The sequence below is a fragment of the Erpetoichthys calabaricus genome, chromosome 11 (assembly GCF_900747795.2).
Source record: "Erpetoichthys calabaricus chromosome 11, fErpCal1.3, whole genome shotgun sequence".
In the NCBI taxonomy this organism is placed as follows: domain Eukaryota; kingdom Metazoa; phylum Chordata; class Cladistia; order Polypteriformes; family Polypteridae; genus Erpetoichthys; species Erpetoichthys calabaricus.
This window is the reverse complement of record NC_041404.2, coordinates 63636910-63778840: the sequence shown is the minus strand read 5'-3', so window position 1 is coordinate 63778840 and position 141931 is coordinate 63636910. Positions and strand designations below refer to the sequence as shown.

The 141931-nt window shown below is 47.5% G+C and overlaps 4 protein-coding genes across 5 annotated transcripts in view; 2 read left to right on the top strand and 2 right to left on the bottom strand.

Annotated features, from left to right (window-relative positions):
* The window catches only part of LOC114661316 (proton-coupled amino acid transporter 1-like), an 84261-nt gene extending 76589 nt beyond the window's left edge, over window positions 1-7672 (bottom strand). Inside the window, exon 1 of the mRNA XM_051934301.1 lies at window positions 7477-7672. Coding sequence (XP_051790261.1) covers window positions 7477-7672 — 196 coding nt within the window. The remainder of the gene's footprint in view (window positions 1-7476) is intronic.
* Window positions 7673-25123: 17451 nt separating this feature from the next.
* On the bottom strand, window positions 25124-100263 carry LOC114660488 (dedicator of cytokinesis protein 2-like). Its single transcript, XM_028813213.2, has 51 exons — window positions 99998-100263; window positions 94291-94374; window positions 93879-93919; window positions 92104-92159; window positions 91804-91900; window positions 91353-91501; window positions 90661-90796; window positions 89592-89749; window positions 88907-88988; window positions 88630-88765; window positions 88475-88550; window positions 87120-87196; window positions 86757-87007; window positions 83988-84086; window positions 83210-83282; window positions 80529-80632; window positions 80223-80406; window positions 78577-78674; window positions 78207-78296; window positions 78026-78126; window positions 75693-75827; window positions 74891-74999; window positions 74519-74589; window positions 74296-74399; window positions 71043-71185; window positions 69179-69274; window positions 68839-68937; window positions 65508-65602; window positions 63878-63956; window positions 63575-63675; window positions 63195-63253; window positions 61654-61802; window positions 61344-61429; window positions 51998-52154; window positions 51800-51840; window positions 51437-51527; window positions 48886-49005; window positions 47924-48013; window positions 46492-46596; window positions 46270-46411; window positions 43968-44049; window positions 43788-43872; window positions 43569-43655; window positions 42763-42939; window positions 40898-40981; window positions 39620-39757; window positions 39150-39274; window positions 37744-37915; window positions 28946-29063; window positions 26014-26186; window positions 25124-25750 (listed from the first exon to the last, which is right to left on the bottom strand). The coding sequence occupies exons 1-51, from the start codon at window positions 100032-100034 to the stop codon at window positions 25676-25678; spliced, it is 5517 nt and encodes a 1838-aa protein (XP_028669046.2). The 5' UTR covers window positions 100035-100263; the 3' UTR covers window positions 25124-25675.
* A 13227-nt stretch (window positions 100264-113490) lies between these two features.
* On the top strand, window positions 113491-122864 carry LOC114660027 (histamine H2 receptor-like). The gene is made up of 3 exons (XM_028812555.2): window positions 113491-115005; window positions 121793-121863; window positions 122615-122864. The coding sequence occupies exons 1-2, from the start codon at window positions 113738-113740 to the stop codon at window positions 121824-121826; spliced, it is 1302 nt and encodes a 433-aa protein (XP_028668388.2). The 5' UTR covers window positions 113491-113737; the 3' UTR covers window positions 121827-121863; window positions 122615-122864.
* A 10726-nt stretch (window positions 122865-133590) lies between these two features.
* LOC114660487 (eukaryotic peptide chain release factor subunit 1) overlaps window positions 133591-141931 on the top strand; it is a 20853-nt gene continuing 12512 nt past the window's right edge. The window contains exons 1-2 of one of the 2 annotated variants that reach the window (XM_028813212.2): window positions 133591-133728; window positions 134062-134170. In XM_028813212.2, the coding sequence (XP_028669045.2) occupies window positions 134085-134170 (86 nt within the window). In that variant the 5' untranslated portion in view covers window positions 133591-133728; window positions 134062-134084. Of the gene's footprint in view, window positions 133729-133802; window positions 133952-134061; window positions 134171-141931 lie in introns of those variants that run through there. The other variant, XM_051933954.1, reaches the window with a different exon arrangement.

Sequence of the window (141931 nt, the reverse complement as noted above, 5' to 3'; positions counted from 1 at the left end):
ACATACACACATGCACACACAAACACACGTACGTACGTACGTACACACACACACAAACGTACACACATACGTACACGTACACACACACACACGTACGTACGTACGCACACACACACGTACGTACACACACACACGTACGTACGTACACACAAACACGTACGTACGTACACACACACACACACGTACACACACACGTACGTACACACACACACGTACACACACACACATATACACACATACACACACACGTACACATACACACACACACGTATGTACGTACGTACGTGCACACACACACGTACGTACGTACACACACGTACGTACGTACGTACACACACATGTACGTACGTACGTACACACACACGTACGTACGTACACACACGTACACACGTACACGTACACACACACGTACGTACACACATACACACACACACACGTACGTACACACACACACTTACACACACACACATATACGCACGTACACACACACGTACACGTACACACACACGTACACGTACACACACACACACACACGTACGTACGTACACACATACACAAACACACTTACGTACGTACACACACACACGTACACACACACGTACACGTACACACACACGTACACGTACACACACACACACGTACGCACGTACACACACGTACGTACGTACACACATACACAAACACACGTACGTACGTACACACACACACACATATGTACGTACGTACACACACACATTTAGGTACGTACGTACCTACACACACACGTCCGTACGTACACACACACGTACGTACGTACGTACTTACACACACACACGTACGTACGCACACACACACGTACATACGTACGCACACACACACACGTACGTATGTACGTACACACACACGTACGTAAGTACACATACACACGTACGAACATATGTACACACACACTCACGTATGTACAAACACACACACGTACACACACACACATATACACACGTACACACACACACATACACACACACACGTACGTACGTACGTACACACACACACATACGTACGTACGTACACACACACTTACGTACGTACGCACACACACGTACACACACACGTACGTACACACACACACTCGTACCCACACACACGTACGTACACACACACAAACGTACACACATACGGACACGTACACACACACACACACATACGTACGTACCTATACACATGCGTACGCACACACAGAGACACATACATACACACACACATACGTACAACGTACGTACACACACACACGTACGTGCGTACGTACACACACACATACGGACGTATGTATGCACACTCACATACGTATGTGCGTATGCACACACACACACATACTACGTACGTGCGTACGCACACATATACATACGTACTACGTACGTGCGTAAGCACACACATACATGCACACATACATACTTACGTTCATACGTACACACATACGTACGCACATACGTACACACATACATACGCACACACGTAAATGCGTACTACGTACGTGCGTATGCACACATACATGCATGCGTACTACGTACGTGCGTACGCACACATACATGCGTACTACGTACGTGCGTACGAACACATACATGCATACTACGTACGTGTGTACGGCCACACATACATGCACACATACATATGTACGCACACACATACATACGTACTACGTACGTACACACGTACATACGTACTATGTACGTACATACGTACTACGTACGCACACACGTACATACGTACTACGTTCGCACACACGTACATACGTACTACGTACGCACACACGTACACACGTACTACGTACGCACACACGTACATACGTACGTGCGTACGCACACACATACATACGTACTACGTACGTGCGTACGCACACACATACATACGTACTACGTACGTGCGTACGCACACACATACATGCACACATACATACGTACTACATACGTACACACATTAATACGTACTACGTACGTGTGTACGCATATACATACGTACGTTCATACGTACACACATACGTACGCACATACGTACACACATACGTACGCACACACGTACATGCGTACTACGTACGTACACATGTACTATGTGCGTGCGTACTCACAAACATATATGCGTACTACGTGCTTGCGTACGCACACACATACATGCGTACTATTTGCGTGCGTACGCACACACATACATGCGTACTACATGCGTGCGTACGCACACACATACATGCGTACTACGTGCATGCGTACGTACACACATCCGTACGCACACACATACATACGTGCGTGCATACGTACACACATACGTACGCACACACATACATACGTACGTACGTACGTACTTACACACACACATACATACGTACTACGTACGTACACACACACATACATACGTACTACGTACGCACACACATACACACATACATACACACACACATACATACGTACTACATACGTACACACAAACATACGTACTACGTACGTGTGTACGCACATACATACGTACGTTCATATGTACACACATACGTACGCACACACGTACATTTGTACTACGTACGTGCGTACGCACACATACATGCATGCGTACTACGTACGTGCGTACGCACACACATACATGCGTACTACGTATGTGCGTGTGTACGCACACACATACATGCGTTCTATGTACGTACGTACGTACGCATAAAGCTCAGTATTGGTGGAGTGCTGCAGTGGCAATTTTCCTTCTGAAAGGTCCTACAGTCTCCACACAGGTTCTCTGCAGGTCATTCAGAGTGACCATTGGGTTCTGCGTCACCTCTCTTACTAAGGCTCCTGTCCCACAACACCTCATGTTTGTCATGGCAGAGTCAAACTTGTTCCATATCAGAATCATGGAAGCCACTGTGCTCCTTCAATGCTGCTGAAGCCTTTCCCAGATCCACACCCTGGCACAATCCGGTCTCTGTGCTCTGTTAGTAATCCTTTCGACCTCATGACTTAGTTTTTGCTCATTTATCGCACCTTCTCTTGACATCCGTGTGCCTCTCTTAATCAATCCAATCAAGTGAACTGAGCACTGGTAGACTCCAAACATCTGTGATGATCAAAAGAATGGGATGCACCTCAGCCAGATTTTAAGGGTCATAGCAAAATGTCTGAATACTTGCGTCCATATGATGTTTCAGTCCTTTCTTGCAGGGGTCCTAGTCAGAGGTGTGACCACAGGGGGGTCGGGGTGGGCACTACATACCCCGCGAAATGCTCTGTCTGTCCAATGAAAACTCTGGAGAAGAATAACATTTGATTTTCAAAACTGAGTTGCTTTCCGTTTGAATTTGGGGCGTATCTGGCAGTGTCTCCTCCACTAGACAGACACCGTACACACTCCTCAGCCTCCCTGGGCAGACGGACAGACAGACGGACGGATAGACGGACGGATGGACATACAGACAGAGAGATAGACAGATGGACGGACATATGGACATACAGACGGACGGACGGATGGACTGACTGTACGTACATACACACATACGGACGGAAAGACGGACACACGGATGGACGGACAGACAGACGGACCGATAAACGGACGGACAAAGGGACGGACATACAGACAGACAGACGGACGGATGTATGTACGTACAGTCAGTCCGTCCGTCCGTCTGTATGTCCATATGTCCGTCCATCTGTCTGTCTGTTCGTCCATCTATATGTTCGTCCGTCTGTCTATCACACACATACGGACGGAAAGACGGACACATGGACGGACGGACGGACATACAGACAGACGGACAGATAGACGGATGGACGGACAGACAGATAGACAGACGGACGGATAGACAGATGGACAGATGGCCAGACAGACAGACATATGGACGGACAGTCAGACAGACAGACGGATGGACATATAGACGGACGGACGGACGTCCGCCCGCTCGTCCATCCGCCCATGTGTCTGTCCGTCCGTCCGTCCATCCATCCGTCCGCCAGTCTGTCTGTATGTCCGTCTGTCCGTCAGTCCGTCTGTATGTCCGTACGTCGGACTTGCGTCCACATGTCTTGGACACTCGGGTGAAGAGAAGGGCGGAGCTGTCAACTGATCACCACCTGGTGGTGAGTTGGCTTCGCAAAAAGTTGGGCATGGGAGAAGTTTGGGGAGGCCATGGAGAACGACTTTCGGATGGCTTTGAGGAGATTCTGATCCACCATCCGGCGTCTCAGGAAGGGGAAGCAGTGCAGTGTCTACACTGTATATGGTGGGGATGGTGCGCTGCTGACCTCGACGGGACGTTGTGGGTCGGTGGGGGGAGTACTTCGAAGACCTTCTCAATCCCATTAACATGCCTTCCAATGAGGAAGCAGAGCCTGGGGACTCAGAAGTGGGCTCCCCCATCTCTGGGACTGAGGTCACCGAGGTGGTCAGAAAACTCCTTGGTGGCAGGGCCCCGGGGGTGGATGAGATACGCCCGGAGTTCCTCAAGGCTCTGGATGTTGTAGGGCTGTTGGCTTGGCAAAAACTCGGGCGTGGGAGGAGTTTGGGGAGGCCATGGAGAACGACTTTCGGACGACTTCGAGGAGATTCTGATCCACCATCCGGCGTCTCAGGAAGGGGAAGCAGTGCAGTGTCAACACTGTATATGGTGGTGATAGTGCGCTGCTGACCTCGACTCGGGACGTTGTGGGTCGGTGGGGAGAGTACTTCAAAGACCTCCTTAATCCCATTAACATGCCTTCCAATGAGGAAGCAGAGCCTGGGGACTCAGAGGTGGGCTCCCCCATCTCTGGGACTGAGGTCACCGAAGTGGTCAGAAAACTCCTTGGTGGCAGGGCCCCGGGGGTGGATGAGATACGCCCAGAGTTCCTCAAGGCTCTGGATGTTGTAGGGCTTTCTTGGTTGACACGCCTCTGCACACCTGGTCGTGAATCACAAAGTCGCTGTGGACCCTGTCCAGGTGCTCCACTGCATTCCCACAGCCCCAGAAATGGGCCATACAGCGATCAGGTGGCACCTCCAAGTGTAAACCATGGCAGTCATGCCTGGCCGTATGCTACGGGATTTCAGCCCGACTTGCGAACTTCCCATGTGGTTTGTCAAAACGGACTCAAAAATTGTGAGTACATCACTCGGTGGCGTGAAGTGTTTTCCAGCCTGCTGCCAGGGAGTGGGATGGTCCCAAAGTTTATTGACATGTCAAAAAATGCAGACTTTGATGCTCAAGTTTGTCAGGCGTATGGGATCATGTGAGCTGATTCTTCAGAGACTGACAGATGAACCGCAACTCCCAACATGCCTGAACAGAATTAGGCTGCCTTGACGATGGACAGATATGTAAGTGAGTTCATAAAATTAGCTCTAAGATAGACTGGTGTCACCTCCAAAACTGGATCCTACTTTGTGCCCACAGACAAACACAGACCCTCAGGACTCCAAACTGAATTAAGTGAGAGGACGAGAGAGTGTGTGTGACTAAAAGTGGCATCCCGTCACGGAGTGCCTGGGGGCTGCCAGAACAGAAAATACCTGCCAACAGCACTGAGCAGAAACATAAATGATGGATGAATGGATAAGCAAGGGTGGGCACAGACAGGCTGATGGAGTGGCATCAACTCCAGGACTGACTTCTACCTTGTGACCGGTGATCCTGAGATAGAAACTATGACACCAAATTGAATTAAGTGGACTTGATAATAAATGGATGAGTGACACTGTGACTAAACGTGCTCTGTGATAGACTGGCATCCCCTTCAGGGCTGGTTGCTATTTTGTGTCCGCTGCTGCTGCTGCTGGGACAGTCATCAGTCCCCATGGCTACAAACTGAATTACATAGGTGGATCAGTGAGTGTGTGACTAAATGTGCTCTGTGATGGACTGGCTCGACTCTTGCCGAGTGACCTCCCTGGGACCACCAGAACAGACCCCACCTGCTGACAATCCTCAAAATAAATTTAGCAGCTTTAATAATGAAGGCGTGGACAGGTAAGGAAGTGTGAGCATAATTGTGCTTTATGATGGACAGGAATTCCACCCAGGGTTGGCTCCATTCCAAATGTTCAGTGCCAGCATTGGTTTCTGCTTTGTGCCCAGTGATCCTGGGACAGACAATGGCACCCTATTCTCAAACTGAATTAAGTGGCTTGGTTTATGGTTGGACAAATGAATATATAAAAATGGTGGCTTTGTGATGGAGTGGCATCCAGTCCAGGGTTGGGCTCTTGCCAAGCGAGACACCTATACGGAACTGAAGAAGTAAAACTTCAATGTCCAGAAGGAAGCTTGTTCTGTTGAAAGCAGCCATGCCATCAGGTTTTAATTAAGAAGGTGGCAAAGGGAGAGTCCAAATCAGCGAGTGCCCAGTCGTGACGTGTGAGACGTGTTGCCGTTGCATTTGCTGCCAGGCAGTTTGTATCTTTTGAGAGGTGCCACACACCTCCACATTTGGGTGGATGAACTTCTACATGCTGTGCCCAGTTGCTTACCCTGCTCCCTTTCAGTGTCCACCTTCTCTCCCTGTCAGCTGAGCTAAACGTAACCCAGCATGTAACACACCCTGATCGTATCGCCCACAAACCCAGCGAGGATGGCAAAACAACATCGTACCAACCATTTTCATTTAGAAAGGAGAGGCAGGTTGGTTAGAAATCGGCCACTGGACAGGTCAGCCAGGCCATCTGAGGGTACGGAAAAACAATGAACTCTGGGCCAGCAATGGGCACGCTGTATGAACGAGGGCTGTAGAAATCACATAAACCCCTCGACTTCTTCCTAAATTGGTGGCCTTGCTGCTTTTCTGTCAATTTCTGCTTCTTTGTTTTTCGTTTTTACATTGAAATCTCCTCTTTAGCGTCCATTTGTGAGCTCAAATGGACCGGAGGCTCTGCCTACGTGACAAAGCCGAGGCGTGTCTCGCTGACGTCTTTCTAATCATGCATTCCCCAATGGGCCTGGCAGGAAAAGACGTGCCACAGTCATGCCCAGTCAAACCTACGGGGTAATCTCATATTCATGTCTGAACAAACACGGACGAGCAAAATGCCAGGATCTGCTGCCTCGACCCTTTGGAGACCCTGCCTGGTGCGCCGACATTTTCTAAATATGACTTTAACCTTTTTTTTCCCAAGATTGTGACCACATCAGGACAATATGGCTCCTGCCCTTAAGCTCATTTCTTCCCGGTCTGTGCCCCACTTTGCCCGTTATGCACTGAAATTGCGTTCAACACAGGAATGAACTTCCAGCCACCAGCCCTGCCACTTCTTAAATGACTTTCTGCTTTGCACTGAAGGGTTGTCAGTTGCTGCAAGGTCCGTCAGTGGCCTAGGTTCAGGGAAGGAGCCCACCCTGGAGGGGATGCCAGTCTACCACGGGTCCCACAGCTACTACATCTACACACCTGCTGATGAAAACAAAGAAGAAATACAAAGTGCACACGGACGGGACCAGGCCGGTATTTGAACTCGGGTCCCTGAAGTGTGAGACAATTGCAGTAGCAGCTACACCAATGTGCCAACCTTCCTTAACATGTCTAACAACCATCTGCAATAGCGACTGATGGCCCCAGCTGGGTATCTTTAGGATTTGCACACTCGCTTGCTCTCCCAGTGTCCATGTGAGCTTTTCTCCAAATGCCAAAGACACACTTGATGGGTTAGCTGGTGACTTTAAACTCTGTGTGTGACTGGGCCCTCCAGCAGACTTGCAGCCCATCCAGAGTTGGCTCCTGCATTGTGCCCAAGGCTGGCGCTGGCCAATCCATCCATCCATTTTCCAACCCACTGAATCCAAACACAGGGTCACGGGGGTCTGCTGGAGCCAATCCCAGCCAACACAGGGCACAAGGCAGGGAACCAATCCCGGGCAGGGTGCCAACCCACCGCAGGGCGCTGGCCAATGCAACCCCAAATTGTGTTAGGTGGCTTTGGTTTAAATTAGGCTGTTTGACAGATTCAGATGAATTTTAAAATATTAAAGAGCCCCTTCTTACATTACAAAAAAAAAAACGATTCCACTGAAAATGACGAGCTGCCCAATCCAAGCGCCTTACGCTACAGCTGGCATGCATCCGCTAGAATAACGAAGTCTGGGCACCATCTTGAGAAATTCCGCTCAGGTGACAACTCAGTCATACACATGCCCGTTCAGTCCGGCACTCGCGCCACACGTGTTCCACCCACTGACATTTGACATAATAAAGCTGTACCCACTTAGAAAACAAAATGTCATCCTGTGCTCTGAAAGAGAAAGGCGTAACGGGACACGTGGGAGGCTGGGAAGGCGCGGACAATGCGGCCCGACTGTTTTACAGTGAGAGCTGGGGGTGCGTTATTACACCACCCTTTGTGGTGTCATGATCCAGTTTTTCACATGCCAGTGTGTTTGTGACCCATTGTCCTGCCCCTCAGTGAATCACATGCGATAGTCAAACCTGGGGGGTACCCGTGTGATCACCAGAGTGTTAGCGGCGAGGACTTCCAGGATTGGTCGCCATCCTTTTGCAACGCTGCCGCTGTGAATCAAGTGCGATCGTCTGAGCCGTTGGGGTTGGTGGTCAGACTTTCATCCGGGGGTCAGTTGTGGCTGGGAAATACTGATCTATACGACTCCCTTTTATTTTGGGGGGTTCTTCCAGTATTCTGGGGTACTTTTACCATTCAGATGCCACATGGCAGTTTTTGAAACCAAAAGGTTGCAAATGAGGATTCCCAATGTCCGGCCACTTTACTGTCCTTGCTATTGTTGTCGTTGTCACACGCACACTCACTGCGGTCACCACACAATGTGTTTTGGGTCATTTGTAGTCCTCTGCAAAATTTCAATATGTGTGTGTGTGTGAGTGTGTGTGTGAAGGCCTCCATTTCTCGCTACCTTAAATACCACAAATCAGAATCAGGTGCCAATGACAACAACCTCAGCAGAGAGGATCGTGTCTGAACCTCTGCTCTTATTTAAGCATGAAGTTTGGTTTGAGGGGTGCGTTATCGACATGCTACAATCAAAGGACCTCTTGGAGGCCTTCAGAAAGAAGGCTAAAGATGCCTACAAGTCTCAGAAGGGATTTCCAAAGATCTCTCCACCCTACTGTCCAGAAGATCATCTGTAAGTAGAGAGGAATTCACACAATTACCAACTTGTCCTGGCAAAGTAACCGAGAAAGCCGAGCCAGAGGTCAAGCTACTGAAAGATGTCTCCAAGAAGCCCAGAATTTCATCTTGGGACGTCCAGGTAGCTCTTGCCACTGTTGCTGTCAAAGTGCAGGGGACTACCATTAGCTGCACAAGTGAGGCACATGGGAGGAGTGCAAGGAGAAAACCAGAAAGAACATCAGGGTAGGACTAAAGTGTGCTTAAGGACATCTAGGAAGGAGCCAGGACTTGTGGAACAGACGAGGAAATGATTTCCTGTAGATAGTTACTGGGCAACAATCAACTACAGTACTTAAGTGGAAGACCCTGATAGTAACTGGAAGGGCAGGTGGTGGAAGTGTGCTGCTTTGGGGCTTCTTCACTGCATCATGACTCCCCATCATAGAACTCACTAGGAATTCTTCATGGTCTCACACCGTTTGATGCAACCTGTCAGAAGACCAAAACGCAACTAAACGTGGGTCTTGCGTCCCTGAACGTGTCAGTAAACCCACCAAGGATTGAATGAACAGGAAGAAAAGGGGGCTCAGGAATGGCCAGGACAAAGCTCAGACGTGAGATGCTGTTGGCAAGAGGGATTTGTGACAAGCTGTGCACGCAAGACGCCCCTCAAACATCACAGGATACATTGACGATGTCAGAGACAGCTGACGGTACCAGGGGAGCCCCACCTGCGGTTAGAGCCAAGGGTGGACTTGTGATTTCCACAGACAGAAATGGCACATCTGTTCACCTTTCATTAAATAAATTACTGCAAAGTCCATTTCTCTTTTTCTCCCCCATAACTATAACTTATTATGAATTTGAATTTGGGTGACATCGTAATCCAAGTTGTACTTGAGACATCTGACATAAACACTCATAAACACTCAGTAACATTTACCTCGGTATCTCCAGTTGGAGCACGGGCAGGTGATGGGACCTACTCAGGGTCACACAGTGGTGTCAGTGGTGGGATTTCAACCCACAAAGTCCAAAGTTTTAAGCACTACATCGGTCGGTGTGCCTGCCGGCCTGTGACGTCACCTTTACTTATTGATAATGTTCAACTATATGAAGATCAAATTTGGATACAAGACGCATATTATAATACAAAAGAAAAGACGACTGTGGAGTGCATTTACTTTTTCAAAAGGCCTGTAGTGTCCAGTGGAGAATGTAGCCATGAATGCCACCACTGGTCGCTGTCCTGTGTGTACTCGGCCTCTACTCCTCAGGTTCTTGTGTGTCTCCCACCCACAGAGTGCCACTGTCTTTAAATGGCCACGTGCGCCCCGTCCAGGGTTGGCCCTCGCCTGGCACCCAAACTGACACCATCAGTGGACGTTTGTGATGTTTTACGTTACAAGTAGCCTTAGCACTGTTTGTGTTTTTGGGGTATCTGACGGCCCCCCGCAGACCGATGACAGCCACTTCTTGCGTAGCCCACCTCACACCCCGTCTCGTCGCATTTTTATTTTGTTTCTTCTGTCAGATTAAGCAGCAGCAGCTGCCTCTCGCTGCAGACCCCAATGTGTGAATCCACGTTTCATTTGGACCCCCGCCACTGGCCGGTCCCCGAGCAGGTGGCTCAGCCGACTTGGTCAACAGCGCGACAAGCAATAACTCACACAGCAAAGTAACATTAAAAAAATAAAAGAAGAAAGAAAAAAGTTTGACTCGACGAAAAAAGTCGCTGCCGCATCTCGGGTCCCCACACAGGAAGCCCATCCCTCCCCAGCTGATGACTTCCTCCAGCCCAGCGAGCACCTCCGCAGTATGCGGCATGGCAGAGCAGAGCGGAGCGGACGAAAAGTTACGTACCTGGCGAAGCAGAATTCGCAGTGGTTGGCCTTGTTGGCCACGCTTCCTTCATTTTACTTCTTTATACCTAATGCTCCTCTTGGACTGGTTGACACAGACCATAATAACATCGACCCTTTGAACCTTCATGCTCGCCCAAGCCCAACCACCCTTCAAGTAACTTTCATTCCACCTTTCCTCACAAGATCTGCCATGTCCACCCTAACCTTTTAATCACCTTTTCAGCTCATGGAGGCTCTCGTAAGTCCTTTAATGAAGAAGCACTGTTGGATCACAGCTAAAACTACAACTCCCATGAGCCCTTGCAGTAACCTGCATACCTGCAGCAGGTCTCTCCTGCTGCCAGCTAGTGGCCTGGGGGATTTACAGCACTTTTATAGTACATCCCAAACCCCAAGGATCCACAATTGTGCCACCCTGTAGCTATAAGTTACTTGAAGTTACAACATTTAATACTCCTTGACACACACATGCGAGCAGAGGACGTCTTTGTGGCTCACATCAGGTAAGCAATACCACCCTGAGACAAGAGGAGGTGCCATTGCTACTTTTAATCTCCTTTTCCCCCTGCAGCTCTACGAGATGACAGCTGGAATTTCCGGTCCAGAATGAAAAGCCCCTCCCTGAAGACCACCGGAATTGGAAGCACTAATCAGGCCGACGACCATCAGAGACAGAACTCCTAATCAGAAGTCTTTGCTGACGTCTTGTGAATGGCTGTGGCCGCGATTTTGCATCATTGCCTTGTTTTTCCATTTTCATCTCATTTTTGTCATCATTAAATGGCGTCTGCCGGGTTGGCACCCCAATTCTTTGTGCTGAGGATCCCTTTTATCTATTACAATAAGTTTAATACACATATATGTATAGATATTTACAGTCGTACACCAATGTACAGCCGACTGAGTTGAGGCGATTTGTACTTAGGGCTGAGGTTCAGAGGAAAGCCACAGATGATAAACTTGTAGAAACTGCCAAAGCAGCCACAGTCAGACAATTGTGATGATGATGATGATGATCGTATTACACAGGGTCTCTGACTCTTGGGTGACCCTTTCAGGTTTGTTCTTATCAGCGCTGCTCTGACATATTCGGGCAGTGCCACATTCCTTACACCTTTGTGGTCCTGCACCCCAGTTTTGCTTTTTTAAATTCACTGATGACCCACTGGCAGCGATTGCAAAGCACCCCTTTGGTGATTACAAGCTCACTTAGAAATGGAGAAACACATTGCACAGCACAGCCGATCACTTAGGTGACCAACTGCGGCCCACTCTCGAACCAACGACCTCATCACAAGACCCACTGGTGGCACGATCCCGTGGTAGAGAAACACTGCCTTACGCAGACCTGACGTGTGGCCGGTTTGTGGCCCTCCATAGCAGCAGTTAAACTGTGTGTGGCACACACCAGGCCCCCCGGGCCTCAATCGAAGTGAGCTGCACTCTTTGTGACCGACACACGGCCAATTTGAGATATGGCCGGTCCCTAACAAGGCCAGCGCAGGACTGGGTATACTCTCTCTCTCTCTCTCTCTCTCACTCTCTCTCTCCATATATACTGAAGGAGACCCTGGTGGGGACTTAGGGTACCTGAGAGCTCCAGCTGCAGACAGAAGTGGCATCCAGTTGTGATGAGGTGTGGCTGTGCTGCCCCAGCCAATCGATAATCATAATGGAAGGAAAGGACTGGTCATTGTCTGGTCACAAGCCATTATGACGACAAGCTCAAAAAGTGGGTCTGCTCCTCGGGATGTTGGGCTTATTCTCCATCTTCATGCTCTCATCTGCACACGCTCACCTCCAAGACACGATTCTCGAACTGAGAAGTCGCCCAATTCTCGCTCATGGGAATCTCTGGCGGAGCCATTACCTGTAAACCAGTCGCTCAATTCTTGTTCCCTTTCTTCTCTTTTGGGGTCGCACGTTTTTCATGCACTTCAAACCAAATCATCACTCTGGAACGAGTCACACGATTCCCTCATTCATGGATTCCTTCAGGTACGAACTTCTTCATTACCAGCCAGTGAGTTGCACGATTCTCATTCACTCACTTCTCAGACTGTGACAGTTTGTGAAATACATCGCGTTGTACTCACTCAACACAAAGGCAGAACCTTCTCCACTAGGATCCCGCACTCGCACATTCTTCATCCTGGGCAGATGGCGGGAGGTTTCCGATACTGACTGGCCCTGGAGTTCTTATACCACCATATGACCCTAGTATTCAGTATGCTTGGTGGGTTGATATGATAGGAAGACATTGGGATACTGAGTTCCACCTAGATGGGTTTGGGGAGTTTGAACGAGAGATTAGATTCTCTGCCCCATCCCTGAACCCTTACTTTAAAGTCAGGAAATGGGGCCCTGATGTTAATCTAGAAATGGGCCCTGATGTTAAAAGTTCCATCCTAACAGAGGCAGAAATTCTATTTTCTGCCCCATCCCTTAACCCTCACCTTAAGGTTAGTGAATGGGGCCCTGATGTTAATATGACGGGGGGCCCTGATGTTAATAGTTCCACCCTAAAGGAGGCAGAAATTCTATCTCCTGCCCCATCCTTTAACCCTCACCTTAAGGTCAGTAAATGGGGCCCTGATGTTAATTTGACGGGGGGCCCTGATGTTAAAAATCCCACCCCGGGGCTGTCTGGAACAGGAATAAGTGGAGTGGAGGACAGGGACCGGGAGAGGCAAGGGGGAATGATGATAGCTATGGGGGCTGTGGAGGAGGATTTGGAGGTAGAAATGGATGGAGGGGAGATTGGTGGAGGGAGGAGTGAAGAGAGGAATTGGCCGATGGATATCATCCCCTTGGTTTTTACTTACTCAAGGCAGATACAGGCAGTGATTAGAGTGCTAAAGGACAATTTTCAGGGGGCCCAATTGACTAATGATGATCTGGCCAACATTAAGTTAGTGTCGGCCTATCGCAAGAACAAAAATCTAAAAGATTATTTAATTAGGGCCTCCTGTACAATTCGTAAAAGGAATAAAACAGCATGGCATATTCCGTTTATAAATAAAAAAATGATAAAAAACGGAATATTAAAGAAAGAAATGCCAATTTATCAGCAACTGACTTTGACCTCTAAAAATTGCATTTATGCCATCCAATGTCGAGCATGCGGCCTGCTCTACATTGGAGAAACCAAAAACTCGGTGAAGGCCCGTTTCATCCAACACCTTAGATTAATAGAAAACCAGCAAAAGCCCACTAGGTTATACTCCCACTTTGCCCAGCCAGATCATTACCCGTTTTTTTTTCCTGTAGAGAGTCAAACCTATTGGAATAAAAGTAGACGTCTGAAGAGGGAATTGGAATGGATAACATCTTTAGATACATTTTTTCCTAACGGTTAAATGAAAAATAGATGACTGGAGATGTTATGGATAAAAGGTGTTAATAGGTTTAATTTTCTTTGATTGTCCTTTTTTTTTCTTTGTTTGGTGGATAGAAATGTATACGATGGGAATGTAAGAGAAAAAGAATTGAGAATTAGTGCACATAGTGAACCCGTGCCTGCCAGCTCGCTGGTATCCCCTAACCCTAACCCTAACCCTAACAGGTTTTACTTCCCGTAAGGGAGGGCACATCCGGGGATGAAGGCAGTCTGGTATCGATGGTGTATTCTTCTCCTAAGTCATTATGTCCGGCAATGGGATCGGGTGGATCATCCAAGGACCTGCAGGGAGGAAGAAGAGAGTTAGGAGGTGAAGGTAGTGGAGAGGGGGAGGTGGAATTAGAATGGGAGAGTGGAGAGGGGGAATGGGAGGAGGTTAGGGGGGATGGACAGGTAGATGGAGAGCGAATTTCAAATGAGGAGGGAAAGCCTGATGTGGAGTTGTCACTTTTTTCACCAGGTTGCACTATGACAAGTGACTTGCCGTTGTTGGAGGATAGAGTGGAAGTGGAATCTCGAATAGCTCCAGAGGGGGACGGGATGACAGGGGACGAAATGACTTCTGTAATTAATATGGATTCTATGTCCCGATCTGATCCCTCCAATTTATTTAATAGAAAGGCATATCATACAATAGAGTTGGTAGATAAACCGAAGAGACATAAAGGGGGTAGAGATCGCAGTAGTTGGGCATTGTTGCCACAAAAACCTTATGTGTTAGTAGGTGATTCAAATATAAGTAGAATCTTGCATTATAGACAGGAGCAATTGGAGGCCCATAGTTTCCCAGGGGCCAAAATTGACGATATTAAGAATATAATATTGAAAATTAAGGGCTCAATAACAACAGTACGGAAGTTAATTTTTTGTATTGGGTTAAATGATTGTTTACCTGTTCAAAGACCTAGAGAAGATAAATTAAGAAAGGGGTTAGCAGGATTGTATTTGGTGGCTAAAAATAAATTTGTAGGAGCAGAGATATGGTTTGCTAAAATTCCATTCTCCTATGAAAAACAAAAGAAGGAACTTTGTGATACTGTCTTGATGTTGAATAGGATTTTGGAGGAGGATTCGAGGTATGGGGTATTACAGACTCAGGGACAGGGGGATGTAGATTGGGAGGAGGATTTGGTCCATTGGGAAAAGACTCAAGTATATGAGATCATAGATCAATGGTTAGATGATTTAAACTGTTAGAAGAGTCAACTCGATTTGTACTCTGTTTACAAGCGAATATTATGAATTTGAGTGAATGGTTTAGATTGTCTAAATATGAAATGACACTTTTACAAAAAGGTCTAACTTTTATCCCCACTCCTATGGAAATAGATGGGGATGAAATTAAACGGGACATCTATAGATATCATAGGAGGCTGAAATTATTGGATTACTTTGGGTATGAGACAGAGGTGGAACCAAGAAGGTTCACTAATCCCTCCCATTGGATTCCTAAGGAGGAGAATATTAGTGAACAAATGTTGGAATTTATTAGAAAGGATGGTGAAATCTTGGCCTAGGTAGTGGCAGGGCCCTTACCTAAAGATAATTTAACGGAGGAGGAAAGGGATGCTCTGGAGAATTTAATAAGAAATAAAACCATTGTAATAAAGCCATCCGATAAGGGGTCGATGTCAGTTATTTTGGATAGGACCCAGTATATTATGGAGGCTCGGAGGCAACTTGAAAATAAGAGACACTACCGACCTCTTAAAGAATTAATGCGGTCCAAGACTAAAAAGAAGATTGATAAAATCTTGAATGGTCTTTATGTGGATGGTTTTATTAATGGAAAACAAAAGAAATATTTAGCAGGCCCCTCAGAACCCGTAGTTAGGAAATTTTATTTGCTTCCTAAAGTCCATAAGCCACCAGACAAATGGACGGTCCCGTTCCAAGTACCAGCAGGCAGACCAATTGTGTCAGATTGTTCTTCGGAGTCTTATGCCATTTCTGAATTTTTAGATTTTTATTTAAACCCATTGTCCCAACTCCATAATAGTTATGTTTGTGACACTTATCACTTTTTGAGTTTAATTAAGGATAGGGTTTTTCCGAACCAGGCAATTTTGTTCTCTATGGATGTGGAGTCGCTTTATACTAATATCGATACCCAGATGGGTTTGCAGGCAGTGAAGAGTGTGTTTGAGAGGATGCCGGATCCAAATAGGCCGGATGCTTATTTACTTCAGCTCTTACAACTCAGTTTAAATACCAATGAGTTTGAATTTGATGGTAAATTGTATTTACAAATCCACGGTACAGCAATGGGCAAACGTTATGCTCCAGCATATGCAAATATTTATATGGCTCAGTGGGAGCAAACGGCCTTTACAAAATGTCATAGATTACCAATACTTTATCTTAGGTATCTGGATGACATTTTTGGAGTATGGACCCATTCGGTGGGAGAATTCCAAAAATTTGTGGAGATTTTAAATGCAATACATCAAATGATTAATGTAACAGCTGAGGTAGGAGTACAATCGATCACTTTTTTAGATACACAAATATATTTTGAACAGGACTTGCAATCCTTAAAACGGGTAAAATCAAAGGTGTTTTTTAAGCCCACTGACTCTCATGCTCTCCTCTATAAGACGAGTTACCATCCTAAACATACATTTAGAGGCATTATAAAATCCCAGTTGATTAGATTTTATAGAATTAATTCAGATATGAAACATATGGAACAGGCAGTCCATCTTTTATTTTCCGCTCTTAGGAAGAGAGGATACTCTAGGGTGTTCCTTAGGGACATTAATAATGAGGTTAAATCTATATATAAGAAGTATTTAGATTATAATTATGTCTCTTTAAATAAGTATATAGGAGTGCCACAGCTTCCTGAGAATAGAGATGAGGCCTCAGTTTCATTGAATTGTTCTTGGTTAACAACACATACTGGGGAAATGGAAGGGATTGAGGACCAGTTCTGTGATAGTAGTCAGAAAAGATTGGAGGAGGATTTGGATGGGATGGTTAAGAATATCTTGTGGTGGGAATTGATGGAGGAGTGGTTTGTAGCTCGATTTGGGAATGTTATATCTTTCACAACCTTTCTTTCCATTTTCTTTTCTGGAGCTTTGCCCATTTGGTTGATTGGACCCTTCTTGCACAAAACAGATGTTGTGAGGTTCTGGAGGGTAGATGGGGACCCCTGCCTAACCCTGAGCCTAATATACGTGCTGGGGGGGGGGGCCCTAATGTTAATATTCCCCTATTGGGATATAACCCTGAGTGTAGGATTTATACCAGCAATCCTGGGTACAACCCTGAACTTAACATCAGTGGGAGGGGCCCTAATGTTAATATTCCCCTATTGGGAATTAGTCTTGGGGATATAAGTTATACCGGCAATCCCCTAGGAAGGTCCCCTGGGGGGTGGAATGGTGTTAGTAATCCCTTGCCTAACCCTGAATGTAATAGGACTGGGGGTTGTGTGCAGATGAAGGAGCCCCTAGTGAAAAGTAGCTTGGTTGAAATGGGTTCCCTTAGTGACCTTATATGGGAATTAGAGGAAGGACAGGAGGAAGGAGAACAGGAGGGAAGGCATAAAATCTTACCTGTCATTTTCACATTCTCAGGATGGGCCTGTATGGTAGTGGAAAAAATAAGGTTACGTGTCATGACAGCTGCAAAAATAGGTGTTGCATACATAGGATCTGTAGACCAGTACATCTCAATATCTGGTTTTCTGATTATTCCCATCAACATCAAAATCCTAATGAATTTTTTCATTTTGTTTTCATCAGTGTCTACCCAAGCACGAACACGGGAATGTGGAGGTAAATTGGGATTTTTCTCAATAAACTGTGCTGCATACAGATTTGTCTGATGAGCAAAATGTCTGATCAAATCAGGTGACACAAACAACTCATAAAACTGCTCAGCAGTGTAATTGTTTACATCAACAGTAAAGCCACACGTTGCCTCAAACGGATGCAGAAAAGGTAGTTTACCTCGGGCAGCAGTCCGGTTGAGATGCTGGGGATACATCCACTCATCACCGTCATCCGATGCGCTGTCATTCACAGTATCATGCAGCGCACGTTGCTGATCATCATTGTCGCTAAAATCTTCTTCAGAACTGCTACAATCATGATCAGAATTATTGTCCAAAATCGCCTGCAAAACCTCACTTGAAGTCAGTTTACGTTTCGCCATATTCACAGCTTTCACTTTCGAATCACATCATGTGATCGGCCAATACAACCGCAGAGTTGTCGAAATACAACGTAGTAATAATACCCACGCCAAACTGTCAGTTATACTACGCGTCAGGCATTCACATAACAACAGGCAAATGTGCCGGATAATTCCGGCAGTAAGGCGTCAGCATTAAAGCTACGATGCCGGACATATCTGGCAGAGGGTGGTTAAGGGGTTAAAGGCCCATACAGGAAGTAACGTCATCGAAGGCCCCAGACCCGGAAGTGACATCATCGAGGGGGCCTGACCCGGAGGTGACATTGTCTGGACCGGAAGAGACGTCTTCTGAGTTACAGGATCCTGGCAGGATTTCTCGGGAATGGACTGCAGTGCACCACGCCACCCCCTGGTCGGATGTGGTATTACCATTATTTAGGTCCTTTAGCTGCATCCTACTCGCACGTGTGTGACAAGGCCCCCCCCCCCCCCCCCCTTAGCCCATACTCATTGGGTCGGGCGACCTGCACTGAGAGGTCGTGATCATGAGAGAGGGCATCAGTGTTGGTATGGATAGAGCCCTAATGATGAATGAGCGAAAACTTGTAAGGTTGTAAGTCAGGAAACCACCTAATGCCCCGTGGATTCGACTCTTTGTGAAGGGCCTTCCACTGTAAAGGAGCATGATCTGACACAAGAGTGAACTGTTGGCCCAAGAGGTAATACCTCAAATGCGTAATCACCCATTTAATCACCAGGGCTTCCCTTTCCACTGCCGTATACCTGATCTCTTGATCCAGCAGTTTCCGGCTGAGGTACATGATGGTGTACTCAACACCATCGACACTTTGGCTCAACACTGCACCAAGGCCTATGTCGGAAGCGTCCATCTGGAGAATGAATGGGAGAGAAAAATTAGGAGGGATTAATACAGGTGCTGAAGTAAGTCACAGTTTTAAGTTTTAAGTCACAAAACGCAGCTTCCGTCTTGTCAGTCTATACCACGTTGTTAGGAGCTTTTTTCTTCATCTAATCAGAAAACCAAGGTACAAATCGGCGGTACTACCTGGCTAATCCAAGAAATGCTTGGACTTGCTGCTTGGTTTGCGGTCGGGACCATTTCAAAAAGGCATCTATCTTTGGTCGCTGTGGCTTCACGGTGCCCCGACCCATGAATGAAACATTTCTTTGGATTGATTCAGAGCCCAACTTCACCTAGTGTCCGCAACACCACTCTGACCTAATGTACGTGTTCCTTCCATGTGCAGGAATAGATGATGACGTCATCCAGATAGGCAGCACTATACGCATTATGTGGACTTTGTCCACCAGACACTGGAAAGCCGAAGGAGACACGTGTTACCCAAATGGAAGGACACAATACTGCCAGTGTCCGCTAGGGGTGCTAAACGCTGTCTCCACCTTTGCAGAATCCATTAAAGAAATCTGCCAGTAACCCCTTTGTCATGTCAAGAGTGGTCAAGAACCTTGCTTGGCCCAGCCTTTTGAGGAGGTCATCCATGCGAAGCATGGGATAAGCATCAAATTGGGAGACTTGGTTAAGCTGACTGAAGTCATTGCAAAACCTCCAACTGCCGTCAGTCTTACTAACCAAGACAACTGGACTGGACCAGGGACTAAAACTTTCCTCTGTCACTCCTAGTTCCAGCATTCGCTTGATTTCCTGCTCCACTTCTACTTTCTTTGTCTCTGGGAGTCTATAGGGGCGCTCCCGGATGATAACCCCAGGCTCGATCAATATGTCATGCACAATCAGAGAGGTCCTTCTGGGTTTCTCACTCACCATCTCTGGAACAAACAGGATAGCTAACTCCAGCTCCCGTCGTTGTCTGAAATGTAATTCCTCACCGAAATTAAGGGTGTCTGTTAGAGCAAAGAAAGACCATGGCTGAGTGGAGGAGGGATCAGGATCCTGGTTCTTCCATGGCTTCAGCAAGTTCACATGATAAGTCAGCTCGCTTGGTCAACGATTGGGTTGTTTCACCAAATAGTCAACAAGCCCTTTCCTCTCCATAATTTCATAAGGGCCTTGCCAATGGATAAGTAATTTGGAATGGGAGGTGGGAACCAACAACATGACATGATCCACTAGATTGAATTCTTAGAGCGCCATGCCACGGTCATGATAATGGGCCTATGCTGCTTGTGCCTCTTCGATATGACTTTTTAGAATAGGCTGAATTTTTCAAAATCTATCGCGTAATTGTGCAATATATTCCAATATATTTGTAGAGGGAGGAGACCCTCCTTTCCAGCCTTCTATCAAAATATCTAATATACCCCGGGGTTGTTAACCGTAAAATAATTCAAAAGGAGAACCCCGTCGAGGCTTGTGGGACTTCCCGGTATGCAACTAGAACGAGAAGGAGGAGTTGATCCCAATGAGAGTCTGGTTAAACCTCCCTACTAGACCGTCAGTTTGAGGATGATACACTGCGGTCTTTCAGTGCATTATTTTCAGTAATTTTGCCGTTTCCCTGAATGTTTCAGAGGTTCAAAGGCACCCCTTGGTCCATTCGGACTTCTTTAGGGATGCCGTCTCACACAAAGACCGCTACTTGTTCCTTTGCAATTGCTTTAGATATAGCTGAGCGCAAAGGAAAAGCTTCTGTGTATTGGGTTGCATAATCCATGAGGAGTAATAATATATATATTTGTGCCCACGGGCTGTGGGCTATAATGGTCCCACTATACAACGTTTCAAGGACCTGAAAATGGTTTGACTCTTTTAATTCTGGATTTAATGCCTCCGGACAGTGTGCACCCTTTACCTTCCACCTTGCGACTGTGACCCACCTATCTCTACCTGTCTGGTCTGGAGTCTCCTCCCGTGACACCTTGGGGGTGTACACTTTCTCTCTAATGGACACCTGGGTCAGGTACAAGAATTCTCTACTACAACACAAGCCAGTTCAGTGACCCTGAGCTCGAGGTGCTGGATCAGCTGGCATCTCCTGCAGGTGTAACCCTCATAGACGACTGGCTTCTCCTAGGTATCATCTAAAAAGTTTAATATCCAACATGATTTGCATTGAACTGGTCTCATTGTTAAAATTTGGATCAGTATCACTGAAACTGTCTTTATTTTATTTAAAATTAAATGATTTAACCTGAATGGTGAAACTAAAAGAATTGGCCGAGGATATTAGATTATAGAACAGCTACACCTATTTCGCACCCTCTGGCCCCTAAGCTCCTGTAATCTTCTTCCTCTCCACTGCCTGCTGCTTGTTCTTCTGTGAGGTTAATGTTACTTTTTTCTGTCTGTTCTCTTAACTTGGCACTTCTTTAATTCCTTTTATTACTTAAATGTTCTCCAATTGCACCATTTGTACTCCTTCATATTAATGAACCATTACGGAACCGCCCTTGAATGCTCTACTTCCTGACAACTAAGAACAGTTCAATCTAAACAAATAAAATAAAATAAAATAAATAAATAAATAAATAAATAAAACTTGCTAAGTGACTATCTGGCGCTAGCTACCTTCCTACTGCGATCATATCTGCTCCTACAGTTCTTTTTGCTTCATCAGGCGTCTTAACACTGCTCAGCTAAATACGCACTGCTGAGCCTTCCCGTTTATTACTTTGAAGACAGTCCCGGCCCTTCATTTTTAAATAAGGAATTGTTGTTTTGTTACCTATTAACTATTTATTGCCATAGTCTTGTTTTATATTTACTTATTTACTTACAGATGCCAGTAAAGGCACCGTTGCTTTCTATCCAGCTTTGTTGATGCCAGTTCAAATACAAATAACAAAACAATGAGTACATGCAACCAGCAACTTGTCCCAGCTTCTTATGCTCCTGTGTGGTCAAATGAAAAAAAAAAAACCTTCTAAAATGAAAAAAGCATTACAAATATCCTCAGCTAAAACCCAAGTTTATAGGATTAAAATGTATTATTTTAATGAACTCATACGCCGCAGAAAACTGAGACTCTCAGCAAATCTCAGCGGCTTCTCTCTCAATTGCAAAGATGATGTCAGTACGTCGCCTCCTCAGCACATCAGAAAAAGGTTCATTTTAAGCTTAATTCTCATCCTGGGTAATAATCCTGTAATGTCAAGGGTTCATTCTAAATCTGCAGTTAGCTGCCAGTTAATACTGGGGTTAATGGGGTTCATTATGGAGTGTTGGTTAGAACATCCCAAGACCTGAGGCTTTTAATGTTTCCAAGTGTCTGAAATTGGCTACACCACCATTTAATTTATAAGTTTTTGATTAAAGTAATTGTGTTGTTTCTACTTTCCATGTTTAATTTACAATTACTACTTTATTGTAATGAATTATTGCTTTTTACTCAAGTTGCTACATTGAATACAAATTTTAAGAAGAAGGAGGAACACAGGGTGACATACAAGAGTGGAGGAAGATGCACACAGGTAGATGACATCCTATGCAGAAGAGTCGATCTGAAGGAGATTGAAGACTGCAAAATGGTGGCAGAAGAAAGTGTAGTTAAGGGCATAGGATGGTGGTCTGTAGGATGACGTTGGAGATTAAGAAGAGGAAGAGAGTGAGGGTAGAGCCAAGGATCAAATGGAAGAATTTTAAAATAGGAAGACTGCAGGGTTGAGTTTAGGGAGAAGGTGAGACTGGCACTGGGTGGCAGTGAAGAGTCACCAGACAGTTGGGCAACTACAGCAGATGTAGTTAGGGTGACAGCAAGAAGGGGACTATGGACATCTGGACAGAAGAAGGAGGAAAAGGAAACCTGGTGGTGGTATGAGGAAATACAGGAAAGTATACAGAGGAAGAGGATGGCAAAAAAGAAGTGGGATAGTCAGAGAGATGCAGAAAGTAGACAAGAGTACAAGGAGATAAGGCACAAGGTGAAGAGATAGGTGGTGAAGGCTAAAGAAAAGGCGTATGATGAGTTGTATGAGAGGGTGGAAAATAAGGAGGGAGAAAAGGACCGGTAGGCTACACAGATGGGTGCCGAGCTAGGAAAGATGTGCAGCAGGTTAGGGTGATAACGGATAAAGATGGAAACATACTCACAAGTGAGGAAGAGTGTGTTGAGAAGATGAAAAGAGTACTTTGAGAGTCTGAAGAATGAAGAGAACTAGAGAGAAAAGAGGTTGGATGATGTGGAGATAGTGAATCAGGAAGTGCAACGGATTAGCAAGGAGGAAGTAAGGACAGCGATGAAGAGGATGAAGAATGGAAAGGCCGTTGGTCCAGATGACATACCTGTGGAAGCATGGAGGTGTTTAGGAGAGATGGCAGTGGAGTTTTTAACCAGATTGTTTAATGGAATCTTGGAAAGTGAGAGGATGCCTGAGGAGTGGAGAAGAAGTAGACTGGTGGGCCGATATTTAAGAATAAGGGGGGTGTGCAGGACTGCAGTAACTACAGGGGGAAAAAATTAATGAGCCACAGCATGAAGTTATGGGAAAGAGTAGTGGAAGCTCAGTTAAGAATTGAGGTGATGATTAGTGAGCAGCAGTGTGGTGTCATGTCAGGAAAGAGCACCACAGATGTGATGTTTGCTCTGAGGATGATGATGGAGAAGTTTAGAGAAGAACAAAAGGAGTCACATTCCATCTTTGTGGACCTAGAGAAAACATATGACAGGGTGACTGAGAGGAGCGGTGGTGTTGTATGAGGAAGTCGGGAGTGGCAGAGAAGTACATAAGAGTTGTACAGGATATATATGAGGGAGGTGTGACCGTGGTGAGGTCTACGGTAGGAGTGACGGAGGGGGGATTACATCAGGGATCGGCTCTGAGTCCTTTCTTATCTGCAATGGTGATGGACAGGTTGACAGACAAGATTAGACAGGAGTCCCTGTGGACTATAATGTTTGCTGATGACATTGTGATCTGTATCGAGAGTAGGACCATCAAGACAGAATACATGTGTGTGAATGAGAGGGAGGTCAGTGGAATGGTGAGGATGAGCGGAGAAGAGTTGGCGAAGGTGGATGAGTTTAAATACTTGGGATCAACAGTACAGAGTAATGGGGAGTGTGGAAGAGAAGTGAAGAAGAGAGTGCAGGCAGTGTAGAGTGGGTGGAGAAGAGTGTCAGGAGTGATTTGTGACAGACGGGTATCAGCAAGAGTGAAAGGGAAGGTCTACAGGATGGTAGTGAGACCAGCTATGTTACATGGGCTAGAGACAGTGGCACAGAAGGCAGAGCTGGAAGTGGCAGAGTTAAAGATGCTAAGATTTGTATTGGGTGTGACGAGGATGGACAGGATTAGAAATGAGGACATTAGAAGGTCAGCTCAAGTTGGATGGTTGGGAGACAAAGTCAGAGAGGCGAGATGGCATTGGTTTGGACATGTGCAGAGGAGAGATGAGGGGTATATTGGGAGAATGATGTTAAGGATAGAGCTGCCAGGTAAGAGGAGAAGAGGAAGGACTAAGAGAAGGTTTATGGATGTGGTGAGAGAGGACATGACGGTGATGGTGCAACAGAACAAGATGACGAGGACAGAAAGATATGGAAGAAGATGATCTACTGTGGCAACCACTAACAGGAGCAGCCAAAAGAAGGAGAAGAAGACTCAAGTTGCTACATGACATAAAGTTTGAATTTTCTTTAGTCATGTTGCTTCTTCTTGTTCTGAAAATTGATTTATGAATTTTGAAAATGAGTTACACAAAAATGTAATCGTAAACCTTTTTTGGGATTAACAAGTCCAAGTTTATTATAAAAAATCCTTGCTGAAAGAACACAAAAAAAAATTTTTAAAAGTTAAATTACTGCTTATAGTTAGGGCTAAAATATACTTACAGTATCATTATCTGAGTGTCCAAGCCCAGTAAGCCCATTAGGTTTTTGCAAAGTTGAATAGTACATAATTGAAGAACATTACGTAAAGTATGTAAAATAAATGAAAGCAAAGTGGAGACAATGAGCCGATCTGAAGCTCATCCTGAAGCAATCCAGCTTCTCAGCAGGGTGAACGTTCTGAAAATTTTCAGTAAATTGTAAACATAAAGTCAAGGACCCTAAAAACCTACAAATCACAATCCCTCTATCTGATGCGTTTTCTAACTCTAGAATTTAACAGTTCTCTTAGCCCCTTCACCATTCATCTCCATTACCATGAAAACACTTAAAAAGAAAAATTGGAAAGGACAAATTGTTGTAATTGAGTAAAATTCATGAAAATCTGCGAAGTGTGCATGCTTTGGGAGAGATGCGTTGACCTTGGAGGGCTGCAGGATTTGTTCAGTTTAAAAGTGGGTGGACGTCTGCTCTTGGCTCTGATCGCTGGACTGCTTACCCTCTTCAGAAACTTTGTAGGACACCTAGAAGTAAAAGAGCAGCAGTCACTTCCGAAGAATTTGCTCAAATATTCAAGGAGGATTTCTTGTTTTTCTTTCATTGTACATGTAAGATGAGCCACACATCGGTATAATTACACTCTCTCTTCACTCTCCTCATCTCTTTATTAGCTTGAACATTTTCTGGCATTTTTACATAACTAGCAATCTACACAGAATGAGTGTTTTTATTTTTTATGCTTAACTATTTGTGTTTAGGAATGCAGAATCCTGTGAGAAGTGCCCACCTTTTGTTTGAAGAAAAGATTTATGACTCCTTTAGAGCGTCTGTCTGCTGTGCGGTCCAGGGTTCCTCTCTCAGGTGGCAGGCACACAGAAATGGACTTGCTGTCACGTCTGTTTCTCTGTGACACTTCATGGGTCTCTAAATCTGTATTTCCCAGCACTGATAATGCCAGTCCTGCAGGACAATCCAAAACAAGAACGTCAAATGTGATGGAAGCAAAGAAAAAAGTTGAATTTTCATTTTGTCCATGCAGACCATATGAACTTTTCATTGTAAAAATGACATTTGTTACTGCTATGGATACACAGGGACTGATGTAGAATGTAAGGCTGAACTCATTTTATTACTCTAGAGTTAACCAAGAATTCTTCCACAAGCACCTTACAAATACAAATGTTCTCTTACATCTCGCTGATTTCTGTTTAAGTTTAGAGCTGCCTTCTGATAATTTTTCCAGTGATTAAATTATGAGTAGCCTTTTAATTTAGTGACTTAATTAAGTTAGTTTAAATATTCTAACTGTAAACATAAACTCAACAAGGTCACTAACAGACCATTATTTTATGTGAGGCACTGTCCCAGATGGATGGGGACCCTACCCAGCCGGGACGCCTGGATGGTCCCCGTGATGGACAATACCTCCACTGGGCCACGATGGGGGCAGCCGCCCGGGTCTGCTTATGGGCCACTGGACCGGAGCTGGGACACTCATCCCTACGTGGACGTGGCCACCGCCAGGGGGCGCCCAGACATCTGTGAGGTCCTGGATGGCAGCACTTCCACCACACCAGGAAGAGTCGTCAAGGGGAGCACCTGGAGCTCATCCGGGTCAGTATATAAGGGACCGCCTCCCTCCAGAAGCTGAGCCAGAGTTGGGAGAAAGGAGACAATGCTTTTGAGATGGGAGAGGAGGTCATTGTGAAGAGAAAGAGAAAGAGAGAAAGGGAGAGAGTTGGTGGATGAAGGCATTGTGGTGCTGAAAGGAAAAATAAAGAAGTGTGTTTTGGACATTCTGGTGTCTGTGTGCCTGTGTCCGGGGGTATGCTTTCCACAGCACTTAAGCTTGAGAACAAACTATCAGTGAATAGAGGAAGATCCTCTCAGTCTGGGTGAAGACCATCACATCCAAGAGGTGGCTGTGTGTTGTGATGGGTCATGATGTTGTCATTCCGATCTGTCGTCTGCCTTTCTTGAGTGCCACCTCATTGTCATTTCAGTATCTTCTTTCTCTCCTGGGCACCCTGTGCCACTGCTACTCACAGCCAAACAACATATCCAGTCTGTGGAGCATGGAGGGCATTGGGTACTTCAGTTGCACCAAGACTGGCAGAAAGTGCTTCTCTTGTTCTTTGTTTGTTCAGCTTTTTTAAATAAGCTCCAATCTGAAGTTTAAAATCCCTAGTGCTGCCAGTGTAAGCAGCCTTCTCCTTGAACCGATGAACACAGCGATGATGCAGGTGAGCCACATTTTAAGAAAGATTTGGAACATAATTAATTTATGCATAAGGGGCTCACTGCATCTTTTTCAGACATATCTGCATTTTCTATAATTCCTGTGCTATGGAGGCAATAACTACTTGAATACAGAACTCTGAGTGAAAAAAAATAGAAACCCGAACTGGTCCAAATGATACAGACAGTGATGAAGACCTCTCACTCGCCAACTCAGCAGGCTTAAGCATCAGAGTTACTGAATTGTCATTCAGGGTAACTGTTGTCTGGGGCAGCCTTGTATTCTGCATTTTATAAACCTGCTTTTCCAGCTGAAATATGTATGAAAATGAAGACATTTTCTAATTAGGTGGTACAGAGACAGGTTGATTCATGCATTTATTTGCAAGGCGAGTGGTCAGGTATTTAGAATTGCTTGATGGGGTTCTCAGCTTTTAAGGACACACCACTTGAGTTTGCTGTGCCCTGTTTAGAGCTGGTGAATAGCCATTCTGACTGTGTCTCGGTCTGTTGGTCACTTACACACACATACAAGAGCGGCAGTCATTGTGAGCTACAGCAGAGCTCCTCTGTTCTTGTATTCTTGTTGGTGCCAGAGATACTGAGGAGCTTGGAACCCAGTGATAAAGGAATTTAATTAATTGACTGATCAATACATCCAGCATTGGGTAAGAACTCAGGTGCCAAGGTCACCAGCGTGGGACTCTGACTCCATTTATTACGAATAACCATAAACACAAGAGGTTTATTTTCTCATGTAATGCAGTTGACTCATCCAGGCCAAGACACACAGATATCCATGTTAACCCTCACTTATACATTCCTATTCTGTTTAGTGTCCTCCGTTAACCTAAAGTGTTCTTCATCCTGTGCATTGTGAGAAGGAAAAAGGAAGAGAAGCCATCAACAATGCAGCTGTGTTACCAGACAGTCAGATGGGATTAACATTTACAGTTCTTGGGAATTCAATTTTGTATGTTCACCTAAGGGAGACTTGCCATCGATTTTCAAGAGGCAGAGAGCAAGAGATGTAGAAATGGTTTTAGCACAGAAAACAGTGTGAAACATTTACTGAATCAAATGAGCTGAAAGTGATAATAAAGATACCCTTAAAAATAAGAAAATAAGAAATTAGTGACATGACAACAAAAATACAAAGTCCTCCAAAGGAGTAACGGTGATGGGAATGCAGTACAAGGTGCGGGAGGCTGCCACCACCGTGCCCTCTGCACTTTAAAGGGTGCCATTGGAAAATCGTGTAAAGTTACATTTCACTTTAATCTCCAACGCCTTCCTGCACACAGTACTTACTCTTCCCACGCATCTTTCCATCTCTAGATTTTACGCCTCAGAAGGAATGTCAATTACACCCTGACCTGTATGGCTGCAGTTTTGACTTTTCTGACCCCACGAGTGCGTCCTTATTCATTCAATTTGGGTCGGTGCCTTGCAGCAGCTGTAAGTGACAGGCCATTTCTTACCTGTAATTGTAGGCAGGGAGCGACTGTTGTGGTGATCTTTGAGGAGGTACACACCAGATTGTAATTCAGCGGAGTCAGACAAGTTGGTGTCACTTCGAAATTCCAGTTTCTTTGACAGCTAGGACAGAAAAAACAACAATCAAACGTCAGCTAAAAATAAACTCAATGCAGTTAAGAGGAAAAAGCAAAAACTTCACATGTATGCAGCTGGCTTAGAAACCCGGCGAGGTTGTGTTTGTTCAGACTATCCTTAGTACTTTTGTGGGGAAAAAAATCAAAATATATTCATTTAAATTGAAAACATTAAACATTGACCTTTCAGAATGCAGCTCATGATATTTCCATTATAAGAAAATTGCAATATATTTTTCCAAGAAGTTCAACTTTAGTAAAAGCCACACAATAAAAGATTTGGGAAGTAAAGGTTGGGTGACAAAGAAAGAATCCAAGATGACCTCCACATTGTCTCGACTGTCCCCCACATGTCAGTCATCACTGAGGTTGAGGATAAGCAGGTGGAGATAACATTAAATGACAAAACACCGCCTAGGCTTTGGCTCTTTGAAATATTACTCATATTATCTGCAACAGTAATTGAAAGTGTATTTATACAATTTTGAAACTATTTTTACATTTTATAAAATTAATAGCAAAATACCCGCGCTTCGCAGCGGAGAAGTAGTGTGTTAAAGAGGTTATGTAAACATATATATACATAAACATATATACATATATATACATATCTACATATACACATATCTACATATACATATATATACAACCCCAAAACCCGAGCCCAGAGAAGTCGACGGCGCTTCTGGACACTACTTATGTAGGGCTTCCTTTTGGCACAGTACAGTTTTAGCTGTCATTTCCTAATGTAACTACGTACTGTAGTGTTTGAGAGTGACTTCCTGAAGTAGTCCTGAGCCCACGCAGTTATATCATTTATTGATGAATGATGGTTTTTAATGCAGTGCCGTCTGAGGGCTCAGAGATCACGGCCATTCAGTTTAGGCTTGTGCCCTTGGCCTTTGCGCACAGTAATTTCTCCAGATTCCCCGATTCTTTTCACTATGTTATGCACTGTAGAGGGAGAAATGCCCAAATCTCTTCCTATCTGTCTTTGAGAAACGTTTTTCTTCATCATTTCAAAGATTTTTGCCCGCACTTGGTGGCAAACTGGCGATCCTCTGCCCATCTTTGCTCCTAAAGGAGTAGGCCTTTCTTGATGCTGCTTTTGTACCGAATCATGATTGCAATCCCCTGTTAACATCACCAGTTTCAAATCACATCATTATTTAGTTATTATACCTCATTACTACCCCTTAATTGCCCCCATCCCAACTTTTTTTGGAATGTGTTGCAAGCCTGAATGGCAAGAATGGATGTTTATTTACAAATCAAATGATGTTGACCAAAAAAACATGAATTATCTTGTGTTCATACTGTCTGCAATGAAATAAAATTTGAGGAGAATTTATAACTTGCTTTTTTCTTTTTTTATTCACATTTTCCACACTGTCCCAACTTTTTCTGATTTGGGGTTGTATATACATATATACACATATCAACATATATATACACATTCACATATATATACATATATATATACACATATCAACATATATATACACATACATATACACACATACATACACACACACATACATATATACATATACACATACATACAAACACATACATATATATATATGCATATACATACATACACACATATATATATATATATATATATATATATATATATATATATATATATATATATATATACATACAGACACATATATATACATATACATATTTACATATCTACATATATATATACATATCTACATATATATCTAGACATACATAAATATATATATATATCTATATCTATATATATATCTATATCTCTATATATATATCTATATCTATATATCTATATCTAAATCCCCGCGAAGTACTGCTTTTAAATTTTTATTAAGAAGAAAAGAAAACCTTTTTAAATTGAGGGAAAATATAGCAATAACAATTTGTTAAGGATCTGTTTTTTTGTGAAGCAGCCTTAACACAGCTTTTCCGCTGTTTTATAAACGAACGCCATATAAGGTCTTCCTTTTTCCTTGCTTTGCCAAGGAAGGAGCCTTTTTATTTAATCCACGGGTTCTTAGCTTTTTTTTTTCTTTTTTTACGATTGTTATAGTTCTCTTTGTATACCATGTTGTCAGTTCAGTACTCCGGTTGTAATATGACCAAGCTGTGCAAGCTTACTGTTAAGAATGCAACGTATAGTTGTACAGGAGAAAAGCAATCTTGCCTCAAATCAATGGCAACCTTTTGTAGGTCTATGAACTTAATTTAAACTTTAGGTTCACATGGTGCTTTCTTTCCGAAGTACCTGCACTCATGAATATGTCTGTATGCGTCAGTCGCTCAAATCCCTGCGCTTCGCACCGGCGAAGTACTGCTTTTAAATTTTTATTAAGAAGAAAAGAAAACCTTTTTAAATTGAGGGAAAATATACCAATAACAATTTGTTAAGGATCTGTTTTTTTGTGAAGCTGCCTTCACACGAGTGATCGCTTCGATCAGACTTGCTGGCTAACCATAAGCGTTACCTGGTAGGTAACCACCCATACAATCAGATTGTGAATCAGACTACGAATGCCATGAATGTAATTACCCTGATCTACATGCTGTCAAATAAACGAACCACACGCCGTGGCGCAATTTTAGGGGCTTCGCCTCTAGCGCTGACGTCTGAGGTTTGATTCCCATTAGGGAGTGCAGTGAGTGGGTGGTTACCTACCAGGTAACGCTTATGGTTGGCCAGCAAGTCAGCGAACATCAGCCACGGTGCCTTCAGTTGTGAGAAGCAGATCATAGAATGGTTGAAAATAGTTTACTGTCAAATAATGCAAAGAGTACGCGACACGTGTTTCGCCCTAATTCTTGGCTCATCAGGCGTACACACTCACCTGCACTCATGAATATGTCTGTATGAGTCAGTCACTCAAATCCCCGCTCTTCACACCAACAAAGTACTGCTTTTAAATTTTTATTAAGAAGAAAAGAAAACCTTTTTAAATTGAGGGAAAATATACCAATAACAATTTGTTAAGGATCTGTTTTTTTGTGAAGCTGCCTTCACATAGCCTCTCCGCTGTTTTATAAACGAACGCCATATAAGGTCTTCCTTTTTCCTTGCTTCGCCAATGGAAGCAGCCTTTTTATTTAATCCACGGGTTGTCCGCTGTTTTTTTGTTCGTTTATTACGATTGTTATAGTTCTGTTTGTATACCATGTTGTCAGTTCAGCACTCCGGTTGTAATATGACCAAGCTGTGCAAGCACACTCTTGAGAATGCAATGTATAGTTGTACAGGAGAAAAGCAATCTTGCCCCAAATCAATGGCAACCTTTTGTAGGTCTATGAACTTAATTTAAACTTTAGGTTTACACGGTGCTTTGTTTCCGATGTGCTGCGTTCTACGTGCTGTTAGCTAAGACCCGGCACTTAAAAGTTTCTCGCTACAGCAATTTTTAATCCGTTACAAAGTCATCAAAAGTCTCGTTTATACCTCGTGTCTTCTCATTAAACTTGTATCTCGCGAATATGGTATTGCAAACGGCAGCGGTAGCATTTCTATATACTTAATTTAAACTTACATTTTACACCGTGCTTTGTTTCCGCAGTATTGAAGTGATCACTCGTGCTGCATTCAGTCAGTTCACGTGAGCCGCTCTCTTGTGCCTTCTCAATTGTGTAATGAATGTTTTCTTCATCGCTCTTTGGGGCTCTTCCTTGTTTTCAGTTCACGTGATTACGTAGGAGGCGTGATGACGCGATACGCGACTCCGCCTCCTCCATTACAGTATATGGACAAAAAAGAGGTTCCAGTTATGACCATTACGTGTACAATTTCGAAATGAAACCTGCCTAACTTTTGTAAGTAAGCTGTAAGGAATGAGCCTGCCACATTTCAGCCTTCCACCTACACGGGAAGTTGGAGAATTAGTGATGAGTGAGTGAGTGAGTGAGTGAGTGAGTGAGTGAGTGAGTGAGTGAGTGAGTGAGTGAGTGAGTGAGTGAGTGAGTGAGTGAGTGAGTGAGTCAGTGAGTCAGTGAGTCAGTGAGTCAGTGAGTCAGTGAGGGCTTTGCCTTTTATTAGTATAGATAAAATTTTGTGGACAATGTAAATGTTAATCATCAGTGTTTATAGTGTGCCATTCATTTCATCCATTTTGTGCACCTGCGGTAGAAAGCAAATGTCCACTATGTCCACTTTGCTTCCATTCTCATGAAATTGTCACCTTGAGAATTGTGCTTCTCCATAGGCACAGTCCCCAGATACACCTAAAGAATTTCCAGGTTCTGCTCTCTCCATTTTGATCTGCGTCGTATGCTGGACCTTCCCCAGCAGGTCAGAGGAAGCCCATGGGTCAATGTAAATTTGCATCTTTGTTCTAACAAACTCACTGCAGAGGTCCTGGTCAGTCACCAGTCACCAAATAACAGTGGACAGCGTGAAGTGCCCACTTGATTCCCAGTTGCATCAGGTCCCTCGTATAGGCCGACCTCTTCCACTTAGTTACTAGATCTGATTTGAAACTAAACTGAGAGGCATTGGTCTGTACAACAAAATTATTTTGCAACATAGGAAATATCCATTAAGGTCTGTGAATGTCATCTTGGAAGATTCACTTCATAAAATGCATTTGTAGGTTTATTAAATCTAACAGAAACAATAAAAGAACTGCAACACTTGCAGGAACGCTCCTGACTGACCAGCTGGCCTCAGAATGGCACATGCTGCTTATTTCTGTGTTTCACAACAGCTGTCTAACTAATCCATCGCACTTCACGTTTGATTGATTTGAATAATCCATTTGCTGATTACATAGCCGAGACTTTCCCAGTTTAATTTTTCAGTCATTTTGGCTTCTCATGGGCTCCCGGTTAGAATATGACGTGGATTTCCCAGTTTTACTTTAAATTACAGCACATGTGGGTTTAAATATTTGATTCTTTATACATTGAAAGACATGCAGGTTAGGTGCATTGGTGATTCTAAATTGTCCCTAGTGTGTGCTTGGTGTGTGCCCTGCGGTGAGCTGGCGCTCTGCCCGGGGTTTGTTCCTGCCTTGCGCCCTGTGTTGGCTGGGATTGGCTCCAGCAGACCTCCGTGACCCTGTAGTTAGGATATAGCGGGTTGTATAATGGATGGATGGATGTATAAACGTATGAATTTGTTTAGCTAATCTGAGGTGAAGAGGCTCTCTTTTCACAATTTAACTTCTAAAGTAAAACCCACCAAGCCCTTTTGCTAAGTCAAACATGGAATGCTATCTGTCAGGGTTTTCCAAAGGTTCATCCAAACCTGGCATGACGTTTGCATCAAACATGGAGACTTTCCCTGTGAACTCATTATAGAAATCTACTGTGTCCTCCTTCAAGGCTGGGAAACCTTAATAATCAGATGATGCCCTCCGCTTCTCTAGTCTCGTATTGTGCCTACGCCAACTCTAAGAGAAGCAGCATATTTTTTTATGAAAAGGACCAGGAGACACACAAAGTCAAAAAACTAGCTGAGGTCAAATTTTTTTTTCCAGAACTCTTGACTCAGTACAAGGATGTTATGAGGGTGGCAAAACAGCAACACCAGCAAATTCAACACTCAGACTGATAGCACACTACTTGTGTCTTCAGCATTTAAAGAAATTGTGATGCATAAGCAGGTAGACAGGTGGGCTGTAGCCAGGACATGGTGGCACAGGACAAAGGTGTAGCTTGTCAGGTTCATGAGATATCCAGAAAGCATCAGAAGACTCTGAAAGGGAGGCAACCCAGTGAGTGCCAACCATCCTTATAATGAGAGGATGGAAATGCTGACCTGACAAGGTGCCCACAGCCCAGCAAGGAACGAATGTGATTGCTCTGCTTCAGCAAATGAGCAGCCTTGGAAACCAGGCTTTTAAAATGCAATAGAAGGTTCAGGGGTGCAGGAGCACCAGGGGACCCCAAATATTAGAAAACCAACTGACTCAGGAATAACATGAAGGATGTCTGAAAGGAACTGGGCATTATTAGTGGGCTCAAGCTATCCCGAAATCAGGCAATGGAAGGGAATGTGGACAAAGCTAACACCTTGGACCATTTTTTAAGTAGATTTTCCCTCCCACTGGCACATTATTCCAATGGCCAGTCTCCCCACACAATTCCTACCACATCAATAATTCTGACCAGACTTCCCGTTTCTTGTTCTTGCGGGTTCACGCTGTACAACATTCGTAAGATCAGATGTTATCTGACAGAATATGTCACATAACTTCTAGTCCAGGCTTTGGTGTTCTTGTATGTGGACTACTGCAGTTCACTTCTGACAGGAGTACCCGCATGTGCCATCAAACCAATGCAGATGACCCAGAATGCTGACGCACGTGTCACTCCTCTCTTCAGGTCGCTACGTTGGCTCCCTATAGCAGCACACACATTAAGTTCAGATCCCTGATGCTTGCCTACAGAGTAGTCAATGGGTCAGCACCTGAGTATCTGGAGACACTGGTGAGGTGCTGTGCTCCTTCTCACCCACACAGGTCTGCCAGGGAACAGTGTCTGGTGGTGCCAGACTCTTTCTTGTGTTGTGTTGTTCCCAGCGGGTGGAACAGGCTTCCCACCTCCATCCGTACCGCTGACTCCCTCAACGTAGTTAAGAAGCAATTGAAGACCCATCTCTTCTGTAAATATCTGTCTAACTGAAAGAAGAAAATACAAAAACTGATCTCTGTAATCTTTTATATTGTTGAGTTTTTTATTGTTTAAGTTTAATGGCTGTATATTTTATAATCTACAAGATAAAGAGCCTGTTTCAACAACGTTAGATGAAACGGGCACAAGTGGAATAGTAATAAGTATAAGCACCACAAACCTGATATGAGTGTATTGAATGAATGTGTAATTGAATCAGAATGCGTAATTATGCCTTGAGCTGTAGTCGAAATCGCCTTTCAGGCCTCTAGAGCTTTAATTGAAGTCACCTTTCTCTTTGAATTTTTGCGGCCGTAAATCTGCCGCCTGCCGCGATGTCGGTCTCGTAAGGTTTTTCGGGCAGCTGAGCAGAATGTGACTGTGCATTCGGCTTCGGAGAGATGTGAGTGAGTCAGTGAGTGAGTGAGGAGGCTGGCGAATTATGTATTAAGATGATTGTAAATTATTAGTTAGTACATCTATTCACTTGTAGCAATAAAATTTTGTTACCTCTCCTATTTCACTTGCTAAACAAACTGGCCCTTGCCTAATGTTACTCAATCATGTTTACCTCTTTTGTAAGTCACTTTGGATAAAAGTGTCTGCCAAGCAAATAAATGTAACTCTATCTGCTAGCATGGTAACTAGAATGGCGAGTAACGAGTCCACCTCAAAACGTCAGTATGGGATGTTCATAACTAAAGACAAGTAAGGAGACAACTGAGGAAGCTACACACAGCAACAGCTGCAGGACCACAAGGCGTCAGTTCTCGAGGTGTTAAGGCCTGGACTGACCGACTCTGTGCTATTCAAAGACTGGACGGAGAGGTGATGCACTCCTACAAATACTTGGGGGTCCACATCAATGACAGGTTGGACTGATCTCGTAACACAGAGGAGCTATATAAGAAATGGCAGAAAAGGCTCTTTTTTCTTAGCAGACTGTGTTCCTTTAATGTGGGAAGGGACGTCTTTCATATCTGCTACAACTCTGCGATGGCCAGTGTGGTGTTCGGGGCTGGTAACCTCACTTCATGAGAAGTCCACCAAATCAACAAGCTAATTAAAAGGGCAGGTTGAGTTATGGGACACGCTCTGGATCCCCTGAAGGTCATAGAGAAGCAGAGAATGAAAACCAAACTGTGTGCCATTATAAACAATGCAACACACACCAACAGCCAACAAATAATTCAGCAGATGTGTGTGACGGGGTCCTTTATACCAACAGTAATACACCTGTATAGTGCCTCACTGTGACAGCCAAGTCAAAAGTTTTTCATACTGTTTAATTTTCTTCCTTTTTAGTCATTTAGTTGTTTGTTCATAATACATAGTGTGTGTGTGTGTCTATGTATTTATTTATTTATTAATCAATCAATTTATTTCTTTATTTGAAAAGCTCCCCTTAAAGGTCAAATGTCCCCCTGTGGACAAATAAATAAATACGAAAAAAACAATGACTGGGTTAAGAAATGAATCCACGTGCTTGGAGCTATGAGGAAGCAACCTTCAGGCACACATGCAAAGCTTCAAAGGTTCATTTAAACTGCAAGCAATCAAATGAAAATTAGGAGAAAACACGAGTCACTAACTGAGGTACAGGCTGGCATTATCACACTGTTGTGAATGGGACAACAGAAACAGAAAATGTCAATCAGCTTGGCAGCCATAGACACAATAAAGACTCCCAATATTTCATGACAGGAGACAAGCAGGGCACAGGCTTTCCTTGAGTTTCAAAAGGATGAATCTTTGCTTAGCTTTTGCTAATTTCCACAGAAGACCTAATGGTTGATGTTTTGTTCTGAGCCTTCAGCACATGAAAACTCACAGTAATGAAAGTAGAAAGCAACACTTTTCTTTGTTAGACGCATTTCTATTGTCATGTTTGTAAAGATTTTTGCCATCTGAAAAATTGTTAAAAGAAGTGAGATTAAAAAAAAAACCCACATTGGCAGGAGCGTTGGCACAGATGAGTTAATTGGTGTGCTGTGGCTGCCATGGCCTCGATACACAAATCTATCAATATCATAAGCAGCTCTCACCCTTTTACTGTGCAGATCTGCCACACTCCTCTCGTCTCCCGTTACGATGACGCTGCTTCTCTTACTCCTCTTCTTGGTCCTTCTCATCTTGACCTCCACTTCAGCAGATGGGGTTTCTTCTGACTGTGTTTCTTCTGTCTTGCTGGTTACAAAGGTGTCAGGAAGAAGAGTGCTGTCAACATATGAGAACAGTCCATGAGTGTCATGCGTGTAGACCCTTGTCAACTATAAACTCAATATTTCAAGCTTCCTTATGGAGATGACTAAATGGGTTCTCCATTTTTATTTGTGTGAACCAACACTTAACAAAAAGCAGGCTGAAAAGGCCCAAATACTCAGCTGTGGTTATAGAAATTTAAAGTTCATGTATTGGCATGGATAGATGTAAACTTAGTAAGAGCTTTTGTAAGCATTAAACTGAAGTAAATAGTTAAATAAAGACATTTGCCAGATTCCTTTTTAAGTTAAGCTCAGAGAGAAACCACCAAAATGTCGTAACTCAGAAAGACAGAGAAAAGGAAGAATGACGTACAGAAACTGCCCGAGGTCAGAGAAGGGGGAACACCTGTTATTTGAAGGGCAGTTAGGAAATTAGGGAAGCCAAGAATGAAGACAAGTGATAAGCTGAGAGCAACATTGGTGGCCAAGAAAGGGCCCGTGAGAAGCCAGCTGGAGTAGGGAGTCAGAATAAACAGCGAAGGAATTGTTTCAAGCTGGTCAAGATGATAAGAAATGATGATATAAACTGTGATTTTTGGCCTGTCCGGGGCTCAGCTCACTTTGGCCTAATTGGGTTCACTCTGTGTGATTTATTGCAATACAATTGATTACTCTGTTTGCCTATCCTTCAACTCCTACAGCCTTCTTCAAGGTGAAAATCTTCGGCATAATTTACGCTTCCGCAAGGTGAGTTCTGACCATCAACATGAACTTCTGTCTCAAGCTCACTTGATGCACAAGTTTCTGCAAAGCGCATAGGAGGCAGAAAAATTGAGCGTGTGAGACAAGTGCTCCTTAAAGCATTACAATGTGCATTGTACTTAATGGGTGTCATTAGTGTTGTTAAAATGACATTTGAATGGCTTGCCAAGACTCAAAATTTCAAAAAGCAACACTGCAGGCTTTCAAACCTCACTAAATTTGTGGTGTTCTTTCATTCTGTTTAAAGTCGAACTCAAACAATGATGTCTTAAATTTGGTGGCAGTAATACACCATGAGCCGGTGTGACACAACCATTAAAGAAGCTAAGTGCTAAACCAATGCTTGCATTTGAATTTTCTTTATATGTCAGAGTCTTCACTACATTTAGGCACTTTATTCCACTCAGTTGTTTGTCTCTTTGATTTCATGCTAAGCCCTGGATCACAAAAGAAAACGCCTTTCAAATTCACATTCAGTTCCTTACCTGTCGGCCATAGTCTTCATGGGAGTCCCACAGTCTGACCCTACGGATGACATAGAAATGACAGACTGCCGGTACGTCCTCAGCATGGAGCGCGGTCTACTGGCCCGCCGGTCATCAAACTCTGGCTATTGAAAACAAAACAGACACAATGGGAAGGAACAGTCAATTACACTCCTTTCTAAGTTACTCTTTATTGCCATTTTAGACATAGAATGTGTTAAGAGTGACAACAGGCTGTTTGTTATTGGTCTCCCCTCACAAACATGTCTGCCACATGCTTAGGCAAGGAGTAGGGACATGGACTATACTTGGGCCACTCCAATCCTCCTTCAGATCACAGCAACAACTTGGCCCAGTGGTCACCTGCATATTCTTGCGTCTTTTCTTTTAATTCCACCATCACACTCTTGTCTCTTTTGGTAGAACGCTCACTTCTTGATTTAGGACACACCACCCCTCTTATTGCTCACCAGGTCTCTAGCACCATACTGCTTTTCTACTTTGACTTTCAATTGCTTGAAGCAGTCCTCCATGCGCTCATGGAAAGGTCGAAGGTCATCAGAAACTCTTTTGCCATGCAGCCAAATGCCAGCACCGAGCAGGGGGATCTGGCACAGAGAAAGGAAGAAAGTATTTAAAGTATAGAATGGAAGGTGTCAAAGAAATATTGGCCTTCAAAAAGTTGGAATTAAATTTGTTCAGAAATGTTCATGTTTTTGTTAGAAATTGCCAGCTTTTTATCAGGGTACCATTACACTGATTTAAAAATATAGACAAGGCATAACTAATGTTGTAAGTGCCTATCACTGCCTGGAAATAACAGATTTATAATGTATTACTCACATTGACTGAAAAGCCCCATTTTCTGCAGCCACTACTCCAGCAACCTAAAGTTAAACTCTCTTAAGCCATCCTTGATTAATCACGTTAAATACAAACTGGCCATTACAGAAGCCTTGTCATTGTTTAGGGTTATTCTGTTAAAGAGAAGAAGTCAATTGTCTTTCTTTCGGCTGCAGGGTACTGGCAGCTTCCTCAAGAAACACGTCAGTCTAGCGTTGTGTTGCGAACTGAAGTTCATTCGATGAGACAGATTGCCAAGAAACTGAAGGTTCTACAGGAAGGTGTTCATTACTGTCTTGTGAGGAGACGCCAAATGATGTGACCAGGCTGGAGAAAGACATGGAAGGCCCATACAGACACCCACACAAGAGCGTGCAGTCTGAGAACAAGACACCTTACAGTCTTTTATAGTCTTCATCATTTTCAAACAGAGGCGGAAATTGGCTTCACACCAAAGTGCCAACACAGCTTCTATGTGTCGCCCACTAGGAGAGCCCTTGAGTTCAACTCCTCCATTTTGGTCAGATGGAATAGGCCTAAACGTCCTTCTGTGTCTCTAGGGATCTGCATTTGGACAAAACTAAACTCAACAGGAATCTGCGCAGCTCTTTTAGAAATTATGGAAACGTTTTGGAGACCCAGCTCTTTAAAATCAGTCAAACGTCTAGTTACCAATCATCCACTGTTGATACAATGGAAATAATCTCTTTTGATTCATTTTATTTAACCAAGTTTGAAAGCATTCAATTTTTTTGTATTGATCTAAATTAATAAAAATGGAAATAATGACACTCTTTTAAATGGAGAGCAGTACGTAGTTGTGTACCCATAATCAACACCCTGATAGGTTGAGTCCTCACTTTGGGATCCTCAATGCTGCTGCTACTTCAGTAAATGTTTCTTACCTGCCATGCAATGAGATCTTTCAGTTTACTCAGTTTATCCCAATCCTCTGGGTGTTCCTTCATGTACTCATCAGTGAAGAAAGCCTGAAAAATATGGGGTTTGAGAAGGTGACCCACAAAATCTCACAGATCTTTTATTTCTCTATTGTTCTCCTCTCTGCCATTCACCTTCATGTCATCACCTGTCTTAAGGCTATGAATGTAGTGACAAGCTCTGAAATCCTGCCTGCCAAAAATTACACCATTGAGGGGGACTGCTGGGACGTTTGGACGGGAGAGTCTAGCTCTTTTCTTTAGCACTAATTTGTATCAAAGGTGGGAAATGGTGTGCAGATCCACATCGATCCCATTTTGCATTTTGCTTTTTGTCGAGTGTTCTCTTGCCTGAATGACCCTCTGCCTTGTTTTTCAACGTACTTTGCCCCCTTTGGATTTGATTCTATTTGAATGACCCTCTTCCTGTTTTATGATGTTGTTTACTTCTTGTAATAAATCCATGACTAACAAGGTTTGCCCACCATTTGTGAAAGTATCTTCACATTTTGACATATATTTAAAATGGCATCAGTTATTAACCATGTCATATTTTAGTGGGCTCTTACAACGCGTGATTCATCATGCTTCCTAAAGTCAAACAATGACCGAGACAAGTGGTGGAATCAACAGGTAGAGATGGAGGACAGTAATGGCACATCCTAGCAAGTCACAATTCCAAAACACAAACACATTTGCAGGTGAACTTCAAGAGCCTCCTTCACCTGAACAGTCCTACAAATACTGGAAGGAAGTGCCTGCCTCTTATACGCGGCTCCCATGAGCAAGAGCTAATATTGACGCCACAAAGGGAAAAAGTAAAGGAACGCTAGAATTAAGGCAGAAGCCCAAGAACATGATGACCCGCTAAACAATAGGGCTGATAGTGAGGCACAACCTTTCTTTCCTAATTCTCAAACGCCATCATGGCTTGGGTTATGATAAGCAATAACATTTTTTTAAATGCCACCAGGAACTCAACGTGTCGACATATACATGGTTCAAGGAACATAAAGAGGCATGCACAGCAGCACAAGGATAATCAGCTGTAACCTTGAAAATTGAAGATCAGCTCCAGTAATGACAATTACCTGAAAGCTGACATTAAAAACAGCAGGAGAGTGTTAATCCCAACATGTAATGATTTAAAATCCTGAATGCTAATGAACCTAACAGCAGAATCATTTACTGTTACTACACAAAGCAAAACCCAACACAACTAGAACCAGTTTGGAGAGGACAAATGAGTTGGATGCTCCCTCAGACAGGACCTCTTCATTCAGGTACACAGAAGATCACCTGGTCCATGTGTTCAGAAACTTGTCAGAATTCCTTCTGTTCAATAATGAACCAAGGACACCTGGTGGACAATGGATGGGAGTGTTTTCAAAGTAAAGGGCTTTTTATGAATCTGCAATAAACTTTGGTGACACAGAGAGGAAGAGTGAAGTCTGTCTGGTATCACAAACACCAGAATGAGCTTTTACCTCTCAGCTGGTGATGTAGATATTAGCTAATATGCTTGACAGAATGAATATACCTGCATGACATCTTCTTAAAAGCTTCTTTTTGCATAAATGGAGAAAGTGGGACAAATAAAATAGAGCGGTTGCCCACTCATCAAATATTTTGGCTGTCGATTCTCAAGGATCTCATTCTCTGATGTCTTTCAACTGTGGATTTTCAGACAAGAGCCACAAGCAATAAGATCCCTCAATTATGATCTTGTTTAAACTAAGCAGGCCCTCCATTACTGAATCCTCCATACTACACGTCCTCAGTCTCCTCCCAAAGCTTAATATTCAGCAAACTCAAGCTGAAAAACAACCTACCTTCTCATACTTTGCAAAGCCACCCATGACAGCAGGGTCCACAATGCCATTTAGCAGCATTGAGAGTGGGTTAATGGGCAGGTTCTCGTCACCCTGGTACTGGTTGATCATGGTCAAGATCTTCTCATTGGCCATCTCCATAGTTTCAATCGCATTCTCCAGAGGGCTGATGGTTGTCTTGTTGGTTAATTTGAAGAAAGAGATATTTACAGTTAAGCAGGTCAATATTCATATGCCACTGCTGGCTACCCTCATTTCCATGCATGCCACCCAGAATTCATTCAAAGAAGCTCTGACATTCATTCAGATCCCTTTGTTAACAGTATATGTTAGGTGAACATTTATCACTTCTCCACAAAGAAGTGGTCAACATTTCCTTCTCAGCTCTCAGGTGCCACTCTGGTGCCGGTCAATTGCTGCCCGTTGTACGTGAAGATGGTTTCACACTCATTCATGACAGAGCATGCTCCTTGTGCTCAACTTTATTAGATTTTTGTTTGACTTTGGACTGATAATTTACTGTAATGGGGAGGCTTCTTGTAGGTATCATATAGTCAATGAAGTGACATTTCATAGCTTCAAAGCAAATTACTTAGAAATTATGTATTTGGTCGCACAAGAAAAAGTAAACTTGTAGTAAATGCTGGACATCAGTACAACAGACATGAGCAAGGAATGGAAAAGACTTCTCATGCAGTGCAAAAAAGAACCAAAAGGAAACAAAATCCAATGAGATGAGATAGATTTGTACAAAGTACACGGTAAGAACAAATAACAAGTGACCCGAGGGTTAAACATTTACTCACATGGGTTGTGGTGATCGCTTCAAACCATCGCAAGATGCCAGGCAGTTTGTACGCCGTGTTGAATGTGGTTCGCTCAATCCACATCGACTGCACAAAGAGAGACGATGGTGAGGCGGGAATTCACGTTTAAGGAATTCAAATCAATGAAAACGCTTACTGGCCTGTGTCTTGATTTAACTACCAAGTGACCCTAAATCCCCAACGTGTCAAGGTACTCACAGCAAACTCATTGTCTGGGTCCACAGAGCCCTTGCGTACTGGTCTTGAGTAATGGAATCGCTGGACAGAGCTGGACTTGTAGAAGCTAGTGAAAGATCATACTGGTCAGAGAGACAAGGCCATCAGGCGGACCCCATCCAGCAGAGTAACCCCCACATGCCACCAGTTCAGGCCACTCACTTGATTATCTGGTCGGGAACAGGTTTGTTTCTCAACCGTGGAGGAATCTCGAGGACCGGCTGGACGGTGAAGCATTGGATGTCTGAAATGGCAAAGGTTAAGGAGGGGCTCAGTGCACTTAGTGTGACATTCGATTCAAGCTAACTGAATGGCTGTGTGTCCCCAAGGTCGATTTAAGAGCATAAAGCAGGGCACGCGGTACTCCTAATGTGTTTAACTTGGACTTGAAAAACTCGAACCTTTGACTCCCACTGATGACTTTGTGAATAACTTCAAATGCAGAGTCTTGGAGTTTAGCAGCTAAGCATTTCACAACATATTGTGCTGCGTCTATATCTGTACGTGACAAATCCAATTTGACGTGATTTGAATAACACTGTTTCACACTTGTGTATCATTCTGACTTTGTGTTGTGAGCTGTCATGTTTTATAGTTTCATTCTAAGAGATTTGGTCCTTTTCCTTTCTAATTCTCCATTTTTAGAGACTTTGCTCCCTTAATTGTATGCCAATGTAGAAAACACTGAATGATAAAATGGAGCAAAGACTTCTGTGTTGTATTCACTGGTCTGCTGATTTGGAACATTTAACATTTTAGATTGAACAGACAAGTCAAACTGGCACTACAGGAGACGTATTAGTCGTCTTGTGACGTGCACAGGGTCCCCTGAACATCTTAGATGAATGTCCAGCCATCATGCAACGCATTGCTTCGCAGCAGCAATGTGAGAATCAAGAGTGGAGTAGAATACTGAACTTTGTGTTGTTTGCACCCTTGTCTGCACTTCTCAGGACTAATCATCAGCATTTGGATACAAGGAAGTGAGCAAACTATACAGGAAAGGATACATTGAAAGGAAAACGGCAAAAGAAAGCTACGCATTGAAAGCTGTGGCACAGCATGAGAATCTTTACCAATTTCCTAGAAGTGTCTGTAGGCCAGATAATGAGGTGAATTAAAAGTAAGAAAGTCACTCAGATTAGAGACTTGTTGGAGTGAAAATGTGCAGCCATGGAGTCCCCAGGAGTGAATTGAAATTAAAACTTTAAAAACAATCATCTAACATCTTGTGGTGGACGGCCGGGACGCCTGGAAGGACCAGGAGAGGGACTATACCTCCCCTGAACCACGTGAGGGCAGCCACCCTGGTTGGTATGGGGGCCACGGGAACCGAGCATGGAAGCTCAACCCTATTGGGGCCCGTGGCCACCACAAGGGGGCACCCGGAAGATTGAGGAGCCCTGGATGTCAAGAAGGAATACCAGGGACACCCGGAGTGCTTCCGGGTGCTCATACGGCACTTCTGCACCACCAGGAAGTGCCGTCAGAAGGCCGTCACAGAGCACCTGGAGCACATCGGGGCGATTATAAAAGGAGCCGCCTCCCTCGAGCAGGCGAGTCGAGTCGGGAGGAAGAAGGCGAAGCTCGGGAGGAGAGGCGGAAAGGCGGAAGGAGAAGTAGAGAAAGAACTGAACTAAAGGTGTTTGATGCAAGAGCACTGGGTTTTGTGCCGGACTGTGATAATTAAATGTATAAAAAAGGACACTGCAGCGTAAGCAGAATGAATTTGGCAAGTCACTCTCACAACTAAATCCCTGGCCAGCCTAAAGGGCTGATTCGGGTGCCATGTACAGGATGACAAAGCGCCAATCTAACTGGCACGGTGGAACGTGACGTCACCTTGTTCTATGTCATTATGCACCAGACAGTAAAACTGACAACATGTTGATAATTAAAGATGTGGTAGAAACAAGTTGGGTTTTAGTTTGTCAGTTGCATGATGGTCTGTCAAGGGTTTGGCCCGGTTTTCCCCACCAACATTTTCAAATGGCTACCCAGTCTATCAGTTGTGATTATCACATTATCTTCACTGCTCACTGCTGACCCCGGCGTTACTCTCACTACGCGCACATCAAATTACTAAGGTAGACTGGGAAAGAACAATAAGGCGACATGAACAACTGTAGACAATCAAGAATACTCACTCAGTCCTTCTTTTTTGTTCACAGTCCTTCTTTTATGTGAACAAGCATGGGCTGCCACAAGGTCTGCCAATTTATATCACATCAGGACAAAATGAACGTTTTCTATCGGACTGTTAAATGTTAGACGACTTCACTATGATTACATGTTGCGGTGAAAGCTACCAGGCTACTGAAAAGCATTTCATCTGGCCCTGACTTATGCATATGAATGCTGCATCTCCTGCCACCCAACACTTGCAGCGTTCTTCATACTTCACTGTGATTCATCTTCCCTCCAAACTCTAATTCCACGTTTGGTGTTTGCTAATAAAGGATACATTGATTATGGGAGCTGCGGATCTCCTCTCCGGGAATGCTGGTAGTATTGAGAAGCAAGGCGCTGGGAAACTGGCTCAGCAGTTGAGTCTGAAAGTCCTCCCGCCGCTCGTATTCTTTTCCACGATAGATGAACACTTTGTTCTAAAAAGAGAAGAAGGGCTGTGAGCCCAGCAAATGGATTCTGAGGATCCCCAGTCAGACAGCAGCAGTCTGCGACTCACCCTGAGGAATGTCGGAAAGCCTTGCCCATAATATCCAACCGCAAAGTAGTCCGGCTTTGGTCGCAGAATCTTCATGATGTTTTCGTAAAACTCTGCTTGCTGGCGCTAGAAATTAAAGAAGAGGATCTCAGCTCCTAGGAGTTGTTTATCCAGATTTCACCAATTCTCAAAATCCTTTAACACGCTGACTTCAAAGGACAAAGGGATGAATTTCAGGGGATGGATGAAAAAGCAAAAGAAATCTTAATTGGGACTGATGTCAGTTCAGTTGGAGGACCTCGCAGGAATTCACCTCACTAGAGTACATAGCTGCCATCAAAACGCCGCTAACACTAACACTAGCTGAGCGCTCACAACTGTGTCCCACATAAATGATTGCCTTGCATTAGGCCTGCTGACATTAAAGCAAGAGACTCCATCATAAGGCTCTGGTGCAATGGCCTACTCTATGGAAGTCTTCCACTAACTGGATGGAATTCTCAAAGAACAAGAGACGTTTACTCTGGCACTGAGCAAGCCATCCAAACGCTTCCATCTGAGTCACTTCCACCAGCCACAGCGCCTTCCACTTTTCTATAGGAACGGGAAGGGAAAGCCAGGAAAAATTCCGGGAGTGTAAATGGGGACATGTTAGGTTTAGAGGTTAGGGTTACAATGCACAGGGTTTGTCTGTTTAACCTTACTTAGATGTGTGAAAAGGACTGAGATGATATTGTCACCAAACCAACAGAGCATGGAGGAGTACTGGTGGTCCTTCTGAACGACTTTTATGAAACAGAGTCTCAAGCACAGTAGCAACAGGAAGTTAAACCATTTGTTTTGTCATCTAAAGAAGAGCTGCCACCTCACTGTCATCGCAACAGATCTAAAGATATCTTAGGATCCCATCACTCTTATTCTGGACAGTCATTTGTAGAGTGCCCAACATATGGCTGAGCCAGTCTGCTGAGTGTGAATCCCACTGAAGTGCCAGGAACGCTAAACTGGGCATTTCCCAGAGGCATCAGCAGCATTAAGACCAAGACGCCTCACTTCTGCCTTTACAGTTTGTCTGCCGTGGCCTTCTTTGTGCAATTTGCATCTCCTTTTATTCACGTTAGCCTCACTGAATCACATATCTTGTTATTATAGTCATGTGAACTGTAAAATCTGCCACAGAAAATAAAGACTGGTTGATGACTCCATTCTGTTACTTTTAATTCATTTTTACGGTAATCTGGATTCAAAGAAATGATGCTGAATAACCCAAATCAGAACATTCCCTGTTGTACTTGTGCCTGATTGCTCATGTCGCTGTTCCTCATTAGAGGCCTCTTCAGTATTTCACAGGTGTTTGCTCTCCAAGGCCATCGTCACTTCTTATCATCCATGGTGTCACATCCTAGCAGAACAAACTTACTTCAAATAAAAGATGACTCCTTGGCATACTCACCAAATTCTTACTCAGAACTTCATAATCAAAGACCTCCATCTCATACTGGTCTGCCAGTTCCTTGCACAAAGAAATGGCCTCTTCCCAAACCTTCCAGAAAGAGAAATAAAAAAATCAGGAGTTGTGCTCCATGGAAATAGCCTTCTCAGTTTAAGACATTTATTAATGAATTGGGGGGCAATTTTTCACAAATTTTAAAGGGTCACCCAGATGGCACACAAACAGACTGACTATACTGTATGTTGTTCCTCTTGTGACAGTAGAGCAAGTGACAGGAGGAATGACAGCTCAGGGAAGGTCAAACAGGACAGGGACAGAGTCCTGCAGAATGGAGAAAACGAGTCAGTTCTTCCGCCATCATGCCGATGCAGATTAACGTGCTCTGCCAAGTGGTGGTATGACCCCTGGCACACCAGAACAAGACAGAAAGAATGAAGACCTGAAGATGTATGCTATGACTCCACAGGACATTAAGGGTAAAGTGACACAGTGACCAGCAGAGATGGCAGACCCCCACATTAAGACAAAAATGGAATGTCACAGTCAAGAAGACCTCCTCCCTGAAAAAGGGTGCAAACGGGGAGATGTTCTCCGGCTAACAGAATAGGTGGCATGGGTACTTCCACAAAGCTTTAAGGACTATTAGGGGTGAAAGGACACCAGCAGCCACTGGACGTACCTTTGGCCCATCGTCCCCAAAGCCAGAAGTCACCACAATCGAGGGCACAGCATGTCCTCTGAAACCAGGTGGAAAGCCATTTCCAATTTTTCAGGGGTGTAATAAAATTCCAATGCCTATGCAAGTAAAATATTTTCTGTACATAACACCATAACATGTCACAATAGCTGAAAGATGTCAAAGACACAAAATCTTGTGTTTGTCTGCTCATGAATTTGAGATCTTGTGCGCTTTACTACACCACCCAACGTTCTGCTCCCTCAGAATTTCACCAGCTGCTTACCTTTCCTTTGTCAAAGTAGCCGATGATTGTGTTGTACAAGCACTCCTTCAGCTGTCTCTGGGTCTGAGAGCTGCGGAAGTCACTGGGCATCAGCTGAGGCGGACACTGCTCATCTGACCACTGCAATATCAACATAGGGACAAGTTCTCTCCGTGCTGGACTAATGCTTTCATTCATTAACCCCATGGGTCTGCCCTTTTCTATTATTTAGAACATCAGACATTAGAACAGCAAACAGCTCAGCCCTGGCACAGCCTGTCAATTGCTGCTGTTATTAACTTTTGTAGAATATTCATATTTTAAGGTGCCCAAACTTCTACTCTTTGCTGTATCGCTTGGTAATTTATGATACAAATCGATGGCTCTCTCTGTGTGAAGAAAGGATTTCCAACATTTGCCCAAACTTTGTCCTTAGCGGTTTTCCATCTGTGTCCTCATGCTTTTGCTGAAAGATCCATTTTAAAAGAACAGCCGAGATCCTCTGTGCCGACTCCCTTCGTTAACCGAGAGGATTAAAACAATTGTGCCGAGAACAAGCCATTCAGCTCAACAGACTTGCCCATCCCGTTCACCCTGATTGTCCAAAATAACATCAGGTTGAGACGTGAAGGTCCTTCTCTCCACCACACTTGGGTGACTTTCTAACATTTATGCAAAATCCGCCTTTAACTTGCTTCCAGTTGTGTTCCTCTGTTCTTATTGAAGCATTTGTTTTAAAGTAACCGCAGGGATCAACTGTACTACATCATTTAGCGTTTTAAACCCTTCAGCCATGTCTTAAACTGAAAACATTTAACTCCTTCAATCGCACCTCGCCTCGTAGTCCCAGAATCGTTCGTCTCTGGACTTTTGTTTGCGCTGCTTTGTCTTTTTTGCAGTCTGGAGACCAAAACTGCCCACAGATCTCCAAATGAGGCCTAATGACTATGTCTTGTTCATGTTTTCGGAAGTTCATCTTGGCTTCCACCTTACTTTGTTGACTTTGTTACTGATTTCTGGTTTGTTTTGCTAGAAACCTTTCCTGTTAAGAGTTTGTCTCTCATCGCCCTCATACAATCTTTGAGCATCCCTCTGGTACCAGAACAATATTAACAATTTGTGGGTAAAACTTTACATTTAAAGCAGCTAGTAGTTGTTTTCCAGCAGCAGATCTCGCTAAGCCCCTGCATCAACTACTGACAATACAATCTTATGACTGCATTTGGGAAACGGGCCGCATGTCGTCACAGAGTGTATGGGTCATTGCAGTCGAGGCTCTGTGGGCCTGGTATGGGCATCTGGTGTGCGTACTTGAACTGGCAGCGCCCATTAGCACACATTGATCTTCTTGTCTCGACATTCGCTGCCAAAGCTGTGTTTGTCAACCACTGGTGAGTCGTGGGCTGTCGCCATCGCTACATGAGTGGGTTGCGGTGGATTACCTAAACCAGGGCGTGAGTTGTTGTCTTTGTTTCACAAAGGGGTCTCGGTTGGTAGTGAGTGGGTTGGGGTGAACCCTCTAAGCGACTGGCAGAGCTCCCTGATATGTTTCCCTGTTTATATGTCTGTTCATTTCACCATGGAGGACGGTTTACAATTGCTGCTAGTGAGTCATCAATGAATTAAAGAAGGTAAAACTGGGAGGAAGGCATAAAGGGCAAAGTGCAGGCTGAACGCATATCAAAGCAAATCTTAAAAGGCCTTCTAAGGGTCAGAAAACGTGTGAGACCATGGGAGACAGTAATAAAAATAATAATAATAATAATAATGAAAGGGTTATCACTGGCAATTCTGCAACATTATTATCCTTTTGTTTTCCTATGGCACTCCTTGGACAACCATACAGATCTCCCCAATGTGGTCGAATGTAATGGCCGCTTGACTGTCTGATTTCTTCTGAATTCACTTTCAAATGCCTCGAGAACTGGTTTAATGAACTGGTTTATCTCCCACTGCATGGATGTTATTTTTTGTTTTGATTTTTGGTGCTCTTCAGTTTAAGTGACAATGACATTGAATTACTTTCTTGCTGAGTGTCACTGTTATCCTGTGCCTTCAAGCAGTTGCAGGCCCTTTCACCTTTAGTGGTGCAAAAGAAACCGTTCTGAAGGGAAACAAGCTGCACAAAGTGTTTCATGTTCCCTCAGTTTTAAGAGAAAATGCTTCAGATAAAACAAATCTTTTATCATTGACTTATCAACCCAATAAACAGTGCGTGTGACATACTTGTGTTATCAGCAAAGGCAAGAGCCCTTCAGTATTGGTATGAGATCTGTGGAGCCGTTTGCAGCTTTAGTTTCCTTTCCATTTTTTATATGATTCATTTAGCCGAGTTGACAAACAAATCTGAAGCGCACGTCCTTTCGCTTTTATCATTCTCACTTCTCTAGCGGCTCCCTGGCCCCCTCATATTTTCCATCAACTTCCTTGTCATGCAGATGGAGACCCAGCCTTTCTGGACTGCTCTGCTGCTTGTCCCCAGTCCCTTCTTGCACCTCCAGTTCAGTCCCTTGCCCTTCTCTGTCTTCTCCCTTCCTGCTTTTCTTTCCCCCTCCTGCCCCTCCAATGGTACCTTGAGAAGCCGGGTGTGCAGCAGCAGCGTATAAGCAGCCTCGGTGTAATTTTCACAGTCCAGGTGGAGGTCTCTTAGTTTGTACAGATACCTGGAGAGTGGAAATAAAACAAACGTCACAATTAGCTGTGAACGTTCTTCAGAACCCCTTTAAGAAGGTCCAGTTGGCCTGCCCTCGGTGTAAAGCCTGACATTTACAATCTGAAGGGTGCGTCACATGGCACCCACCTGTGCCTCCTCAAACCAGACACTCGTGGTCAGCAACCCACAATGCACCTCACCTCAGAAAATCAGAGCAGCCAGACCAGGAGCGACAAGCACATGAAACTCGTCGGTGCCACAACACTATAAAGGGGCACCCACCTGATATACATGCCTTCTCGATTGATGTCTTTATAAAAGTTCTGCAAAGAAACACACGGATATTTAAAATGGTAACCAGGGGTGAAGACACTGTGACCTAATAAGGAGAGATGTGGCTCAGGCCATAGAGCTGTGACATGGTGGCCACCGAAGTGGAGCATGGAGTGTCTTGATGAAGAGCATCTGAAGGTCACTTACAAGCAAGTTGACGGTGCAGCTCATGCGGTTATTTCTGCTTTCGTCGCTCATCACTGTCCGATAGTCCAGTAGCCGTTCCAGTAAGCCTTTCACGAGGGAGACAAAGTGCTGCATGGCGGTCGTGAGACTGGGATGTTGGGAGGCGCAGTGCAGCAAGCTGGGGAGAGAAGAGCGGTCAGTGAACTCAGGACAGACTGGTGGCAACAGTGAGGGATTCCGGGAATCAGTGGTACCAAATGAGGGGCAATGCTACAGTTCAGCCTTGGGTGAAGATTTCAAGGGGGCTTTCAAAGTGATTGTCACATCTAAAGAAGACTTGCTGTCAACTTCTAGGGCACCCATCTGCCATACATGTGGGATTTGTAATGACAGGGGCTGTAATGCACCCACTGGACAGTGACATCTTCTTCTTGTGCCCACAGGGCTCTTAGATGACTAAAGGCCTTTCAAGGAATGAACATTTTCAGTACATTTTGACTTCATATGAATTCCCTCACCATTTCCTCTTAAAAGCAGACCACCAAATGATTTTCAGGAAGATGGATTTACACCCCCTGTAGAGATGTGCCGGAGTGGTGGCTCCGAGGCTAAGGATCTGCACCCACTTCGAATCCCCTAAATACCACTCCATTGGGCCCCCGAATAAGGCCCTTAACCCGCAATTGGTCCTTCCTGGGAATGACGTTACTCTTCATGGAGCCCTGCAAGCGGGTCCTACCACTTGCTTTGAAAACTCAGGGGTTGGTGGCAGGACTGGCACTTGTAGAAGAAGAATGTTCTCCTCAGCACCATGTATTTTGTGTGTTTAGTAAATTAGAATCTTTATAATAACTATTTTGTAACTTGCCAGTGAGAGACGCTTTGGCTTATGAACTAACAAAAATATGTTATTCCAGGGTTCAGGAGAAATAGTGTCCAGATGAATAAAATGTAAGCTGTTTCTTGTTTTTCCCTTTCTCAGAGTGAATGTTTCAGGGACAAGGTCACAAGGCTGCAGAAAATACATGTAGTTTATGCAAAGGCGTCTCTCCTGTGCTTAGCTTCCAAAACACAGATAATGCTTAGCTCAACAGACATATTGTTTAACTTTACTGTTTTGATAAGGATGTTCTTTCTGTCTTATTAATCATGAGATGCTGAAGTATAAAAAACCCCTCCTGGCTTTTGATCAGGGTTCAATTGAGCTTTGCGGCAATAAGTTATGCTCTTTTGAATCTCTACTTACTGCGACTCCGAATGAATAAATAAAGTGAATTGAGAAAATATTATCTGTCTGCTTTTCAGTGTGCCTTTTTCGTCCACAGTTTTTGGCGCCCAACGTGGGGCAGGAGACGGGCAGACGACTCCCTGGGCGGGTTCGTCCAAGTGGACCGATTTCCGCGGATCGAGGACCAGCTCCGGTAAAAGTTAGGACTGGCCAACCTTGGGCGTTTTCCTGCGTGGGGAGTCGCTGACCTCCTCCTGACCGAAACGAAAAGCAACTGGATGGGATTTTTCCAGGCAGGCAGAAGGAGTCGCAGTGAGTAGATTCGGGGGATTCCCGTTGGTTTGACTGGTGTGCTGGAAGAAATAGAAGTATACGGGGAAAAGAAAAAAGAAAATAATAATAAAAGAGAATAAAAAATAAAAGCATGCTGAAAGAATAGAGAATCATACCGTATCGACCTAGAAGGGTTTTAGGGATTCATAGAGAGTGACGGCACAGTGTGAATGCTAGTAAGTCATCCCTTAAGAATTCGAGTAGAAAGGACCGAGTGGCACGTTCCTATATTAAGAGGAATAGGGGTGAAAGGGGCAGTTAGAGTACGTGTGAAATTTGGAAGAGGGGAGGTTGATTTCCACTTGTCGACTGGTTGATTCCGGGGACGACAAGTGGGACGAGAAATAATCGAGGATTGAGTTGCTCTCTGTTGAAGGCCTGCCGCTTACTATGGGAAATTATAATGGCACGCCAGTCAAACAGGTCCCCCAGGGTCCTCAAAACTTAATGTTAGAAGGATTATTTTCAGAGAATCACCAGGCTCCTAGTACACCGTCGGGATTGAAAGCGGGTCCCCTAAACAGTTAATAGAGAAGCAGACTGGGTTGGATTTAAAAAGGCATGTAAGAAGTGGAATAAGCAGAGGCGTAACAACCTGCTGGCTGCTGAAGTCAAAACACAAAAAAGACAAGGAAGAATTATTGCTAGCGTTGCAGAAAATGAAGATAGAGACAGCGCCCAAGCCTGAAAGTAAAAGAAAGCAGACCGAAAAGAAAGACCCCCTATACCCCGTAATCTGTCCACCCCCTCCTTACCAAAACTCCCCCGCTTCCACCTCCTGCACCCTCTTCTCCAACAACACCCCTGTTAACAGACGAACCGTCTGGAGCAGGTTTTTACGATGAACAATATCATTATGACCCGTCCTCACATATTGACCCTAAAGAAGATAATTCAGATCATTCACAAGGTGCTACTGGATTGTAATGGCAGAAATTAAAAGAGTCTCCCAGCGCACGAGCAGTCGGTGGACTGCAATTTGTGGAGCTGTTACAGCAGCTGGATAACATGTATAAAACAAATGCTGCAGAGTGGACACAGGTGCTCCGTCGACAGCTGAGCACCACATGGACAACTGTAAATCACGGTGATCATAATGGTGTCCCTTGGTGTTGGAATGAAGGTCCTTTCCTCGCCCAGTGAGAGCCTTTGAAAGGAGCCCTGGCAGAAAAATATAAAAAAAGGGCACAAACTGGTCACTAATTTCAGCCGGCTCACCGATTGCAAGATCTGATGGCTAATCACTCTGGGCTAGACAATACAAACGATAGAACTCGTGCTGCAGTGCCTCCTTTCATCTCGGGACTGAGAAGTGACATTCAAAGCAAAGTCTGCACGTCCTGCAAAAAGGCTGAAAGACCGCAACGTTCGAGGAAGACAAGCGTCATGCAGAGCATGCTGACAGACAGACTAAATTAAAAGAGTCAGACACACAGACCAAACTTTTGGCTGCACAAATAAATTACTATACTGGAAGAACTGACCTGGCTAGGGGGAGAGGACGTGGAAAATTCTTTGGAGGTCGAGGGCGAGGGCACGGAAGAGGACGCGGGTTCCATTTATCAAACCCTAAAAATCCTTTTGCTCAGATGCCTAACCCTTCGGAGCAGACGCCAGCGTCATATGCCTGCCGCTGCTAAGGTGAACTTGGACATTTTAGACGCAACTGCCCACACAAGCGCCTCCGTCACCCCCTCTCCCTGAGCCTAATGACATTCCTTGGTCCTAAGAATTATCAGGGACCCAAGCCACTTTTTCCAGTTTCCTTTGCTTACTCGTCATGCTGAAACTGATCTTTTATTGACTTTAATAGCAAAGAAACTGCCTTTGAAATGGACACAGGAGCCATGCGCTGAAGGAGGTTCCTGTGCAATTACAGCTCAGCATTAACAGTTTCATTATTGACTCGTTGCTTTCTGTTAAATCATTTTTGTCCTGTGAAACTGCTGGGATGGGATCTTATGACTTAAATTGTCAGTCTCAATTTTCTTTAACTGAACAAGGATTTTTGCTGCTCCATTCCTAAGCTCCTGTGCCACACTTCACACCCCAAGCCCTCTTTTACAGCCTGGACCCTGAACATCTCCCCGCACACCTTCCTCTTGAAAGCCCTTCATTCTTTCCCCTCATGCCTATTTTCCTCACTTACAAGTCCCGGACACCCTGCCTTATACTGCCCCGTATTTTCCCTACTGAAGTGGACACACCTTGGTTAGAATCTTTTCTTTCCTCCAGCACATGCCCTGAAACTTTGCACATTCCATGCATTTTTGTTGTCTACTAAAGCTGTTGCTTCAGTGCACCTCACATATTCACAAAGCGTTTTCTGTTTAGGAGATTCGGTTCCCCATGTTTCCTTAGCACTGTGGTCCCAAGGGAAAAATTGATTATGGAAGGATAGCACACTGAGCCACTGGTGATTTTCTCAAAATCTTCCTTCCGCCCGTACCATGTCCAGGATCCTCTGTCTCCAGAGGCAGAGGCTGGCATCGCCGCCGTACATTCTGATCTCGTGAGGCGAGGAGCGATTATTCCAATTACATACTTTCCAGTCAACTCCCCCATTTTTTCCTGTAAAAAAGGCTGACGGGTCCTATGACAAGTTAACTCTGCGTTTTTTTCCTAGAACACCTATTTTTCCTAATCCTTCCACTATTCTTTCCACGATACCCCCGTCCGCCCGGTACTTCTCTGTTATTGACCTTGCTAACGCTTTCTTTTCCATTTCCCGTGCACCCTGATTCTCAATCCTGGTTTGCTTTTACCTTTCAAAACCGCCGATGGACCTGGACCGTCATGCCTCAGGGATATACTGAAGCCCCTTGTGTTTATGGTTTTGGCCAGAAAAAGATAATAAATTGATACAGTATATAGATAAGAAAAAAGAAAAGAAAAATAAATAAACAACAAGTGCACATGATACTCAGAAAATTGCTATTCTTTTTAGGTGAAAATGGCCATAAAAAAGTGTCGAAGAAAGAAAAAAAAAAAAAAAAAAACTGCAGTTACTTCAAGCTATCGTTAAATATTTAGGTCATGACATTTCTTGCGATACAAGAGCTCTCTCTAGCGGCCGTTTAACCATCATTCAAAACCTTCCAAGACCGGTCACAAAACAACAGGTTAAGTCAGCATATTTCTCTGTGGCTGCATAGCTTTTGGTGGGAATGTTTTCTTGTTGTGGAGTTGTGCTGTGTGTTTCCAGAGATGGATTATTTTTGTTTACAGTTGGCATTTGGGTCGCCACGGAAATTAGTGTTTCCTTGTTGTCGCTGACCCGGTTCCGCCTCAGACTTTTCCATGATCTGGAGGCTAGCATGTATGGCACCACGGTGAGATGAATTCCTAATTTAAAAGTAGTACCAGCTTGCGGCCTGAGAAGTTGTTTGCTTGTAAGTTTTTCAGGAGGAGCACAGCCTTTACAAAATCTAGCTAACACTGCGATCTGGCTGCATGCAGTGATATAGCAGGCTGACAAGGCTCTATGTGATTTAAAAAAATAAATAAATAAATAAATAAAATAAAAAAAAAATGCATTACTCTCACTGACTATATTCTCGTCCATTCACTGTGTTCGTGGACGAAAAAGGGGGGATTAATGAATGCAGTTTTAACGCAACCACATACAGACAAACAAAGTGCTCATGAGCCCCCTAACAGTAAAGGTACCTCACACCGTTCGTTCTATTTTAGTAGAGGATTTAAGACCAGCGCTGGCAAACTGATCCAACATCAAAAACTTATTGAATCCCTCTTAGAAGCTATAACTAAACCATCAAAGTTAGCGATCGTTAAATGTCAAGCTCACATAGGAAAACAAGATCCTGTCAGCAAAGGAAACGAATTAGCTGATCACTTTGCTAAACAGGCTGCATATAATAACACACCAATTTCTTTATTCCAACAGAGAAATAACCAGGACCCTGATAATCAACTTGTTTCTTTACAGAGTGCAGCCACGGACACAGAAAAAAGAAAATGGTCCAAAGAAGGGTCCCTCTCTGATGGAGTCTGGACCCATAGGCAAACTAACAAACCTTTCCTCCCAAAGGCTTCTTTCTCAGGTATGGCAAAAATCGCTCATGGTCTAGACCATACTGGAAGGGACGCCATAATTCAGGATGTTGAAAAACACTGGGAAGCTGCAGGCTTTTCTACATATGCAGAGCAGTTCTGCAGATGCTGTGCATTATGTCAAAAGTCTAATGTAGGAAAGGGCACCCAGGTAAGTCCCGCCGTTACACCTAATCCAATGGGTCCGTTTGAACACCTCCAAATGGATTTCATTGAACTAACTCCGTCTAAAGGTTACCGTTATTGTCTAGTAATTGTTGATGTGTTCTCCCGATGGGTGGAAGTTTTTCCTGCTAAACACGCTGATGCTAAAACTGTAGCCAAAGCTTTAATCAAAGAAATTATTCCTAGGTGGGGCATACCACAGAAATTGCAAACTGACAATGGCACCCTAAAATCTAAATTAGCAAAAATCTGTGAGCAGACAAATTTATCCTGGCCAGACACTTTGCCTCTGGCCTTAATGAGATTGAGGGCAAGAACACACCGGCAATTAGGACTGTCGCCGTTTGAAATTCTGACCGGACACCCATGCCTGTGGGCATGGTTATGCGAAATGTTAACCTGCATACTGTAGACAATGATCTTCTCTCTTGTCTTACAGGTCTCCGAGATACTCTGAAAGAAGTCCACGAGCAGGTTAACCAGGCCTGGAGGACTAGTCTTCCATCTAAAGACACGCCGATTCCCTTAGGCACTTGGATCCTCGTCCATGACACTCGGAGGAAACATTGGCATCAGCCGAGGTGGAGAGGACCGTTCCAAGTTCTTCTATCCACACCACATGCAGTGAAAATGGAAGGATTGCCCACCTGGATTCACGCCTCACATTGCAAGAGATGGCACCCTTGATTGCTGTGCTACTATGCTTTCTTTTCCCTTGTCTACTGCCCTGGTCACCTTGACTTTCCTGTTAGGAATCACCACATCAGTGCAGGTTGATTTCTGCTCTATTATCAACTGTGGGACTGGTCGACAAGCCCAGTGGACCTGGTCTGACAAATACGTGTGTATGACTGTTACGAAGTATTATTAGGGAAGTAACTGCGACAACTGGCAATGGGTTTTTGCTAACACTGGAACTGAGAACTGGGGTTCTCAACCTTTTGAGGCCCAAAAATACGGTTTGAAAAATCGATTTTCTATCATAAAAGGACATGCTTCTCATAAATGTGTTGACAACCATTGTAACCCCTTGATCATCATTTTGAAGAACTCCTCTTTACATGACTCAGGAACCTATATATTAGGGGCATATGTATCTGGAACAGACCCTTTAGGGAGATTTCTAATTAAGATTGACAATCCTGTTACTAACACCTCTCATTCTCCTGCACACACACCTGTCACCCCAACTTCTGGTCCAGACTTTTCTTCTTTTAAGATTATGAATATTTCCACCCTCTCATCCACTTTTTCAATTGAAACTGGCTATGGCGATCAGAACCGTTGGTTACAGTGGGTATTATATTCGGCTAAGTAAGTAAATCAATCTGATTGCTACGCCTGTGCTACGGCCAGGCCACATTTGGCTACCGTCCCTTTCCCTCTTTCTAATATTTACCCTGTTGGTCTTCCTTGTCTCCTTGCCCTTTTTACCTCTCCGTCCACACCAAAAGACTCTAACTGCATTACAATTTTTTCTCCCCTCTTTCCCCCCCCACTCCTCAAATGACTCCCCCGATGTTCCAGTCTCATGAAGGCGATTATACCTGCTTCTCTAGTAATTATAGTTCCCCCTTCCGAGGTACTGATGTTGGTCATATCCCTTCTTCCTTCTGTTCCCAGACTTTCCAGGTTAACTCCACCTCATTTAATTCTACATTATCACTTTTCCTGTTGACACAGTCCACTCCGCGTGCTGATATTTGGTGGATGTGCAGTACATTAAAATTACTTGATATTCTTCCCCCTGTTTGGACTGGCACATGCGCATTAACCCAACTTGATATGCCTTTCCGCCTCCTCCCTTTGAATTCTCCTCGCATGTCGTCCAGCTCTGGCCGACGTCGTCGACCCCGCTCTGCTGACCCCTCCACATTCTCTCTTCACGGCCCTGGCGTTTACTTTGATTCCATTGGTGTCCCTTGTGGAGTCCCTGATAAATTTCAAGCGCGAGATCAAGTTGCTGCCGGATTTGAGTCTATTTTCCCCCAAGTTACAATAAATAAAAATGTAGATTGGATTAATTACTTATATTACAACCAACAGCGTTTCCTGAATTTTACTAAAGAGGCTGTTGAAGGGATACATGAACAGCTTGATAGAACATCCCTTATGACTTGGCAAAATCGGTTAGCATTAGATATGCTCCTTGCTGAAAAGGGGGGTGTATGTACTATGTTTGGTGATGCGTGCTGCACTTGCATCCCTAATAATACGGCTGCCGATGGATCAATCACCGTGCTTTGCCAGGTTTAACTGCCCTTTCAAATAAATTAGCTACCACTTCTGGCATTTCTAGCCCCTGGGGCTGATGGCTCAGGTCAGTTTTTATTTCACTGGCCATTGCTTTTATCATTCTGTTGCTTGTGGCCTGCTGTATAGTCCCCCTAATTAGATATATTGTGTCCCAGTATTTCACTGCCTCCGTGGCCAAGGCTTATATGTTACATGAAGAATGCATGCTTCCCATTTCTTCCTCCTTTCCTTCCACTCCTTCCCCTTCTCCTACTCTCTCCCTTGTTACTCCTATGTCACCCATATTTTTGTTGGTTCAAAAAGGGGGGAATGTAGAAGAAGAATGTTCTCCTCAGCACCATGTATTTTGTGTGTTTAGTAAATTAGAATCTTTATAATAACTATTTTGTAACTTGCCAGTGAGAGACGCTTTGGCTTATGAACTAACAAAAATATGTTATTCCAGGGTTCAGGAGAAATAGTGTCCAGATGAATAAAATGTAAGCTGTTTCTTGTTTTTCCCTTTCTCAGAGTGAATGTTTCAGGGACAAGGTCACAAGGCTGCAGAAAATACATGTAGTTTATGCAAAGGCGTCTCTCCTGTGCTTAGCTTCCAAAACACAGATAATGCTTAGCTCAACAGACATATTGTTTAACTTTACTGTTTTGATAAGGATGTTCTTTCTGTCTTATTAATCATGAGATGCTGAAGTATAAAAAACCCCTCCTGGCTTTTGATCAGGGTTCAATTGAGCTTTGCGGCAATAAGTTATGCTCTTTTGAATCTCTACTTACTGCGACTCCGAATGAATAAATAAAGTGAATTGAGAAAATATTATCTGTCTGCTTTTCAGTGTGCCTTTTTCGTCCACACACTCCAGCCACTGTTAAAAACCTCACACTTGAACTGGTGTGCTGCAGCAGTGTGACCTGTTGCACGGCTATGCTCGGGTCCTATTGGGGATCCTGAGGTGGTTCGTCGTGTGGTTGGTGCAGCAACGGGCCGCATCAGGGCATCCTCCTGACCTCCATAGAGATGTTACTCCAAACCAGGCGCTTCTCTCGCTGTTGATGAGTTGGCCATGGAGTATTAATGGAGGACAGTGAAGTGCTATGTGACGCAGTGGCTCTAACACAAATGTCAGCTTTGTGTTACAAAAACCTTAAAACATTGACATCTGAGGCCAGTAATTGATCCGAGGTGACAAGACAACTCGTAAAACAGCATGGCAGAGCAGTCCTCAGTCCAATCAGCAAAAAGCCCCAAGTAAAGCAAAACAAGATGCCCAGAATTCTCCAAACAGCTCCACATTATGCCAGGACTCTACTTACATGGACTGGAAAAGCTGCATGTACTCCTCGTCACCTCCGCCACCTTCAACCTCGTGGTCCAGTTTCAGGATGATCTCATTCTCAAACTAAAAGAGAGCAAAGGTTACATCAACAGGCCCATGAGACCCTGCTGTCCTTCTACAAGGATGACACACAATGGAGATGACTGAAACATTTCAAATTCCACTTGGACTTCTGGAGAAGACACGGAGAACACTATCTGAAAGCACAGGCTTGACATGTAAAAGTATCTCAATGTGCCACTAGATGGGGGCTTAGAAAGGCAAAAGTACCACCCGGAATTCAATACCTTCTTGAAATCTCCACATTTCGAGTGCTCACACAGCATCATATCAAAGAAGATAGGAATAGTGGCCTTTCGCAGGGTCACTTCAGGGATGAGGGTCATCTCCAAAATCGGTCCCACCATACCAGGGATGAAGCAGATTTTGTTGTGACCTGGAAATGACACAAAAGTCAAATTCTTTTTACAAGATGGTAAAGAAAGACAACAAAAGAGAAGCCACACAGACATAGAGAGGACATACAAAACTGAAGAGAGAGAGTCGCTGGGCTGCCATTCACAGCCAGAGTGCCAACCAGCACACGTCAACTGTGCCACAAGAAACTCCAAAAGTCAAGTCAATTGACAGAAACCCTGGCCTTCTTTTTGTTAGACCCTGTGGATTTACGCTCATGTTTTCTGTCTTTTACATACACGATGTCCATCCATCCATCCATCCATCCATCTAATTACTTAGCTTGTGTGTCCAGTGCCTTTGTAAAGGATTCATTCCCTCTTGGCTTGTCCTGAGAGGACATGTCCTTGTTATTCCACATTTATTTCACATTTTCTTTCCTCTGCTGCACTTACTCTTGCTTGTAATTAACTTTCATTTTATTGTCATCATTTGGGTTTGAAGATGACTTGTGGGGCGGCACGGTGGCGCAGTGGGTAGCGCTGCTGCCTTGCAGTTGGGAGACCTGGGGACCTGGGTTCGCTTCCCGGGTCCTCCCTGTGTGGAGTTTGCATGTTCTCCCCGTGTCTGCGTGGGTTTCCTCTGGGCGCTCCGGTTTCCTCCCACAGTCCAAAGACATGCAGGTTAGGTGGATTGGCGATTCTAAATTGGCCCTAGTGTGTGCTTGGTGTGTGGGTGAGTTTGTGTGTGTCCTGCGGTGGGTTGGCACCCTGCCCAGGATTGGTTCCCTGCCTTGTGCCCTGTGTTGGCTGGGATTGGCTCCAGCAGACCCCCGTGACCCTGTGTTCGGATTCAGCGGGTTGGACAATGGATGGATGGATGGATGACTTGTGAGTGCCCTCTACTGACCATACACAATATGCACAACACACAACTGTCTTCCTGGGCTTTGCTTAGTGAAGACAGAGAGAACAAAAAGAAGAAAATCAGCTTTGTCTTCTTCTGATTTCAGTCTTAACGCTTTCTGGTGTTTGTGTCGTTGTCCTTCCATCTAATATGTGCCACCTGTCATGGCACCTTCCTTCATTTACAGTTCTCAATGTCTGCTTTATTTAAGACACCCACAGTTTTACTTTTCAGCTCCCATTTAAACAGAAAACAGTCCCTCAGACTGATGTTTACTTGATTGTGTTGATGTCTTTGTAAGTTGCTTTGGATAACTGCATCTGCTCCACAAACAAATGTAAATATAAAGCCTGTCTTTGATCAATAAAGGAAGGACTGCTGGGTATATGCGGGACATGTGAGGGTCGTCCAGCCTCCATAGTGAGACTTTGCATACGGCAAATAGGAACATGTGTGTGAGAAGAATCGTAAGAGCTGACATTTGACTGGCTGCCACAGCTGAAAGTAAATCTGAACAGAGACTCACCCAACTTGTACCAAGTGTCTCGAATAGCAAATCCAATCAGCCGCCTCATGTCACCATACCTGAATCAGGAGAAAGGCGTAGGTAAGAGAAGTCAGATGGCACAACTGACACGCAAAGGTGGACCTACTGGAACGACTGGCAGCATAACAGAAGCGTGAAGCCGTCTGACCAAGATGGGGGATTTTTCTCTAGTGGCTTACATTTCTCTCTCTCTGTTTCTCATGGCTTTGTGAGTGCTGAGGTGTTGCGTGTTACTTTGCGGTACTCAGCACATGTGCCAATACAACGATTAACACCATTACATTTGAGTTGTGTTGTGTTGCCCAATGGTGTGTCCACACCAGGCATTAGACCCAGAGACATGGTGGCTCGTCACTTACTTTGCCAGAATCTTATTCCGTTTGGTAGAGGAGAAGTGTTGCAGCTGCAGAGAATCCTGGGTGATGAAGGCCACTGCCAGATGGAAGTAGTTGTTCCAGAGCTGCAATGACACAGCAATACAAGGAGATTGAAAGGACCTTCTAGCCTGCCCCCAGAAAGCATATGGAGGGCACTATGGACTTTCCTTAATTAAAGGTTTTGTTCCAATTTGTAATTAGCCTCAGCCACCTTGGATAATCCACAGGTGCTGAGTCCTAGACACATCATAGATGCTACCCTGCCAGACGGCCTGTTGTACCAACCTGAACTTCAAAGTCCTTATTTTCCAGGAATTTCTGGTTCATCGTTTTGGCAAAGATGTTGATTGCTCTGAGAAAAACCCTGCAAGAAAGAAACAAGCAGAGGCTGAGCGTGGCTGGCGGCGGCCACTCTGGGATTTGGAAGGCGTGTGGACTCACGCCAGCCCACGGCGCATACGTGACATCATTATTGAAGGACGCTTGAGGGATCTAAGAATTCTTTGCGTTTCTCAAATCTGTTTTTCAAAAATCATTTTATAAAATGCAACTGACTTGAAATGTAAAGCACATGAATTGAAGAAGGGCCCGTTGTTCATTTATGTGCATGTAAATCAATCAGTAAGGGGAGGCCATGCTGTCTGGTCATGGTCATGTCATTTTGTCACTCCTGGCCACATCTCACGCCGTAACTGTGTGTCACCTAATGTCACTTCTTCATACTTTCCACAAATGAGGTAGATTTATATCTGTAAAGACAATCATAGTTTGAAAATGGAAGCCTTGACAATCTGGGGGAGCCCAGGAGTGCCTGCACACTTAGGTGGGACATGAGGACCATCCGTGCTTTATTTGTCAGGGACCACCTTGTTGTTTGAAGTAGCTGGACTATAAAATGAGCTTTCTGGAAATTCAAATGCTGCAACACATTCTAAGTATGATGTGGAACCAGAGGGGGAGCCGAAGTCTTTCACTTGAATAACAGTTGGGCACAAATTAACAAAAGTGACCCCACTGTATGTGTGACGACAGCTTGGCTCCTGGGTGGCATGGACCCCAATTCTGAGGCTGCGATCTGTCGATCTGAAGTTCTTGCCACTCGCTTGTCTTTTTCTTTGTCCTTCCCAGAGTCTCATTGGGTTAGTTGTCAGCTTTAACTGCGGCTGATGAAACATCGCCATACATACAGGTAGGCGGCTGGCCAGTAAGAATAAAGAACATAACACAGCGAGCTTTTTACCTGCAGAACATTGGGGTCTTCACAGCTTTACGTAACCCACTTTGCTAGGTGGAAATGCTGAGACGATTCTCTAAAATGTCTTTTTAACAACAGAAGCAAGCTGAAAGGCCACCTCTGAAATCCATAAGTAATAACGGGCCACTCGACGACGTCCACTCAGAAACTGGAAGTGTTCTCCCCACCTTCACGTGTTCTGCTTTAGTATGGTGGTGGTGAGCCTTAAAAAGTCGTGCAGAAGGTAAATGTCAAGCATCAGGGTGCTGCACTGAGCAACGGGGACTTGGCTGAGTATAAAGTACAGAGACGGCTCAGGCAGATCCAGCGGTCTAAACCAGAAAATGAAAACGCAGCAAACATCAAAGTCGAAAGAGCAAGCAGATCTTAATCTAATCTCAAGATCTTAACTTTACCCTGAGAGTCAAATTAATTCAAGGCTTCACCCACAGACGTGTTAGACAGTAGAAGTGCGACAGAAATCTGCATAAGGCTCAAAATGTCAACGCAAGACAAAAGAGCATCATGGAAATTCATAAATGAAATTAATCGAAATGAATTCAGTGCCATTCAAAACCCAAGAAATCAGAGCTGTAGGGCACGAGGTCTTGACCAACATGCTGGAAGAAATAACAAAAGGAAAAGTGCCACAAACAAAGCAGTCACGGCGCCCGCCTTCACCTGTTCTGGACCATAATCATGGCCATCCAGTCAGAAGGGTAGACGTGCTTCCCAATGAGGTCCTTAAACAGAAGAAACGTCTCCATGAGAAAATCCTGGGGAATGAAAGGAGAAACATCAGCTTGTTGAGTTCCACAGCAGAAGTAAAGTCAACGAGGCCCATGAAAGAAGAGCCATGACGGCAGCAAGCAGCCTTCTCCGTTGGGGGCTCCGCTCCACGTCTTTAACGCTTGTTTTTGAGTTTCGATTCTTTGATTATTTTATGCTTTGCGAAGCCCCACTTGTCACTATAAAGGCCCCGATAAACAGAATCAAATTGAGTGGGCACTGAAGGGACGGAAACGGCTAATGAAATCTGCAGAAGATGCAATGTGGTCATCTTATCTGTGAATATTTCTAAACAGACGACAATTCAAGAGAAAAAGAACAAAAAGAAAATCACGAAGGTGCAACCAAAACAACTGAAACAATTCAAGCTTTAAGAAATAAACACACCAAAGCACGGGACCTCACAATGGCTGAGAGCATTCATTAATATTATAGTGGGGCACCCAACTGAGATGGTTTGGACCATTGGCACGGACCACCAAAGGGATTAGCAGTATCAGAAAATGGGCAGCGCCATGGGGTGGTAGGAGTGGTGGTGCTGGGTACCTCAGGAGGGTAACAAGAGCAGTGTTGGAAAACCAAAATGGCAGTGACGTGGCTTCAGATCACATTCATCGTTACTGTTTGTTGTTGTTCTAACCCTAATCGTAGAGGAGGTGGCACATGCCATGTAGTGGGCAGACCTGGCCCTTCATCTCTAAGTGAGCACGCAGTGGAGCAGGAACCCCGGAGACCACCAGAGGGTGCTGACGTTTGGTGTCCCACCATTTCCAGATTGTTAGGAGTATCACGCTGTGTGTCCCGGTCATTTTATTGGTTATTTGGTTTGTTGTTTTTGATCATTTTGGTGCCACTTGGTTTTTTTTTTTTTTTTATATGGCTGCAGCCATTTTGTTCATTGCTCTCAATCAGGTTGCAGTCACATGATCAATTCATTGTCTCCCTTACGGTGTCTAGAATGGTGACCTTCATCATCAAGCGTCTTCTTGTTGGCTTGAAGGCAAATCAACAAGAATTGTGAAGGTCATCTGAGGTCAATGTGTGCAAGTGAATCTCAATACGAGGACCTCGAGAGGTGGCAGGCTGGCTTTGTGTTGTCTAAGTCTGACACATTTGTGTTTCTTCCTCTGCTGTCTCCTTGGCACCATTCTGGGTTGGAGTGGATGAGCAGGACGTTTGTCCTACTATGTAGAGAGCTCAGACATACTGAAGTCGTGACCTGTAGAGCACACCACAGACGTATTCAGTTGACATGTGGCGTCAGGAACATCAGCATGTCACACTGCAGCTGGTTTGTGCTGCTTTTGTTCTCATTGCCGGCGGTCCCTGACTCACAGCCTCTGTCCTGGTCGATACGTAAATGTGGAGCGTCCTACGATCCTGCTGTACTCATGGAGACTAACTAACTAACATGGAGAAGGTGGGAGTCACAGGGCTGGGCTTTTCAATGAGGGGCAGTCCGAGGTCCAAGGTGGACATGATGGAGCTGGCACCAGCACAAAAGATGGCTGTCACCATATGATTGTGTGGCACAGAGAAATCATGTGTGTGTGTCTGGGCCTAAAACCCTCTCTGAGCAGTTGGCCTTTTCAGAAGCACTCGGCTCTGCAGGGACTCGGTCACAGACTTCGGGTTCTGTCCTGAGGGACATTTATGGCCTCCAAACCACAAAGTCTACTCTTAGGGCACTTTTAACAGGAAGGTAGCAGAGTGGACCACAAATGAGATCCACCATCAGTCAGTCAGCAGTCAGTCGTCGTCCAACCCGCTATATCCTTACACAGCGGGTCTGCTGGAGCCAATCCCAGCCAACACAGGGCACAAGGCAGGAACAAATCCCAGGCAGGGCGCCAGCCCACCGCAGGGCACACACACACACACACACCAAGCACACACTAGGGACAATTTAAGATCGCCAACGCACCTGACCTGCATGTCTTTGGAAGCAAACTCAGACTGGTCTCCTCACTGCAAGGCAGCAGTACTAACCCACTGTGCCACCGTGCTGCCCGATCCACCATCAGCCAACAGCAAAGGCAGTCCTCCCTTTGTGATGCACTCCACACGACAAGCATACAAGCGCTGGCACTGAGACATTCATTAGAACTGAGACACCTGGGAGGCTTCACGGTCAACACGTCCAGACTCACAGGGACAGTGAGCTCTGCAAAGCAGGACCTTGAGAAGACCTGGAAACGCCAATGCAGGCCATCCCCCTTAATCTGAAGGACCCTCATTACTGCATTTACACTCAGGGCTTACATTTTAATGGGCTCACAAAGGCACAAATAAAATACGGTGGAACCTCGGTTTGCGAGTAACTTGGTTTACGAGTGTTTTGCAAGACCAACAAAATTTTTTAATAAATTTTGACTTGATAAACGAGCGAGGTCTTGCAGTACAAGCAGTATGTATACTCTTTGTCTGCTGAGCGTCATGTGTTCACAACTGAGCTGATGGTTCTTCTCTCTCTCAATGTGGGATTGTGGGCAATCGTCTCCTATTCTCCGTCTGAGTCGGCGTGCTTCACTCATAGTAAACATCCGTACGAGCGTATACTGTTTACTGCAGCATTAGTATTGTCACTGTGTGTGCTGTAACGTGCGAGTCCCCGTCTTGCACACTAAAACACAAAGCTGAGTCTCAGTAATTCAGCAACACCAGCTTTATTCAGCTTGAAACAGACACAGCAGTCAGGCAGGGCCCTGTGCATTTACAATGCTCCTTGTTCCTTGTATCACCCATCGGCGGCAGGCGCTTATAGCAGGTCCGCGATCTTTTCGGATTCACTTTTACGGCGAACTGCTACAGCGCTGGGAGACTGCGATTGCTTTGGGACGCTCTTCCGCGTGTCGTCCCGTTGGGTGGAATCCCACAAGAGTTTAGAAACTCACTCACACCAGCCATGATTCTTTTCAAAGGTAAAGTGCAGGTTAATTTGTTTTATGTATTTTTACTTTATATTTTGTATTAATCATTTTTATATGAATAGTTTTGGGTTGTAGAACAAATCATCTGAATTTCCATTATTTCTTATGGGGAAATTCACTTTGATATACGAGTGCTTTGGACTACGAGCACGTTTCCAGAACGAATTATGCTCGCAAACCGAGGTTCCACTGTGCATTGAATTTTTAAACTACTACCTAATGTTAAAAAACTAAAAACTCAGGAAGACTGTGCTGTGTCCACTCTTGACGTTTCAGTGGACATTGCTTCTTACCACAAGCTCAGTGCTCTTGTCAAACGTCTCGATGTAAGAAGAATAGTGATGGTCACTCATCTGGTTGAGGACAGCAGTCATGCAGGCCACAAAGTGACTCTGTTAGGAGACAAAATGAATCACAACAGTTAGTGCCGAATGTCAGAGATGGCGCCTCAGGACGTAGTCACGTCCACTGGGGCACTTTACACATCTGCCACACACTGGCACACCTGGACGCTGCCAATGGTGCAGCCTATGCTAAGGCGTGAAGAGTGCGAGTGACACCAGACGTTGGCATTACAGGACCAACAGGCCCAGGTCACTTAATGGTGTGTTGGGTGACACACGGCAGACTCACAATCAGAGGGTGGTCTCGGCCCATCCTGATAACGGTCGTGTTGACAGTCCGTAAAAGGTGCTTCGCGATCTCCTGCGTGTGATGGAAGGTCTCACCCTTTGAGGGAAGAAATAGAAACAGGAACGTTAATGTGAAGATATTACGACTCCATCGCTTTTTACAGTCTCTTCTCATCTGGCCATTCCAGTCTTCAAATGTGTCGCTGGAGACAATCGTCCTGCCAGCCCAGTTGTGGATGATTTGTTAAGGCCTCCCACCTCTTCTTCCACATAATTCGTAATATTTGACACATGCAGCTTTTTTAATTCTTATTCACATTTACTCCTTTATTGACAGTTTCAACCAACAGGCGTCATGATGGTGGATTGCTAAGTGCTGCCACCTCACAGGTCCTGGCATCAAAGTACAAAACTACTCATTGCAGCCATATTTATACCGAAAGGTGAGCGACGTTAAACCTGTGATGGTCGTGTGCCCAACCCCTACAACAGAATCGTGAAAGTGTCTCTCTATTAAAATTAAAAACTCCTGGGATGAGATGAGATTTTGTGCCAAGCGGTTCAACCAGGCCCGGGGCTGGAAATAAAAGACAAAGAGTACAAGACAAAGTAGAACGTCATAAAGAATTCAAAAACGTTGGTGCGATCCATGTGAGAGCAGGTTAGAGATTATGGAAGTGCGAAAATTCAAAAGTCTCAAAGAAAGGAAATCAAAGATCGCATGGGTGCAAACAAACGGAAATTATTACTCGGTGAAATAACAGAACGGCGAAAACAGATGGAATATATCGTTCAGCTTTAAACTTGTAAGACGTGCAGATCGTCTAATTCGTGTTGCCATCAGGGTGTTTCTTCCCAATGAGGAGGCGAATCTGCGAGAATTAAAAGATTTGTAGTTGGGCGAGCGACAGAGACGTGAAGTGGCTGGCATGTCGCACAAGCTGGGGGGTTGGCGAGCGAAGTGAGCAGGGGGCAAAGCCCCCTAGTAAATAAAAAAAATAATAATTCGAAAATGCAAAAGGAATACAAGACTGGAGTCTTCATATCTCCAAGTATTAGAAAACAAATTACAAAGGCATCAGAAAAAAATAATAAAATAAAACATCAATGCAGAATCCTCAGGCCGACTTTTTGTTAAAGCCCAAAGCATCAGGAATTGAAATGAGAGAAACGAATGTGAAAGCGCATACGTGTGTGTGTGTGTGGGGGGGGGGGGGGGGTGTGGGGCGTGTGTGTGTGTGGGGTGTGTGTGTGTGTGGGGGGGGGTGTGGGGTGTGTGTGTGTGCGTGTGTGTTTGGGGGGTGTGGGGTGTGTGTGTGTGTGGGGGTGAGTGTGTGTGTGTGTGTGTGTGTGTGTGGGTGTGTGGGGTGTGTGTGTGTGGGGGGGGTGAGTGTGTGTGCGTGTGTGTGTGTGGGGGTGTGTGGGGTGTGTGTGTGTGGGGGGGGTGTGCGTGGGGGGGGTGTGTATATGTGTGTGTGTGTGTGTGTGCGTGTGGAGGGGGTGTGTGCGTGTGTGTGATAAAAGCAGCCATTTTCAAAAATTGTTCCGAAATGAAAACAAGCAGAGGTGTCATCAGACTTCACTGACGAGGAGGTGCACACCTGACATCTTTATTTATCATCTGCTGTTATTTCACATCTTTAAAGACGCCATCATGTCAGGAGAACCCCCCCCCCAACAGTGTGGCAGTGGTGTCTCTTTCTTCTGACAAATCTTCACATCTTTTGTTTTGGGGTCTTGGAAATGACAGCCCGGAGTGCCTGAAAGGTCAGCCACTAATCCAGCACCCCTCATTCTGAGCTTGGGGACTGTCACCAGTCCAATGGGCTGTGGTTTCTCTTGCACCGAGGGCTGATGCCACCTACCACATCTCTTCTGCTCAGGACCTCCAGAATGTCATTCAGCAGTTCCACGCAGCATTTGTCGTCCGCCGATATGCTGGTGTCCGGCTTCTCAAAAAACAGAATAATCTCCCGGATCATCATGGGCAAAAGGATGTCACGGCACTCTAAAGACATCAAGAGAAGACAAAAGGAAGCTGGTGAGAAAGATGCAGTGGCAAACATAATGACAGCAAGATCTGCTCATCACCAAAAATGTAGATTTAAAATGGAAAGATTATAAACTATAAAGAAACACACATGAATGAGAGAGCGATCAATGAATGGGGGAAACAGAAGAACAACTTCTGCGTTTAAATTTCATATTCTTTGTGTTCACTTGCCACTCTTTTTCATTGCCACAATGGCATCTGTGCCACCTGTGTGACTCTAGCTGGAGCTTCTTGAACATCAGAAGGACTACGAAATGAACCAATCAGTCGCCCTAATGGAGCTCGAATGACCCCTTAGAATTCTCATTACCATATCAAAGAGAGCTGAACCCTGATTGGGTGACAAGCCTTTGTAGGGCACACTTGGTCACACTGCCACACTCACTCATAGAGCACTAATGTGAGTGTCTGTGGGTGGGACTGGGCATTTAATGGTGCCTGGAAAAATCCCACATAGACACGGGCAGAACACACACACCTGCAGCGCCCAGGCTGGCATCTGTACCCACTGATGGAGCTACTGCTCATTGGCAGTGAAATCATAGGCCTCAGGAAAGAAGTATGGAAAAGCTGGCACTGAAAGCGGGGCAGACATTATAATTGACAAAGTCAGAAGACGTGGAGCGTTGCAGAATTCAGACTGGAGCAGATACGGGAGACAACAACAAAAGTAAAGCAAGTAAATCAATTAAAATTTATAACACATGAACGGGACGTTCTGCCTTATTGCTGGTGAACAGTTTTAAAATCCTGTCACCATCAGTGAGACCAGCTTCAGGTGACAAGTGACACACACGAGAGTCAACAAAAAACACTCGACTTACTGACTGCTCTGAGATTTGAAGGAATTCTTCGCCATTCGACTGCAAACGAATCTGATCTTGTTTCAAAAATGAGAATCTTTGGAATCTAAAAGTCAAAGGCCCATCGAGGACAGCAGGAAATGTGGGGCGCCGGGCAAAGACCTCGGAATTAAGAAACTCGGCTCTTAGAAAGTCTGGGAAGAGGGATGTGGACACATCAGCGAATAGCCAATCAGGGACCTGATAGACAGAGTCAAAGGCACTAGATAGATAGATAGATAGATAGATAGATAGATAGATAGATAGATAGATAGATAGATAGATAGATAGATAGATAGATAGATAGATAGATAGATAGATAGATGAAAGGCACTATATAGATAGATAGATAGATAGATAGATAGATAGATAGATAGATAGATAGATAGATAGATAGATAGATAGATAGATAGATAGATGAAAGGCACTAGATGAAAGGCACTAGATAGATAGATAGATAGATAGATAGATAGATAGATAGATAGATAGATAGATAGATAGATAGATGAAAGGCACTATATAGATAGATAGATAGATAGATAGATAGATAGATAGATAGATAGATAGATAGATAGACAGATAGATAGATAGATAGATAGATAGATAGATAGATAGATAGATAGATGAAAGGCACTATATAGATAGATAGATAGATAGATAGATAGATAGATAGATAGATAGATAGATAGATAGATAGATAGATAGATGAAAGGCACTAGATGAAAGGCACTATATAGATAGATAGATAGATAGATAGATAGATAGATAGATAGATAGATAGATAGATAGATAGATAGATAGATAGATAGATGAGAGGCACTAGATAGATAGATAGATAGATAGATAGATAGATAGATAGATAGATAGATAGATAGATAGATAGATAGATAGATAGATAGATGAAAGGCACTAGATGAAAGGCACTAGATAGATAGATAGATAGATAGATAGATAGATAGATAGATAGATAGATAGATAGATAGATAGATAGATAGATAGATAGATAGATAGATGAAAGGCACTATATAGATAGATAGATAGATAGATAGATAGATAGATAGATAGATAGATAGATAGATAGATAGATAGATAGATAGAAGAAAGGCATTATATAGATAGATAGATAGATAGATAGATAGATAGATAGATAGATAGATAGATAGATAGATAGATAGATAGATAGATAGATAGATGAAAGGCACTATATAGATAGATAGATAGATAGATAGATAGATAGATAGATAGATAGATAGATAGATAGATAGATAGATGAAAGGCACTAGATGAAAGGCACTATATAGATAGATAGATAGATAGATAGATAGATAGATAGATAGATAGATAGATAGATAGATAGATAGATGAGAGGCACTATATAGATAGATAGATAGATAGATAGATAGATAGATAGATAGATAGATAGATAGATAGATAGATAGATAGATAGATAGATGAAAGGCACTAGATGAAAGGCACTATATAGATAGATAGATAGATAGATAGATAGATAGATAGATAGATAGATAGATAGATAGATAGATAGATAGATAGATAGATAGATGAAAGGCACTATATAGATAGATAGATAGATAGATAGATAGATAGATAGATAGATAGATAGATAGATAGATAGATAGATAGATAGATAGATAGATAGATAGATAGATAGATAGATAGATAGATAGATAGATAGATTGTGCCCACTGTTTGTGTGATTGTGGATTTTATGAAGAATTCATCTCGTGTCTCTGCCTTTTGATCCCATGTGTCACATGCAGTGAGCCCACCTGGCAGCTTAATTGAACAAAGTGGTTGCGTATAAGAATTCTGAGGAAGAACAAAATCAGAAGATGAACCCTAATTCCCATCATGTTTATACGGACATGCTGTGCCATTTTCTAAGCCTGCTTAATCCTCATTGGGGTCATAGATGGCTGGCGCGTAACTCAGAGAGCATTGGGCACAAGGCAGGAGCCATCCCTGGAGAGGACAACCAGCCCATCTCTCACACACACACACACACACACACACACACACATCAGGGGTCAAGTCAGTGTCACCCATCCACCTAAAATGCATGTCCTTTGGACTGTGGGAGGAGGCTAGAGCCCCAAAAGGAGACCCACGCGGACACTGGGAGAACATGCAAAGGACCCTGGACATGAACCCCGGTCTTCTGACGGCGAGGCTGCAGTGCCACCACTGTACCACCTTCATACATACCCTGCTTGATGAATAAGTTACTGCTCACAATGTCTGTCATGGACTGGATTTTATGCTTCTGTAATCGGTCTGGGATGCAGTTATAGAACTCATAGAGAAGCTGACTGGAGAGACCAAGCAGGAGAAAAGGAAGGACAATGTTATTCAGTAAATGCCGACAAAGAAGTCCATCTGTAAAATGCTGCCTGAAGAAGTCTTTCTATCTACTGTCACAAGCGTTCACCTGAGTAATTTTGGATCAAAAACCGTCTCAACATCGTGAAGGACAGACGGTAAATATTTGAGAGCAGCCACCTGAAAGCACAAAGGAAAACATGAAAGCCAAGTGACTTCATCAGAGCGCACCTTCAATCTCAACTGAATTTCATACATCATGGACAGATGAAAGACACCATATGGTAGACAGATAGGAAGGGCGCTATATAAGAGATAGCAGAGTCACTCTCTGACACGTCCTCCTCAAGGCCGTTCTGTCACCTGCCACATGTGGCACCTCTTGCTGGCTCACACGGTAAGTGCAGACCACCTGCCACCCAGCCCACCCTCATATTCCCTATCAATGGTCTTTTCTGGGTGCTGCCCGTCGCCGTCTGACCTGCAGCAGGACACTTGTCTGGTAGCGGCTCTTCATCACATTATTAATCGAGTCAAAGAGGCACCGAAGGGACTCCTCAAATTCTGTCTGCTCCTTGCCTTCATAGAGCCTGAAAAGATGACAGGGGGAGTAATTAGTCTTAAGAGTCAACAACGACATTTTCGTCACCGTTTGCAGCTCCTTACTGGACTTGGGGATTTCTCATCCCATGCACCGAGTGAAGGCCTAAACGTCACCATTGAGTGAGGATAAATAAGAAAGAGCAGAGAACTCCAAACACTGAGGGGCTGTCGGCCCACCTAAGCTGGCACGTTCATCCTAAACAAACCCTCGGTCCAAGGAGCATCGCCTGACATTCTCAGACTCACTTAATCCACTTGGGGAGGTGGCAGCCCTTTTGTTTTTTGTGATTATTTGGTGTTCCTGTTATTCTTCTGTTGTTAAATTTGCTCCTGACTCTTCTTTCTGTCTCTGCCTGGTGCCCACGGGTACTGCCGTTGCTGCTGGGCAGCGATCCCGGGCATATTTAAGTGCCCAGCAGGGGCCGGGCAGGGCTCAGGCCTTGGTTGGCCTTCCATGGCACAGCGGCTGCAAGATGGCACTCGCCTGAGTCATTGTAACTGCCCACAACTCCAGCACTAACTGTAGGGCATATGTGGGCAGACCAATATGAGGACGTTACTCTGAGCAGAATGGGGCTGAGGGGGCACACACGGGGTCAGTGCCCTTCCTCTGCCTCCTACCATTTGCCACATGCACACCTGATGATGCAGCAGAGTATTCTTTTTAAAATGGCACTTACTGAGAGTACAGCATCCGAGACCGGACTATAAACTTGAAGACATACTCCAGAGCTTTGAGGGTACGAAGGATAGGCTCACACTGCTCCCCTCGGCTGGAGATGTCCAGGTAATTCTTCAGCACCGACATCACTTTCCTGTCAAAGAGAACAAAGGCCAGTCAGGTGGTGCCCTCCTGCAATGCCTGGGATTGCACATCGCTATTAATACCACTCTGGCACCCTGTCCATGATACGCGCTGCACCGCGCACAGTGCCGGAACGGACGAAGCGGATTCAGATTAAAGATGAACTCAAGTTAAACACTGAGGCGTCACCTGGAGCAGACATGCCATCCTTTCTGTACCCGGGCCTTAGGCTCAGCCTTGAAGAGTGACTTATTTAACGATATGTTAGGGAAAACACATGCGTGTGGAACATTATACGTTGTGATGGGCGCCATGGCCATTACCTGCCCGGGATATCAGCTGTATGGAATGACCTGGGGAGAGAGCATTGGCAAGGCAATACCTTCCCTGGGACACTAGGGGGCAGCTCTCCTGGGCAGCTGTGGCACCATAGATTCCCACAGGGTGTGCTGGGAGTTGGAGTTTGGCACAGCCCTGCTGGGTTCAATGGGGGGTGCCAGGGGGAGCTGCAGAGCCCTTCATTGGGGTCTCATCACACCTGGGAGTGATTGAAGCTCCGATTAATGAGCCCCCTGGAGCACTCCTAGGGTCATCGTAGAAGGAGCTGCCTCACTCCATTCAGAGATCCAGAGTCGGGAGGACGAAGGACTGGGAATTGGAAGGAAGCAGAGAATGGCGTGTGTGCTGGACTGGGACTTGGGTCTGCCTGTCTGTGTCGGAGTAGGGTGGTCTTATATGTACAGTGTATGGATCGTTCAATACGAGTAAGGAGGGATTCTTTTAAGGGTGTTTTCATGTTGTTTGCTGTTGACCGCGGCCGGTCACCAGAGTCTTCTATTTTATCGACATTGTCTTGGATTTGTGTCCTGCATGAAAACATAAGATAACAACAAATGACACGTGATAAGTAAATGAGTGTCAGGTATTGAAAATACTACCAGCTGGAGTAAACCTTAACGTGGCACCCAGAAGGAAAACTGAAAAGCAAAGCAGGCCGACGCGTCACTTCAACACTCTCGTTCTTGATAAGTGGAGGAGCAGACGCCCACGAAAAAGGGCAAACGCTGGCACCCCAAAAACTGAGAGCTTGAAAGAAAACAATTGAGGTGTGTGCGAGTGTGGTGTGGTGTGTGTGCGTGTGTGTGTGCGTGTGTGTGTGTGCGTGTGTGCGTGTGTGTGCGCGAGTGTGTGGTGTGAGTCTGTGTGTGTTATGAGGTGAGGTGTGTTTGTGCGCGAGTGTGTGTGAGAGCTGTGTGTGCGAGTGGATGTCGGGCTGATCGCTGTGAAGACTTCTCTTTGGAATCTTCTGGAAGGACTGAGCTGGCGCTTCAACTTTTCTTTTCTTGCTTTCCAAACCCCTGAGCTGACATTTCATTGAATTCTTGACGGCACCCGATGTTGCTGCTGGTATGGAGGGCACTGCAGGGACTGAAAGGCAAACGTGATTTCATTTGATTTCATTTTGTAACATGTCCCTTAGACTTTGAAAACTTGGCCTACAATTGAATGGAGTTTGCTTTGTGAATCTAAATATCATTTGACTACGAGCTCGACTGCTCTCTGATTCTTTTATTCCCGTTTTCTATCCTGAAGTAAAGGGCAGAAGCTGTGAGGTCTCAGCCAGCACCTCAGATGCCAATAGCCCTTGACTTTGTGCCCACCTTACCACCCCTAGTGGTGGACAGGCAGGCAGGTAGTGAGACTAAACTATTCGGGACGGGGATCATCCCCAGAATGCCCCAGGGGTGCAGTACAATGGCCACCCCTGCCCCTCCGGGATTACCAAATCTCTGGTGCTCGGAGGTGTCCTGGACAGGGTGGCTCAGTCCCAGTTTACTGCCCTGCAAATCTCAAGTTGGCCGCAATATGGCGGTTTCCTGAAGGGCAGAGATCAGACTGTTCATGGAAAGTCAAATAAAAGGTGCACTGCAACCCAAGCCCCCATCTTTGTCCTCGCAGGTCGATGAATGATACAACGGACAGGGTGGTCCCACCATCTAAGTCCTTTAATCTTTCTGGTGCTTTCCTAGGATTTAATTATCGTGCCAGTCGCACTCCGAAGCTGACACCCAGCTATGAGTTCAGCATGAGAAGTTGGGCTCAAGCGTAGAAACTCTTACAGAAGTGGTGTTAGGGTCCCGTGTGGACCCTGACGATGCCTAGAAAGCCGCCGGACGGTGTGACGGCTGCTTTGTCCCCAAGACTTACTTGTATGCCAGAGTGGCACTGAAGTGCTGCTTGATGTAAGCCTCCAGAACTGTGTTGAAGTGCTGGAACTTTCTGTCAGCGATCAGTCCAATGATGTAGATCTGGGAAGAAGAAGAGCGTGAGTAGAAATCACTTTGAAAATATCCCACCAATCAACGGAGCAGGAAGAGGCCATCCTTACCAACGCATCAAACACTAGGATGTCATAGTCACTGGTGTTGGAATACTCCATCATGATGTTGAAAAGAGCATCCAAAGTGTCCTGCAGGAACTGGAGAGCAGGAGGAGAAGAAATAAATGAACAACAGGGTGAGAAGGAGAAGAGAAGAGCAGGGAAGGGCGGCAAAGCGGCAGGAGACTCGGGAGCAAAGACAACAAGAAACGAGGAGGTGGAGGGCTGAGAGCCATTGAGTAGGTGCAGCCAAAGGGAACACATCAAGAAATGTGAAGTGCAGCACGAGACGGCATGAGAGACACAAGTTCAGAGGGCCAGGACACAACAGCGGTGCGACACTAACCAGACACACGTGGAAGAAGACAAAGACGTCTACCTTGACCACTTCTTCTCCATCAACAATCTTTAGCTTGTCCAAGTTCTCTTTCAAAAGTTCGGGCCGAGTCCTCCACTTGAGAAGTCCCAGGAGGCCAACTGATGACACAAACAGTGAGACAGGAGTTACCAATCACTGTGTTGTAACGGAAGTCACATGATGACAATGATGGACGAGCGGCTCACTAGAGGACCGGACACCGGCCAGACTGCGCCCAGGACATTCTGACACCATCTTTATTGTCCTTTTGAAGCGTCTATGCCAGAATTGTGCTCATGGAATACAGAAAATCTCGAGTTACTCTCTAGGAAGGCTGCCTTCCTCCCTTGGACCTGATGGCTCTAAAAATCCCCCCTCATTTTCCCGAAGCCAGTAACGTGTGGCATTTCGACTGACTGATGAGCAGAGCTGAGCTTCACCCTTCTGCTTGCACATCCAAAGTCAGTGGGAGGTGGGCCTGCTGTGCTGAGCCCCCCGAGGAGTGCTAGCCCATCCAGTTTATGGTTTCAGGGCAGGGCCACGCATTCAGCAGACGTCTGGGAGGCTGCTGGAGAAACAGAAACACACACACTGTGGCTGAACACTGAGATGGGTGGCTGAGGAGCGGCCGACCCCTGACGCCACGAACCGATGACCACGGAAGCTTCAAGTGCCCTCTGCTCACTTAGTGTGCCCCTCGCAGAATGGAAGGCCACTGAGCCGACGGAGGGTCCTTGAGCACACACACAGAACACACGCCAGACAGGGCCCTGATTTCCAGTCCCGGCCCCTTGCACTGCAGGTCTGTGTCCCCCCAGCCAGTTCCCCTCCTCATTGGTTTTTTATTTCTGTCTTCTCTCGTTCTGTTTCTAGACAGAGCAGTGGCGTGAGATTCACATTTCTAAGTTACGTCACAGCTTGAAGTTCCGTTTGTCATTTTCAGTGGGACTCGTGTCCTAAGAATGTCCCCTATCATCGAGCGGAGCAGATGGCAGCGAATGTCAGTCGCGAGTTCTCGTATTCCACGCGTGTTGTTTTCTTTTGGTGTTTCAGACTCTCGTCCCCCTAATCATCTTGGTGGTCTTCATTCTGCTTTCCTGCCGTTCTTCTTAATGTCGCTGTGCTAAGGAGCTCGACGTCCACTCCTCTCGGTGTTAATTGTCACCTATGCAGATGATGGAATGTTTCTAAACTTGTTATCAAGGCACGTGACACACTATGCCTCTTTTGTAAATTCAGAATAAGAGAAGAAATGATGAAACAGTGAAGTCGACTCGAGCTGACACGACCGCAAAGTGAAAAACAGGGGTGGGGGGCCCAGGGGGCACCCAGGCATGGGACACGAGGCTCGGACTGAGCGCAGGACAGGAGTTTGGGCCACCAGGAGAGACCAAAGGAGGACACACCACATGCCACGATGCAGCCCTGTGGACAGACCCCCCGAGTGTATCCTGGCATGTTCGACGCCAGTCTCGCTGTCACATCAGGCTCCTCGTGTTACCTCCAGAGGTCCGCCTGCTCCACCCTGAAGAGACCACTAAGACCAGGGTGAGGCTCCTCTGCCAGCCACGCTCCCAGAATGCAATAGATAACGAATACCCGAGCAGAGAAACTGGCCGTGAAAGGCGCTCTATCAAATCGTGAGCCATTTCATTCCTGTCACCTACCATTTTGCGTCAGCTTGGTCGAGCAGACGAGTGTAGAAATGACAAACATATCCCTGGAGTTGAAGGACAAGCCGCTCATGCTGCTGCTGCGGCTCAAGGCGGACCCCTTCTGTTGCTCACACTGATGCCGTGTTGAGGGCAGGCTCAGGTAGCAGTGAGCGTCCTCCATTTTCTTACTGTCCCCCTGTAAGGTGAGCACAAGAAGATGACTTTCAGCCTTCAAAGCACCTGGGGGCTCCTGGCACTGGCACCACGGCTGTGCCGCCTCCTGGGAATTAAAGTGACAACGCGATGAAATGGTGGCACCTTGAATATGGTCAGTTCGTGACAGCCATCATGTAAAACTGTGCCATCATCCTTCAGCAGCTTCACAAAGGCCATCGCAAAGTTCTTCTCGCTTTTATCTTTAGCTGAGAAAAGAAAAGAGAAACGCAGTCAAAGTCATCGTCAGAAACCACACGGTGACTCGAAGGCCAATAAGGCGGGGGGCCGTGGCAGGGCTGGACGTCTTCAGATCTGTAAGGGGGCTTTGCTTGATAGATACAAAGACTGGGCCAGCCAGCCCACCAAATGTCCACTCACTGACACAAAGGGGGCCGGCAAGGAGTTACTGGCAATGTTATCTAGCCCACTGCGGAGCTGATAGGGGGCGCTGTGCCGCACTTCTTATTATTCCTGGGACACCACTGGGGACAATGGGGAAACATCCCTGAAAAATGCAGGAGGTCTGGGTGGTCAGGTCTCTGAGGTGACAGTCTGTCCGGCTCCCTTAACAGATTGCAGTCAGTCCTGGTGCCGCTAGGAGAAGGTCTGACATCTCCTAAGCCCACAAGTGACAGATGTGCTTCCCCAGCAGCAGACCCCTTTGAAGATCACCAGAAATCAAGGAAAGTCTTAATTGCCCACTGTCTGTGCCACCTCTCGACACATGGCCAGGGGGTGACACCTGTTATGTTACGTGATGCTGCTTGACTTTTAGAGGGTCTAAAGGGAACTTCCAGTTGTCATTCTTCATCCATCCATCATCCTTTTCAAAAGCCTCAGGCCTCGTTGTTTTGTGAAGGTTGGCTTATCTGTTGCCCTGCACATTCACAGCGCACATGACATCACTTGTGTCACAGGATAATGTCACCAATGACACCTTGTCTCTGTCACCCGGGAACTTTGTGTGTTCTTTCTCCTGTGATTTTCATCTTTTTGTGGGGTCTTTCGACTTCGGTTTAGCATGTTGGCCTTTCCCATTTTGACCTTTGCTTTGGTCTCTCACTAATCTCCTCTCCTATAAATCTGCACTGCTGCTGCTGCTCGCTCTCACACTCTGCCTGCACCAAAGGTCTACACGCCATGGAGAAGAAGGCCGAAGGAAGGAAGGCAGGAACAAGTCCAGCAAATCCCAGCCAGCAGACCGACCCTCCATTACTACCACGTGAGACCGAAATCCCATCAGCAGGAAGGCAACTCACAGCTGACTAAGAGCAGGAAACCCAACAGAAATAACATGAAAAGTCAGACCCCGTTAAGAAAGTCGACCCGAGACAATTCAGGATGAAGGACCTGACCAATAAAGTGACATCTGAAAAAGGGGAGACGTGACGCCACAGGGGTCCATTCGGGCAGCACGGCACAGCAGATGCTAACCAACAGAACACTGGAGTGGACGGCCAAATGTGTGTCTGCACTGGAAGAAAATGGAGGGGCAAGTGACCTTATGGACCAGAGGGCCAGCCAGATTAGAGTGGGACCCTCGAGACGGGCAGAGTGGGGCACCGTGAGGGTCAAGTCAAGTTAAGTCAACTTTATTTATAAAGCACTTTACATACAACAGCCGCTGACCATAGTGCTGAACATAGGCTAAAATAAATTTTAAACAAAAACAAAATAATAAATAAGTAAAATAAAATACACTAAGTGAAACTAATTAAAACATAGTAAACACAACTAAACAGAGTTAAAACAGAGTAAAATCAACTGCTCACACAGGATCAAACGCCAAACCAAAGAGGTAAGTCTTAAGAGCAGACTTAAAAATGGGCAGTGAGGAGGCCTGTCTAATGTGGATCGGCAGTGAATTCCAGAGCCTTGGAGCCACCACAGTAAAAGCCCTATCCCCCCTGAGCTTTCGCTGAGTCCTCGGCACATCCAGAAGCAGCTGACCAGCTGATCTGAATGAGTGGGAAGGAGAGTGCATATGCAGCATCTCAGCGAGGTAGGGCGGAGCAAGCCCATTTAAGGACTTAAAAACAAATAAAAGAATCTGAAAATGAACTCTAAACTGAACAGGCAGCCAGGGCAGTGAGGATAACACAGGTGTAATGTGCTCATTTTTTCACGTGTCAGTTAAAAGGCGTGCAGCAGCATTTTGCACCAGCTGGAGCCGAGACAAGGTGGACTGGCTAACACCAACATACAACGAATTACAATAGTCCAACCGGGTTGTAATGAAGGCGTGGATTACTGTTGTAAATTGATTTTTGGAAAGAATGTTTTTTATCTTCGCCAAACGTCTTAGCTGAAAAAAACAAGATTTCACCACCGCGCTGATCTGACCGTCCAGTCTAAAATCCTCATCTATCCTAAAACCCAAATTTGTAATAACAGGTGTACCATATTGTGCAAGGGGACCCAAATCCACAGGAGCAGAAGTAGAAATAGACCCACTGGTGCCCCCAGGACCAAAAACTATAACCTCTGTCTTATTTTCATTAAAATTTAAGAAGTTTACTGCCATCCAAGCTTTCACCTCTTCTAGGCACATAACCAAAGTTTGTATGGAGTAAGCATCCTTGCGTTTGAGGGGTACATAAACCTGAGTATCGTCTGCATAACAATGGAAAGCAATTTTATGCTTTCTAAGAATAGAGCCAAGAGGCAGGAGATACAAAGAAAATAGCAGAGGACCAAGTATGGAGCCTTGTGGAACCCCACATGATAGTGAAGCAGAGGAGGATCTAAATTCATCTAGCCTCACTGATCAGATCCAGACTTACATTCCTGCGATGATCGATGTCGGAACATGAAGCGCAAGTGAATCCGCTGCATCTCCTCTATTGGCACCGCCACCTAGGGACAGACAGGACAATGTCAGCTCTTTGTGCCCACCATCGCTTTTTAAAATTACTTCAACTGGCGGAACTCAACATTCAGTGCCCTCAATTGAGAAAGAAGTGGAACTCAGGGAGGCTGACTGCTGCTATTGGCCGTAGCTCTGCACGTCATACTGGCGCCACAGCAAAAGCCCACCCACCTTTGGCCACGCCCTCCACATAAGCTGTGTCCGTGGCCCCGCCTCCCGCTCATTGGTGTGATGCTGTTTCTAACGGCTGACTTTGTGCCCACTCGTTCTGGTGGACGGCCGCTGCTTCCTTCTTTTATTCTCTTTAAGTTTTGGACTTTGACCGTCTCACAGTCTGTTTAGGATGCTTTTGTTTTCTTTCTGTTACAACTAAAGGCTGAAAAGCTGAGCGAGTTGTTCCTGTCATCCTCTGTCCTCTCAAAAGAGGAAGGGTTGGCATCCGGCCGACATTCCATCCGCAGACTGCAGGACGTTGGCTTTGGGTATTTTTTTGGCACCTCTCGTCTCTTTTCTTTGGTTTTGATTTGTAATTCTAATCCCCGACTTTCTTACTCTTTGACAGATGTGAGGGTCCTGGGCACACATCACAGACCAGCACTGCCTTGCGTAGATCTTCAAACCGAATGTTGTGCTCACACAACTTCAGGGGGTCATCTGACGGCACGTTGACCGCTCGGTCGGGTTGCACCCACCTTGATGGTTTCCATCCATCGTGGCTGCTTCACCTGGTAGTAGATAACAGACTTGTACTCGTTCACCGGACCATCGCCAGCCCCCATGCAGATGGCATTCTGTGTAGAAAGAGACCAACACGTTAGAGTAATTGCCGGACCACCACTCCGGTGCCATCACTTATTGGCACTTCACTCCCAGCCACAACACAAATCACAACCCTTCTTCTGGCACCACCGCTCCTCCCAGGCAACCTCGTCCTCTTCCTCCCGACTCTGGCCCTGAGTGGTGGTTTCCAGTCCTTTTTATAGCCCACCCAGAGGTATCTGATCACCTGTTCCTGATTGCCCTTTCCAGGTGGGGCTGTAGAGGCATCCATGCAGCACCCCCTGGCGGCCACCCCAGATCTCCACAGGGTTGTGGAGAACTCCATCTCCCATGGAACCCTGCGGGAAACTGAGGCACCTTCGTCACCCAGGGAGGCTGCCACAAAGCGTCCCGGGGGAGGTACTGAGGAGCCCATGGCTGCTCCACAGGAACATAAGTAGAAGGGGCGTCCCAGGCGGGCATGGGACCCGGTCGCCCTCCACACCGTAAACGTCAAAAAGGACTCTGCTGTGTTGGGCCCTTGACCTGCAATTGCTCCATCCTGGGGATGACGTTAATCTGCGTCCAGCCCTGCATATCGGCCCCCCAGTCTGGAGGGAAAAACCTGGGGGTTGGTGGCAGAATTGGCACTCCTACCACCATAAAAAACCTCCCAGTGTGCCACTCCCCCTGAACTCATGTGGTGCTGAGGTGTCACCCCTTGCATGACTGCACTCAGGTCCTGCTCTGGGGTCATGTGGTGGGTGCAGCAGTGCGCTGTATCAGTGCCCCCCCCCCCCCACAACTGACCCATGTAGCTTTAGTGATGGCTGAGAAAAAATGTAATCTCATATTTTAATGCAGATCAATGAGCAAAAAACATTTATGGTATAAGAGGAGACAATGGTGACAATGTGACAAAGCAAATGAATGTCACGTGTTTCGTGTCGGTGCCCTCAGTGCCCTCAGTGTCTGCCACACGTCTCTCCTGTTTCTGCTGTCCACTATCGTAGTGTTTTGCACGGGTGGAGCCTTGGATGTGCAACACGAGGGACGGCAGATGGCTCTTCTGGTCTTCTTGGACGTTTTGCACATCGGTTGCTCTTGTCCAGCAGTGGTCACCATTTGATGTTTCAAACTTTATGTCTCCCTCCTTGAAAACATGAAATTAATTTTCTCTCAGCCATCGCTACAAACCTCATGGGGTGAAGTCAGTCAGTCAGTCGTCGTCCAACCCGCTGTATCGTAACACAGGGTCACGGGGGTCTACTGGAGCCAATCCCAGCCAGCACAGGGCACAAGGCAGGAACGAATTACCCAGGCAGGGCGCCAGCCCACCGCAGGGCACACACACACACCAAGCACAATTTTAGGATTGCCAATGCACCTAACTGGCATGTCTTTGGACTGTGGGAGGACACGGGGAGAACATGCAGACTCCACGCAGGGAGGACCCGGGAAGCAAACTCAGACGGGTCTCCTAACTGCGAGGCAGCAGCGTCACCCACTGTGCCACTGTGCCGCCCCATGGGGTGAAGTAATTCATAACAAAGAATCATCTTGGCTGGAGTACCCTTTAAACATTACAAAGACGTACAGTAAATTAAGAAGCTAAATATTTGAAAAGATAACAAAAGATGAAACAGAAAAGTACAAACAACAAAAGAATCAAAGAAAAAAGAAGGGAAAGCAGCTGAGTGAAGAGAAAAGAAAGCAAAAGCCGACGGACAAACAACAATGCACGACAAATAAACCGAAATTCATGTCAAGCGCAACGTGAAATAGCCGAAGGGCCAGCAAATATGTCACCAGTGAAGGGCAGGAGCAGGAAACACGGCGGGTCACAGCTCCAGCATGAGGCGTGGTGACAGTGATAGAGCCGTGAGACAAAGGATGCCGCAGAGGCCACCACAGAAAGCCTGTGGCTTCATCGCCTTCGCCCGTCCAGAAGTCCCAACCCCTGCAGCGCGCCCACCTCCCACGTCCCCATACAAAGCACTGGATGAGAAGCTCAGCGGGCGACGGCATCAGTTGAGAGATGGCATCATAACAAGGGTGACATGTCATCTTTCTGTACACTCCTGTTATCACTGAAGGTCCAGCGTATCTTCTGTCCCAAGGGCTGGCAGTCGGGTGTTTATAGGGCACTCTAGGTGACCCGAGCACACAAGCTGCCACATGGAACGATAAGCAAGTCTCAGGTCAGCCGGGCACACCACCAGCAGGAAGCACTGGGCAGTCTGCTCTGGCACTTTCTGGGGACTGCTTTAGGGTCTGGAGTGGCACTGATGCTGTCAGGGCACAGCATGGTGTGGGGATGACAGATACCACCTGGCACGCTCTCTGCAGTAACGCCTGGCAGCCTCTCTTTCATATAACAATAACGACAGGCTCTCTGCTTTTCGTCCTTCTCAGCCCAAGCTCACTTCATCGTGTCATGACGCCGTCTGGCCACTGAAGGGCAGCAGACCCCAGCTGGCAGCATCACATCTGAGCACCGGATGGCTGTCAGCAGGCTCATCGCGTGGCACCTCGGGCATCACAAAATGCACAGTGGGCATTGCGATGTGCCCGCAGAGCTGCCAAAATCACAGCACAAGGACAACACACACCCAGACAGAACACAGCCAGCTGTCCCCAAATCGACACAAAGTGAAAAGGGCCCCCCTCATCTCCCACCATCGTGGCACAGGAACACTCACCTGGACGACTTTGCCCTCCTCGTCACACACGCACATAATGACCTCCACGCTCTTCTGGCTGGTCTTGTTGTATCTGTCAAAGTCTCCACTCTGCAATGTGATGTAAATGTCGTTCCTCACGTCTCCTGGCATGATTATCTCGGGAAAGCCCAGTTTCCGGGCCACAACGGTGGTCCGATCCACCAGATGGGGGTAGTCCTTGCGGATCTGAGTGATGTCCCCCACAAGAGTCTTCACTGTGACCCACAGCCCTGAAAAGAGAGACAGCAGTTTGGACGAGCAGAGAGGACTCTGTGGGGATCAGGCCGTCACACGAGGGTCCCATGGACGGAAAAACGAGAAAAAACTGAGAGCAGGGCGTACCTTGACCTCCGCTGTCCCCCCGGGATGCCGTGACCTTGTTCAGCAGAGAGTGCAGGAAGTCATTCTCAGCCATCACCCTGTGAAGGTGACAGACCATCAGTGAGAAGACAAAGGCGCGGTGCCATCTCAGCCCTGCTGGCTTTCTAATGGCCGACTCGTGACTGTCATTTTCACCAGAAAGCCTTTGATATTTGAAGGAGCCACCTGTGCTGGTGCCACCATCACCAGCCAGTGTGGCACATGTGAACGACAAGACAAAGGACCGAGATGAATGAAAACAGTGGGTGATTAAGTAAAGCTGCCCCAAATGAAGATGAAGAGCCGTAAACCCAGAAAGTCACACTATGGGCACCCCCAATGTCCAAGTGTGCCCGGCTATGCAGCCCCCTCAGCAACCCATGACTGAACTGGCACACTGCATGATATCCTTGGCACTCACCTGAATGGACTGTGTTTAAGGGGCCTAAAATGCTCAAAGTGGGGCACAGAACATAGTGGGACCCTCAAGAGTCAACTCAAATGGCTAGTTCTCCTGCCAGTGGGCAGAGTCACTCAGTAGACATGGCATGAGAATAATGGGCGGAACTGAAGTGAACGTTACATTCACAGGTCTGGATGTGGGCGTCTGAAGTGAGGAAGACTACAGACGACAAACTGAAGGGGCATCAGATTGGATACGGCATCTGAAGAAGAACATCTCAGCAATAGGAATCGCCCACACCACTCTGGCAAACCCCAAGCAGAGAGGATGTGACATCATGAAAAGTGGCCTCTGCGCCAACTCGTTGAGACACCTCAGCAGGCTCTCCTGGGTGGGCGATTAAAACATCTGCCAGCATCAGCGCCCATCTGTTACGCGTGGTTAAGCTTTACCCTCTTCTTTTTAATTTGACCAATTTAATTTTTTCTTGTGGGCACTCGATAATATCAGCGATGTCTTTAAGTAGAACTTTGTGGAAAGGCCGGGAAGGCCTTGTTTAGTTCTGGATGCCAAAATTGGTTAACCTATGCGGCTCCTCATTAAGTGGCACAGCCCTCAAAGTTGTGCCAGGTGGTGCGATATGTGAACTGGCTGTTTGCTGTTGAGGTTTGGTGGACAAAATCACAAAAGAAAAATCACACGTTTTGTGTCTGATCTGTCGCTATCAAGGACTAGGGTCTGCCCGTTGCCCTTCGACTTTAGCTCCTCTTTCGACTGCGTTTATGGGTTTGTCTCCCAGTTCTGCGCTCACAACCCACAGGGCTACTCCGGGCACTCGGTGTGATCGCACTGAGAACTGCACCTCCATGCCAAGTCGCCATTTCACGAGACGTTACAATAGTCCCAAGTCCTCACACACGGCGGGCAGACTTACGGGTGAAAGGGGATGAAGTGCTGCTTCTCCTCGTCACTCTCGATCTTGCCTTTGATGATCTCACTGATGTCCATCACTATACAGAAACACAGCAATGGTGAAAGCCCACCAGAAACAACAACAGGGAATCCCACCGCCTCTGCCCGCTCTCATACCTGCCACACCAAAGGGCCGCCGAAGCCCCATTGTGGGCTTCTTTGCATTATAATCCTTGAGGTCCATTCTGCCCACCCTGACAATCTGACAGACAAGATAAATCTTCTCCCGGTTGAGCTCTTTGTTCCCCAGATCCTGCAAGAGAGACGGGTCACCTGGGCTGGCTTAGTGAGCCATGCCAGCTCCCTGAACGTCGAGCCCTCCACACTGCCCCGTCCGCAGCGTTCACACACAGGTTTGCACTCATTCACCCCATAACCGATTGATTGTGCTTACCGTGAAGACCACCTTCAGGTTATTCAACATGTCGATTTCTTTTGGGAATCCAGATTTGCCCCAGCGCACCAGGTAGTTCTCACTTTAGAAGAAAAGTTACAGAAGTCAGACAAGAGGAAGGCCTGATGTGGGCATGAGCCGAGACAGGACGGGTGAGAGTGTCAGGGCTGATGTGGCTGCCTGTTGGAAAGCAGCTGAACGACCCCGAGACCGGCCATTTGACATGTAGGACAGTAGAGGCACAGGGAGGAATGAAGCTGACATCCCCATTCTGTTTGCTTCTTCAGTGTGCCAACCCTTTTGAGACTATGCCACCCTGCCCACTGGATGTGATGCCAGCTTGTAGGGCTCAGAGGATGCCGGCCGTACCTGTTGATGCCAACCCTTTTGAGACTATGCCACCCTGCCCACTGGATGTGTTGTACGGCTCACAGGACGCCGGCCGTACCTGATGATGCCAACCCCTTTGAGACTATGCCACCCTGCCCATTGGATGTATTGTAGGGCTCAGAGGATGCCGGCCGTACCTGATGATACCAACCCTTTTGAGACTATGCCACCCTGCCCACTGGATGTGTTGCAGGGCTCATAGGATGCCGGCTGTACCTGATGATGCCAACCCCTTTGAGACTATGCCACCCTGCCCACTGGATGTGTTGTAGGGCTCAGAGGACGCTGGCCGTACCTGATGATGGACTGCTTTTGTGGATCATACAGAGACATGAAAAGCTCCGAGTCTTCTCCAATTCGACATACAAAGTTCCGGACAAACACGTAGAGGCTGTGAGTGGGAGAGGACTGGATACGAGCGGACATGCCCGAGTGGTCCATCTGAACGTCGGACTGTGGAGAGAAGCAGAGAGAAAGCGCCAGCCTTAACTGTCGTGCCTCTGACAGAATGATGAGCGACTTCTACTGTGGCCGAGGCTTTCCAGCTGTTGATAAAAGTCCAACGATTTAGCGCTGAACCACAATGGCGGGAGGAGCACCAATTATGCTGATTGCTCACTAATTGCGCTTACAGCTGCTGCCTAATTGCCGTCGTGGCCATTAAAGATGGGCACATGAGGACGTCGGAGTGAAGACAGAGGATGAGACGTGCGGTGGGATGGAGAAGCGCATCGACAGCAGGGTGAGGTTTACAATCTTAGATGTGACTTCCTTATTATTATTAGAGGATAAATTGAGAAGCTCAGGCTGAAGTAAACCAAAGCAGGCTGCCCAGGGCACAGGACAGCAGCCCCTCAGGTCCGGGACGGGCACGGGCAGAACCCGCAGACTCCACATGGATGCTGACGACTGGGCATGGGGTGCTGTAGCTGCCAGCTGGCACCACTACCCAGGGTGCCATCCCCTGATTCGTTGTGACATCCCTTGTGCTGGAGGTGTGGGTTCAGCCAGTGGACATTCTCATCATTATGTCATCAAAGACATTTTCAGTTCATTTTCCAACAATGGTGACGTGCCTGTGACCAAGGACGTGATGGTCCAGGCTGGTCCAGGTGGGAAGCATTGCTTGTTTGGGCCTCTTGAGTCCATCGGTGTGTTTGGACAACTCAGAGAGTTTCCTGTAGCCCACCTGTGTGTGAGGGTTTGCCTCTGTGTTCTTAAATGAGGTCACAGGTTACGTGGACCTCTGGTTTCTCTTGCCCTGAGATTTTTAATGTGAGATGCGATGTCGTTAAGGCACTTGATCCTCGTGCCCAGGATGGACTTGCCAAGTCAGAGCTTTTACCTGCCCGGTTGTCACTCACCATCTCCTCTTTAATGCGCTCAGAGATTTTGTCGGTGGCTTCTTCGTGAGCACGGAACAGGCTGATGACACTGCTCTTGTCTGGATCTAAGATGTTCCCATTGCTATCTCGGACCACCAGGTCGAGCTCCAGGATCCTGCCAGCAGAAGAGAGAGAGATTAGCCATGATGGATAGCAGGGGTCCAAAAAAGCACTTATGGTGGTCATAGAAGACCACCAAGACACATGCAGAGTGTGACTAGCTGAAGATGACACCGTTTCACCAGCCCTGAGGGTTCTCTGTGCCCATCTACACATTCTAGTTTATCTTTGTACCCTCGTCTGAGTGGCACCAAGCTACGTGTGCCATGTTCCTCATACAGCGATTTGGGGAATGTTTATGTAGCGCTCTGGCTTGGTGGAAGATCTCAGCATGCCAGTGGAGGTTCAGTGCATTTAGGATGGCGTGGCGTGGTACTCTGTAGCCTGCTTTGATTTTCAATTCTTCTCGAGGCCATAGTTGGGCCCCGATGGCGGGCAGTTGTTTCGTGGGCCTCACCTGTTTCTGTGATTCTCCCTCCTACCTCACAGTTCCTCTTTTCCCCCCTGGGGGCCAGCAGGCCTTGTTATTGCCAGTCTGTCCACATGTTGGCAGTGAATGGATTTACTTGGCTGGCATCCCCCCAAGTGAGTGATCAAGAGGGCCTACGCACTTGTTGCCATAGTCGATTTTGGACGTGACCTTCTGGTTGAGCTCCTTGAATTCGTCTTTGGGCAGGGTCCCCGACATCAGCTGGGAGCGCCACTCCATCAAGTCGAACATCATGCGCTGAATCTGCTGCACTTTATCCAGCTTGTTGCTCTGCAGTCAGACAGAAAATGGAAGCCGTTAGAATCGGGTCAGGGTGAGGGTGAGGGTTAGTAAACGCATTTGGGGATTTCAGCCATGCTTGGAGTTAGCAGCACTCCTTCAGCTAGTCAGTGGTGGGATGTGAACCAGCAGTCCAGTGGTCAGTGGCCCAGAGGAAATAAACAAAGCATGCGGGCAGTGTGGCCACCCAGGCACGCAAGCTCAAAGCTCAGCCGCACTTGGTGGCCCGTCATAGGTGTGGCGGGGTGGTCGCTGCGGGCTAGGTGCAGGCCGACGGCCCTGGGGATGCTTACCACATACAGCTGTTTCCAGATGCTGCCCCATTCCCGGAGGGTGGTCGTCACTTCTTGCACCAGTGGCAATTCAGCTGATGTCACGTTGCATTGCTCCCTTGAGAATGACAATGACAAGGAGTAAGAATGGTGCTACCTGCAGGGTGAACTGCACACTAGCACAGTAATAGGTCAGCATGGAAGGACACTGCTGCCCTGCGGCACTGCATGATGCCAACTGCACCGAGACCCATTTGTACACCACAAACACATTTTTTCGGCACATCGGCATAAAGACAGAGTGAACATCAAGTGGCATACCCTTTCTTCTCGGCCACCAACTCCCTCACATGTACGTAGGATGATGGGAAGATGCCCTGTGACAGGAAAAGAAAGGCCGTTACTTCCATTCATCAGCGGCTTGTCTTCGAGACGACCTGTCAAGCGGTAAGGAGAGCAGACGAACATACGAGACACGGACACGGACAAGCAGGAAAGGCATCAGCGTAGAAGGAGGCCATCTTACTCTCTTATCAAACGGCACCACGTGAGAGCAGGCAGTGCCACCTGGGCAATAATGGAAGGGGCGACATATCTGCCCATTAGACACAGACTTACAGGATGGACCGACCAGCCAATGTCATCAGGTCAGAGAGAAGAGGAAGGTGAGCCTCGTGAGGTGGAGCGGGCATTGTGAGCCCAGCAGGCCGGCACTCCTTGTCACGTCAGCCCTCCAAAACAACAGACCACCACACTGCCCAGCCGCCGCTGCCAAGAAGAATCTTTGAGCCTTAGGAAGTGCGTGTCTGTCTCTTGTTGGAGAATTTCAAGTGACAAATGACATCCTTTAAAAGACTTCAGTCGCGTCACCTGTCACAATCTCTCTCTCAGTCGTGAATCGGCCTTCGCTGGACCCCCTCTGGAGCTGCTGCACCCTACTGGTGAAGTGAAGACCAACAAGTGGAGCCCCAGGGCGCCATGTGACCCACCAGCCCACTCACTGGCCAGCCCACTGGGGCCTCCCTTTGTGTTTGCGCAGGTTCAGGCTTATCTGCTTATTCTTCATATTTCGATTTAACGGACCCCCTACTGGGCACCACCTCATTTTTGCCCACAGGGTCCGTCACGTGGACCTCACCCAAATGTCACTGGCGCCTGTCTGACTGTGTCCATTGGTTGAACTCAATTTCCCCTTCTGAACCCGCGCCAACTCTTCACTGGCACGGCCATTCTGGGTGGGTGAAGCTCAGTCTCCTTCTTTTTATGAATTGCCACCTCTGTAGCGCACAGCTTTCTAAGCCTGCTGTCACGATGTCCCTTCAGGGGTGACACGAATCTGTAGGTCACCTCTGTCACATGATCTGATATTTCGTTTTGACCCTCAGCAAATCTGCAGTGGGCCTGTCAAAGCAGACAAGCTGTAGAATTTGAAGAGACCCTTCCGATCCGCTCAAACGTGTGCCACAGGCGCCTCCTTTTTCAGATTCATTTTCCTGACCTTCTGACCGCCACATGACAAGTGCGTGAAAACAGCAGCTCTCCAATGTGTGGGAGCCCTGAAGACACAGCAGCCCCTCACACAAGCTCCGTCAGAATGGCCTGAACCCGTTAAAAACGCACGGCTGTTGGGCGAGAGCTGATGTAGGAGCTGGCGCTGGCCGAGTGGCGGGGGGCTTTGCTCCGCCTTTTGTTTTTACCGCGTGTTTGGCCGCAGTGCTGACGGTGAGAATCTCTTTAAAACGAAAGAGCAGAAGAGCAGAACTGCCGACCGACATGAGAACCCAAAGCCTGCAGGAGCCTGATGAGGCGTGGGGTCCTGGGTGGGGACTTGTGGTGGCTCGTCACAAGCAGACCTTCTCCTGCATTTGGATCTGTGACTGGCCGATCTCCGATCAGTGAGGGGTCTAAAGGGTTAATAAAGCTGCTCATTCGAATTGACAAGGCGCAGAAGCAACCGGAATAACGAGAACATCGGACTCGGTCTAATGTGGTATCTCAACAACGATGTGCAGAGAACATGGAAAAGCATAGGACGGGTGATGGCAGGGGACAAAGGACACACGGCACTTGGACAGCAGACCGGGAAAGTCTCTCACCTCGAGGGATTTGTCCCTGGACAGGTAACCCTTGAACCAGCCTGAGGGAGGAGAGCAAAAGAGATGACAAGGGGTTAAGGGGATTCCCCAGTGCCAGCGGATTTCTTCAGCTTTAAAACACGTGTTGCACTTCCACTACCCAGCACCTCGATTCACCGTGTCCACTGTAATGTCACCTTGTGGGACAACATGAGTGATCTCAAAAGCTCCGGAGTAAACTCAGCAGAAAAGCAGGTTAGCCAGGACTAGAAGAGCCAAATCCCAGGCTCGCTCCTCTGCCCTTCTAAGGTGCGTGATGTTCACTCACGGGCATTTGGAAGAAGACCAAGTCCATTAGTGGCACCACGAGTGACCCCTCAGCTGAGACACTTGGAATCCAAGGCCCCCTAGGCTCTGAATCCCCTCCACGTACCTTCATAGGATGCTTCGATGTGGACGGTGTCACCAACCTGAAGAGCCAGGTGTCTGCTGCCACTGCCAGTGTAGTTGTATGTCGCTGAAAAAGACCAACAAGAAAACGACGGTGAGCTACAAATCTACAAGGCGACTGTCATGTTCTCCATGGCACGCATGCGCTGTGAGGGGGCGGTCCCTCTTCGAATGGGGCGTGGCTACATCTAAATGAAGGTGGGCGTGGCTTTACACCAGTGCCCACTGTGTCATTGTCTGTTCGTTTGCGAGGGTCACTCCAAATAACTGGGAGCAAAGCAGGAAAAAACGTAGAGAGTCGAGAAAAGGCGTCAAGGCCAAGGCAGGTAAGGAGCTCAGGTGGAATGAAAAGCCGTCGAGGCCATGAGTGGTGCCAATAGACAAGCAGGGCTTCTTCTACAGAGTGGCATCAGTGAACCGCACAGGTGGGCCCTCACGTGGCACTTCTGGTCTGAATTGGCAGTCAGCGTGCTTATCTGAGGGCGCGGGACTGTTCAGTGAGGTGGTGCCAGTCCAGTGGTCCTGTTCTTCCTGAATGTTTTGAGTTAGGTGTAAGGTTAGGGTGGAATTGAAGGGTGGAGTCCACATTGGTGGGCCCTTCACAAGGTCGGCAGGCCCCTGATGGATGTGTCTGCCATGTTGTTCACTTGCCAGTCATGTACGCCATGTTCACTACCTCCTGTCTGTCTGCCCATGGACTCCTTGCTGGCATTACCCTGGCACATGCACTGCCCTGACTGTGACGTGGTGCCCATAGATGGTGGTCCTAAGCCCTGTAACAAGTTCAAAGTTCCTTTATGTGGTGCCTTTTGATAATAAACTGCAAGTGAAGAAGGGTTGCATGGCATGAGGGCCGATCTGAGATGGGGGACGTGGCCCCTGAGAAGCAGGGATGCCCATACGGACTCGTGTTCCCAGCTGTATCTCCGATTCGCCCACCTATTCCTTGACCTTCTCCATTTTCCTCTCTCGTCCTGCTTCTATTAGCTCGTGTGCAGGCCATTTTTCTTTTCATTTACTTCCTCATTTTGTTGCTGTGTTATCTGCTGAAAGACTGAATTGAACAGGAGATTGGTGCCAGCTGGGCAGGCAGAGCGGCCAAAAAGCCCTTAATTGTAAATCTCACTCACAAAAGAAGGACAGCGCGGAGACTGAAGCTGCTGAGCTGCACTTTTCTTATCATTAGACGCGCAAGTGGAAGCCATCGGGGCACAGGGCCACCGTCAGTAACCACAGTGACTGTCACCTCAGCCTCTGCTTCTCTTGGGTTCCTTTGCTGCAGTCCGGACCCTCGACATTCAAAGTACTCCTCAATGTGTCGCTGCACACACCCCAGCAGGCTGTCACATGTCACTTTACAAAGGCGCTATAGAATGTAAGGACCCTACAAGCCGCTAACAGGCTAAGGACGTTTTGGGATGCGGTAAGGACACACAAAATACGGGCTGGCGACCTTCACATGGCGCTGCCCAGGACGGCTCCCTGGTGGACGTGGACTGCTTGACACACACAATTCAGCCATCCTAAGAAGCAATTGACTGGCCCTCCACCCCATACCACAGCCCACCCCCAAACCGCACCCAAGCAAAGACAAAGAGTAAATGCCAGCAGGATGTCAGCCCCTGTGGTGATTAAATGAAGGTAGGAGGGCAGAGAGAGTGACGGCCATCACTGCCCGCCCTGACATTCTGGATGAGCCGCTGAGGGTCCATGAAGAGTCAGGCTGAGAAATGACGATGGCCGAGAGTGAAAGAGAAGGTTGAAAGGAAGAATTGGCAGCAGGCATCCAGACCAGGGGGCACTGCCAAACCTACGCAAGAGGGACAAGAGCCAAACGCTCTCAGTGGGTACGGTCTTGGATATGGATGATGGCAGAAGGTCCTACTAGAGTTCTGCGTGGGTCCGGTTTTCAAGAACCCCATCAGATGTGTGGCCCTGCATCTGAACCTCAACCCACAAGTAAAAGTGAATTGAATTTGTGACCCGAATGGACTCTCGACACGAACTGGCACCAGAACACCTTCAGGCCCAAGAAGGAGCACTTGTGCCCCGCTTAGAGACTTTGCAGACTCGGCCGCTGCTCTCTGACAGGTCAATGAAAAGCCCCCCAAAGTTGGCATCAGGATGGAGCTCTGCACGTGTTACCCGTCACAAACAAACAGCAACTGCTCACTGGTGATGGGCACGAAATGCAGACAAGTAGAAGAAACAGAACCAGCCTGGAGTGTCACTGAAGGCCAAGGGAACGTCACTTCTTGTGACCCAAGCTATGAGGCGGCAGTGCCAATCACCACGCCACCATTTCATATCTCTCTGCGTCTCTTGATCTCCCGTCACCGTGAGTAAGCAATTCGAGGGGGGATTCGAGGGGTCAGCGGGGGCCGTCACCGTCACTACCCTGCTCTAACCCTAACCCTTAGCCCAGCAGTCGAGGCGCAGCACACAATGAAGTGTCGCAATCAGATTCTCAGATGTCCGCAGAAGAGGAGTTTTTGGTTGTTTTTAGAAACTCGTCTGGAGTTCTGATCAGGCAGTGACATCACGCGTGTATGCGAGCTGTAAACAGGTGCCACCGACCGGGTCATGCCATCCCCACCCACCATGGCTGCCACAGCTCTGTGATGTCATGCTGACCTCACAAAGCATCCTGGGGTGGGATTATCTGGAAAATATTCGGCAAACGATGTCACAGGCCAACCCAGCAAATCTGCCGTGAAAGGCGACTTGGCAAATTGTGCCACTCGACTGTGCCATTCATACAGTCTCAGGACCCTAGAGAGCTGCTTTTCACATCATATAATATGTGGCCCTCCGTATTATTTAAACATAAATGTACTTAAGAGGTCAGGTCACAGTGCCCACTCTGCAGCTTCACTTGTTGTTTAATCCGCCATGCCCGCTTTGCACCAAATGCCTTGCCCAGAGGGCACTCAAACCTCACACTATTAAACTCAACAACACTCAGCTTGCGCTCCTCCGTGAAACATCGACACACGTGTCTGGCGCGCCTCCTGTCCACATTGTTAGTGCTCAGGTAAGACCCTCACTCAAGAATCAGGGTAATGGCCAAAGCCTGGCATTGTTAGGAGGAGAAGGAGATGGGCAGCCACCTCTGCGTAGAGCGGGGCAGTTGAAGATGGGGCACCACAAAGCCAGCATACTGCAGGTTTATGGAGCCAAAGCCTCTCCTCTCAAGGCGGTCTGGAGCGCATGACTGAAGCCTGGGCACAGGCAGGCCACTCTGGCCAAGTCAGCTCCATTTGTGCATCCTGTGGCACCGCGTGGCTGACCCTCACAGTGTCACTTCCAAACTCAGCACTGAAGGTGAGCAGCACTGTTCTGAGAGGTCAGCCGCAGTAGCAGAAGGTGAAGCTGGACGATGGAGAGGTCTGAAGGAATGCTGGGGGTTCTGGTGACTTACTAGAATTTGAAGTGTGCTGTTTGGGACCCCCAGAGTACTGGCCCAGGATTGCAAGGGGATGTGTTCGGATGCAGCGGGTTGGATAATGGATGGATGGATGTGTAGGGTGCTTGAAGATCATTACCATCTAACGAGGTGTGCATTCACATAACTGATCGAGTGTCTAAATCTTAGCCACCAGGGGGCAGTCAGGAGCCCAGCAGTGAGCTGCTGCACACCAGTGGACCTGCAGTGCCATGGATGCAGAGTGCCCTCTGCAGGCAGGTGGTGTTATTACAGGGCAGTGACGGGCAATCACCTAGCAAAATCAGAAAGAAGAAAGCAATCTGAGATTCATGTGTCACCTCTAATGTCCCCAACCTTTAAGTGACACTCCCCATATGAGTGATTGCAGATGTCACCCCACTGAGTCTGGTTCTCTGTGACCCTCAGCTGCATGAAGTGACTTGAGAAGTGGGTCAGCTCTACGTAAGGGGAAGGCCCAGACTGTGATGCCACCACCAGTTAATCACCAGTCCAACTTAATGGTGGTGCCAGGTCATTGCAGAAGGGGTGGCCCACCCTGTTCCTCCATCCATGTTTTTATAGTCCAAACCAGACAGAAGGCCCCAGTAAGCCCTGCAGGTGGGTCTCATTGTAAAAGCCGAGCATTAGGACATTTGGTGGAGTCCACATTCATCGTTAGCCTTCCGAGCCACTAGAAGGAGCCATGGCTCAGGCACAGGAAGCAGAGGGAGATGGTGTGAGGAACCTCATCAGAACTGGCTGATGTTAGGAGTGGTGACCAGCAGGTGGCAGTGTGGGGGCCGCTGCTATTTTTAATATCTAGAAATGATTTAGATGGGAATATAAGGAACAAGCTGGTGAAGTGAAGTCTGCAGATGATACCAAGATAGGTAGGTGGACTGGCAGATCACAGAGAATCCATTAAATCATCACAGAGGGACTTGGACAGCAGGCAGCTGTGGGCAAAATGTGGACAATGAAGTTTAATGTCAGCAAATGTAAAGAATGACACAGAGGAAGTAAAAATGTGAGGTTTGAATACACGACGGGTGGTCTGAAAATCGAGAGTGCACCTTATGAGAAGATTTAGGAGTCATAGTGGACTCTAAGCTATCGACTTTCAGACGGTGTTCAGAAGACATGAAGAAGGCAAACAGACTGTCATGTCATATAGCGCCTTGATGTGTGGGGTACAAGTCACAGGAGGGTCTGCTTTATAACACACTGGTGAGGCATCATCTGGGGTCCTGTGGGCACTTTGGGTCTCCAAAAGGACATAGCAGCACAAGAGAAGGTCCAGAGAAGACGATTCGGCTGATTATGGGGGGTACAGGGGACGAAAGAGTCAAAGAGCTGAGCCTTCACAGTGATGAAGAGCAGACCTGACTGAAGTGTTTGAAATGATGAAGGGAATGAGTCCAGGGGGTCGAGATGGTGACTTTAAAATGAGGTCATCAAGAACACCGGGGGGGTACACAGTTGGAAACTTGTTAAGGGTGAATGTCACACAAACATCAGGAAGAGAAGCACAGACACATGGACTAAGTGACCAAGTCGTGTGGTGGACAGTCGGACTTGAGGGACTTGATGTTATTTTAGAAGTAATAAGTGACGAGGACTGGCGCGCTGTCTTGGGCTCAATGGCCTGTTCTCGTCTGATTGTTCTAATGCTTAACATTTGCCATTTTATAAAAGTTGATGGTCACCTGTCATCATGAAAAGTGAGGAAGGCCACACAGCTGTCACTCCCCCTGCTGGCCTTCAAACGGTTCATCGAATGAATGGCAGGGAAGGGGGCCACAAAGCAGCACTTTGGAGTGCCGTGGGTCCTGCGTGTGCCAGGCACCGTCTGCCTCCCTTTCTCAATGCCAGTCCACATGAGGCACAGAGTCTGACACACCTTGCACCCGTTTTGCTGCAGAGCTCTGCCAGCGCCCCCACACCACAAGCTTGCGCTTCACGCCAAGATCACGGCCCACCCAGGACTCTCAGGGACGCCGCAGTGACATAAACGTGCCAAGGCCCACCGTGCCAGAAGAGTGAAAACCAGCGATTTATCGCAGATTGGGCACTGGGCAGGACAGTGGGACTGCCATATTTCCGTATTCTCTCCGGGCCCGTTTGCTTTCCCACCGTCTAATGCACCTTCAAAGTCAGTTAATGTCGACCTGCCCACATCCTCCTCTTCCTCCTCTTCCTTCACTGCGCATACACACACAAACGGCGGGTCGGGGGGCACACCAAGTGGCCCCATTTTGCTTACCGACTCCATAGCGGTCGATCTTGTCCCAGGGTGCCATGTTTTAACCCTCTCGGTGCTGCAGCTCCCTGCTTGTGCCCGCTGCTCAGTCGTTTGGGTGCCTCTTCACTCCGAGGATCGCTGATGCATCAGATTGCACTTCCGCTTTCCGCCCGCGCCGTGCCGCGCATCGCTTTGCTCGTCAAGCCGCACCTTCGCGCCCTCGGCCTCAAGTGTGCAGACCCACCATTTCATGGCCGTTCTGATGTCCTCCTGCAATCAAACTGAAGGCCAGCAAGGCAACGGAGAAACGAGAAGAAGAAGCAATGGAATGAAAAGGAGAAGTTGGGGGAGGGGGGCACGGCAACCACAAAGCTGCAGAGCTCTGTCACACGGCGGGGGGGGGCCTCAGTGCTGGCATGGAGGAAGGCAAATAAAGTGGTGGTGGGGGCTGCCTGTCAGTCTGTACCAGCAGGGCTGTGTACTGAGTGGGCCCCCCAGAGAAGCCTGAATGTGCACAGGGAGGATCACAGGGAGAACACAAAGCCTGTTTACTAGCAGGGTCCAGGCACCCATCTCGTGTCCCCTGCCCCCCCCCCCCCCCAAGGGCCCACCAGAGACACTTCAGCCATGACAGGCACTACACAAAGAGAGAATGAGGTACAAATGAATGTTCCGCCATACCATTTCCACAGTGGCATGGGTGCCATCTCCTCATGGCCGTCCATTGCCATTGAGCTGACTGGTCACATGACAAGTCCCCACATCAGACTTTCCGTTTGCCATCCCAGTGGCCCAAGTGGCCAAACGCAAATTCCCTCCTTGATGTGGGATGGCCTTCCAGCTGTCCTTGTGCCCCCTCAGGTGTCAAAAGGAACTGCCCAGCAGCCTGACATAACAGAGGGGTGACGCAGTGCCATGGGACCGTGTGCCTTTTAGCAGTCCCTACATTCTTACCCTGGCACATGTCGGACCTCCAATTTTGTTTCAGGCCTGGATATTTCCTGTGCTGCCTTTCCCTACCCTGTGCCATTCTTATGTTGTTCCTGCCAGCTAGTCAACCCTTACACTGCCAAGGCTGGTGTCAAAGTCTGGACATGGCAGACTCATGGGAAGCTCGGGCCATTTGATGTCCTTGTGCTGGGCAGGCTTCATTTTTGATTTGGGTGCCAGGGGTCATGCCCTGGTGAGCTGGCTGGTATTCTGGATGAAGAAATGACTAATGGACATTTTTGGATGGTACACTAGTAAGCCTGTACAGTGAGTACAGTGACCAGCGTGGTAAATCCTGAGTGGCACTCTAATACGTGTCACAGGTGCTGAGTGACCCACTAGGAATTGTGGCCATCAAAAGACCTCATGGGCAGAAATGCCAGAGGACGAGTGAGGAGAACCGATTGGGGCTTCTTGTGTTTTATCACTCTGCTGTATACAAGCTGCCCCTCTAGGCCCTCACCCACTGGGCACTCAAGCAAAGCTTTGAATGAACCAAAAATACGCTGAGTCGGCTCCACTTCCTCCTGACGCATGACATTGGTGGGCTTGTGGTCAGCTGTGTAGAACAGGAAACCTGCAGCGCTTCCTGGTGGTCAAACGGCACACTCATTTATCACGAGATGAGCTTCGGGCCACCAAGGGAGGACAGGGCATGATATGGGCATCAGTAGATGAACAGAAAGCCTTCCCATCATCTTGGCGGACACATCAATAGGGACCGTGGCCTTTGACCCTTTGTTGTTAGCCTCCTGCCTCAGAAAGCCACAGGGACTCTCAGAAGGGGGCATTCCAGGATACCTCGACATCTGTGTGCCCGCCTGGCTCTTTCTGTGCAACTCTGTGCCCCTGCCACACTGGACTGGAAACCAGGAGCTGCCTGGATGTGCCCGTTGTCAAATGTCAATGTGGTGAGAGGGAGGCTGGCCAGATGGGCTTGGCAGGATAGGTCACAGCAGTGGCACATCAAGGATGGGCATAGCACTGACTGCCCACCCTGAGCAGAGGAGCCCCACCTGTGTCTTTCTGTGACTGCCCAGGAGTGGTCGCTACTCTCATTTTTCTATGTAGCATCTTGTCAGGTGTTCATCTGTGCTGCCCGCCCCTGACATGTGACTGGTGCCTCATTTCCGACCCCACTCACATTATGACCCACAGTGCCCCAAGGACCAGCCTCTCGTTTGGTTCCTGACTTGCAGGCTTCTCTTTTAGAAGTCCGATACCCGGGATGGTGTGTTTGATGGATGCTGTTTGTCACCCTGGCTCTTTGGCTGTCCTCTGCTCTCCCTGCAGCCCCTGAAGCACATGAAGAGGCCTTGCCCCCTGTGTGATGCCACCAGCCAGGTGAATAAGAACAAACACCCAGAACTCAGAGGCCTCTTGACAATTCATGCCAAGCCTTTGAAGTGGTGACCCGGGTTCAAACCCCAGCCCAGTCATTATGTTTGTCAGGTCCATCCCACATCATATAAACAAGCTGACCTAGTATGGACTGCCCACCCACCTGGGTCACTTCCCTTTCAGTGCCCGCTGTTAGGAATTGGCTCAAGTGGGCCAAAGGCGGACAAAGGAGACCCCAGCCGGACTCCAGCGATCCATCACTTTTATGCCGAGGTATTCTTATAGAGTGCCATTCGCAGCTGGCAGTACAAGGGACACACGTCCCAAAAAATGAGAACTGGAGGGAAGCAGGGGCACTGAAGGGGGCACTGGCTCTCTTTTGATCACGTACCACCTGAGGGAGGTCACTGTCTGCCCGCCTTCATTCAATGTGGCGCCCCCTTGCTGCGGCCCTCGTGCTCCGCTGACAGACTTTGACGTCTCTTTCTTTCAAGTGGCTTTTCTCAACATAAACGCACACAGGTGCGGGTGAGGGGGCCGCATTAGCAGCTTGTGTCTGTGTCTTTGGATTTCAATTCCGCTAATGGCTGCACCTGCTTCTTCTTCTCGAGGGGCCGTCACACGAATCTCGGTGGGCACCAAACATACAGCTGTCTCAGGTTCAAATGCTGGCCCGACTGTGGTCTCTGTCACGTCTGCCCCTTATCGTCACTTCCAGTTTGTCCCACATCTCCAGCATGAGTGTGCTTGACTGCCAGGTGACGCTGCCATCGCTTTTAGTTGATGTGCCCTATATAGCACCTTCCACAAAAAGGAGGCCAAATAGCTCTTGAAAATCTGAACAGAACTCCACTGGAGCAGAAATGGGGGCACCAAGCGGAGAGTCAGCAGGGGGCACTGGTGTGTTAGACAGGGGGTGTGCATGACTGGCACCCCCTTTGGACAGTTCTGGCAGGGTGTTGTGAATGGCACAATATAAAACAGCAGGCCATGTGGTGTGATGATCGCATCATACGTCCCTTTCCATCTGGTAGGCCCTGCTTGCTTGAATGCCCACCTGGTTGGCCGAGGTGTCGCTGCAGATGGGCCACTGAGGCCTTCAATGCCCATGCAGACAGACCCTCCTGTCATGCCCAGCCTTGGCGCACTGAAGTTTTCGGTTTCTTACAAGTGTTTTTGAGAGCCGTGCCAAGTACAGGGGTGGGCTGGACAAGAAATGGTGGTGGGCAGTGCCAGGCGAGATCTGCTTTGTGTTAGGTCAGGATGAAGCAGGGACATTCCAAGATATCAGTTGGGACCTCCTGCTGCACCAACAGGTGGATGGCTGTCAAAGCTCACTGACAAGCACATAAAGTGGTGGCCACTGGTGGTCCACGGGCATGAGAGTGGCCCAGCTAATAAACACCACGTGAACACCCAAAAGGCACTGAACCTGGAGCTCTGAATTTGGACTAAATGGATAGATGATGTTTGGATCCAGAGTGGTGATGACCCCAGAACCATCTCTGGGTGAGACGCCTGGCACACTCCTGGCACACCTCAGCTTGCTCCTGCTTGTCCTTGTCAGCCACTCCAAACTGGCCTTGTGTGGGCAGGTCCTCTGATGGACTGGCAGCCCACCTGCTCTGCGTCACTTCCTGGGTGGTGCCCAGTGCTGCCTGAACGAGCTCAGCCTCCTGTGAGGATCTTACAATGTCCCACTAACCAACTGCCCAATTTGTGTGGGCTTTGTCTCTCTGTCCGCGCCAGGATGTCCGCCAACTAGGGCAGAGTTTGCGCTTTTTGACATTCAAGCATCTGGTTTTTGGGCTGCAACAGCTGCTGTGCCAATCTCGGACCCCACATCAGCCACTGACAGTAGTCCCTCTTGTCTCAGCTTCTCATTTGTTAGGACGGCTCGATGGCCTTCAGATGTGACACTCTCAGGTCCCAGACCTCTGAGATCTCACTGGCCTTGCAGGGGGAGCCAGCATTTGAACCCGGCCATGCAGTCCTCGTTGTGTCATCAAAATGTCATTGGTCTGACTGGTTTCGTCCAAATAAAGACCCCCCACCTTAATCCTCCACTTCCGCCCACTGCGGAGCACTTGGGAATTTGAGCTGCCTCACCAGCCAAGTTTCTGTGGGAATTTTATCTCAGCGATCAATCAAATCCACGGACGACGAGATCCGCCTGCCAGCAGCCAGGCAAGAGGACGGGGGGCTCATCTGCGTCCTCAAGGGGCCAGCATGAGAGGTGTCAGCACATCATGGGCAGGGGGGCACATGCTAGAGGAACCCAAGGGGTGCTGCTGTCTGATTTACATCATCAGCATGAAAGGCACTATATGAGGTAAGACTGACTGTGCACTCACATCCATTTTGTGAGCCCAGGTGGAAAAGGGGACGCCAGCCCCCAGAAGGCCACACACGTCCCATCTGCGGGTGGAGTAAGCCAGTCTGGGCTTCAGATGTCACCTGCTCTGGGGACTTGGGCTCCGTTCTCAGCATTGCCTGTCTGGAGTTTGCATGTTCTCTCCGTGCCCTCGTGGTCTTCCTGCTGAACTCCCCTAATCAGCCCCGTGTCTGCCCGGGTGAAGGGGGTTCAGGAAACAGGAAAACCAGAAGACATGGCCAGGGCGACATGGTCAAGGACACTGGTTCAAATGAAGGCAAGGGGCACAGAACCATCCGGAATTTCAACCAGGCCACTGAAAGTGCTGCCTTTACTTAGGATGGCATCCAACCTGCAAGCCACTTTAAGAAAGCTTTTCACTCCAGCACCACAGGTGGTCAGACAGAAATGATGGCCGAGGAACCAAATTCTGAGCAATGCCAAGCACAGCACTGGCACGCAGAGGGCATAAAGTCGAGGAACGGGCATACTTCTAGTAGGCTTCTCACAGCATGTTCAGGTCACAATGGATACCCGCTTCACCCCACCCCGTTCTGCACACACAGGACACCAGGCCGGACTCGTCACTTTAGTGTGGCGCCCCCTGCTGAGAGTGGCTGAGAGCGGATTGGCTTGCAGCTCGGCCTGTTGGTCATTTGCACATACAAGATGGCTGATCCTCGTCTCTTTCTCTCCTTGGTATCCTGCAGGGACCGAGTCACATGACGGTCAAGTCTGCTTCTTATTGGTCCACTCTTATGACATCTCGGGCTGACCAGGGCGGTAGCCAGTTGGTCAAAGTCACCAGAGCTGTCACCGCTGACCACCCAAGCTGACCATTTTCCATTAGTGCCGTTGACTGGAGCCCTGCGCTGTCAGCTGGCCAGATCGCTGCTGAGGTGGACTTTTTGAACTCTTTACAATACAATAGCATTTCCTTTTCAAATAGCCCAAAATCACCCAAGGAGGGCCGCAATGGGCTTTAACAGACCCTACCTCTTGACAGCCCCCCAGCCTTGACTCTTTGAAAGGCAGTTCAAAGGGAGACCCCTTTCCAGGTACGATGGGCATGCAGTGGGTGTCAAAATAAAGGGGGGGGGTCAATACACCCCAACACACAGAACAGCCGCCTGTATATCAAAGTGAGCTGCGCTGGACTCTCTTTGGCTTTCGTTATCCACTGATGTCAGGGGTCCCACACCGGTCATTCATTCCTCACCTGTGTGAATATTGAAAAAGCAACACAACTGAGTGGAGCTGCTGGCTCTCCAGGGCTGGCAACGGGCAATGGCTAGAACAAGGGTGCCCATCGTCCCTGCCATGCACTTGATTTGTGTCCCCCATCCAGTTCTCCAGATTAAAATTCAATAATGTGGCACAGGAGGGTGGCACCCTGTGTGTGATACGCTGGTCACACCTGACAATAATGCCTCATCATTGCTTTCCTATTCAAATGGACACGGGTGCAAATAGCAACAGATCAGCTGCTGCCCTTCTGGCTCTCATGTCGTTAATCAGCAGATGAATAAAGAAAATGAAGTGACAGGAGTCTGGCATGCCATTCGTGCAGTTTTGGGCATGGTGCCATCTCTGAACACCCACATGCCACTGAGTAAAATGAGCGACAAGCACTGACTGAATGGCATGAAGACCTGAGGCCCTCTGGGTGCAGCCTTAGCATCTCAAGTGCCCATCGTGCGGGCCTGTTGGCATCGCTTGGACTCCGATTACTCATCCACATTTAATTCATGGTACGCCTGCCATGAAGCCCCCGCCTGATGCACGATGGAGCCATTTGTCCAATGAGCCTCCTAATCAGTACCACGAAGTCTCCCGGAGGCTGGCACACCAGGAGGCACCAGACCTCAGAGGACTAGAGTTGGGCATGTTGTGCTGCTTCGAGCTGGCGAGAGCATCAAGGATGACAGCTCACTCTGTATGCCCAGACACTCTTGTTCACTTTGAAGTGTGCCTGAGGTGTGTCACTGAAGAGCTGGGCATGGTGCTGCATGACAGCCACGACAGGGTGAGCACAGCGGAGTGGCACTGACAGGTGTTATTAAGCACCCATTTATGAGCCTGCTTTGTCTTTACAAGTCATGGGCAGCTGCAGCCTTCCCTTAGAGCAATGGATCCAAGGCAGAAACTGACCCTGGGGGGGGGGTTTGGGGCCTGACCGTCACTGATCACTCACACACACACACACCTACTCCTAGAGGAATAATGTCATTTAGCACGGGGCAAGGGCACAAGGAGGACATGCCAACTGCACGCTGGGAGACACTGGCTCAAGGCTCACTGGCAGAAGGAAGGGGAGAGGGGAAGAGAGTGGACCAGAAGTCTGACCCCGACGCTGGCACTCCTGGCCAACCAACTTTATTAGAATGTCCAGGAGAGGGCGCTGGAGAGCTGCACATCACTCAACATCAATGGTGTGTCTGTTGAGTTGTGCCAGAGTGTGCCACGTAATCAGACATTTAGGGTGGGAACTGCCCTTGGAATGTGGCAACGGGTAGGGCGCCACATAGCTTTTTAAAAAATGAATGGGATCAACAGTGGAGCAAATGGAGAAAACAAAAGATGAAGGGAAATAAATGGAAATCTGGACAGGCAGGAAGGAATAAATCAGTCAACAGGATGACATCTTTGGTGGTCCTGGGGTGTGGCTGGAAAGACATCTGATGAGAAAAGCTTTATGAGAAGGCGACTTGTGTGGTGGGTTACATTGTGCCCCCATTTGGAGTACAACTCGAGAGGGCAGTCCAGCTGATAGCACAGAGCACGTGGTGCCTTATATAGCGCCTTGACTACATTGATTTCAAATCATGGCACAAACCAGTCAGGTCTCCATGGGAAAGGTTGGTGCAGTTTGGCACAAACAAAAATGGGCAACTTGACAGGTCCAGGCGGGCGAGAGACCAAAGTGAAGGGTGAATGAAGTACAACAAACACATAAAGTTACACAGGCAGTCAGCTTGGCCTGCTTAGTACGTCTGGCTCCGCCCCTTGAACCCATAGATTTCACCCCACTTGCACATTGCGTTCATAGGTGGCATGCCATCCAGAGCTGCCCCATGCTACCCTGCAAGGCTCCAGGACCCCGATGACGGATGCCAGCTCTGAAGTTCCTCACACACGGCCAGATTCGCTCTCGCGAGGGTCTGTGGATGGTGAAACAAGCGAGCCGCGCCACGAGGGCCTGCGAGGACGTCTTTGAAAGGTGCAGGCGCCCCCCCCCAAAATGGAAAGGCGCTTTACAGAATATAAGATCCTCGTGTCGGATCTCCCGCACCTGCGGACTGAGGTGAGGCGGAGCGCGGCGGAGAGCGCGAGTGGGCGTGTCGTCTCGGTAGCGGGCCCGCCCCCCTCGGCCCGCCCCCCCTCGGCCCGCCCCCGCCTGGCGTTGACAGGACGGCTCGCAGTCACTCACGCGCCCGCTCGCCTTCTTCTGGACGCACTTGTGCTCGCAGTCTTCGGGGGAAAAAGCAGACGCCCGGACTCCCGGCTCGAAGGTAAGGCGGCCGCCGGCATTCCGTCTTGTTGGGCCAGCGGGCTCCGGCGGGTCACGCTGCCAGGCGCTCGAAAACGCGGCGTTTGATCCTCCATTCGGTAACGGGAAAAAGGAACGCGACGAGAGAGGGGGGCGTGTGGGGATCAATCAGATCATGAAGTGAAGACCCGAGCAAGGAGAACCTAAAAGGCGACGTCGCGCCAGACTGGGAGGACTCGGGGCACGAAGTTGAAGGAGCGCGGGAAGCAGACGGGGGGACAAGCAGAAGGGAGACGGGAGAGGACGGGATGTTTCTAATCTGAGACTCCTGCAGTGTGGGAAAATGCAGCCGAGTGTCCGGGGGGCACGCGGGAGCCGGCTGTGCGTTGGCAGGGTGCTTGCCCTTCTGGGTCCGTGCCCGGCAGCTGGCACAAGTGTAGTCCGTCAGTCACCTGTGTCCGCTGGCGCACGGTGGCACCTTGGGTTCATCTCGGGCCGTCTCAGGTTGTCCAGAGGTCAAGGCTGAGTTCAGAGCTTCTGCAAAACCGATGGGAACCACAAAAGGGAAACCGTTGACACTCGAGTGATACGTGACGCTCCTCCGTGGTTCCTCCTGTAAAGATATTCGGCAGTTTTGGGAAAGCACAGGCTGCCCTTGCACATGGAGGGACACTCAATGGCACAATTCTGCTCGTGACTCTCCTCCATGCAACAATGCTCAGCCATTTCCCAGAGCCATCCTCACCAAGGCCACCGCACATGGGACGCACACACCATTGTCCCCTCATCCTCTCCGCCCTGCCTCAGTCACACTTGACGCTTCAGAACCCTTTGAACCCTCTGCTAGAAGGGTCTTGCATCGTGACAGAGCTCTGTGCCATCTCCCTGAGTCCTCTTTGATGTCACTGGCACCTAAAGTGGGCATCTGTCAAACACCACCTGACCCCAACATCAGCTCTTCACTGGCACTTTGAAGCTCAGAGGACCATGAAGGGCACCCTGCCAACTATGCAGAGGACACTTTGGGGTGCCTGTAGTTGGCACCCATTCCCCCCCCCCCCCCCCCCCCCACCACACACACACACACACTCATATAAGACCACTTCAGCTTGTATACTGGGACCCAGTGGGCGGTGTCTCAGGCACAGTGGCACAGCACAGTCCGGTGTGCCCGAGCTGAAGCCGCAGTGTAATTGCTTAGTTTATGGGCACCACAAACCATCGGACAGAAGGTGTGCCAGGACAACCCGTTTTACAGGTGAGGGGAATCCAAGAAGTCAGAAGTTTGAGTTTATGAAAGAGCGAGAATTGGTCTGGGAATGACCAGGATGCCAGTCACAGGTAAAGCTGGGCAACACGAGACCACCATTAAGCTTGAGGAGGCAGTAGCAAGTGACCCTGGCCCATGACACCCTTTGTGCCCTCTAAACTCAAATCTTCTCTTTGGTGGTGTTCTGGGACCCTCAAATTACCTGGAGGTGGCACAGTTATGTCACAAAAACTCAGGGAAATGGAAATTGGAAGACCACCAGGAAGAATCCATCCATCCATCCATTTTCCAACCCGCTGAATCCGAACACAGGGTCACGGGGGTCTGCTGGAGCCAATCCCAGCCAACACAGGGCACAAGGCAGGAACCAATCCCGGGCAGGGTGCCAACCCACCGCAGCCAGGAAGAATCAGCCTATCCATTTCTTTGACAGGCCAGCAAAGAGAGAGTGGTACCTGAAAGCAGGTGAGGGGACTCGCTGGGGTGGCACCTTTCATGGCTGGGCTGAAATATTTCTACATTTCTATACTTGCTTGAGGTCACAGTGGGAGTCGTTCGTGGTCAGAGGTGGAACCTGCGTCACCATCCGTCACAGCGCCCACGCTGGGCACACTTGTTTATTTACAAGCAGCAGGCCCTTGAAAGTGCATCCCAAGTGCCACCATGCCATGTGTTTGTGTCCATTTTAAATGTTGGGGGTCATGCTGTGTGCCCCGCCGTTGGCCCATTTCAATCCCTTCATTCTTCGGGCACAAAAGCCAGCCCTGTTCTCCAACAAGTGAGTGAGCAAATGCCAGTCTCGTTATTTCATGGCAGATTATCGCTGTCGGTGTAATTCTGCTTTGCTTGTAGTTAATTAACTGGTTTTATTGGGAAGGATTATCCTGGCTGGGGGTGTCGGCCACGAATAGAGTGCCCTTTCTGTCAACTGGCAGTCTGAAGTGCCAGCTTGTCTGGACCCCCTCAGTCCTGCATGGAATCTCACGCTCCCTGGACACGGAGCTTCATTGGCATTCTCCCTCCATGCATGCAAATAAACCCGGAGGACGCTGGAATTTGATTCATTAGTTTGCCTTTCGCGGCTCCGAGGGAGCAAAGCTGGGTGCCAACGCCGATGTCTGACAATCAAAGGCACGAAGCGTGAGAGATGAGATGGGCGGGCGCGCACCCCGATGCCTATGTGGCGCCACTCCAGTGCATTGGCGCCACTCTCATGTTCAGAGCGAGCAGACGCTGCCCGCACTTCTCTGTGTGCTTTCCATTCAGCGTCTAGTGGCCCGGTGAGACCTCATTGTGCCAGGCGAGTGTTCTTCTCGCGTTCTTCTCGGCTTAATTACTTTATCTGTGTGTAAGTGTGCGTGTGTGTGTGTGTGTGTGTGTGCGCGAGTCAGGGGGCCGCTCCGATAAATCGATAAAAGAATGCATGTGACAGAAATGGCAGTGTGGGTGACATCTGTGAAGGTGCCAACTGAGGCTCTTCATTCTTGGCGTGTGCCCACGGGACCAACAGGCCAAAGAGCGCAGCTCGTTGTTTGTGTTTTCCGCGAATGTGACGCTGACACGGGGGGGACACGGGGGACCGCGGAGCCGAGCACTGGTTGGCGTGTCGACGGCCCTCTCAGAGAACGCCAAGTCATGGATGTGTCATGGGACCTCATGGTTGCATGAAGTCCAGGGGGAGCCTCGGTGTCAAGTAAGACCACCTTTAAATGGCGTCTGTTATGATTCAGGGGGCTTGAGCTGCTGAGATCCGTTCTGCGGTTTTTTTATCAATAAGCAAGCGCAGAGAAAATCTACAAAAACACAAACCAGGAGAGGGACACGTGTGTCACCGTGTGACTAGAAGCTGTCACAGATGTGCCTGCTCTGAAAAGCTCGTCGGGTGGGTTTGGTGCCCACCCTTTCGGGCTCTCGTGTGTTCTTTTCATTTTCTCTTTCCTGCCCTTGTCGTCTTCCGCGGTCACTGCCATGATGTCCTTTATCAAGTCTCCTTGTTTCTGTGTCAACTGTGCGTCGGAGACGAGGACCCTGAGAAGGACGAGTGGTGTGGCGCTGCAGGGTGATGAGTTTGAAATCCCGGAGCATCACTGCGCCCGCATGCCATCTCCTGCCCTACTCCGCCCTGACTTGCCAGCTCTGATGGCCCCTGCGTTTGTGCCTGTGTGTCTTGTTTGTTTCTCTGCTGTCGACTCGAGGGTGTCAGTGCAAGTCTTCGGTGACACGATTGTCAAGTGTGCGGACCCTACACACATGACCTGATGAATCTGAATCCGGTCATGTCGTCCCATGCCGATGCCACATTCTGGTCCTGCAGAGGGGAAGGGTGGGCCGTGGGGCACTTAGCACCCCTCGTGCACCAGGTGACCTGCTGGACATGCTAAGTTTTGAGGAATTTAAGAAGTGAGTGTCTGGACCATGGCGCTTGTCACCGAGGCCCGCGTGGCCGGGAGGGGCCTAATGAGCGTGCGCTTGGGCGGGCACAGATCAGAAGGCGCCGCCAACTTTGATGATGAAAGGTGTGGAGAAGGTGGCAAGTCAATATTTCCGATTCCTGCCGAGATTTCAGCAAGCCGCATTAGCTAACCGGCTAAGGATGTGCGCACTCTGAAGACAAATATTGATTGTGCGCCACAGCCGGGTGATAACTTGGAAAAGCAAAGGCGCTGCTGAAAGAGCGGGGGGGGGGGGGGGGGGGGGGGTGGGGGGGGGGGGTGCACTTCCTGCAGCCTAAAAATAGATGAAAGCGGGCCGCCTGACCTGTGCCTTATATAGTGCCTTTCGCCAGCTGGCCTTCTCGGTTTCTCCCCGTTTGTCCCCGTCCCCTGCTGCTGCCTTGCTGCTATTAAGACATTTGATGTTCACGTTTGGGCCGGACAGTCGTTCTCTCGACTTCTGCTGTGTCTTCCTAACTTATCGTTGCCCGTTTATGTTGAGAAGCGTGAGTCTCTGCTGCCCGCGGGCACCATGCCAGGGATTGGCAAAGTGGAGCATTCAGGATATTAACAGTGGGTGCTGCTGCTTGGGCCAACTGTGCATTTACCAATAAGTAAGTGCAGGGAATGTGGCATCAAGGGCCGCCTGACGGTCACCCTGCGCTGTTTGTGCAGGTGGCACAGTGGGTGAACATCACAAGAGTCCAGTGGAGTCCCAGCTTGAACGACATGAAACATCCACCGTTGTGTCACATGACTCCCAGTGGGCACTCCCACTGTCCCAGATGCCACGGCAGTGGCACGGGTTCAAACGAGGTCGAGACGCCACAGCCACTGCATTCCCACAGCTGGCACACCGGTCGGCACTCGCATCATCTCCACGGGGGACACCCGCTGGGCCCTGTGTGACCTGCCAAGTGTGTCTCCTTCTGCACCCATGCAGAGCTGGTAATGGATGGACAAAAGCAGGTGGCGTATTTTACGACTAGCGGGGCACCTGGCACTGTACTCACTAAATAAAGTCCCAGACCCACTCAACACCCCTTATGGGGACCCCCTAAGAAAGCGCAGGCACGGCCACTAAATAAAGGTGACGGGCAGAACACGGGTTCAACGGCGTGGACTCGCACATTCGGCTTCTTCAAACTTTACTCTGCTGCTCCAAAGCAGAGTGGGGACACACGCCTTACTGTTGAGGTGACAATGATGACCGCCAGCAGCCATCGCCTCGTTTCTTTCTGGGGAGGCGCCATCCTCACTCTGTCACCCCGATTTTGCTGTTGATGGACCTCCTTTAGTGACGCGCCCTGCCGGTGAGCGGGCGGCGCGTGTTTTATTTCAAACTTTGTTTGCTCATCTTGCGCTGAGCAAACTTGGCAGGAGGTGCCGTTCAGTCGGCGGGCAGGCGGGCAGGCCGGCCACCTCATAACCAAAAAAGTCGCGAGGCCTCAGACTGAGGAATGAAAGATGAAGTGAGCTCAGGGGGTCTCTGCAGGTGCCGGTGGACTGGCAGACGTGGGCTTTGTAAGCGTGATATGGAGCAGATGTGCAGGAAGCCATCCCGGACCACGCTGACCTCCGAAAACGAGTGCGAGTGCAGACGTGCGCGGAATAAACAAACGCCGGACGTCCGCTCGGTCAGCTGCTGATCTGCCATTACTAAGACGCCACTTTCTCTTTTTCTCTTCTTTCTTCCCTTTTAGTGAGAAGACGAGGAGGAGGAGGCCACACCGTGGCGGAGGTGCGCTCCCCTAGGGGCCCCAGTGTATGTCCGCCCCCGAGGGAGATGCGGGGAGCAGACGGTCCGTCTGCACGACAGGTGCACCGGGCGACAGACTGAAGAGCATCCTGCCCGAGAGTCCTCATGAGACTTTCTTGCTCGCCGCTCGGGTCACCAAAGCCGCCCTCGCCACATCGAGCCATTCGGGCCATCGCCTCGCCTCCGGAGCCACATGCGGCGGGGAGGCCCGTCCCGGTGACGCGAAGGCACTTGTTGACGGCGGGCGCCAGAATGGAAGGCCGGCCGAACGCCACGGCCGGCGCAGCGGATGCCGTCCTGAAACGCCCCGTCTGGCCCACCGTGTCCCTGGCCTGCGTCCTCGGCGCGCTCTTCGTCCTCACGGTGTGCGGCAACGTGCTGGTCTGCTTGGTGGTGTGCCACAACCGCAAGCTGCGCAACCTGACCAACTGCTTCATCGTGTCGCTGGCCGTCACCGACCTGCTGCTCGGCCTGCTGGTGCTGCCCTTCTCAGCTGTCAACGAGCTCTTCCTGAGCTGGCCCTTCGGCGCCACCTTCTGCAACGTCTACACCAGCCTGGACGTCATGCTGTGCACGGCCTCCATCCTCAACCTCTTCATGATCAGCCTGGACCGCTACTATGCCGTGACAGCCCCGCTGCGCTACGCCATGCTGGTGACGCCCAGCAGGGTGGCCGTGGCCCTGGGGGTCATTTGGGTGGTTTCCTTCATGGTGTCCTTCCCCCCGATCCACTTGGGCTGGAACACGGTCAACTTCACGGTGCAGAACAAGGGCGCGGGCGACCGGGACACCACCTGCATGCTGGAGCTGAACAAGGGCTACGCCTTGCTGGACGCCTTTGGCACCTTCTACCTCCCCTTGCTCGTCATGTGTGTCACCTACTATCGCATCTTCAAGATCGCGCGGGAGCAGGCCAAGCGCATCAACACGGCCACCTGCTCCGGCACGGCCGGCGCCCACCTGCACAGCCACCTGGCGCTGCCCTCGGTCAGGGAGCACAAGGCCACCGTCACCCTGGCCGCCGTCATGGGCGCCTTCATCGTCTGCTGGTTTCCCTACTTCACCGTCTTCACCTACTTGGGTCTGCAAGGCCACGTGGACCAGACCGTCTATGGCATCGTGCTGTGGCTCGGCTACGCCAACTCCGCGCTCAACCCCATTCTGTATGCCGCTCTCAACCGGGACTTCCGCACGGCGTACAGCCAGCTGCTTCACTGCCGCCAGGTGGGGCCTGCAGCGGTGCCCGCGCTGCACCTGGGCAGACAGCACACGCACAGTGCCGCCTGCGAGGAATGCCCGCTGGAGGAGCACGTGCTCACCATGCAGGACAGGAATGGAGAATATCGGCTTTTCCTGAGTGACAACGCACAGAGGTAATGAGGGGGACAGATGGAGGGGGGCGCACAGAAAGACCCCTCAGTTGCTGCCAGGGTGAGGGGCAGGGAGTGACGTGCCAGTTGCAGGGCCATCGGGGCAGTGTTTCACTTTTGTTGCTGTGACGTTGACGTCGCCATTTTTGCTCTCACTTTTGTTTGCAGGTTGTCACGAGGGCTGGCCTCTTGTTTGCTGCTGCCATGGTTTTGGCTGATCATGTGACGCAGTGTCCTGTCCTCGACTTGTCTAGCGTGGTTAGGTTTTTGCTCCGATGTGGATGTTTGATTTTGTTTGCCTCTCTGCAGGTTCAGACCCCAGCCCGTTCATTGGTGACCTTTCCGCAGGTCCCTGTTACACTCACAGTCCGCCCACTCTGTCCCCCAGGCTCAGTCTGGCGAGGTGCCCGGCTCTGCGCTCATCTGGTCCCGTCTGCTGACACGCAGCATAGACCCCAGAGGTCCTGCTGTGGTCCGAGCGGCGCCACCTGAGCATGTGAGCCAAACACTGTGGATGACGGAGCTGCTGCTGCGCAGCCTTGTTGGAACGATTGAGAGCTTGGCGAGAGCTTCCATGGCTGACACTTAAAGGGAGCTCATCCTAGAGTGGTCTCCTCTGGAGTGCCACGTGCAGTTGGGGTCTCCGTATGACTAAAAAGAGGAGGTAGAGGAGGACAGATGGCAGGAGATGAAGAGAGTGTTAGAGGGAGTGACTGCAGGGGATCTAAAATGAGGACATGGGGGACACTGGTTAAGGTCAGCTGACACACACATGGGCTTAGTGACCAGCAGGTGCTGTGGCCTTCACATCTCCAGCTCGCTGACATTTTAGAGAAATGAGGTGAAGAGGACAGGTGAGCTGGTGGGGCACAATGCCCTGTCTTCGTCCAGTTTGATGGCACTGTTGAACGAGTGCCTGTCAAACTTCAGTCCGCCCGCCCCGAGCGTCACTCTTTCTGATCGATTGGCCGACTGTGCGCCGCTAGTGTGGCCCTCGCTGTTCGCTTTTCTGACGTTTCCCTTCTTGTTCTTAGATGTTTACTGCCATCACGTTGTCTCGTTCCCAGTCCATTCTGGGTGCTGTGACTGCGGGTTTGAACCCGGAGCACCTCCAGTACAATGACTGAATGACTGGTCACAAAAAGGCAGGAGTTAACTCAGGGCAAGGCGCCAGGCCAACGCAGGGCAATGTGAGCCCTTGGAGGAGGAGGAAGAAGAGGAGGACTCCATATAGGCCGAGAGTGGTCTGTGATTTGAACCCCAAGCCCAGGCCAGGCTCTCTCATGGCTGGCTCAACTGGCATTCTCCTAACTTTGGCTGCACAGAACTGCCCGAAGGAGGTCCTGGAGGTGTGGCGTGGGGGCTCAGGCTGGCCGTCTGTCCTCCTGTCCTGGTGGGCCCTTCACTCTGCTTACCCGCGCCTTCCGTGAATTTAAATTTGTGACACAGTGGAAAATGTTATCAGCTGCCGGCCCCCCAGGTCCTGTTTGCCAGCCCATTTCCTCAGTGTGACAAAGCGGCCATTCATGGCATTATCTGCGCAGCGCCCGCGATTAGCGGCCCGGCCTGGGGCTTTTGTTCAAAGTCGCAGGAGGGACTCACGTCAAGGACATCAGGGTGTCTCTCGGGAGCAAGCAGGCGCTGGCCGCAGGACGGGCACGCGCTTTGTGGCATCTGGTCACCCCACTCAGGGTGTTTCAGCGAGGGTCTGTTAAATGACAGGGGGGCATGGGGGGCTCCATTGTGTATAGTGCCTTTCAGGTGCTGTTTTTATTTAACAACAACAGACACAAACGAAAAAGTCCAAAGACAATCCATGAAAGTCTGAAAGTGAAATAAAAAGATCAGCCAGTCGTGTGGTGAGGCACTGGCCGAGGGGGCAGACGTGGGGACCCCCTAATAACAGAAACCGCTGGGGTGGACTTTCACCTACCACCTGTATAGGAGCCCAAGGCCACAGAGCTGCCACTCCTTCATGGGCCAGAAGGGGGCGCTCGGTGTGACAAGCCTGAGCCCAGAGGTGACACTGAGGATGGACCCTTCAGAGATGGTGCGGCTGACGGGCGAGTTTGAGGGCTGGTGCAGGTTGCAAAATATGTTTGTAAATAAGCAAAGGGTTTCAGCATCACCACCACCATTGTCATTGTCATGGATGCCACAGCAGAACATCAAAGTCAGACCAATGGGTAACACCGCGAAGGCTCAGTTAGCTACGGGGTGCCCGGTCTCCAGTTGGCACCAATGGAGGACGCTGCTGCTGCTCCTGCCTTTTGTGCATTTCCACGTTCATTTTGCCCTCGGCCCGCTCTGTCCCTTTAGCAGGGCGCTGGGTAATCACCATCATACAGTGGGCCTCATTTCTGTGGGTGTCTCTGCAGATGTCACTCGGGAGTGGGGTGGGGACACGTCTTCAGTCATCGGTACATGCACAACCAGAGATGGCTGCCGAGGGTCTGTGGTCACAAAGAAAGCAGGGGGTGGACATGTGGGGAAGGCCAGTCAGTCAGGGCACGGCCAGTACAGCTGAGCCTAGGGGACATCACCCGAGTGACCGTCCCCAGGCTTGTTTCGATCCTGAAATGAGGAAGTAAGGAGGTGAAAACACGAATCCAGACGGTGATATCGACCAACAGCCGCCCATCCAGGTCTGCAGAGCACATCAGCGGGGCCACCATTTACCCTGCCACCTTTGAACCTGCCACCGTTTTACCTGCCAGTGCTGCTGCGCTTTGCCAGACGTTTTGCATTTTGTGTTCCCGAGGTGGACGTGATGAAAGCAGAAATGAAATTGGCCAATGAGATGTGGTCAACACGTCCACCTCTCGCTCGATGTCCCTGGTCACTTGGGCCAGTAACCTCTTAGGGACTGGGTGGGCAGGCAGCTGGGCTCTCTCGTTGTTCCTAGACGGCTCCATTCTCTCCATCTCAGCATGGCATAGTGTGCTCAAAGGGACCCCCAGCGAGCCGTCTCACCCACCCAATATGTGACCCTCAGGTGGACTGGCAAACAGAGGGCAGGAGTCTGGGCTCTCTGGGAACGTTAACCCTTTGAATCCTGCCCTCCCAGCATTTTGGTGCTAAAATTGCAGCCTCCTCTGCCATTTTCGTCAATTTTGAAGGCCAAACATTTTGATTTATGAAGTAGAATTTGATGATGATGATGATGATGAGCCATGATAACAACAGATTGGGACTACTGACTGTTTGACTGGGCCGGCACTCCTGGATGTCCCACGGTGGAGCAGACGGGCGACGCTCTCTTTGGCGGGCTGACGCGTCTCTCGTTTGGAGTTGATCCCACACTAAACTGACCGGCGCTAAAGACAGTCGTGTCCCGGTGTCCTGGACGGCAGGATATTGTGGGCGTGGCCTGATGTGGCCTTACGGGAATGATGTCTCCACAGGGGCAGGCTGCAAGACTTGAGCGTAGCGTAACAGAAGCGTTATGACGCTGTACCGCCCTGCTGGGGTGATGAAAACCTTTAACAAATAAAAGAAGGCAGCCTTCTGCCAGGGCTGGTGTGCCCATTGGTGCTGTTTTGCCAGTGGGTGTGAGTGGCATTGGCGCTGCCAAGTCCTGAGTCTGTCACCCCCCCCCCATCCTTCCCAATTTCCAGTGGGGTTGTGACTCCACATGGCCGTGCTACTCAGTCACAGCCACACAAGTTCTCGTGTCCTCTGCTGGCGCGTGCCCACCTGCCACGCCTTCACACACGCGCAGCCAGGGGACAAAGCTAATATTTGAGGAGAGATCTTGATAACGCCTGCCATGTCAACACAGCAAAGGCTTTCAGTGCAGAGAACTCGGCTGGAATTCCGCAGCCCTAAATGCCACTTGGCCACAGCAGGCTGCCCTCGCTTTTGCTATCTGTTGTGAGGCATCCCCCTGAGATTCGAAGTGGGGGGTCACCACATTGTCCAGCAGTAGAGGGTAAGGGTTGGCCAAAAGTGTCCCTCCGTGTAAAAGCAGCTTATGAAACAATCCTGGTGGCAAGGCAGCTGGCTTTTCATTCATATAGTGCCAGTAGGTGGCACTGGCCCCTCCGGTACCCCTCCCACCAAGCCCCACATGCTAACACGGGCGGCTGCTGACAAGTCACATGACCTGACAAAAAGTAACAGGAAGAAAAAAAAAGATGCCCGACAGGCCACCCCGGTAAAGCTTGTGCCATGTGTGGCGCTGGAGGACACGACGCTCAGTTGGCAGGCCACATGTTGGCATGTCAGGTTCTTACAATTCATGGGATTTTCTGTTCTACTGTTCTTGACGACTGGCTGGTTTTAGACATGTGACTGATGCCATCATGGCAGTGCCCAGGACCGTGGGCTGTGGAGGTCACCTGTTGTCACTGTCTTTGGGGTTAGCAATTCGTTTTTATTCAGCCTTGGCACACATCATTTGTTTTTTTGTTTTTTTATACATGTGATTATTTTTATCAATGCGTTGCTGCGGTGACACCTCAGCACCACACTGGAACAGTCTTTATAGCGCCTGGAGTGCCACTCATGCCGCCATACCCCAGGTCTCCCCTGTAAGTTGGACGACCTGCCATACCCAGGACAGAGCAGTTGAAGATTAAGGGTCTTCCTCCAGGACCCAACGGAGTAGCGTCACTTCTGGCGTCTTACAGGATTCGAACCGGCAACCTTCCGATTAACCTCCGAGCCGGCATGAAGATGGCAGCTCTGCACAGTCACAGGTGCTTTATTTCCAACTAGTGTGGCAAAAGTCCTTTTAAAGATGGCGAGTCACCTCGAAGAGTCGATCCGTTGTGGCTCTCGATGCCAACGCTACACGAGGACGAATCGGCTTATGTCAACAGAGCGCCCTGCCCGTCTACTAATGTGCTGCTCCGTAGTCGCGGTGTGCAGACATGTAGCGTGTGGCACAGATAAAGTGGCACACCATTGTGACTTGCCCGTACCTGTAGAGATGCGCTACGATGACCCGGACCCCCAAATGATCAGCCAGCTTTACAACTTCGTTTGAAGGGAATGAGCCGAATGTAACCATTTCATTTGTGGTCATCGTCACACAGTTCAGCCCTCGTTGTTTTGAACCTTAGGCCGAGCGTTCGGCAGCCTGATGAACGCCAAACTCGCCTTCTCTTATATTCCTTAGTTCATTGGCCACATGTCCACCTTGTGACTCCCAAGCGGTCTGTCAGCAGACGGCCCGATGGTCGCCCAGCGGTTTCCGAGGAGCCCGGGGGTCGGCGTTTGTGATACAGACGGTGGGCTGTGACTCGCCTCTTCACATCACTTGACCTTTCGAGCGTATTCATCCGTCCCTTTCCTTTTTGTTGCTTGTCCCACTGCTTAAGCCAACAAATAACACCTTTGACTCTGTTGATTTGCATATTCAAATATGTGACATTCTGGAAGGAGTCAGGGCGGGGCGGCAGGCGCGGCACGTGTGTAAAACTTCATGCTGAAGGGTCTGGAAGTTGGCGTACACACGGTTTTGAGCATCTGGACTTTTCCGTAGGTATGCACGTTTCCAGTTTTGTCCGCACGCCGTGTTTTTAGTGTGAATACGGGAGGCCCCGGGTGTGTCCAATGGAATATCTCCGCTGCCCCCTTTTTTTGGCCACAGGTGTCACTTTGGATCTGAGACTCGAGTTGACAGGCCTGGCAGGTGACTGATGGCGCCTCAGGAAGTCCCTTCGAGGGCACAGCTTCCACCCTTTGACCTGCCATGGGATTGTCCTCGATGAGTGGATGCCGGCTGACCCGAGGCCCTCTGGTATCGAGTCCTGTAAGGCAGGTGGCATCTTGAGGTGTCCTCCTTGGGTCTCCTGTGCTGTGGAGGTTGGCCGGGGGCCCCCCATGTATGTCAGCACTGGCTCACCCGACCTGTGACAATATGAATTCCGTGTCACTCTGCAGTCTATTTGGAGCCCCGTGGCGTGCGCCAGTTGTCTGCTCAGTATAGCGCCTTACGTGACGCAGTCTCTCACTGATGAGCACACCCGCTTCTAAATCCGTCGAGACCTTCTGATCCACGAGGACTTCCTGCCTTGGGTGGGTTTCATCTTCTCTCGTTCCCAGCTCCCAGTTTGGTGTCCCTTGATGCCAGCAGTGATGGCATAACTTGATGTACGAGTGGGGGGCGAGAGGCAGGGTGACATCACACATAAGAAAACACGCGGGCCAGAGTCGGTCTGGGGTTCAAGACTGGCGGGCACTCGCACTCCATTCCCGATATTCCTCACGATGTCGTGATGTCCTCCGAGGGGCTTACGGAGAGTGAGCTGCTTGTCCCCGTGATCTCATCGCTCGAGTGCGGACTCAGTGGAGAGTCTGATCCCATGAGGATCTTAATCCACCTCTCTGTGTCGGCCGACCCACCAGACCCCTGCGTCTCGTCCCAGACCCCCCAATCCAAGGACTCCTTTATCTGACGTCGCTTTCCTCTTTTTTTCCCCAAACTCCCACCCAGTTCTCCGTCCTTCATCACCCACAGCCATGTCCCTATGACGGGTCACTCTGATGTCACACAGCCTCCCTCACTGTGGGGCACTGAGGGGCTTGATTCTGGTCTTCCCCCACTTGCAGGACGATGTTTTGGATACTCCACGTGGCCAAAGTCGTGACTGATTTTTAATGTTCTGATTGGCAAGAGGTGGGCTTGAAGTGACCACTGGGAGCCTCCAAGCAATGAGTGCTGCATTGGAAGTGCTGGCAGCTTCTCCTAAAGTCACCCTGGCATGTGTAAGATGGTGGTCTCATCCCACGGCACGCTGGCCGGCCTCCTTCTTGCTGTTGACCGTCGCCTCTTTGTTTGCAGGTCCACACTGACGCAGCGCCTCTCCGACTCTTAAGGAGCACCGCCAGTCTCCATGGATTTGGAAAATAAAGGTAAGAAGGGGCGGGCAGGTGGGTGGGTGCACGATGTCTGACACCATTCAATGTGTGGCACTGCTCTAGGGGCCTGGGCTCATGTCTGTATAGTGCCTTTCATATCTGTCACCTGAAAAGGCCACAAGAAAGCAGCAGCCCGGCCCCAAGAGGCAGACCTCCACTGGCTGTAAATGTTGTACAAATGAAGGGAGAGGGAAACCGTAAACCACCAGACTTGAAGGACTAAAACAAAAGAACGTTCTTGAAATTGGAAAGAAACCAACAAAGAATGGCAAAGCTGAGGAAAACCCAGCTAAGTCAAGTACCTAAAGTGCTAGCTATCTGTTATATAGCGCCTTTCATAGCCATTGATCTGGCGAAGAGCCAGAGTGGCAGGGGTGGTCCTACAGAGTGATGTCATGGTGGCCCCGCCTCTTGGGGGTTCAAGGAGGAACTTAAACCCACAATCCGTACACAGAAGATAATGAAGACATCAAAGTAGTCGTTCAGAAACAGCCCAGGCAGAGCACTACAGCATATGGCGCCTTTCAGAACTGCTGGGCTCCTCTCTCAGACCAGGGGGCTTCTATTATACGGCGACTTTCATACTAACAGGCCATCAAGTCTGTTTGTCCATCTTTTGTTTTCTATACTGTGCCCTTTATTTGTCTTTGTTCTGCGGTTTGTCATCATTGCCATGGTGTATAGCGCCTTTCATGCCCACCCCACTTCCTTTAGATTCACTTTTTGCATTTCTTTTTCCTGCCAGAGGTGTCCGTCTATCCCAGCAGATGCCCGGGAGCGGCCAAGGTGATGGCCTGAAGGTCCAGTTTAGCATTGGAGGACCGGAGCTGTAGGTCCGGAGCCTGGCGCTGACAGAAGGAGATTGTGGGGTTGTGCCATGATGTGCGGCGCCTCCTGGAGGCCTGCAGTGGTGCCAGTCTGATGGGTGCCTTCATCTACGATGACCATCATCAGCCCAGCTGGTATTATTGTGAATAAATGCAGATTGGCACTGTGCACTTTAAGTCTGGCTTTATTCTTTCTTTCTGCCCCATTGGACTCAAATGCATTGTGACCATACGGGCACAGTTGACACCACAAGTATGACATATCTTTGCCATGTGTATGGCCTCTTATAAAAATGTTCTGGAAGGTCAAATCCACATAGTGCCCACCATTTGGTCCATCTGGGCAATGTCCTGCATCTTAGTGGCCATAGGGGCAGTAAGTGAGCTGCTGGAGGGCACAGTGCCCACAGTTTGTCATTGGTGATAGAGACTAAAATTCTAAATACATTTGAAGTCTGTCAATTGCAGCTCTCCAGTGGCATCAGGGTGGGCGCGTGTTAACAACAGCTGCTGGAGGCCTGAAGGTGTTGGCCGGCCATCCATGAGATGTTTGCTGCTTGCACCTCTTATTGAGCCCGGGGTCAAGGACAGGCCCGCTGTGCCCATTCCTGCTGGGTGCCCATCACAGATATTTCTTATTTCTTAAGGCTGGCAATGATTTGTGCCACTCAGCTGGCTGCTTCAGTCGAGGAGCGGCCCAATTCTCTGAGGTGCCTGTCAGTAATTCTGCATTTGTCTGCGGCATCACGGTGCCCGCTGATTACTTTGGCGAGTTGAGATCTACTAATTAACTGGAGGGGGCCGAGGGAGCCGCCATCATGCCGTGCTGCAGATCCTCTGCCTTCTTCATGGCTGTCTGCTCAAAAAAATCTCTTGATGCCCACCAGCCCTGTGAAGCGGGCGCCGGGTGCCACATAAAAGCCCAGCAGGCGCTTGGTGTAAGTATTGAGCCGCTGGCCACCACCTCATCTGTTGCCCGACTGTAACAAGGCCCTTCTGTGCCCAAATGCCAATGGACTGCCCCCGCTGAGGTGCATGGCAGCCATGAGAAAAAGCAAATGGAAGCAATTTACGAAATGAGACGGAGAGGGGGGCATACAGCTGGGAGTCGCCACGCTTGGGAAATCCTTGGCAGTAGAGACTATGCACTTGACCAGAAGGTGGCACCACCCCACACTAGTGGCATCTCTGTAACTGCCTGGTCTAAGTGTACCATGTGCCTCCAAAGTCCTGATGTCACGTGATGTGGGACACGTGTGTCACCAGGCTGACCTGGGCTGTGATTTCAGATGGGCTGGCATCCGACAGGGTGGTGCAGTGGTTAGTCCTGGCACCTCACAGATTCAGCGTCCTGTGTCCAGTCATTACCTATTTGCATGATAATGTGTCAGCGCTGCCCTGTGCTAGTGCCCTGTCTAGGTTGGCATCTGCCTCGTGCCCACTGCTGCTGGCACTCACTCAGTAAGCCTCAAACCTGTAAGCTGCCCGAGGACTCAGTCACAACGCCAGCATGCCAGGAAAGTCATGCAACCCCACGAGCCATGACCACTGCCATGCTGCCACCGTTTCAGCTAAACACCTGAGGCCTTGCCATGGGTAGCTCAGCTGCTGCCATCTGATGTGACACTGGCACTCAAGAAGGACTAGCACAGTGAGTGGCAGCAGACCATTTAAGGACACACTCTACCCCCATTACAGCAGGCCAAACTCACCAGCCCTGTGGCCATCTTTGGGTTCCTTGAGCCCAAAGGGTGGGCATGCAGGGGCATCAGCACCTTTGTGTTTCTGTAGTGTGCCAGTGCTGCACGTGCACAGAAACGGGTACTGGCAATGGAAGGCGCTACATGAACTGCACAATGGAAGCAGCCAGAGGGGAACTTCAAGACAATTCCAGGGTCCCCATGGGAAAGGAGCCAGAGAATGGAAAGAAGAGGGCACACAGTGAGCACCTATTGTGCCAGAGTAGAGAGCCCTCACCATAGCAGCTATGAGTGGCACACACTCAGCGGCTTGGGGCGCCTCCACCACGACAGGAGCGACGATCATCTGACCGCCAGCATGTCATTTTATTAGTGACAGGGTCTGGGCACGCAGGGACACCTAAGGGGCACCTGTGACTGCCAGTCCTACTGAGGCGCAGGCCCTGCTCTTTGTTGATCCAGTAATTGGCTCAGTGCCCCCTGCTGTGCACCCAGGAGTCGCAGTGTTTAGTTCCCAGCTGTGTCTGCATAAGGACGACTTGAGGTGGGCTGTCATCACTGAGGGCTTAAAGGTCAGAAAGCAGAACTGGGAGCCCCAAAACAAGACCACTAGCTGAACTGGTTTAGTGATTAGTGACTTCATCTAAAGAGTCAAAGCGGCAATTAAGGCAAAATACAATCGTAAAGGAAAGGCCATGACTCGGGAATAAAGACCACCAGACCCACCCCGGTGTCCACAACCACACGAGTGCCAACGACCAAGGCATGTCAGGCCATGCTGCCACCGTTAGCCCAGACCTGGCATGAAGAGGGTATTTGGGCAATCAGAACACAAAGTCATAGAGCCGAGAAAAACTGAAATCAAATCGTTGACTAAAAAGTAAAGGAGAAGAAAGACAAATCAAGGTAGAGACAGAACCCGGCCGGGCACCCCCCCCCCCCGTCTTCTGTTTAGTGGCGGGCATAGGCCCTCTGCTCACAGGAGCCCCTCACTGTAGGCAGGTGCTTAGCCCGCCGTGTTGTGGGGTGTGGCTAAGAGGTGACGTGACTGTCCTGAATCTACAGCCCTCCATGACGGGCACGTGCCAGGGCACACACACACACACACACACACACACCTTCACTGAGGCCCTCCACTTCAACACATAGAAGACAAACTGAAATGTAAAATAAAAAGGGAGAAGAGACGGCGACTCGTCCCATCTGAGCAGCTTGCTGAGGGTCACACGGTGTCACTAGTGGGCTGTGACGTCCAAACCTCACACAGCCTGCCTGCCGAATATAAAAAGACAAAAGCATGGCCCAAACTGGGACATCAGCTACACTGAGCCGGACCACCTATGATGGCACTCTGAAGGCTTAAATGGTGTCGGGCTGCTTCTACGGGAATGGGACGTCTGTGTTGAAAATGTAAAAGTAGGAGATGGGACTGAAAGGAGCTGGCAAAGTCTGGAGAAGTGACGGTGGGCAAAACTGGGAAACAACATCTGGAAAATAAGATTGTAAAGAGGGCACTTCACGCCATGAGGCGTCTCATGACCCGAAAAAGAGCTTCTCTTGGCAAATAAAATAGAAAAATGAGAACCTCTGCTCTTACTTCAAGTGCTGAACTGCAAGCAACACACACTGAGAGGGGGAAGAAAGAAAGAAAGAAAGAAAGAAAGAAAGAAAGAAAGAAAGAAAGAAAGAAAGAAAGAAAGAAAGAAAGATATTTAAAATGGAATTTTGAAATGAACTTTATTAATCAGGGCAGCAGGGTGGTGCAGTGGTGGCACTGCTGCCTCGCAGTGAGGAGACCCGTCTGGGTTCACTTCCCGGGTCCCCGTGTCTGCGTGGGTTTCCTCCCAAAGACATGCCAGTTAGGTGTATTGGCGATCCTAAATTGTCCTTAGTGTGTGCTTGGTGTGTGTGCCCTGCGGTGGGCTGGTGCCCCGTGCTGGCTGGGATTGGCTCCAGCAGACCCCTATGACCCTGACTTTATTAATCGATACTCAGCACATCATTCACAATATCAAATAGAAATCAACACTTCATTCATTTGTCAAATAAGTCAAATCAAGTCCATTCCTTCAAGTTTACAAAGTGCCATTTTTCACATTGACGTTGGCAGTCATTCTGTCGAACTTCTGTTGGCTTTTACAAGTCCATGAAAATGTTCCCATCTTGTCACTTTGTTTATTTGACTTCACTTTCTCTTTTCTGGATTTCTAAATGGCCAGCTTGGTGTGTCCCACGAGGAGATTACCAGTCTGACATTCACCTCTTATCTCCATCCACTCCATAAATAAATACGAACACTGAAAAGAGAGGTAAGAACATTTCAAAGAGGCCAAAGTCTAGAAGAGAAGGGAAACAAGTGACAGTCCGTCTGTCCACAGACTGAAGGATCAAGCAGTGAGACCCAGGAATTAAGAACAATGATGCCAGTGTCACCACAGGTGGCCGGGGTCCAGAGAGGAGCAAGTGTGGGCACAGCAGTACCTCCTCCAGAACGTTAGATGGCAGCCCCCGTGGGTTCCAGTGGAGCCTCGGATTCCCACAGGGCTTCATGGGAGTTTGAGTCCTATACAGACCTGTTGGGATCTGGGGGGGGGGGGTATAGGGGGGGCTCAGCGGCGTTATAAAAGGAGCCAGTGGTCACCACTCCGGGAGCCAGAGGAGGAAGACAAAGCTTACTGGAGAGGAGAGGAGAGGAAGAATAAGAAACAAAGAGAAAGGAAAGAGTTTAGTGCTTGGACTGCGTTGTGGGGACAGTGAAGATGTTCCACACAAGTGAAAAAAAATAAAAAAGCAGCTTGTGTTATAATATATGTGTGCCTCCCATGCCTGTCTGTGTCGGGTTAAGTGCTGGCACAGCACCATCTACTCTCACACCATGCAGCACACGCCATTGCCAAGCTGGCCCTGGTGTCTCTGACTCGTGTTAAACTGTCACTATCTGGGTTGGCTGTGCTGACCGTAACGCCGTCCCGTTACTTTTCCTGGACTATGAAGAGGCTCTCTGATGATCCCAATTATTTCTTTCCCTTTCTTCCGATGGCTGTACCGACTACCATGACGTGCTTCTCACAGGCAGCCCAAGCCGCTCCATCAGTAACTTTCAGTGAACTCCACACACTGCAGAGTAGGACGACCAAACACATAACCCCTGTCCTCGAGTCCTTACACTGGTGTCCAGCTGAGCGCATGCCACATTTTCAAGTCCCTCTTCTTCCACATAAAGCTTTAAATGGCTGAGGCCGAGCTTTCCTAGTTGTTCCCCGAGATGCTGATGTACTAAACAGTTACAACTCCAGGGCGAGCTGCCAGCTTGCATCTCTGAGGCTCCTGCTCTCTTAGGCTGGTCACTCAGCTCATTAGCCAGGCAGATGCCAGCTGCACCTTTGATTTCTAGTTATTTGTATGACAAAAATGTTTTACCTGTTGCAGACCCTCCTGTATTCTTTTCCTCTTCTTGGCACCCTGCTGTGCCACTTGGTGCCCCACTCCCTACTGACAAGACTGTCTTCCTGCCCGTGGCAAAGATGGCGGAGATCTGCGGAGCCTTGGAATCCAGAGATGAAATTTGACTGCCCAGCACAAACACACGTAATTCTGTAGGAAGCCCAGGACAGGTGTGAAATGTCCCACACTTGGTCTGCTAAGGTCTTCAGTCAAAATGGCTCCAATGTTAGCGCCTGCGGCTTATCGTCTCCCCGTTTTGAACACCTAAAATGGCAGGAGCCTTTCTATGCCATCTTGGCAGACAGTGACCTGCTCAGGGACTCTGCAGAACAGAAAACACTCAGCAGGCGTTTGGAAAATGAGTGGCTTACAAAACTAATTATAGGTGCCCATGGGGGGCTGTCAATGCACAAGCAGCCTGCCACCTACAGTGTTTAGTACAAACATCCCTGCCAGGCCTCAGCCACTCCATTACCGCCTGCAGTGTTGGGTTATAAATAAAAAACCTTCAGGTCAATCAAGTCTGAAACAGCCCACTAAGACCACCGCACTGAAAAATGTCAACCACCCAAACTTTGAGTGAGTGAAGGAGGCCGAGTCACGAAATCCTTCGCCACTTGAGATGGTCACAAATGAATGTCTTCTTAATGAAACTGTGAAACAAACACAGGCAAGGCAATAAGCTACCTTCGCCACTCAGAGATGGCATCACAAGATGCCAGGTTGGCAGTTTTAAATCAGATAAGAGGTAACCAATGGAGGAAGGAAGCAGAATCTCTCTACACCCAAATGGCTACGGTGTTTTAAACAAAAGCCATCGCCATCCACACTGGCATTTTATACAAAACAACACCATTTGTTTTTGTGTAGCCCAAAATCACACAAGGAGGGCCGCAGTGGGCTTTAACAGGCCCTGCCTCTTGACAGCCCCCCAGTTCAAAGAGAGACCCCTGTCCAGGTAGGTTGGGCCTGCAGTGGGGGTCAAAATAAAGGGGGTCAATACAACAGAACAGGGGAGGCAGCTTGAAGGATGAGGTCTCCAGGACTCTAAACAAATCCAAATCTTATTATATGATATCATCTACTGTTAAATTCTGCTCCGTACTTCTAAAATTTTTATTTTTTTTTACATCTAAAAAAACTTTTTATTTTATACTGTATTGAGGATTTGTTCTGTTCTGTGTATTGTATTGTATTGACCCAATTCTTTTGACACCCACTGCACGCCCACCCTACCATGTGAGGGGTCTCTCTTTGAACTGCCTTTCCTGAGGTTTCTTCCATTTTTTCCTACAAGGTTTTTTTTTGGGAGTTTTTTCTTGTCTTCTTAGAGAGTCAATGCTGGGGGGCTGTCAAGAGGCAGGGCCTGTTAAAGCCCACTGCGGCCCTCCTTGTGTGATTTTGGTCTACACAAAAATAAACTGTATTGTATTGTATTGCATTGTAACAGAACACAAGTCATCCTCGGTACAATATAACAGTAATATTACAAGTACAGAGCAGAATTCAACAGGACGGGACATCCCATAATAGGATTTGGATTTGTTCAGAGTCCTGGAGACCTCAAGTGGCCTCCCCCTATTGGCCATTCCACAGCTGAGTCAGCCACTCCGAAGACAAGACCCCTCTACCCCACGATTCCTGTGAGCCTCCATCAGGGATGACTTTACCTTAGGCAGGCAGAACAACTTGGCAGGTGGGCCGTGGCATCAAGTGGCACATTTGGGTACCGAGAACAGAAACAGAGCAGGTGAGGGTTAGTATCCAACTATAATGATCATGTTACTTATGTTTTAGTGCTAATGACAGTCTGTACAGTTAATCAGAAGCTCTAGTCAGGGTGTGCTAAACTGAAGTGGTGAGTCTTCATCTGAGATTTAAAAGCTGAGACCGAAGGGGCATCTCTTATAGTAGCAGGCAGACCACTCCACAGTTTAGGGGGTCCTGTAACTAAAAGCTCGACCTCCCCCTGTTATTTTATTAATCCTTGGAATCCTAAGTAGACTGGCATCTTGAGATCTTAATGTGCGCTCTGGTTTATTGATAAGTTCAGAGCAGTAAGCCGGACCTCCGCCATTTAATGCTTTATATGTTTTTGAAATCTGCCCTAAACTTAACCGGGAGCCACTGTAAGATTTAAGAACTGGAGTTATGTGTTCATATTTTCTTGTTCTTGTAATAATTCTTGCAGCAGCTTTTTGGATTAACTGGAGACTGTATAGAGAACAGTTTGAACATCCAGTGAACACCGCATTGCAGTAGTCAATCCTACTAGAGATAAATGCATGAAGTAATTTCTCAGAATCCTGTTTATTTAGAAAGTGCCTTAATTTCCTAACATTTTTAAGATGGAAGAAACATGTTTTGGACAACTTTGCGTTGTGTACTTTAAATGACATGTGAGAGTCAAAGAGAACTCCAAGATTGCGGGCTGATTCAGTAAAATTAATGGGGATACCAACTAAGTTAAATGATGACAGAATATTGTTATGATCAGCGTCATTCCCTCCAACAATTAACATCTCTGTTTAAAGACATGTAGTTCTCATTCATCCACTCCTTTAATTCACTAACACAACTAATTAAAGACAAAATCAGAGAAACTTCATTTGATCTAAAAGAAAAGTAGAACTGGGTGTCATCTGCATACGAGTGAAAATTAACATGATGTGTCCTAATGAGAGATCCCAGTGGACGCCTGTAAAGCGAAAACAGTGATGGTCCCAGTCCTGAGCCCTGCGGGACACCATACTGAACTTCTGTTTATAATGATGGAGTCCTGTCGGCACATTTCTGTACATACTGGAATCGATTTGATAAATAAGAACTAAACCAAGCAAGCACAGTAAGCCCAACATCATTTTCTAGTCTGTGCAGTAAAATCGAATGGTTGATGGTGTCAAAGGCTGCACTTAAGTCCAACAACATCATTACAGTGGAGTTTCCTTCATCAGAGGATATCAGAATGTCGTTTACAACCCGTGTTAGTGCCGTCTGTGTACTATGACCAATATGGAAAACAGATTGGAATTTCTTAAGTAAATTGTAATGCGTAAGGTGTGACTGAAGCTGACTGGCGACTACTTTTCTAGTACTTTAGAGAGAAACGGTAGATTTGAAATAGGCCTATAATTATTTAGTATGTGTGGGTCTAGGTCTGACTTTTTAAGTGATGGTTTAATGACTGACATTTTAGTGTATCAGGTACTGTGCCATCCAATAATGAACTATTGATAGTGTTTAGAATAGGTGCTGCAAGAACATCCATTGCACATTTTACTAGTTTTGTTGGCACTGGATCAGGGAACAAGTAGTGGGCTTCAGTTTAGAAATAAAGTTAAGACTTCCTGCTCAGTTACAGGATTCAAATGACTAAAGTGCTGAATGCGACGTGAGACAGGGTCTGCTAAGCTAGTCTGTGGTTTGTACTGTGATGCTGAGATCTGGGATCTTATATTTTGAATTTTCTCATTGAAGAAGTTCATAAAGTCTGCACTGCTAATATCTGCAGGTATTTTGCACTGTAGCTCTGAATTTCCATTTATTAATTTAGCAACTGTTCTAAACAGTAACCGAGGATTTGTATTATTGCTATCTATCATTGTAGAATAGTACTCTGAGCGAGCTTTAAAGAGAGCTTTTTTATATTTATTAACACTCTCTGTCCATGCACTTTGAAAGACATGTACAGTAGCTTTGTTGTTCTCCATCTGCGCTCCAGTTTTCGACACTCTAATTTAAGAGCTCGAGTGTTTTCATTAAACCAGGGAGAGTTTCTATGTGCTTTGATCACTTTTGTTTTAAGGGGAGCCACTGTGTCCAGAGCATCTCTCAAGGTCACATTATAATGTCATGTTCGCTGATCTAAATGGTTTTCCACATTTACACTCGACTTACTCAAAGAGTCTATAAATTTTGAAGTAGAATTACAATCTCGATGTTGCACTGTCTTTGTTTTAATCTGTGAGTGCGTTGGCAAGGGCAGGACTAAATCAAATGTAATTAAGTAGTGATTGGCAATAACTTAATTTAATGGAGTAATATTTCAATTTTAACTTTGCAAGTTATAATTAAATCTAATGTGTGGTTATGATTATGAGTTGGACCTTTGACAATCTGACAAAATCCTAATGAACTTAACAAATAAGTAAAACATTTGGTAAAAGTGTCAGTTTCCACATCAATGTGCACATTAAAGTCCCCCATCAGTACTATGTCATCATAATTTATAGCCGAATCAGATAGAAGGTTGCTAAATTCAGTCATGAACAATGATTATGGCCCTGGTGGTCTGTAGACTAGCACTATAATCGTGTTGGAATCTATTTTAATATTTCAAATGAATGCCTGAAAGGATGTAAAGTCACCTACATTTTTAGAAGTGATCTGCATTTTGTCACAATGAATTATTCCAAGGCCTCCTCCTTAGACTTATGAAGGAGTGTGTATCTGTCTGGCAACGCCTCAGCTAGGGAGACAGTGTCAGATTTCCACATTGTTAACAAGAATATCGCTGCACACACTAAAACGACCAAAACTTCTTATGACCTAGACATTCGCCTACACATGGGATTTATCACAAAACTGTAGTGATCAGTAAACGATTTGCATTTTGTACATGAAAGCCGCATTCAGATGGCACAATGCAATGTAGATGCATACAGGTAAGCAACACAACAAGTGCCATGGAAAGCAACTCCTCTGGGTCTGCTATGTTGGAAAAGGGTTTTGTTCCGTGAACAAGGACCAGTCAGGACATGAGATAATATAATAAGAAGGATCCAATCAGGGAAGGGCCACATAATAAACGCAAACCAATCTGAGGGCGATGATAGTTTGCGTTTTTGAAAATCTGCATTTTCACCCCTCTACATTGCGTTTTCAGAAGTACAGTATATGATTCTGATAAGCATTTTCAAAAGTCTCAGTTTTCTGGAACTAAAAATGCAAGGGCAGTGTGGATGTAAGATAAAACCTGAGACCAATGTCAGAGTTTTTAAACAAAACCATTGCAGTTTGGACGAAGCCTCACTGAGGAGACGAAATGACACTGGCACTTACTTACTGTACTCGAGGCAAAAACGGAAGGCTCATGTGATGTGCCACCTTGACAACCATGCCAATCTGTAGAGAGCGCACACCTTCTTCATGCCAAATGTACCCTGAGAGAACACCCGGGAGAAGGAGCCACTGCGCACGACAATGAGGGCCGAGGACGCGCATCTGAGATGGTCCGCCAGCCTGCATTGCTACTGCTGCCAGGCACGTTCCACAGCCGCTGCTCCCGGCCTTTTGTCCTTCTTGGAATGTTAAGCGACGGACACTCATTAGGTGTTGTGCTGCTGTTCAAACACTAGGTGGCAGAGTTCGCCCAAACGGTTATACGGAAGACAGCCAATAAGAATCAAAACCAACGAATGATTTCTATTATTTGCTTCCAATGGGCGCGAATACGAAAATGGACGCCGCGTGAGCTGAATCTCTGGATTTTTTTGGTACTCGAGACGAACCGCTTCGCCTAGTTCAGGTGTGCCCATAAAGTTAAGAAGCGAACGCCCTGTCTGTCTGTTTGTACCCTTTCGCCCCTCATTGGACAGCACTATCCCGACATTTCTCTGCGACAACCGAAACCCCCGACGCGTCTGAGCGCTCTAAGCGTGAATCAGACTTGGGAGAAGGAAACGCGCACACGCTTGCGCTCGAGACCCGCCTCTTGTCCGCATTATCCAATCGCAGGTGGCCAATGCGTGTCGTCACCAAAACGTTTCCAGGAAGTGAAGTCAGGGAAGTCTCCCCCACGTGAGGTGGAGAGCGCAGCCGGCACTGCTGACGACGTCACAGCGCTCGAGTCCTCGCACGAGCCGAGTGGTGCGGAGCGGAGGTGCCAGGTGAGGCGCAGGCGAAGCTGGGGATTGGCCATCGGCCCCTGTAGCGAAACCGGGGAGACGTACGCTTCATGTCGTTCGTCCCGGTGCGGTGAACCAAGCTGGGGTGCGGAGTTTCGGAAGGCCAGATGCCAAGGCCCGACTCCCCGAACTGAGTTAGCAGCGCCGGTTCAGTACGGGTGAGGCCAGGCGGTGGGGCCTGACCGGGAGAGCGGGAAAGGCGCAGGTAGAGACAGGCGGGTGGACTAACGAGCTACGCGGGCTCAAAAGCGCCACTGTGGATTTCATTGTTTCAGTGCGCCCGGTCCTCACTGTTTTAACTATACCACACCGCAGGTGCTGAAGCGATAACAGGAAAGATGGCGGACGACCCGAGCGCAGCCGACAGAAACGTGGAGATCTGGAAAATCAAGAAGCTAATCAAAAGCTTGGAAGCGGCAAGGGGGTAAGAAACCGTGACCATCGAGAACAGAGTAACAAACCTTCGGAGTGGAGTTGGGCCTACGCCTACCTCGGAATCGTGAGAGCTCTGGGTGGGGACCGTGGAGTCGGGGTCCAGTGGCGTGTGTGTGTAGCCGAGCTGCTGTTTTTAAAGAAACGCCCGGGGGGTCTCGAGTAGCCCGAGTTGACCCCCTTGTAGCCGAAAGGCAGACCTCATCAAGGTAATGTGGAAACACGTCAGAACGTTGGGTGATGGGGGCCGTTTGAAGCCAAACAAAAGGCAGCAGGCGCTTTAAATCCAGAGGTAACCTCACGCCTTTTCCTACATTCTGTGGTACGGTGAATGGTACCCTTATTGTTTTGGCTAAAAAGCGCAGTCTGAATAATAAGACAAGCCAATGAGAACGAGAAAGGAGCTCGACTGCTTTCTCTGGTTCGTTAGAAACAAATCGGTATACGGTGGACTGGCCTCGGCCACCCCGAGCGCCTTGATAAGCCGCACAGTTACGGCCTGCTATTGACAGTTTTGTAAGGAGGTGCGAAACGGCCAGGGGTGTGTGGAGTTGCACTGCACAGGTGGCCTACCTCCTCCCAATTTAAATCTTTTGTGTGGACGAACGGGGCAGCTGAGCACCATATCCCAGACTCTCAAGTGAGATACATAAGTCACACTTTCAAAAATGCTTTATTTGAATCAGAGTTGCAAAGGCATCAAGAAGTGGTATTCTGCCAGGAGCAGTGATTCGACTCTGTGTCGTCCTCCAGTTTATGTACCATCCACACGTCATTGTTAAATCCACTTACTTTCACTAAATATTAATGTAACTAATTTATTTGTTGAAAGAACTCTTGTTTATTGCTTCCTTTTCTCTCTGTAGTGTTCCTTTAGTAAATTCTGAAGCTGGTGAAAAGCTGTCCTTTTTTTCCTTGGTGCTTTTCAAAGATAGTGTAGTAGTGTTCACTTTGCTTTCACAATGAAAACTTGCTTTTTAGAAACATTATGATGAGCACAGGCCATTCAGCCCAACAAGCTTGTTCATCCTATTCACCTACATTGTCCAAAGTAACATCTAGTCAAGACTGGAAGGTCCCTAAAGTCCTACTCTTCACCATACTACTACTACTACATTTATTCCATTATTCTTTGCTTGAAGAAAAACAAGTGACCTTTGTGGGAAATCTTTCTGTAAGTTTGTAATTGTGTCCCCGTGTTCTTATTGCAAAGGTTTATTTTTAAAGTAGCAACTGTGATTCTCTGTACTAATTCCTTTCATGATTTGAACCTCCTCAGTCATGTCCCCTGTAAACTGTGACGGTTCTCTTCATAGCTCATACCTCTTAGTAATGGAAGCAGCCTAGCTGCTCTTCTCTGGACGTTTTCTAGCACTGCTGTCTTTTTTTTTTTTTGTTTGTAATATGGTTACCAGAAGCACAGTTCACCAGGTGAGGCCTCATTAGTTGTCTTATTGAAGTTAAATGTAACCTCCCTTGACTTGTACTCCATAACTGAACACCTTATTAGCTTTGCTGATGACTTCTGTACACACTAGTGATGAGTTCGCTATGGTGCCCAGGCTCTTCTCATATGGAGTACTTCCCAATTTCAGACCTCCCGTTATGTGTTCAAATGTGATTTTCTTGCATTCTACATGTAATATTTGACATTTACTTTAACGGAACTGCATCTGCCACAAGTCTCCTCAAGCCTGTATGCAGTCCAAGGCAATCTGTATCAATTCAGCTGATTCCCTAGCATCTACCTTTCCACCTGGTTTGGTATTCTGTGCCAACTGCACCATCTTTCTGATTATATTCTTCCTTGGATTACCTTTTCTTGCATGTTCTAAATGTAGTTTACGTCAAACTTTAATGGCCACATGCACAGTGGAGTGCCGGTGACCTCCGGACACATCAGAATATTGACATTTTGTTTCAGTTGTATTTGTGTGATCTCTTGTTATTTTTAAGGTCTGCTGCTGCACATTTTATGGGATGTTTGGTGCATGTTGAAAACCTTTGTTAGAGGATTGTAATAATTTTGTGAAGAACAGGCTATTCAGTCCTAAAAGAGGGCCATAAAGTGCATCTTTAAAATACAAGTTTTACATGAACTATTACACGGCTTAAGCCCGGGCTCGAGTGAAAGTAGAACTGATCATACAACCCTCCCATTTTTATAGTTATTTGTTGATGCCGGCTGTTGCCCTAGAGGTTTAGTCAATGACTTGAAATTTTTTTGTGTCTAGCATTTTAATTTATAGTGTGATGTAGTCTGTTAAGTTGTACCTCAAATAATAAATCTCTATTGATTCTGAAAGGCATTTTATTTAATGTTAGATTTGTTGTTAATAAACTGAATTGTAAAGATGGCCATTTGATCGTTTCAAACAAGTGACTCGGTGGCTATTGAAAGATGCCAGAGGCAGAGGGCATTACTTTCATCTCTACACGCGTGTCCGATGGGCAGGTGATGCAGTGATTAGCACTGCTGCCTCAGCTTTAGGAGGCCGAGTTCAAATCTCAGCCCAGTCGCTCTCTGTGTTGAGTTTGCATGTTCCCCATACGTACCCATGGAGGTTCCTTTCTGGATACTCCAGATTTCTTTGTACATTTCCAATACTTGTGTACTACATTACTGATGACTGTAAATTGGCCCAGGAAGGAGAATGCAAAACACACTGCAGTGGGCTGACTCCCAGCCCAGGGGTGCTGATGACTGATTGTATTTTACAGAGTGAGGTATTTATGTATGTTTTAATGGAAACCTTCTATTAACTGATTTAAATTCAGTGTATTTCAGTATTACGACATAAAATAAAGAATATTACAGTTAACTCCTGTAGTTCAGCTTGCAGTTATACCGACATTAGTTCAACAACATAATATAAGCAGAACAGAAAAGAGTGTTTTTGCTCCCTTAGTCTGGCCTGCATTCTGCTTTTGTTTTGATGTTGCTTGAAAATGACAAAGACCCCCTTGCATACGTGTGTGTGGAAATGTGGGCCTAGTTGTGTGTCGTGGGCCTGGTGGGATTGGTCTGATGGGGTGGACAGAACGCTAATAAAGTCAATAAAATATTTACACAAATTTTACACCCAAAAGGCATCCGTGGAAGGCAAGTTAGAATTTAATAGGCTGTGTATCAACAGGCCTGAAGTGTTGGCATGGTGGGGCAAAACAAAAGAAAACAACCATCACAATTGGTAAGATTTCTACATTTTCTGGATGGCCACCTCAATATTTCTTATACAGGCACCCATTTTGTTGTCATTGAGCTCAGTTAATAGTGATATGTTGCTCCATGATGACTCTTCTGCCAAAGAAATCTCACTAAGGTTATAGTTAAATGAATGATGGAATATTTTTCAGCTGCCATCCTTTTTGTGTTTTTCACATGAATGATTTCTCCCATCTCTTCTTGTTTTGAACGTTCTGTTGTCTTCATTTTGGTTTGCTCTGCACCGTGCTGTTTGACCAAAGTGAGAACAGTTGACCCAACAAGAGGAGGCGGCTATCCAGGGCCTGGGGGAGACACGGCACTGAGCACATGGGAGGAAGACGTTCCAGATATCGTCATTTGGCTTTGTCTCTTTCAGCAAGTTGTTGAAAGATTTTTAATGTCTTCGTTTTTCTATGTGATGTGTGGTGGGGAAGCAGGACACATTCTTAACTTTAATATCTTGTGAGTTGAGACATGGAGACAGTCAAATGGCCAAGTTGTTTTGGCAGCTCAATGCTTTTCCAAAGCAGTGTATGTGTTGGTGCATACTGTATACACTCGGGGGGGGGGTGTGTTTGTGTAATCTTTAAGAAAGCTTTTGGAAACTTAATACATAAACATTTAGTCTCCATTTGTCAGAAAGCCCCGAGTAGTTTGTGTTTTCATATTCAGAGAAGCTGATCTCCTATACTGAGATTTTTGCCAAGCAGCCATTTAATTAGTCCCCTCTGTTTTTGTGTCCCACTGGATGGTCTCCTCTTTTGCATTTCCGTTATTAATTTTACTATTTTGAAGAAGGAATCAGTACTTGGAGTAAACGTTTCCACAGCTACTTTTATGTCATACTTTCACCTTCTTGATTTTCATTTACATCCCCCATAAATGATAGACTTATTTCTTTTTTTTGTTAAGTGGTACTTACCTTGTAGTTTATAGTGGTGGCCGAGGAAAGAATAATCTTATGTGTTCATGGAGAAATTAAACGTTTAATATTCAAACTCAACAGGACCTTGAGGTGACCCAATCTGGACAGTGACAAATGAGGTGAAGAATGGTCATGGAAGAAAGAAACAAAGGTTCCTGTAACTTGTGTTTCATTATCCATGTGTCTAGTGTCTATTTGGTTCTGTTAAAACAGTCCAAAAGTGTGAATTTGTTTTGCCGACATATAAACGGTTACTTCCTAAAAACTCTGCACTGAATGTAAACGTTGTTCCCACAATGCTGTGTGTTTGAATTAAAGACAGGATTCTTGACCGATGAATTAGATGGAGAGGCGGATCTTCAATTCAAATGGGGTAAATAACCTTCAAAAAATAACATTAAGGATTAATAATTGATGACAGTTTTAAGGGGAGAGAATAAACAATGTGTTGGTGTATTTGATCAGACACACACACTTTTGTAACCTTTCAGTCTGAGATCATCAGCCATCAATTAGACGCCCGTCTGTCCTTTTAGTTATTAAGCACAGTGACGTACAAGAAAAGGCCTCATCTGTGCACTCTGATTGGTCAGCCCAGGCATGCATACAGCAGAACCTAGGATGGACGGCCATTTTGGATCAAAAAGTTTAAATCCAAAAGATTTTGCCGCTTCCTATGGTAAAGTATCAGTGTCATGCCTCCTTTTGTATCTTAGCAAACTGAACGTTCCTTGCTGTTTTGCTGCACTGTTTCACAGTCGCCTCGGCATCAAATTGTCGGCTGGTGCAGTGACTGAATGCTGTTCAGTATACTAAAGTGCCATTCTGATGGCGTGTTGACATCTCTTTGGGAAATCTTGTGAATTGAACGTAATAGTGGAGCATACGCACACGGTCGACGCTGGCGACACACTCGGTGGCCGAGAGGTGAGTGAGTTGCACCAACAGTGCTCAGCTCCTGGCTCGCTCGCTCAGTACAGTCAACGTTATTTAGAGGTTCAGTCCGATTCAGGCACTCGACACACAACAGTGTCCTGGAAGTCGGCATTGCCCCCCATCCCGTTTTCTAATACAGTAGAACGGGCAAAGCCAGTGCAGCAGTGGGTCTTTCTTTCTTGATAAACAGCATTCCTAAAAATGACGTCCTGTACACCTTGTGCCCCTCGTGGTCCTTCCAGTTCTCTTTGTGGGAGCCTGAAGAACTCTGCCAGTGCATTCAAATTGAAGAGGCTTTCCTATGCAAGCAGAATTTGTCTCTTCACATCACACAGCTGGCATTTTGGTTTTGCTACTCTCACGGTAGACTTGTGACAGCATCCACAGTGAAGGTTTAGAAAGTCTAACAAGTGCTGTGAGCTCAACAGGTTGTTAATGTTTGTCTTTACAAAATGAAGCTGGAAGTGACAAAGTGTTTTTAACAGAGCGAGTGCCGTAAGTTTGTGTAAATGTTTATGAAGTTGAATATCTGCGGAGAAGGCAGGAGCTAAAGATGGCAGAGTGACGCTCAGCTCCCGACTCTTTGGGGGGGTGGTACCTGCAGGGCCTTTATGGGAGTCATTTTCACGGACTGAGGTGTGACTATCACCCAGCCCTCTCTTAAAGGTGAATTGTTTTCGTTTGTTTCTGAAGTTGGACTTTTTCAATTTTAATTATTTAGATGCCTCTGGAAGGTGCAGAGCTGTAATGTATTGTGGCGGTTGGTGTGCTGGAGGTTTTTAGCGTAATTAGCTGTGCAGGCCTGTGACTCTGGTGTTCTCCTCTGTTTTGTGTTTCCCTTAATTGAAGGACATGTTGCTGCTTTGTCTGCTTGATTTATCGTATTTAAAGCTTTCTGGGGGTGACATTTTGCCTGCTGTTTAGGTGTCCTTCTTGTACAATATATTTTCATTCGGCCTTTTTATTTTAGAAAGGCAATGCTTTGGTCTTGTATGTACCCCCTTTTTTGACATCCACTGCACACCCAACCTACCTGGACAGGGGTCTCTTTGAACTGCCTTTCCTGAGGTTTCTTCCATTCTCTCCCTTCTAGGGTTTTCCTTGTCTTCTTAGAGAGTCGAGACTGGGGGGCTGTCAAAAGACAGGGCCTGTTAAAGCCCATTGCGGCCGTCCTTGGGCGGTTTTGGGCTCTACAAAAATAAATGGTATTGTAATGAGGCCAGTGATAATAAGAATAGCACTAGTCTGCTCTGAAGACGACCCATGCCACTTGGCACGTGCAGCCCCCCCCACGCCTTATTAATGTATAGAGTGCATGGAGAGTGGATCTTGAGCCTGTTTTGATGCCCATCAGTGCGTTTGTGTGGGTCTTGAGTTCCGGTTATTCTAGAAAGTGCTGTGATGTCTGAGCAGATTACGCTCTTATCCGTCCACTCGGTTGTGTATTGGCGTGGCTACTTTTAAAGTTGTAATTAACCAGACATTTGGAGTCTCCTGCTGGCCCCGGCAGTTTGTCTTGTCTGTGCTGAACATGCGGCGGACGGGCGGGCGGAGGTTAAAGCGACATGTGAAGTTGTCACTACTCGTGTTACACAAGCGTCACTTTCTAGGCTTTATCTTTCTAAACACAAGTTGTACTTGGAGGGCGCCACTTGTGTGGAATTGAAGAAAGCCAGTCTCGGAGGATGAGGATTGCTTAGGTGTTCCAGATTTTAGTTGTTTTATTTGTACCTTGTGAAGTTTATATTTCTTCACTCCTCCAACGCTCTGACTTGAGCAATGTGAGGAGCGGTGCTGTGTTTGACCGCGGTGGTGTTGTCTTTTATTAGCCTTACGTCCACTTTATTGTCCCCAGCAGAGATGAATCTGCCTTGGATGATCTGAGCTGATCTTGTTGTGTATTAAATCATTTATTATTAATGCCCCTCATAAGTTTCTTTGGTTTTTTGGTGAAATGACGGAGTCGCTGGGTCATATGTTATGAGTGAGTAACATAATGAGCAGTGAAGTACTTTTTGGTAACGGGCGCTTTATATTCTGCACCTCCTGCTTAGGCCAGACAAGCTGATGGGCCTGCCTGATATCTTCACCTTCTTCATGCTTGTTTGCCACTTCCTGGCGTCTCCTGGCACTTTAAGGCCTTTTCACTTTTCAGACCAGAACTGTTTGCAGTTCTAAAGTGGCTACGGTGCCGCAATTCATGCGGCTTTTTCAACGGACGGGTCTCCTCTTCTCTAATAAGTTGGAGCCAAAAGAAGGAGAACCATAGACTGTGCCTGATAAATAAAAGGACATGTGAGCCTTCGCAGACGATCGCCAAAGGGCTGCCCTTTTAAAGGCACTGCCGCTATTTTATCTTAGTAATTTCAAACTGCACACTTTTGTTAAACTCCAGATGCGGTTTTTACTCAGGGTAAAGTGCCACAGCATGAATTGGCCGCAGATTCTACCGTGGCTTTCGCTCAACACAGTTTCAAACTGGGCAGAAGTAAAGGAGGGATATGGTAGAAGAGGGGCTTGAATTCTGCAGTATTGTCCTTTGTTTATGGGGTCCTTATCGTCACACATGCCGAGTTCTTATTCTGACTCTTACGTACCCAACATGCAGTACAAACCCTTCCTGATGTCAATTCCTTCGTGCAGGCCGCACGGTGGGGTGGTTAGGACTTCAAATCCCACTACTG

Excerpts from the sequence above, each read along its gene's own strand:
- LOC114660488 (XM_028813213.2), bottom strand. The coding sequence starts at position 100,034 with ATGGCACCCTGGGACAAGATCGACCGCTATGGAGTCG. Across the intron at positions 87,008-87,119 it reads GGGGGACAGCGGAGGTCAAG|GGCTGTGGGTCACAGTGAAG; the intron begins GTACGCCCTGCT and ends CTCTCTTTTCAG. Across the intron at positions 52,155-61,343 it reads ATGCAGCTTTTCCAGTCCAT|CTTGCTGCACTGCGCCTCCC; the intron begins GTAAGTAGAGTC and ends TTCTCTCCCCAG.
- LOC114660027 (XM_028812555.2), top strand. The coding sequence starts at position 113,738 with ATGAGACTTTCTTGCTCGCCGCTCGGGTCACCAAAGCCGCCCTCGCCA. Across the intron at positions 115,006-121,792 it reads CTGAGTGACAACGCACAGAG|GTCCACACTGACGCAGCGCC; the intron begins GTAATGAGGGGG and ends CTTTGTTTGCAG.